Source organism: Lepus europaeus, chromosome 10 (assembly GCF_033115175.1).
Source record: "Lepus europaeus isolate LE1 chromosome 10, mLepTim1.pri, whole genome shotgun sequence".
Taxonomy (NCBI): domain Eukaryota; kingdom Metazoa; phylum Chordata; class Mammalia; order Lagomorpha; family Leporidae; genus Lepus; species Lepus europaeus.
Window position 1 is genome coordinate 89684188 of NC_084836.1, and position 144179 is coordinate 89828366.

General features: G+C 39.2%; 1 protein-coding gene across 1 annotated transcript; it reads right to left on the minus strand.

Moving 5' to 3' along the window:
- Positions 1-10421: 10421 nt before the first annotated feature.
- On the minus strand, positions 10422-115955 carry LOC133768131 (ubiquitin carboxyl-terminal hydrolase 2-like). Its single transcript, XM_062202514.1, is given in 4 exon segments — positions 10422-10637; positions 114891-114982; positions 114985-115912; positions 115914-115955. Coding segments are annotated over 4 exon segments (1278 nt in total).
- Between the last annotated feature and the right edge of the window lie 28224 nt (positions 115956-144179).

The window sequence follows — 144179 nt, forward strand, 5'->3', positions numbered from 1 at the left end:
GAATTTTCTTCTAATGCAGTCATGCTAAATGATATATAAAGAAATATACCATTTTTCCAGTGAGAAGACTGGAAAGAAACAATGTTGGACCACTTGACTAGATTCCCTTAGCTGTTCAGAAATAGATTAATATTTGACTTGGCTCAATTTTCTTTTTTATATAAGTAACTGCATATAATATGATTATGGGGCAAAGTTGTTCTTGCTGTTGTTATGGTTTGCATTTAGGTATAATTCCTTAGAAAAAATTCTAAATATCAAAACTATTAGGCAAAAGTACATGAAAAATTTTAAGGCCTTTCACAACTGTTTCTAAAATGCAAAATGCTTAGATTTCCATTAAAAACATATAAAAAAGTATGAGGTGAGTCAGGTTTTCTACTTTCCCTTGAGATTTTATTTCTAAGTCATATTTTTAAAAATTTATCTAAAAATTCCATTTTTTCACATAAATGTCCCTAATATTTTATTAACAATGCTTGTATTTTGCATGTGATGGTTTTCTTATTCTTTCCTGATGTTGATTTTTTTGTGCTTTCTGTCTTTTATTCTCTGCATTTTTTTCTTAATAATTTGCCAGATGTGTTTTAAATTGTGCTTGTCCTTCCAAGGAACCAGATTTTGGCCATGTTGGCCTCCTCCCTCCTGTTCTTATCATTTTTATCACTTTATGATACTTTGTGAAATTTTATTAACTCTTTCTAGTATATATTTAGTTTATGGATTTTAAACTTCTATTTTTTCTTCATTGACTTTTTTCCCCTTAAATTCTACCAATGACACTAGAGATATGATAAAATTCTAAGAGGTTATTTTTGGATGAATTGTTCTCTCAACTCCCGAGAGATATGTATTCAAGTTTCCTATAAGAGCCCAGTTTCACCTGTATCTTCTTTTCTCTTGTTTCTTAATGTCTGCTGATTCTATCAATTTCTGACTCACGTTTTGAATCTCTGTCAATAGGTGCATGAGACTTAAAGTCATTAAACCTTCCTGTGAGTTGATGTTGCTATCACTATAAAATATTATGATTTTTGCCTTAAATCTATTAAGTTTAATATTACCATAGCTATACTAGCTTGCTTTGATTTCACACTGTCATATACTTTCCCACCATTCAGTCTTTTCATAGTTGCACCCAGAGATGCATGGGATGTACACTTCATGATTTTTGGAGATACCATCCATCTTCATAAACTAGAATATGCATGCTCCAGCTCCAGGAATTATGCCACACTTCAGATTTCAAGGAATTTTGTTTATTCCAACCTAATTCTCTTTACTTTTAACTCCTTATTCAATCTTTTTGCAGTTAAACAATTCTAATATATTTATGTGTAAAATATACCATATTGGGCGCTGAGACAACATTGGGAAGCCTAAATCCTCATATTGGAGTACCTGGGTTTGAGACCCAGCTCTGCACTCAATTCTAGCTCCTATTTCCTTTTTTTTTTTTTTCTTTTGACAGGCAGAGTTAGACAGTGAGAGAGAGAGAGAGAGAGAGAAAGGTCTTCCCTTTTCCGTTGGTTCACCCCCAAAGTGGCCGCTACAACCGGTGCGTTGTGTCAGTCTGAAGCCAGGAGCCAGGCGCTTCCTCCTGGTCTCCCATGTGGGTGCAGGGCCCAAGGACCTGGGCCATCCTCCACTGCCTTCCTGGGCCACAGCAGAGAGCTGGACTGGAAGAGGGGCAACCAGGACAGAATCCTGCGCCTTGACGGGGACTAGAACCCCGGGTACCGGTGCCGCAGGTGGAGGATTAGCCTAGTGAGCCGCGGCGCCGGCCTCCAGCTCCTATTTCCAACCACTGCATTTACTAAACTCTCAAAAGTGGTTGAGGTCACAGCTTATGAATATTTTTAGAATAACCAAAAAAGAAACAGTGAAAAGTTGTTGAGTAGTCAATAGAAAAATCAGTCCTTTTTGGCAATAGAATGAAAATAGAATCAGTTCTTTGTAGTCTATACTGTTTCTCACTCTTTCTCTCTCTCTGTGTGTGTGTGTGTGTGTATGTCTCCATGATGGTGATATTTGCAATTTTTCTTTTAATAATTTTTCTTTATATAACGATATGTCTTCATTCCTTTGTCTTCACCATGCTGTGAAAATAGCCATGTGGGAAAATTCAGTGCCCCTCCCTGGCTGCTACATCCCTCATTTCCTCTCCCTTGTTGACTCCCAACTGACATTTTCTTTTTTTTTTTAATTTTATTTAATGAATATAAATTTCCAGTGTACAGCTTATGGATTACAATGGTTTCCCCCCCCCCCATAACTTCCCTCCCACTCGCAACCCTCCCCTCTCCCGCACCCACTCCCCTTCCATTTGCATCAAGATTCATTTTCAATTCTCTTTATATACAGAAGATCAATTTAGTATAAAGATTTCAACAGTTTGCACCCACATAGAAACACAAAGTGAAACATACTGTTTGAGTACTAGTTATAGCATTAAATCACAATGTACAGCACATTAAGGACAGAGATCCCACATGAGGAGCAAGTACACAGTGGCTCCTGTTGTTGACCCAACAAATTGACACTCTAGTTTATGGTGCCAGTAACCACCCTAGGCTGTCGTCATGAGTTGCCAAGGCTATGGAAGCCTTCCAAGTTTGCCGACTCTGATCATATTTAGGCAAGGTCATAAAAGACAGAGTGAGGATAGTAACCAATGATCCTAAGAGTGGCATTTACCAGGTTTGAACAATTATACAGCATTAAGTGGGGAAGAGGACCATCAGTACACACAGGTTGGGTGTAGAGCCATTGGTGGTAGAGTAGAGGTTATGATTACAAAGGAATGAGGCCCAAGTACGCTAGACAGGGTCTAGAACAAAGGACAGACACAACTGACATTTTCTATGTGCTTCCAGCCTTTCAATGTGCTCCAGCCTTCACAACACCAATGCCAAGAACTGAGCAAGAGCACTGTGCCAGCCCCAGACAGGAGGGCTTTGACTACCAGCGCTCCCTCTAGAAGCTGACCTTTCTTGGCTTAGATGTTCCTTCTTATCCCACATCTCACCCATCCTTGTCAGGCAGCCATTCCCTCTGTTTACATGTCGTTTGCATCCGTTATTAAGCTTTAGTTTTCCTCATCCACGTTGAATCCTGCTAGGCCTGGAATTATGGGCTGGCAGGTTCACCAATCACCAAAACCATAGCAGTACTATTCTGTTGTACATGCAATAGCCAAAAACTTGCCATGATTTCTCTTGATCACAACCACTTTCCAATGGGAACCTGAATGGGTAGAGAATGAATGGAAAGTCCTTGTGGGTTGCCTCTCATTCTAAATTATCACCATCAGTGTCTTTATCTCAGGACGTAATTTAGAGACCTAAATGGGGGACGGCGTGGAAACTTTGATACCAAAGTCCTATCCTTTGAGATTTGAATTTGATAGATGCTCAAAGGATTAATGCCCTATTAACTTATGAAAACTCATGAAAAAACAGACTTGCTCCTTGTGGATTAGGGACAGACAGCTGGAAGATTTGATGGGGTAGAGAGTAGGTGTTGTTCAGGTTCTTATGGTGTGCTTTGCTTCCTAACACCTTTCTTTCATCTCTATGAATGATTCACAAATATTATTAAGGAACTACAGGGAATTTAAGGCTATTATCATAAGTTTTTTCTTATTCCTGAAAGGTCAGTGTGGTACTAGCCACACAATGTATTTTCTTTTTTTTTTGACAAGCAGATTTAGACAGTGAGAGAGAGAGAGAGAGAGAGAGAGAGAGAGAGACAAAGGTCTTCCTTTTCCGTTGGTTCACCCCCTAAATGGCCGCTACGGCCAGCGCGCTGCGCCAATCTGAAGCCAGGAGCCAGGTGCTTCCTCCTGGTCTCCCATGCAGGTGCAGGGCCCAAGCACTTGGGCCATCCTCCACTGCCTTCCCGGGCCACAGCAGAGAGCTGGACTGGAAGAGGGGCAACCAGGACAGAATCCGGCGCCTTGACCGGGACTAGAACCCAGGGTGCCGGCGCTGCAGGTGGAGGATTAGCCTAGTGGGCCACAGTGCCGGCCACACACAATGTATTTTTAAACATTTATTTATTTATTTGAAAGGCAGAATTACACAGAGGAAAATGGACATTTTTTGGTTCACTCCCCAAATGGCTGCAACTTTCGGGGCTGGGCCATGCAGAAGCCAGAAGTCAGGACTCTATCCAAGTCAACATGGGTGACAGGGACTCAAGTACTAGGATCGTCCTCTGCTGTTTTCCCAGTCACATTAGCAGGAAGTTGGGTCAGAAACAGAGCAGCTGTGACTCGAACTGACACCCTTATGAGATGTCAACATTGCAGGTAGTGGCTGTGCCACAACGCCAGCGCCTAGCCACACAGTCTTATAAAATCAGATAATTTTTGACTGGTATTTTCTTTAGCGTGCATCTCATTCAGTCCACCATTCAATAGTTGAGACGAAATTTTGCCAAGGCCACGTGACTTCCTGGTGTCAGCAGATGTGAAAATCCAGTTCTTCAGACTCCAGGCCCAACAGGTGCTTGTTAAAGGTGCAATGCCAGCAGGATTAAGCATGTCAAAGATTGCAGGCCCTGAAATGCTGTCTGCTTCCCACAATGACTGTGGATGAATAGCACTTTACCAAGTAAGCCACAGTAATGCTTCATATATCTTCATTATCCATCCTTGAAGAGAGTAACAAGGAGAGTGACCCAGGATGTAATTCCTAAATGTCCTTCATCCTGTCCCAATATGGTCTAGAAGGAATGAACTCCTCCAGGAGTTGTTCAAAGGTCTCCTTCTTGCCTAATAACCCTTTATGCGGCAACAGAGGCCCTCCACAGCCAGTTCCATTTTCTCCAATGCTCAGCATTTGGCTCATGCTGCTTAATTTTAGCTGAGAGCAAGGGACTTCCTCCTGTGTCTCTCTTTGAAGGTGGTGATATTTCATAAAGGACATAGGTTTTTAGGAAACTCAGCTTCCACATGTGTACGTTCAACTGTCACACACACTTACACACACACACACGTCATTTCCATAACATTATCTTGCAACCAGCTCATTAGAGTGGCCTCTCCAATTATGATGAGTGAGGAGGACTTAGAGCCCAGTACAATGACATCACAAGGAAAATGTAACTTGAGTCTATTTTGCTACCATCACCACGGAGACATGAGCGACTCATGTGCATACGAACAGCACTCCACCAGCTCCCTACCTCAATCCTCAGAATTTTTTGTCTCAAAACATTTATTTCTCCTCTTTATTTTACCCACCCCGACCTACAGTTACAAAAGCAAGGCTATGTACTCATTAAAGAGATTATCATGATATAGGCCAAAAAGCCTAGATATCCTTGCAAACTTGGCCCAAGAGACCCAATCACTCCCCACCTCCATATTGAAGGGGATGCTGCCAGAGCATACCCTAGGGTCCCAAGATGTCTTCTGACCACTCTGTATTGAAGGCGAAACACAAGTAAGCCCTATCATTCAGCCTCCAGCATATTTTCATAACCTTCATTTTGGTGGAGAGCTGATCGTTATTCAGAGAGGAAAAGAAAAACCTCATGTGGGCACTTCTGCTACCTCTTGGCATGCTTATTATTCTAGGTAAAAAAATAAAAAATATAAAAAGGAAAACCAAAGTGTTGCTCATCTCCTATGACTCTGCAGGGGAATTCCAATCACACAGAGAACACCCTGTCCCTTCCGCCCACCTTTTCCACCCCACAGAGGAGGAGGAACCAGCAGTGGAGACAGAATCTTTTTCCTGTTCCACTGTCGATAACCGTATTTTTTTAGATCACTCCTGCATTTCCAATTTCAGAAGACCTCCACATCCAAATGAGGCACACACAATGTTGGACCAGCCTCATGACATACTTCCTGCTTGTCATGGGTGCATGTTTATCTGCCTGAAGGCCAATGGCAAATGCGCCTGGAGACAGTGAGAACACGTGCACTGTTGGCTGATAAACAGAGCTGTGCTCATGGACACTTGGGGGGCAAGTAGTTATTTTCCATGGGCTGTTATCAACAGGAAATCTAACTGCAGCGAATGCAGCCGGAGATTTCAGATAGTCTCTTCAAGCAAAATGTTGAGAGCCCTTAAGATAACTGTTGCTCACCTTCCAGTCTCATTAGTCATTGGTAAGCTGAAGCCATGCAGCTAGAAGAAAATTTAGAGGGGCCATAGGATACAAGTCAAACATCACACTCTTGAGCTGGCACCAATAAAAATGTACACATACGTGCTAAGTGAAATCCTAGTACAGTGATTGTGATTGTGATCATGTGTGTGTGAGTGAGAGAGAGAGAGAGAGAAAGAGATAGAAAGATAAGATACAGAGATGGAAAGAGATATGGAGAGACAGAATCAGAGAGAGCAAGAAAATGACAGAGAGAGAGAAAAAAAAAACATTGAGGATTAAAGAAATAATATGACTCTGAGATCAAAAAGTTTCAATTCTCTCATTTCTACCCCCTTCTTAGGAATCCATTACCCTGTCTGGGGGAAATAGTATGGGAAGGCAAAAGAGGCACAAAAGAGATAAAGCTACAGAGCCCTGTGTTTCCGACTTCCTTACCAAGCAAGGTAGATCTTGAAGGACTTCATTCTTCTCCATTAAGTTTTATGAAGCCTGACTTGGCTGTAATGTTTTGTAAAATGCCAGCCAGTTTCCAGCCAGGACTTTCCAAGTGCATCTAATTGCCCACTTTATCACAGGCACTATCAGGTAAATGGTGCTCCACCTCCGCTGGGCCTGCCTGGGGTTGACACCCGGCACTTGTCAGGCAATGGATCACAGAGCAGAATGGGGCCCCCACGTCCTGCATTCCTGCACGAGGGTGACAGTAAATTATGACATCTGCCAGGAAGATCGGAACTCGTCTGTGCTACCGGATGCACCTAAGCTACACAACTAAGGAGGCTTTTAGGATGTGATTGGAGACGTGTCTGAGAGCTCTTAAAGGGACAAAGAGACTCTTTCCCCAGCAACAGTGGAGCAGATATGATCCCTGGACATTTACTTTACTCTCTGATGATGCTTAATGGCTTATTTTTATGTTGGAGTGAATAAAACTGCCTGGCAATTGTAAAGTGCTCTGGAGTTTAAATTGTGCTTATATCCCTCCTCTCAAGATCCCCCAGGTCATGCAAAGGAATAGTCAGCACCCTATCTTTTGTCAAGGATAAGGAAACAGATCGAACCAGGCTAGGTGATTTGACTTGGGAGCAAAAGGAAATAACACAATAGTCTCCCCTTATATTAGGAGTATACCTTCCAATACCCCAGTAGATGCATGGAACCATGGGTATCAGCATAGCAACCCTATACAAATTTTTCATGCACATATGTACTTATAATAAATTTTAGTTGGTAGATTGACCATAGTGGTAGATTGTCAGCAATAACTAGTGATGAAATAGAACAATTATAATAATATACAGTAATAAAATTGCCAACATTGCTACTCGTGCTTTGCCATTATTAAATAAAATAAGGGTTGCTGGCACCACGGCTCACTTGGCTAATCTTCCGCCTGCGGCGCTGACACCCAGGTTCTAGTCCCAGGTTGCTCCTCTTCCAGTCCAGCTCTCTGCTGTGGCCCAGGAACGCAGTGGAGGATGGCCCAAGTGTTTGTGCCCTGCACCTGCATGGGAGCCCAGGAGGACGCACCTGGCTCCTGGCTTCGGATTGGTGCAGCGCGCCGGCCGCAGCAGCCATTTGGGGGGTGAACAAGTGGAAAAAGGAAGACCTTTCTCTCTGTCTCTCTCTCACTCACTCTCTAACTCTGCCTGTCAAAAATAAATAAATAAAATAAAATAAAATAAGGGTTACTTGAATACAAGCACCAGATACTATGACAATATAGATGATAACTGGGATGGCAATTAAATGACTAATGGGGAGATAGCATATACAGTGTGGATACATCTTACAAAGTGAGTGATTCATGTTTCCATGTGAGATTGAGTGTAGGATTTCATTATACAATTCAAAATGGCACACAATTTAAAGCTCTGTGTTGTATATTTCTGAAATTTTCCATTTCATGTCTTCGAATTATGATTGATCCAGGGTAACTAGAATCATGGAAAGCAAAACCACAGAAAGAGGGGGAGCTACTATCGAAAATAGCATTACTAGGCCGGCGCCGCGGCTCAGTAGGCTAATCCTCCGCCTAGCGGCGCCAGCACACCGGGTTCTAGTCCCGGTCGGGGTGCCGGATTCTGTCCCGGTTGTCCCTCTTCCAGTCCAGCTCTCTGCTGTGGCCAGGGAGTGCAGTGGAGGATGGCCCAAGTGCTTGGGCCCTGCACCCCATGGGAGACCAGGAGAAGCACCTGGCTCCTGGCTTCGGATCAGCGCGGTGCGCTGGCCGCGGCGGCCATTGGAGGGTGAACCAACGGCAAAGGAAGACCTTTCTCTCTGTCTCTCTCTCTCACTGTCCACTCTGCCTGTCAAAAAATTTAAAAAAAATAAGAATAAATAAATAAAAAGAAAAAAAAAAGAAAATAGCATTACTGATCTTCAAGAACCAAAAATATCTATTCTCCACTTTACAGGATCTTCTCTACCTTCTTTGCTCCAAGAGTTTTGCTAATTGTAACCTTGGGAGTATAGGTTTTATTCTTGTATATGTGTGCCTTTTAGATTAAATCTTTACAAGTCTGACACCAAAATTTTAACACCACAACATAGAGAAACCACATCAAAAAACCAGTAGGGGGAAAATTCTCATTTCAGTGAATTTACACAAAGGATACTCTTAACGCTTAAGTTTATAAAGAGAAAAGGAGGTGGTTTTACAGGTGTAAGTACCATAAACATTGGTCAGAAATGGTTGAATGACTCTGCTTAGAGAAAATTCAAATTGTCCATTAAGGACCTGATATTCAACATTGATGAGTATATTCCTAGTACTTTTCTTATTGTAATTTTTGGCGACATTGGAAAGAACTAAATTGATGGATATACTTAAATTAAGTGATCAGGAAATGGAAAAACTGACAAATCATTGTAAGCATGTATGACTAGGAGAATGATGTTGGTTCACCACATTTAGAAGCAGTAAAAAGCCTAGAAAAAGGATCCAGCACTGTGGCATAGTGGGTAAAGCTGCCACCTGCAGTGCTAGTATCCCATATGGGTGCTAGTTCAAGTCCCAGCTGCTCCACTTCCAATCCAGCTCTCTGGGAAAGCAGTAGAAGACAGCCCAAGTCCTTGGGCCCCTGCGACCGTGTGGGAGACCTGGAAGAAGCTCCTGGACCCTGGATCCTGGCTTTGAATTGGTTCAGCTCCAGCCACTGCGGCCATTTGGTGAGTGAAATGGCAGATGGAAGACCTCTCTCTCTTTCTGCCTCTCCTTCTCTCTCTGTGTAACTCTTGACTTCCAAATAAATAAATTAATTAAAAAAAAAGCCTAGAAAAAAAATGAAGGATTGTAGCATCTTCTAGTCTTCCTTACACCACAGTCAATATTTCAATACATAGATAAAATATCACCTATGCTCAAATGTCTGGTGGAGAAATATACATACATAGATATACACATACACATATGTATATGCATATACATACACATACATATGAAATACACACATATACACATACATATATACATATACATATATACGCATATACATATGTGTATATGCATGTGATGCTTATGTGTATATATGTATGTATATACATATACAAATGAAATACATACATATACATATTTAGAATCAAATACACACACGCACACTTATGATTCAGGGGTTTCCTTGCCATTCATTTTGAAGTTGCAATATTAAAGTAGGTAACTGACATGCCTCATCTCAGCTAAACTCCAGAATTATTATTGCATGTGAGATAAATAGAAATGGAAGATCAATACTGATAATTTGTGTTGTTCATATAGAAATAGAAATAAATGTAATATGCATTGTGTTGTATTCTCTAACGCAAACATTTGTTTGAAGATTTGTTTGAAGTTCTACTAGAAATGTACTTGCCTGGATTCTTAGCTACATCATGGCATTAGCATCATGCTAAAGCTCAGCCTCCCTAATAGATGCTGTGAACACTGACATTCGGGAGCCTGGGCTTTCTCTGAACGCGTTCTACTCCAACACACGCTGCTGATGTCCTTCATTACGGTTGTTAACACATCTCCAAAAACACAATAGCATGACCAAAATGGACTCCTCAGTGTTTCAAGTGGTTTGAAAAACACTGTCCTTTGATTCTTTTATGAGGGTTCCATAATTTCTTGGGGTTTTCCAGCTGCTTTTTGATCACTGAACTTGCCAGCCAGTCTTCCCAGACAGAAACTGGGACAGTGAATGGTGGTTGTGGTAAATTAATAAGGGGGAAAAATAAACAGAATGTCCATTTCCGTGTGTGTGTGTGTGTGTGTGTGTGAATGTTTTAACTTTGCAAATCTGCTCACTATACAGTTAATTTGGAGCTTGCAATGCAGGAACCCTGTCTGGCTTCTCACATTCATCTTTCTTTTCTGAAGTTGCTCCTTGCTTAGAGAGTCTGCAAGGGGCGCTCATGGCAGGCCAGTGAATGGATGGTCTTCTCTCCAGGTTCCCACATTCCCTCCAGGACATCTGGGTAGCTGGATGCAGGAGCAAGGAGAAAGTTTCTAGGTTTTCTGCCATGTAATCCTATAGTTTTAACATCATCAAAAGTAGTGGTAGGCAATATTTTTCCGTAAATAGCGATATAGCAAATATTTTTGGTCTTGCTGGCCATATGGTCTCTGTCACAATTGCTCAGCTCTCGACTTTGCAACATGAAAGTAGCCATAGAAAGCACATAAATGAATGAGGGTGGCTGTGCTCCAATATAAATTTATTTATGGGCACTAAAATCTGAGTTTCACATAATTTTTGTGTGTCATGAAATATTCCTTTGGTTTTGATTTTTTTTTTAGCCACTTCAACATGGAAAAGCCTTCAGAAGTTTCAGACCCATATAAAAAAAGTGGATTTGGCCCATGTGCCATACGTTGCTAACCACTGGTCTAAACGCTCAGTTCTTTAAATTTAGGTGTCAAACCAATACCTGCCTTTTGGATCCCACAATTGATTTTTGGTATCTCTGTTAATGACTGCTACTTTAAAAAAAGAGGAAGGGCGGGCTGGACTTGGATGCTCTTGTGCTGTCTCCTCATGTGACACCCTCTGCTGGGTCCTGAGGCCGCAAGAAGGCCCTCACAGGATGCCAACACTTTGATATTGTGCTTCACAGCTCCAGAACGTCTTGTTGATTAATGACCCCTTCTGTGATATTCCCTTATAGCAACATAAAGCAGGGTAAGATGCTACCCTTATCTAGCACCTGGATTTCCATAATATATTCCTATTTGAAACTTTTTGATCTTTTTCCTATTAGCTAAACCTTCGTGAAATGAGTTTTCATCATTGTTTCTGAGATACGTAGAGGCTTGGTGAGCAACACTGACAGTATGTGTAAGGCAAAATAGAAGCTTCCACTCAGCCTCTCCCAGTGCATTCACTGGACAATATCTGCAGTGAACCTGCTAAAGCATAGTCATTTTTTCAACTTTTATTTAATAAATATAAATTTCCAAAGTACAACTTTTGAATTATAGCAGCTTTTCCCCCCATAACCTCCCTCCTACCCTCAACCACCCCATCTTCCACTCCCTATCCCATCCCATTCTTTATCATGATTCATTTTCAATTATCTTTATATACAGAAGATAAACTTAGTATATACTAAGTAAAAATTTCAGTAGACTGCATCCACAAAGACACACAAAGTACAGAGTACTGCTTGAGTGGTAGTTTTAGCATTAATTTTCATAGTACAGCACATTAAAGGTAGAGGTCCTACATGGGGAGCAGGTGCACAGGGACTCCCGTTGTTGATTTAACAATTGACACTCTTATTTATGACGTCAGTAATCACCTGAGGCTCTTGTCATGCGCTGCCAAGGCTATGGAAGACTCTTGAGTTCACCAACTCCGATCTTATTTAGACAAGGCCATAGTCAAAGTGGAAGTTCTCTCCTTCCTTCAGAGAAAGGTACTGCCTTCTTTGATGGCTGTTCTTTCTGCTGGGGTCTCACTCATAGAGATCTTTCATTTAGGTTTTTTTTGTTTTTTGTTTTTTGTTTTTTGCCAGAGTGTCTTGGCTTTCCATGCCTGAAATACTTTCATGGGCTTTTTAGCCAGATCCGAATGCCTTAAGGGTTGATTCTGAGGCCAGGGTAAAAGCATAGTCATATAACCACTTTGATGCTTTCCCTTTGCCCTGGAAAATAGCCCAGTGTCCTCTCTAATTCCACAGGGCTCTAGCTGAGACACTCCTCTTTCAGGTCCAAATCCTCACTTCCTCAGCTTGCTCTCACCTCAATACAAGCAGCCCAACTTTCAGCCTCCTTGTGTTCCTGCCATGCATGTCATCCTGTCCTGGATCATGGCTCTTCCTCACTCTCTTCTCTGCCTGTGGCCCTTCTCTAGTGTCCTACATGGCTGTTTCTTTCTCTTCCTTTATGATTCAACTCAATTGTCACTTCCCTGACCATTCTCTTCATAGCAGGTACTTCATCTTCTTCAACCTTATGATTTCATTTATAGGCTATACCCCAATATTTTTGGTTGCCCTTTTAAAAAGTTTGCTTATTTCATAGGCAGAGTGTGCCTCTCTCTGCTGGTTCACTCCCCACATGCTTATAATAACTTGCCAGGCCAGGCTGAAGCTGGGAATTGGGAACTCAATCCAGATCTCACAGGTGGGTGGCAGGGATCCAACCATGCTAGTCATTAGCTGCTGTTTCCCAGGCTGTGCATTAGCAGGAATGCTGGAATCGGAAGTGGAGTCAAGACTTGAACCCAGGTACTTTGATGTGGGACAGAAGCATCTTAATGGAAAATCAGATTCCTGCCTTTGCCCTTTATTAACAATCAATCATTATCAGTCTTCCATGTAGACTGTAAGTGCTGTTGATGGTAGACACTTGTCTAATTTGTTTGCTTTATCCAAAGGCTCAGTCTAGCACAAGGTTGCTATATAACCTAATTCATAAGTATATTAGTTTTTAAATTTAGAACAATACTGTGGCATACTTTTTAAATTTATGCATGTTTAAATTAATTATTAATTAATCTTAAATAAATTAATCAGTTATGGCAGAGTTTTCATTTTATTTTAATATTTTGTTAAACTTTCAATTTTGCTACAGAAAGAAATGAATTGTTTTGCTATTAGAAGAAACAGAAATGCAAATATTAATGGAAGGAAATTCCATCCTGCCAAAATTTTTGTCTAGAGTTTTCTAAATCATTGCCCTTAAAATCTACATGGTTACCATGAAACATGGAAATTCTTCAATGTCTAAGGTAAACAGAGAAAAATAATATACCACCAGGATTTTGGTGTTGAGAAAAACCTGTTAAGGATCCATTTACTCCTCCAATGGAGCTCTGGGGATAGATTGTGGCAGCTTTGGCTGGAAAACTATCTTCTCTGTTGAGTCATACATCTTTCTATCCCATTCTTTTTGTATTTCTAAAAACATAGTTTAATTTAAAGGTCGATCAAGCAACAGAAATGATGAGAAATAATAAGTGCAAGAATGGAGGTTGTGACATGGGTTAAAATCCTAATGGCTTCTTTGTTACTTGTTCAATGACACCTCTGAGTCCCACTTTCCTTCTCTCGAAAATAGAACTCCAAAGTAATTTCTCATTAGCCTTCTTTGAAGATTTTGAAGATATTTATAAAGACATGGTATGGTATAAACTATAAACCAGATATACAAAAATAAAGTATCACTTTATGTGACATATATATTATTTTTATTATTTTAAAGAAAAAAGTTCCACAGAGTATAAATATCAATACAGGAAAGAAAATCTAGTTTGAATAATTTCGGCTATCATAAATTTCTGAGATGATGTCTTTTCTCCCTATGTTCAGAAATCATGCTAAATGTGTAAGATATTATTTACTACATTAAGGTGTAATAATCAACTACTTTGAAAACCCAAAGTTTATGTATAACTATAAAGGTTTGTTTCTTCTTTGCTTTATATTTAGGCTATGGCAACTGAATATGGACTACAACTCCATCTAATAGGCATTTTTTATCCAGCATTTAAGACAAAGAAGTAGCCCTTCTTTGAGATATATCTTTCTCATAAAAGAAGAGAAATGGAAATAGCTGAATCATATATGATTGTATAAACTTCAGACATAAAGATACTTTGTGTAACTTTGCTTACATTCTATTGCTGAAAGCAAGTCACATAGACACAGTGATGTCATTAATCAAAACAGTCCTCCAAGGAAGTAACTGAAATTCACATGGCAACAAGTAGAGGTTTATAATTTATAATTGGGTATAAAAATCATAGACCATGATAAAATAATTTTATTCCTATAATATTAAAAGAAAAACATAACATAGTAAGAATGTATTCTAGAATAATGTGGACTGACTCCTTAACCTGAAAAAAATGTGTAAAAAAACAAACATTGCTGGAGGAAATAATGGGTCTAAATGTTTAGTGCAATGGATAATGATGATTTTTTTTAAGTAGTAAATTAAATAGCACAGTCTAGGAATACAGTTTCCGATGATTGATACAGTTTGTGTAGGATTGGTCAAATAGGTGGATTTAGTTTAGTGTTCGACTGATGGGCCTGGGGAACATTGATCATCATTCTCCTTAAACAGCAAGCCAGCTCTCAGAACTGTGGTAAGCATGATTACATTGAGCCCTAAGCAAAAGGATTTTCAGTCTCCTTTAGTAAAACCACAATATATTGATTAAATATTTGCCCAGAGTTTATTAGATTTAGGCTACCCAAGAGTTGTCTATCTTAATAGCATCAGTTTGAATATATCTTTTCATGTAAGCAGTCAACAGCAAGCCCTGGAAAATTCCCCTTTCCCCTCAAATTACTCATTTTTCCACCATAAATATTAAATAGCATGTTTCAGCTCTACAACTGGTACCTGTTTAGTGGTCAATAGTTGAGTCTGACTTTATCCCAAGTTCAAAAAATGACACATGTCCAAGGGTAAAAGGTCTTATTTAGGATAAAAAAGTTCTGGAATCCTACTGTACAGCGTGGAGACTATAGTTAATAATAAAGTATTAAATACTTCAAAATTATTAAGAAAATGAATCTTAAATGCTGTCACCTGAAAAAAACTAAGTATATGAGGTGATGGATTGTTAATCACTTTAATAATTCCATAATGTATACACATGAGGGGACTTCAAACAGTTCATGGAAAATAGAAAAAGCTCTAATGTACATGTGGCTGGCATGGTGGCATTGCACATAAAGGCACTGCTTGGGACTCCAGCATCTCATACTGTAGCTCTGGTTTGAGTCCCTGCTGCTCCTTTTCTGATACAGCTGCTTGTTAATACAGCCGGGAAAGCACTGGAAGAGGGCCCAAGTGTATGGGCTCCTTCTACTCATGTGTGAGATCATGATTGTGTTCCTGGCTCCTGGCTTCAGCTTGACCCAGACCTGATTGGTGTGATCATTTGCTGGGGGTGCAGGGGAGTGTGGTAAATTAGCAAATGAAAGATATTTATTTCTCTCTCTATCCCTCACCCCTACATCTTTCTCTCAAGTCATTTGAAAGACACAGTAAAAGAAAGAGAGAGAGACACAGAGAGAGAGAGAGAGAGATCTTCCACCCTCTGTTTCACCCCCCAAATGGTTGCAACAGCCAGAGCAGGGCCAAGCTAAAGCCAGGAACCAGGAACTCCATCCAGGTCTTCCACATGAATAAAAGTAGTCCAAGCACTTTGGCCATCTTCCACCACATATTAGCAAGAAGCTGGATCAGAATCAACTGGGACTCGAACCAACTTGAATTGGCACTCTAATATGGGATGCAGGCATCACAGATGGTGGCTTAACTTTCTGCAACACAACACTGGCCTCAGTAAATAAATCATATACATATAAAAAAAAGATGTACATTCCCATGAACTTTTTGAAGAAACTTTGTATATTAAAACATCATGTATGCCACAATATATACAATTTTTATTATTTGTTAAGTATGCCTTAGCAAAGGTGGGAGTATAAAAGAAAAAAATAAAATGATATGTATAACTAATTTTTAAATCAATAAACTGACATTCAGAGAATGTAAGGGAAAGACAAGAAAGGAGCCCTGGATTCTTCATGAAGACCAGTGCACCAACATGGTCTGGTGTCTCAGTTCCCATAGAATTCAAGAGTGGTGGAAAAATTTTATTATAGAAAAATAACAGATTTGTGCACATAAAACCATCAAAGAAGGAGGTACCCTTCTCCGAAGGGAGGAGAGAACCTCCACTTTGACTATGACCCTATCAGAATAAGACCAAAGTCAGCGAACTCTAAAGGCTTCCATAGCCCTGGCAACTCATGACTAGAGCCTAGGGAGATTACTGACGCCATGAACAGGAGTGTCAAATTGTTAAGTCAGCAACAGGAGTCACTGTGTACTTACACCCCATGCGGGATCTGTCCCTAATGTGTCGTCTAAAGCCAAGTGATGCTATGACTGGTACTGAAACAGTATTTTTATACTTTGCGTTTCTGTGTGGGCGCAGACTGATGAGGTCTTTGCTAATTATATACTGAAGTGATCTTCTGTATATAAAGAGAATTGGAAATGAAAAAAAAAAAAAACAACCTGGTGTTAAAATGGAAATGGCATAGAAAATTAATTATTTTGAAAAAAAATTATGTAGGATCTCTGTCTTTAATGTGCTGTACATTGCTATTTAATGCTATAATTAGTAATCCAATGGTAGTTTTTTCACTTGATGTTGCTATATGGGCAAAATGTTGAAATCTTTACCTAATATATACTAAACTGATCTTCTGTATACAAAGAGAATTGAAAATGAATCTTTACATGAATGGAAGGGGAAAGGGAGCGGGAGGGGGGAGGGTTGCGGGCGGGAGGGAAGTTATGGGAGGGGGGAAGCCATTGTAACCCATAAGCTATACTTTGGAAATATATATTCATTAAATAAAAGTTTAATAAAAATTGAAAAAAAAAAGAATTAATCAAAGTAATTTTTCTCCTGGAGGGCAAATCTTACTCTTTTTTTTTTTTTTTTTTTTGCTGTTGTTGTTGTTCTTTATTTTATTTTTAAAGTACCTTGTCTTGTGTGGACAATGTAGTTAATTAGGCCAGGCTAATTGAAACTCTTAAAATGGACAATTATTAAAACAGATGATTGGCTTTCATACAGAAATCAGCAAACAACAAATGATGGCGAGGATATGGGGAAAAAGGTACCCTTATCCACTGTTGGTGGGAATGTAAACTGGTGTAGCCACTGTAGAGGAGCGTGTGAAGATATGTCAGAAATCTGACTATAGACATACCATGTGACCCAGCCATCCCACTCCTGGGAATTTACTCAAACCAAAAGAAATCAGCATATGAAAGCGTTATCTGTACCCCCATGTTCAACACAGCACAATTCACGATAGCTGAGATATGGAATCAATCCAGATGTCCATCAACTGTTGACTGGTAAAGAATGTACAGTATATATACACTATGGAGTACTACTCAGCCATAAAAAAATGAAAGATTTTTTTTATAATAAAATGGGTGCAACTGGAAACTACTAAACTTAGTGAAATAAGCCAGTCCCCAAAAGCCAGATATCATATGTCTTCCCTGATCTGAGAACTAATAAAGTACCTAAAATGTAATGTATCAGAATGAAATAGACATTTTGAGATGTGATGATTGTTTACAGCCCTTGTCTCTTGTAGAGGAACAGTGCTTTTTTTTTTTTAATAATACTTTTTGTTGAACTCTTTTTCTTAGCATGGGGCAACTTTACAATCATTAACTAAACTGAAAGTAGATCATTGTAAAAATTAATAGTGGGAACGGAACAGGGAGGAAGAAGAAGGGTTGGAGTATGGGCAGGAGGGAGGGTGGGGTGAGAAGTTTCTCCATATTCCTAAATTTGTATATATGAACCACATGAAGCTTGCATAACTTAAACAAAATTAAAAATATAAAAAAGATGATTGGGAAATGATTGCTTTCTTTTTAAAAGTATTATTATTTTTTTTAACTTGAAAAGCAGAGATGGGTAGAGAGAAAGATCTTCCATCTGCTCCTTCATGCTCCAAATGTCTGCAACTGGGGTTGGACCAGGCCAAATCAAGGTTCCACAACTCAATCTGAGTTTCCCATGTGGGTGACAGGGACCCAAGTACTTGAGGCATCATGTGCTGGCTACCAGGTGTGCATTAGTAGGAACTGGAATTGGAAACAAAATTAGGATTTGAACGCAGACACTCCAATTGGTTGATTTCTTAATAAAGTTTAATGGTATTTACTGGGCAAATTCCTGATTACTTATTAAGTAAATTGTGCATATGGAAACAAATTATGACAGGACAAGGTAAAATGAACTTTACATGCAACATGTATTTTCAGACTTGAACAACTAGAAAAGCATGAAAATATGTGTAGAGTATTTGTCTTCGAAAAAATTTGCTTGGTACTTAATGCAAATTAAATGCATATAAAAAGGACATAAAGATACCAAAGATTATACATTAAAATTAAAGATCTCTCTTTCCATTCTCCTGGTTACCCAGTTCCCTTCTCCCAAAATCACTAGTTTCTCATGAAGATTTCCAGAAATAAATATATATATTTCTATATGTAAATGTATGCTATTGCTGTTTTACAAGGCGAGGAATACTGAAAGAAGATAGAAAGCAGATAAATATTATTCATAGTTTTCCATTTTTCTTAGTGTTGCCATTAAGGGCTAGGAAATGGAAGAACTAGAATAAGATAAAAACAAAACAGAACAAAATCTGAAGAAACAGAGGTGTGTTTCCAAGCACTGGTGTGTGTCCTCTAAATTTCTTGGCGCAACAGTTAATGAATACTTGAATTTTGAAATGTTGTTTTCCAAAATTTCCAGAGCTGGATTAAAGGAGTGGGCCTGATAGAGTTTCAATAGCTAGAACAAGGAATAGATACAACCCATTCATTCATAGAAACAAATTTACTGAGCACGTTAGTGCTAAGGATATGAAAACAAACAACATAAATATGATTCCTATGGCTTTAGACATCTTCAAATCCAGTTAAACCAATCACCACATGATGACTAACTCATTTTCTGAAAATCTATTAAAAAATATCTTACATAGGCTGGCGCCGTGGCTCACTAGGCTAATCCTCCGCCTGTGGCGCCAGCACCCCGGGTTCTGGTCCCGGTTGGGGTGCCGGATTCTGTCCTGGTTGCTCCTCTTCCAGTCCAGCTCTCTGCTGTGGCCCGGGAGGGCTGTGGAGGATGGCCCAAGTGCTTGTGCCCTGTACCCACATGGGAGACCAGGAGGAAGCACCTGACTCCTGGCTTCGGATCAGCATAGTATGCTGGCCGTAGCAGCCATTTGTGGGGTGAACCAATTGAAAAGGAAGACCTTCCTCTCTGTCTCTCTCTCTCACTGTTTAACTCTGCCTGTCCAAAAAAAAAATACCATTCATTTAAATGATGGATTCACCAAAAATTACTTTTCACTAATGATTGCTTTATAGAATGCAGTTGATTAATTATGAAAATGTCCAATATGTAAATAAAAACTTACAATGATATGCCATTGCACACTTATTTGAATGGCTAAAATTTAAAAAAATGATGATACCAATTGCTAGTTAGATTGTAGAGCAACAGGATCTCTCTGTTGGTGGCATGAATGTGAACTGGCATAAACATTTTTGGAAGACTGTTTCTTAACAATACTGAAGTTCTTAGATATTAACTGAACTAAAAATTGATGTCAACATAGAGACCTATAAGTGAAATTTTGTAACAACTTTATTTTTAATCATCTGACATAGGAAGCAGCTGAGATGTCCTTCCTGAAAACGGAAAAACATGCTGGGCTACCTCCATCACACAATGGGCTAATCTCAGGGATTAAACTGAACTATTAAACCATGCAAAGCAAGGGATGAACCTTTCAAATCATATTCCTAAGTGGAAGAAGCCAGTCTGAACAAGCAAAAACTTTATGATTTTATTGATATGATACTCTGGAGAATGCAAAACTATATAGAAAGAAAATAGAACAATTGCTCCCTGGGGTCTGGATGGGATGGGGATTAAATAAATAAAGTATGTAAATTTTGTTGGTATTCTTAGGATAGTAAAACTACTTTATATGATAAATTAAAAGCATATATAAAAGCATATATATATAAAGCATATATATATATATATATATATACACATGTCAAGACCAATATATATTTACAGTACCCAGAGTACTACTTAGGGGCTGATGTTGTGGCAAAGTGGGTTGAATCTCTGTTTGTGTCGCTGATATCCCATATCTGAGTGCCAAAATAAATCCCTGCTGCTCTGCTTCCTCTCCATGTTCCTGCCAGTGCTGGTGAGAAGGTAGTGGACAATGGTCCAAGTATTTGGGCCCCTGCCACCCATGTGGGATGAGGATGGAATTCCTGGCTCCTGGCTTCAGCTTCACCCAGACCTGCCTGTTGTTGCCATCTTGGAAGTGAACCAGGTGAATCAATAGATTCTCTCTCTCACGAACGGACTCATATTCTCTCTCTCTCTTCCTCTCTCTCTCTTCCTCTCTTTCTCCCTTTCTCCCTCCCTTTCCCTCTCCCTCTATTGCTCAGCCTTCAAAAACGAACAGATATTTTAAAAAATAGAGTAAACCTAAAGTATCTGATATTTTTCAAAAACAGCTTTTAAAAGGTCAGACAATCTCAAAATGGAGTTCAGAGTATGACAAAACAATCGAAGTGTATTACAAGTGGATGGAACAACCTCTCTGAAATGAATGGGCAAAAAGGTGCTGAACTAAACAATTTTGGAAATTATGCCAAAGACAAAAGAAACTATTCACAGTCACTGTATTCTACTTGATAAGATTGCTTCCAATAGGGGTGCAAGTTAACATCTCTGATCACTATACTGGAACTGAACAATTAAGTAAATGGAAAGCACGTGGTAGGGGCCAGGCTGCTCACTGTTGGAATATGAGACTGCTGATGAGCAAAGAGAGGAAGCTAAGATCCATATGGTAATAGATTAGAGCTGGAGATAATAGGATGGACTCAAGGTTAGCTTAATGTAAGTACAGATAATTCAGTGTAGAAATACTTATAGACATGAGTAGATACATATGTTGGTATATACACATAACTTTGCTTGCTGTGTCAGCTGAAAGGGCTTAGTAGCTACAAGTCAGCAGTGGTCAGCACACCCAGCACACAGCTCTTGGTTTGTAATACTATGCTTTAATAAAAGAACAAGTGCTCCTTGGAGAAATGGCTGAGTCTATGACTAAGGGAATATCAAAGATGAGCCTGGAGCATATTACAAGATCCAAAACCTGAGAAAATACAAAAAAATTACTCTTCACAATGCTGGAATATTACAAAAAGATATAAGAGCAAATTTAAAGAGCTCCCAATTCCCAAAGCTGAAACATATTTGACCAACAAAATAAATAAAATGACATTAATAAGATTAAATTATAACCCAAAGTATAAAATAAATACTTAGGAGTCCATCCATGCTAATACATATAAAGATAGATATAAATATACAAATATGTGTATGTGATTTAATAAGAAAAGAAACTAACAAATAGATAAATTGGGGAGAACTGGCAAATCTCCCACATAATTTAATTCTAAATAACTGATTTTGCTACTCTACCTTCAAGACAGCAGAACATGACTCTTGGCTCTTTCATTGGGGGTTGTAGCAACAACTTCATCCCAAGGATTATGGTATAGAAAAGAGTAAAAGAGTACACAGTGAGCAAACCTGACGGACCGAGCCTTCCTCAGGTGGTCACAGTAAACATCAACAGCATGTGTCCTTGATACAGTGCAATGAGAATGGCACTTTCCGTTTGTGGTCATTGTCCCTCAACCCCACAGTTCAGTCTCATCATGGTGTAAAAATCAAAACAAAAGTCTCAGATAAATCTCAGTTGAAGGACATTCTACAGAATACTCAAGCAGTGCTCTTCAAGTTTTCAAGGTCACTAAAAGCAAGAAAAAGCTGAGAAACCGTCACAGTCAAGAAGAACCTATGGAGATGTAATGACTACATGTAGGTTGGTATTCCACGTAGGATCTTGGAAGAAAAAGAACATAAAATGAAAACTAAGAACACCCAAATAAGTGGTAGATTTTAGTTCATAATGATGTAAGAGTCATCTTCAAAAAGCTCATGGAGCTGCATATAAAGAAAAAGCTATACTTAGATTTCATATGTGTGGCACAAGTTCTTCAGTTGTGGCAAACATACCATCCTAATGTAAGAGGTTTAATAATACAGACACTGGGGGTGGGGCACATGGTGTGCTCTGTATTCTCTTCATAATTTTTTTGTGAATACAAAACGATTTTCAAATGAAGTGTTTATGAATTTTCTTCAAAGGCTGTCTTTTTAATGTTACGTTTTAGCCCTTCCTTCAAGTGATAGAGTCTTCTCTGTCCCTCAGATTTGGGTTCACCTTGCAGACTGCTATGGCCAGCAACTATGGTGGAGGTGGTATTGTGCCTGTTGGAAATCTAGGCCTCAAGCCCCCTTGCAACTTGAGCTCTGTTTCTTAGAACCCCATCACAGCTATGTGAACAAGCCTCTCCTGATGCAGAATGAGAAATGTGGGAAAGGAAAGCAGGAGAGCCCACGGTAGTCATTCTCAGGCCAGTCTATATCCAACTGTGTCTAAAATGCAGAAATCCTGATTCAAAGGCATGAGCAAATCCAGTTAAAAGACTGAGAATCACCCTGTATTTCCAAACACTCATGAGAGTAAATGTTACGTTAAGCCATTCTGTATTAGAATGGACTGCTGTTCCCAATAACTCACTCCCTGTTTGCCTGTGATAATATGCACCCCCGTCTCCCTGCTAAGTGATTTCAATGTCTCTCTGTAGAAGATACATACTTTTTTTTTAAAAAGGAATTTTTAAACAGATTTATTTGAAAGTCAGAGTTACACAGAGAGAGGAGAGTCAGAAAGAGGTCTTCCATCCGCTGGTTCACTCTCCAGTTGACTGCAATGGTTGGAGCTGTGTCAATCCAAAGCCAGGAGTCAGGAGTTTCTTCAGGTCTCCCACGTGGGTGCAGGGGCCCAAGGATTTGGCCCATCTTCTACTGCTATCCCAGGTCACAGCAGAGAGCTGGATGGGAAGAGGAGCAGCCGGGACTAGGACCAGCACCCATATGGGATGCTGGCTCTTCAGGCCAGGGCGTTAACCTGCTGAGCCACAGTGCCGGCCCTGAAGATATATATTTTTCTGCCCTCCTCAATTTTGGGCCTAGTCATCTGACTTGCTTTACTCAATGTCATGTAAACTGGCCACACATTTTTAAAAAAATTTTTGAGAGATCCAGGCTGGCAGACACACATACACACACACACAGATTGAGAGAGAGAGGAAGAGAGAGAGAGAGAGAGAGAGAGAGACTTTCTCATCTACTAATTCGTTCCCCCTATGCCAGCAATAGCCAAGGTTGGGCCAGGCTAAAGCTGAGATTGGGGAACTCAATCTAAGTCCCCCACAGGCATGACAGGAACCCAAACACTTCAGCATTACAGCTGCCTCCCAGTGTCTACATCAACAGGAAGCACAAGCCAGGTGCTCAACAGGGAATGCAGATGTCTTGACCACTAAGCTAATGCACACCCCACAACTGGCAATTGCCCCCTGTTTTACGACAGTGGCCTGGCCAAAGGAATACTCCTTCATCCATCGTCTAGGGTGAGAGGATACAAGAAGTACTCCAAGTCAGCTGGTGACAAATGTGACTAAGGCATAAATGTTTGTGGTTGAAGCCATGGAAACATGGAGGTTGTTCGTTTCCTGGCATGCTGATGAATACAACTTCTCACTTGCATGTGAAACGATGAATGACTGAGAAGAGTTTATGAATCAACGATATATGGTATAAACCTACACTGAACTGAACTGCAATCACCTATTAAAATTAAGGAGAAAATGACTTGGATTAAATATCATTTGTGTGTGTGTGTGTCGTTTGTTGAATTATCTCACTGCTTCTTTATCTTTTTTTTAAAGATTTTTTATTTATTTATTTGAGAGGTAGAGTTACAGACAGTGAGAGAGAAACACAGAGAGAAAGGTCTTCTGTCCACTGGTTCACTCCTCAAATGGCTGCAACGACGGGAGCTGTGCCCATCTGAAGCCAGGAGCTAGGAGCTTCTTCCAGGTCTCCCACATGGGTGCAGGGGCCCAAGGACCTGGGCCATCTTCTACTGCTTTCCCAGGCCACAGCAGAGAGCTGGATGGGAATAGGAACAGTCAAGACTAGAACTGGTGCCCGTATGGGATGCTGGCGCCACAGGCAGAGGATTAAGCTACTGTGCCACAGTGCCGGCCCCACTGCTTCTTTATCTTAAAACAGTGAAATCTCCTTTCCACACCTTAGAAAGATCTTTATCTACTTACTTACCAATTTGCTCTTTAGATTCTTTTATGGTATAGAGAGCATATAGCAATACAAAATTAGAATTAGAAACACAGTGGTGGTATTATTTATACTTTATAAAAATTAAACATAAATTTTGATTTAGTGGTGATTCATAGATAATATAGGAAAAAACAATGATTTTCTTATATTAAGATCTTTATTCTTTGAATGGTAAATGTTGATATACAAATATCAGTCAAATTGGCTTTAAGCAAATTTTTTTCATATGGTAACTTAAATGTCAGTGAATTAATATTCTTCCTGATATTTGTTACCCTGGTGCTTACATCCTATGTCCAGGACAGACTGAGGTTGGTCCAGGTACCTTTAGATAGTAGGGAGCTGTTTGATGTGTCCAATTGCATATTTTTGCTCAATTAGAACCATTTCCAGGAAAAGCAATCTTGCATTCCCAAAGAGACTTGGAAACTATAATAAAGAGAAATGGGAGTCAAATACAAGTGACTACACTGAAATAATTATACCTAGGTTATCAAGACGTCTGGGTCCATATGGTTACACTTTAACATTAGAGAAAGAAGATTGACTCTCCCCAACCCCTGAACTCAGCAATGTGATAATGGGCTAGAAGATGTCAGTAACCATAGGTGGAAAATAGAAGTCAGCATGGACCTTCCTTGTAAATCCCACAATATCAACAACGTGAGAAATTCTGCTAGTAAGACTGAAGTCCTCGGGATTGTATTGTTGGGGTTCAGACCTAGACAGGCAGGGGTGATGTCTGATAATGCTCCATCTTCAGTCTATACTCCAGTGGAGGAGAAACTTGAGATGTACTTTAGGTTTTAATAGAGAATGTCTTTTGTAGGTCAGTAGAAATTCTGAATTACTATCTGATAACTGCACACATCTTAGAATTCATACCCAGGCCAGTGGTCTAAAATAAAGGCCACACTGAGTCTTGAAAGAAGATAGCTTGAGGGTTCTCTTCCATGTATTTTAAGTCCCTCTTGTAGTGTGTGGATAGATTCAGAGAGGTCTGAGAAAGGGAAGACCTAAAGAAGGTCTTTAGGAAGACCTAGCATTTGAAAGTTTTACAAAGGCAGGTGGTTTGCTACATCCCTGGAATGTCTGAAGAGATTCAGTAGATTGGCCACTTCCCAACATCCCTGGCCAATCACAACCTTCACATCTACATTAGAAATTCATCACTGTTGAGAGCCTGAAAATGGAATACATTCCTTCTGATATCAAGGTCCCCTGGAGATGATGAAAATGCTCAAAACAATTTGAACCCTGAAGATCTACTTGAATGATTGTGTGGCAAATCCAGAGTGACAGGGGGAGAGGAGTTTAATAAAATTCTTCCAAGGATATATGAGCATCTTGACATTGCTTTCTCAGTTCTGTCACTAATGAGTTTATTCTCAGTGACCAAGCAATGCATGAAGACAAGGATTTCAAATTCGAATTAATGACATTTAGAGGACAAGCATTGTGACATAGTGGGTTAGGCTGCCATTTGTGACACAAGCTTCCCATACTGGAGCACCAGTTCAAGTGCCAGCTGCTCCACTTCCAATCCAGCTCCCTGCTAATGCACCTGGAAAAGCAGCAAAAGATGACTCAAGTGCTTAGACCCCTGCCATCCATGTGGGAGACCAGTATGGTGTCCTGGTTCCTGGCTTTAGCATAGCCTATGGCAGACTGTTGAGACCATTTGAAGAGTAAACCAGTGGATGGAAGATCTATCTATCTATCTATCTATCTATCTATCTATCTATCTATCTTCTATCTATATTTATCTCTTGCTCTGCCTTTTAAATAAATATTTTTTAAAAAGAGCCTTCAGAAGCCCATGTTATAATTAGATTTTTGTACATCCCTACCTCCCCAATATATGTCTAAATATAGACAGATAACTATAAGGTCATACATGAGTATGCTGAAACTTCCAAGAATGATGCATTCAGTGTAGTCCTTAAAAACAGCCAATATGAAAGATCTTCAACAAGTTCATGGAAAATGTGTGTTAAGAAAAACTGAATGGATTTCAAAATTTTTTCACCAAAATAAACATTTTAATTTCATTTTTTCATGATCTTTTCAAAGAATCCCTCATACTGCATTCTTGTAAAAGCAACTGAGGATAACATAGACTTTACTGGTGCAATAAGCTTGGCATTTGTCCACCCATGTGATCATCCAGCAATGAGACGGCTCATTAATCCTGGCCACTAGTGACATATTTTGTGAATTTTATCTCCATAAATCACTGAGCTGGTGTTTCCTAAACTGTAAAATAAAGCTAAGTATTCCCAATGATTCCAGAAGACTTTTGAGAGAGACTGGAAAGAGGTGCATAAAAACTGTTAAGTCTGTTTCTGTAGCAACCCGAATGACTTTCTAAACCATAGAGGAGCTGTAGGGTGCTGGGCTACCTGAGAGAAAGAGGCAGTCAAGACTGAATCACAATGACCTGGAGAAGGGAATGAGCTCAGTCCAATCACATAATACTCACCATTGTGCTCTGGCTTAGTTAAAAGCCAAATTCAGGAAGCACATTCCATTAGACTAAATAAAGCTTCGATCATGTGTAAAATTTCCAACTTGAATAGGCAGCCATCCTATCACTCATCGGGCTAGATGCATTTAATGGGTGTAATTTCTTCCTCATATTTCTATGTGTTTATTGTTTCATTTTTATTATAGGAATTTGGACATCTTATGAAGCATATTATTTTCTGTTGAGCCCAGGCTTGAGTAAATACTGTTCCACAGGGTGTACATGCAAATATGTTTCCTTTAGATTGTCAAAAGAATGGGACAATCTGATTCAACTTAACCATGAGATTAGAAGAAAGGAAAAGTGGAAAAAAAAAAATCAAGCACCAAGCCCATGGGACTCGAGACTATGAAAATCATTTTTAGGGAATCATAAAATGTGAATTTCTGAATTTCAGAGGATCTGCTTCTGTGGACTGGATGAACTTCAGAAAATTTATTTAAAGAAAATTCACAATATTTTAATTTGAGGATAGAAGAGTCTTGCCATGGGCTTTGGTAAACTATATTAGACTTGTTCTTAAATTGATTACAGGAAAAGGAAAGAGGACAAAAGATGAATGTTCTTTTTAATTTAGTATGGACAATTATCAGAAAAACAATTTCAGAAATTGTGTCTGCAACATTTTAATTTTGAGATAGATCTGCATCTTTTAGATCTGCTGAGCTGCAAATCTTTCGAAGATTGTATAATCCAAGTCTCAGACTGCTGACCAGAGCTTCATCTCTAAGCAAGTGTTAATTAAGCATGGTTGAAGTGAACCAAATTCAATTACATATGCTCTGTCAGATTTCCTAAGGCAATGATATGCTACAAACTAAACACCTAGAAAATTTTCCCCATGGTGGAGACTTAGTCTTGAACAATTGTGAGAACTGCTTACTTAGTTCTTTAAAAACAAAAAAAAAAGTACTTATTTATTTGAAATATTAAGCAACAGATAGAAATGAAGAGACAGAGAGAATCCATCAGTTCTTCCCCAGATGGTTGCAACAGCCAAGTCTGTGCCAGGTCGAAGCCAGGAACCAGGCACCCCATCCTGGTCTCCCACGTGATTGACAGGGAGCCAAGTACTTGGGCCATCCTCCAGTGTCTTCCTAGGACCATTAGCAGGAAGCTGGAAGAGAACCAGAGTAGTTAGGACTTGAACAAGCACTCTGATATGAGATCCTGGCATTGAAACCAGCCACCTAACTCGCTTTCACATACACCTGCCCCTATGTAGTTCTTTTTAGAGGACGTAGACTGAAAGTGTTTCTACTACAATTTTTCCAGAATTTCTCCAGATGTAGATCCAGGACTTGAACATGAGATGAATTCAAGAGCAAATTTTTAGGGAGGGAATCTTAGAAAATACTGGTAGGGAAATAGATAGCAGTGAGACTGGCAAGAGAAAGCAATAAATGTGGTGGCTTTATCAAGCAAGTTATTATGGATGACTGGGTTCAGTCCTAGGGACGATCTCTGGGAGAAAGTGTAGAACACATGCCTCAGGGTTGGTTTCCCCAAGGGAAGGGGAGGAATTTTTATTTATTATTTTATTTTATTTGAAAGCCAGAGTCAAGGAGAGACAAGGGGAGAGACACAGAGAGATCTTTCATCCACCGGTTCACTCCCCAGATGGCTGCAATGACTAGGGCTGCAATGACCAGGGCTGCAATGGCCATGGCTGAAGCCAGGAGCCAAGAACTTCATCCAGATCTCCCATGTGGGTGCAGGGGCCCAAGAACTTGTGCCATCTTACACTACTTTCCCAGGCACATTAGCAGGGAGCTGGATGGGAAGTGGAGCAGCCAAGACTCAAACCAGCACCCACATGGGATGCTGGCATTGCAAGTGTTGGGTTAACCCTCTACTCCACAGTGCTGGCCAGGAGCTGGGGCATTTATACACTGATTCCCTCAGTCATTGGTTAAAGCTTGCTCCAATGGAAATTAATTCCCTGGTACTTCCTGCTGCTTCTTGCATGAGCAAATTGGGTTTTAAAGGCCAGATAAACTCATCAGGCCATGGCAGTTGGAATTCAGGCATACAAATACCAAAATGGTAAGAGCCAAGGATGTAAAGGGAACACAGAAAGCAAAAGTTAGAGATATATGGAAAATAAGTCTTTGAAGCCAGATACTCTGCCTAGTATAAAGGATGACCAGAGAAAGTTTTGCTGACAAGAGTCAAGATTTATATTTAAAATGACTCTTCTATGAGAAAATCAAGGCAGGTGAAGGGACAGAGAACTGGCCAGCTGTCCTGATAACCAACCCATGAAGTATATTAAATTATTACAGTAATAAATGGATTAATGATAGCAGTTGTCTTGGATTTCAATTTGGGAGTCCTTTCATAAATGGTAATGTGTAAAATTTTCCTTAGCCCCAGAAGTAGGTAATTCTCTTGGTAGAAATTTTAAAAGCACTTCCCTCTTGCATGAAGTAGCTCTGTTGTATTCTTTTGTCCCAACGAGGTGAAGGCATTTGATATGATCTCAAGAAGCTGACTGTCATCAGAAATAAATTTAAAGTGGGAAGAAATTCTAAAACTGAATGACACACAGCAACATGCTGTTCACCTGGTGTGAGTCATTGATTTTCTGCACATAAATGATTTAATATGCCTCATAGGATGTTGCTCAGTTCAGAAAAATGTATGTGAGAAACTATAAATTTCTCATTTAAACACTAACTAAAAAGATTTTTTAATTAATTAAAAAGCTTCTCTCCTCCTTAAAAAATATCAGACTAGATATGAAAAAATCACCAATATTTAAAAAGGTGTCATTTTTAACCCATTAGTAGAAATCTCTCATGGCTTTATTTGGCACTTTAGGAAACAAGCTAATTTGGATGACAAAGTGAATGAAGAATCAGGTGCCATTTTAAATATGCTCAATACTGTCTCTGAAATTGTGACAGAGTGTCCACAGCTTCACAAACTATAACTCTGGGAAGAATTACAACCATTCCTTCGTGCATAGAGGTCAAACAAGTACCTCAATTATGGACTCAGCACCCTAAAACTGTATGAATAGAATAATAAATGATTTTTTCCACCGGAAATTTGCAAAATCAGATGGAGATACTGTAGAAAGTAGCACACCAGGTTTAGGTTTTATTCTAATTTTTTTTTATAAATTTATCTTTTAATTGCATTTTAAACTACTTTTTTTTTTTTTTTTTGACAGGCAGAGTGGATAGTGAGAGAGAGACAGAGAAAAAGGTCTTCCTCTTTGCCGTTGGTTCACCCTCCAATGGCCGCTGTGGCCGGCACATCGTGCTGATCCAAAGTCAGGAGCCAGGCGCTTCTCCTGGTCTCCCATGCGGGTGCAGGGCCCAAGGACTTGGGCCATCCTCCACTGCCTTCCTGGGCCATAGCAGAGAGCTGGCCTGGAAGAGGAGCAACCGGGATAGAATCCGGTGCCCCAACCGGGACTAGAACCCGGTGTGCCAGAACCGCAAGGCGGAGGATTAGCCTGTTAAGCCATGGCGCCGGCCCGGTTTTATTCTAATTCTGATTGGTTCTGAAACTCAGAAGACTTTCTCTTGTATGCTCTGTGAACCTAAGAAAGCTATCCTTAGATTTGACAAAGATGCCTATTAAGTGGGTCTTTAAGTTCCATTTGTTCCCACTTCTACATTTTGTTCTCCACCAATATTTACAAACTGTAGAAGAGTTTACTGGCTATAGTTGTGCCTGAGAATGTTTTCCAAAGTAGCTTAGCATAAAGCTACCATCTGGCATTGAGATATTAATATCAAAAGATATCCTAACTTGAGTGTCAATTTCTCAAAGTTTTATTTTGTTTTGGTCTCTGATACACATAAAGGATAATTTTCTGTCATTGAAAACTATTGTCAAAACATCTTTTTTAAGAGAAGAAAATCTGACTACTGATATTGTAATTTGAATATGGGTTTAATTTTAAAACTGGGACTTATTCTGCTGATTTGAGTACTTTTTACATGCTTTTATTTCTGAGACTGAAAGCCAAAAATATCAGCCATGAAAACCCCCAAATCACCACTTGCTTCTGAGATCTTTGTGTGATAAAACCACACTAAAATGTCCAATTTGAAAGAACAAGATAATAAGCTTAGCAGGATGAGTTGAAAGATGCTGATTAAAAGCCATGAGAAGGGGCTGGCATTCTGGCGTAGCAGCTAAAGCTGCTGGCTAGGGTTGCCAGAATCCAATATGGGCACCGGTTCATGTCTTGCTGCTCCATTTCTGATCTAGATCCCTGCTAATGGCCTGCAGAAAGTAGCAGGAGATGACTTAAGTGTTTGGTACCGATGTGAGTGATGAAGCTTGTGGCTCAACCTTGGACATGGTAGCCATCTGGGGAGTGAACTAGATGGAAGATATCTCTCTTTCTCTCTCTCTAACTCCAGTTTTCAAATAAGTAAGTAAATATTTTTTCAAAAAAAGACACAAGAGAAGACAATTATATTAAAATTATGTTATGTTCTTTCTGGGTTCCTTCACCTATGGAAATGGAAAATAATAAGAGAAACATGGGAAGCAGGATACACAGCAGACTCATAGAATGGCAGATGTCCTAAATAGCACTCTGGCCTCAGAATCAGCCCTTAAGGCATTCAGATATGGCTCAAGAGCCCATGAGAGTATTTTAGGCATGGAAAGCCAAGACACTCTGAAAAAAAAAAAAAAGAAGAAGACCTAAATGAAAGATCTCTGCAAGTGAGATCCCAGTAGAAAGAATGGGCCATCAAAGAAGGAGGTACCTTTCTCTGAGGGGAGGAGAGAACTTCCACTTTGACTATAACCTTGTCTGAATAAGATCGAAGTTGGCGAACTCAAACGGCTTCCATAGTCTTGGCATCTCATGATTAGAGCCTAGGGAGATTACTAACGCCATAAACAAGAGTGTCAAATTGTTAAGTCAACAACAGGAGTCACTGTGTTCTTACTCCTCATGTGGAATCTCTGTACATAATGTGTTGTCCAATGTGAAGTAATGCTATAACTAGTACTGAAACAGTATTTTACACTTTGTGTTTCTGTGTGGGTGCAAACTGATGAAATCTTTACTTAATATATACTAAATTGATCTTCTGTATATAAAGATAATTGAAAATGAATCTTGATGTGAATGGAATGGGAGAGGGAGGGGGAGATGGGGGTGCGAGTGGGAAGGAAATTATGGGGGGGGGGAAGCCATTGTAATCCATAAACTGTACTTTGGAAATTTATATTTACTAAATTAAAAAAAGAACATTATGCATTATACCCTATTATAAGTAAAAAAAAAGAAATCTTTACTTAATATATACTAAATTGATCTTCTGTATGTAAAGATAATTGAAAATGAATCTTGATGTGAATGGAATGGGAGAGGGAGCAGGAGATGGGAGGGGTGCAAGTGGGAGGGAAGTTATGGGGGGGAAGTCATTGTAATCCATAAACTGTACTTTGGAAATTTATATTTACTAAATAAAAGTTAAAAAAAAAAGAGAGAAACACAGAGAAAAGGATAAAAGGGAAAAGAGGAGAGGAAGGTAAAGCAAAACAGGCACAGTGGAAAGTTCAGAGAGACAGGGCAAGAAAAAAAAATTGTCTTAGTTCTTCATTGACAAAAATGCTTCTGTTGATGAAAATGCTCTCAGGAATTAATTTCAAGATTTCTTCATTCTCTGTTTTTGAAGTGAAACTCTGAGTTTAATCACCAGCCAATGAAATATCACAGCGTGACTGTCCCTCATATCTTTTTTATTTTTTATTTGACAGGTAGAGTTATAGACATTGAGAGAGAGACAGAGAGAAAGGTCTCCCTTCCATTGGTTCATGCCCCAATGGCTGCTACGGCCGGCACTGCGCTGATCCGAAGCCAGGAGCCAGGAGCTTCTTCCTGGTCTCCCAAGCAGGTGCAGGGCCCCAAACACTTGGGCCATTCTCCACTGCCCTCCCGGGCTACAGCAGAGAGCTGGACTGAAAGAGGAGCTGCTGGGACTAGAACCTGGCGCCCATATGGGATGCTGGCACCACAGGCAGAGGATTAACAAAGTGAGCCATGGCTCTGGTCCCTCTCATATCTTTGCAAAATGATTTGTTAGAACAAATTATCTTTCAGACTCCACATTTTCTTCAAAAAAAATATCAACTACTGGGATTGGTATTGTGGCACAGCAGGTTAAGCTGCTATCTGCAATGCTGGCAACCCATAAGGGCATCAGTTCGAGTCCCGGCTGCTCCACTTCCAATCCAGCTCCCTGATAGTGTGCCTGGGAAAGCAACAGAAGACGACCCAAGTCCTTGGACCCTTCTACTCACTTGGGAGACTGGGATGGAATTCCAGGCTTTTGGTTTCAGCTGGGCCCAGCCCTGACGGTGCTGCCATTTGGGGGAGTGAACCATCAACTGGAAGATCTCTCTATAACTCTGCCTTTCAAATAAATAATAAATCCTTTTAAAAAAAATCAACTTCCGAGATTGCTGCTACAAGTGTCTGAAAGAATTTGAGCAAAATTATCAACTGACAAAAACATTTTCCCACTTCACGATTTGAGCTCCCTTTGTGTAAGGAGTTTCTTTGAGCTGTGATGCCTGCTAATTCCACCACAGAGCTCAGTAGTGCAGGCACTAACTGCACATAGGCAATCACAATCACTATCCTAGAGCTCAAGGGATGACTCTTACCTCATGGTGCCAATACTGAGCCCTCATGACACTAACAAGCACTAGGCACCAGTCAGGAACTTAAGTTCAGTGCATGGGCAGATTCTTCTCTGCCTTCTGTTTCCACCTGTACATCACTGATCATCTCATTCTGCTTTGGATCATGAGACAGCAGGATGCTTCCAGTCATTTCCATTTGGAGGTGGTAAACATTAGTTTGTTTGTTGTTGTTGTTGTTGTTGTTTTGTTTTTATTTTTTTTATTAAACTTTTATTTAATGAATATAAATTTCCAATGTACAGCTTATGGATTACAATGGCTTCCCCCCTCCCATAACTTCCCTCCCACCTGCAACCCTCCCCTTTCCTGCTCCCTCTCCCCTTCCATTCACATCAAGATTCATTTTCAATTCTCTTTATATATAGAAGATCAGTTTAGTATATATTAAGTAAAGATTTCAACAGTTTGCTCCCATATAGCAACACAAAGTGAAAAAATACTGTTGGAGTACTAGTTATAGCATTAAATAGCAGTGTACAGCACATTAAAGACAGAGATCCTACATGACATTTTTTTAAAATTAATTAATTTTCTATGCCATTTCCAATTTAACACCAGGGTTTTTTTTTTTTTCATTTTCAATTATCTTTATATACAGAAGATCGATTCAGTATATACTAAGTAAAGATTTCATCAGTTTGCACCCACACAGAAACACAAAGTGTAAAAATACTGTTTCAGTACTAGTTATAGCATCACTTCACATTAGACAGCACATTAAGGACAGATCCCACATGAGATGTAAGTACACAGTGACTCCTGTTGTTGATTTAACAATTTGACACTCTTATTTATGGCATCAGTAATCTCCCTAGGCTCTAGTCATGAGTTGCCAAGACTATGGAAGCCTTTAGAGTTCGCCGACTTTGATCTTATTCTGACAGGGTCATAGTCAAAGTGGAAGTTCTCTCCTCTCTTCAGAGAAAGGTACCTCCATCTTTGATGGCCCCGGGTAAACATTTTGAAGTAATAAGGATATATATCCAGGGAGTTCCATCTCATGTGTTACTTGAGGTCTGGGCCGAGAGGATGGGCCATAGTGGCTCTTTGTCATCATGTAAGTCCTTGAGAAATAATGTTCATTTTGGCTTCTATACACATAAAGCCTGCACATGTCAGAAGGAATAGGAGAGGCTCTATATGGTCAGAGAGCTAGTATTGAATCAGCTTACCAACATTTGTCAGATATGTCTACCAAAATAGCTCAGAAAATAGAGAACAAATGTAGCTTTTGCTTCTGGTGGAATAATAATCATTGTTATAATCTTAAAATTTCACATTTTTCTGGGCTTAAATTCATAATATCTTTAATAAAACCAAAGACAATGAAATCTTGTTTATAACGCTAGCATTGTAAATCTTTGAGGCTCAGGTATGAACTCATGCCATACTCAAAAATCTAGGGTTTCTTATTTAAATTATGCAAATAATTTTAATTATTGTCCCAAATCCTACTCTGGTGTATATATCTTAGTATATAAAAAACAATATCAATTAATGACCTCTTGATGAGTTTAGGCTTTGAGACAAAATATAGACCACCAATTTTCTTGTAAAAAAAAAAAAAAAGCTATGTAGACATCTGGTACTTTAAAATGGGATTTAAGGCTTTCTTTTTGGTCCCTCTGGATTTTGTTCTTTTAGGGTAGAATGGGTAACAGGATAAGAGTTTATGAAATATGTCAGGTGGATTCCCTCTCTAAAAAGAAACAGAGGAAAAAAGCCTTCCTAATGTTTTCTGATTCCCAGGCTAAACAACAACAAAAGGGCTTTAATGTTTCTTTTGTTAATCCTTCCAACTAAGGTAGAAGTCCCAAGGGGAGTGTGGGTCAGTGGAAGCTAAGCTGCTGTATCCAGGATGTCACAGGGTCCAAGTTTGAAGCCAGCATCCTGCCAAGTGAACATGTCAAGTTAGAAGTGTGGATTAGTTACATTTTTCACGTGATCTGGGTCACCTCAGTGGACATACTCCACTCCTCTGTACTGGAAGGGTCCTGAAGTTTGCCAGACCAGATACCAATATCCACAGGACAATTAAAGGGTAAAGAACACATTTTTGGAAAATTTTTAGAAAATTTCTTTGATTAATTCATGCTGCAAATTAACATTATTCATAAGTTTGTCAAAAATGAAAAACACTTATTGATGAACTCATCTTAGTCTCAGTTTAGCTGATTTGAAACCAAATTAAAAGAAGAAAATAATTGGAAACACTGACCATATAGAAGTTGATTATAAATTTTTAAAAATATCATTTGTAGACAAGATAAATTCCCTGTATATTGGGGATTTCTTGTACATTTCAGATAAGATTTGATTTGTCAAATCTGATTTATATGTACTTTACATACACACACACACACACACACCAGCTATAACAAATTTGTTCTGGGTCTTAGAATACATAAATTAATTTATATTTAATTTAAGTCATAAAAGTGAAGCTGCAATGAATTGAAAATGCAACAAAACTTGTTCCTGCTCTCAAATATTTCTGGAAAGTGGAAGCCAAAGTGAATTTCAACTTTGCTTTATTATATATATATATATATATATATATATATATATATATAACAAAACTAAATAACTTGATATGGCTTGAGCGATATTTCCTCACTTTTTGGTTCTTGAATAATAAATTCCTTATTATCTATAAATGTGCAGCATATACATTGAAGGTCAGACAGGATAAATGAAAGATTTGAAAAAGCAATTTCCTGGACAGAGTTTCTGCAAGAAGAAACCCAATATCTGCAGCACCTCGTCATAGACCAAGAGAGAGCATGATGAGGCAGGAAAAGGAGACATGCAATCTTTGTGTTGCTTAGACTCATTAGACTACCCAAACAAAGAGAACAAACTGATCACATTTTAGAATCCTTCCTCAGAGAAGCAGGAATTTAGACTAGGAACGAGTCCTAAGAGGCATTTGGTCATTCGGTCCCATGTGCAGCAAAGCACATAGAACCAAGTAAATAAAGCACATGAAATGTATAGACTGCACTGCTTTTCTTTTTTGTGAGGATGGAGCAGGAATAAGCAGACCATGAATGAAGAGAAATTCTGCTCCTAAAAGTCCAAGCACTGCAAAGGAAAGAAAACGAGATTAACATCGAAAGTAAAACATTGAGTATGCCAGAAATAGTTGTTAGATTTACTCTAAAAGTTGGGAAAACAGTGTTTGGGCCATGGCTTTGCTTCTGTGGAATAATATTCACATTGAAAGAGGCCAGAAGAAAATCATGGAGTCAGAATCATTGCATGTGGAAGGAAACAGACAGCAGCGGACTAGGAGAGAGGATGGTTTGGTGGTCAATCGAAGGAACTAGGAGATTTACAAAACAAAATGTATAGAATATTTCAAAGAAAAGGGAGTAATGTAGCATCCAACTAATGTGGAAAAAGATACACAAAACTCTTTCCCTCGCTTTTTGGTTCATCCTTCTAGAATGCCCATTCTTTATCAAATCATCATGGATTCACCAACATTCCTTATCTCCCACATTCTGCTCTCATTTCCCGAATAACACAGCAACTCTAATGTACTATATAGGTTACTCATTAATTTTGTTTACTGAATGAAGGCATTCTCCTAGCTACCATGCAAGCCCACTGAGGGTGGGTAGATGATTGTGCAATGATATATCCAGAAATGTGCCTGGCATGTAGCACAGGCACTTGAAAGATACTTGTTGAGTGCATGAATGGGAAATACTGTAACAGTAAAGGAGGTAGGTTCATATGCTACATTTGAACTATGAAATTTCTATTGTAAGATGATACACTTGATACATAGAAGAGAAAAGCCCAGCGTTATCCCTTTTGTCAGAAGCAACCTATTTTATAGGACTCAGGCAAATGTTAGAGAAGGAATGAAAAATCCAATAACTGTCACAGAGAAAGGAGTATATGAGAACTACAGATAGTACTGTGACAGCTAGAGGTTGAATTTTGAAGTCCACCTTTGTTGTAGGTCTTCTAAACTACATTTAATTCTAATGTCCCCCGAATGTACTTGAATATCCAACCTATGACACAGACTCATCATATCTGTGAAACTCCTTCGTAGCATCTGGTATCCATAACACTTTTTACCAACTGGTACAGCACAGATACAATGACATTGAATCCTGGAAAAAAACTAGTTTGAATTTGCTGAGTTATTGCCTTAGGCACCTCAACTTTTACAAGATTGTTAATGTAACTATGTGCATAACACTCCCATTTATACCACTTCTCAGCCATCAGCAGCCAATAGATCAGTGACATAAATAAGTATGTTACAGCATGTTCCCTGCAAGCCGGATGGGGTATTTAGATGCATATGTGATTCTTGCCTTCCAGAAGCTTGGGGAAGATGGTGTTAGTGCCTCCACCTCCAGCCTCCTTAACACTTACACAGTTGCCTTCCTATCATAAACACCTACATCGCTGCTCGAGAAGGTTCTCTGCCATGAGGACCATGTTTGGATATACCAGCAGTGCAAGGAAAGTTAGTTGTCCCAGATTATGCCCTCACAAATGAGGACAAAACTGGAGGAACAAAGCTTCACTTACTCAACCTCTGAAACTGCACAGTTCTGAGATGTGCATTGCGGATTCTACTGTGGGTCCTCAGGGGAGGACCTCCTGTCTCTGACAGTGCTGACCTTCACATGGTGCACCTTGGGTTGCCTACCTCACTTCACCATTTCTCTATCAGTGCTTGCTGGAATCACACCTTCACACTCAAATTCTCATCCCAGGATCTGCTCCTAGAGAATCCCAATCTAAGACAAATTTACAGTCTTCTTTGGAAGATGAGGTCATCTATCTTGAAAGCAAACAACCCCAGTCTAATTAAATGTTAGATTGAGTGACTGGAGCTAAATATCATGAAAAGGGAAGGGGTTAAATTAAGCTGATGGTGATGGATATACATTTTACTTTGAAAGGGAAGTGGGATTTTGCTGATTCTTAAGGATAAGTGAATTTTCAGCTAGGTATGATAGGTGAGAGACGCCAGGAGTGAGGAAAAGAGGTATAGAGTATTTGTGGACTTGAGGAGGAACAGATTGTTTCTGGATTGAGTCTGATGAAAGTTCACTAAATGCTTACTGGTAAGCAGAAGATGCCACCACAAACTGTCCTCCTACTGTCCATATGTCCAACCAAATGTTTAGAGTTTAGAAAGAAATGACACCTCTCTTTCCACTCCCATGGTAAAATCCCTAGGAATCACAATAGATGTGTGTAACACATGGCAGTATTATTCTATTTGGTCAGCCATGTATCTACTCCCTAGCTCCTGATAGCAACTAAGGGCTCCTGGCTGTCCTTTTCTCTGAAGAAGTATCCTTGGCTGAATGGATCCCCCTTTCGAGGAAAATTACTAGTGACTTGCAACTGATGAATGACATGAAAGGCAAGCAGGCACAGAATTCTGGGTCCCCAAGCATGTAGGCAGTGCAATGCATATTACAGAACTTGCAGAGATTCAGGAAATATGGTGAATTTATTTAGCCTCTACTCTGCTTCTCTACCCTCTATTAAGTGGACGCTCTATTAAGTGCAACTCAATAAGTTGCACGAATCCAATCCCTGTCTCAGGCTCTAATTCCAGAACAGCGGATCCAAGACCTACAAGTATAAGAGGAGTGAACCTTACTCATAAGCCCATAGGGAAGGATATTATGGTCCACTTGGCCTTTCTCAGACCTTGACTGATTCTCTGTGGGAGATGAGTTAGGGCTTTCTGCTTTCCTGAGCACACCCACTTAGGAACCCACAGACTTTCTCAGGATCTGCTAAGAGTCTGAGTAGAATACACTCCCTGAAGTAGCCCCCTCCTTTTAAGGGCTGGCAGGCTACAAAGTGATAAGTTGGACGTGACCTCTGGCAGAAACAAATCTCCAATAATAGTAGCACAAAGACATCAGAACTGCCATTTGGGCCAAGCTGACCCACCCACGCAGTGGAAATAATGAGCAGGTGATTTTCTGAAAGACCTAAAAATGGATCCTTCAGGAAAGCTTCAGAAGAAAAGAACCATAAAACTGTTTATGCACCGAATCTCACAATCAATGGGATTGATGTGTGGGAGGCCCTTGCCCCAGGTTCTGAGTGCACCCCTTCTGCATCTTCAGCTAAAGTAAACACAAAGCAAAACAAAGCCCAGTGCCACCGTGCCTAATACTCCCCAGATGACTGTAAATGGGACCATTAGCAGAACATGATGTTTGTCTTTCTTTTCTGCCTTTTTCTTTCTTTTAAAGGGTAGAATTTTCTTCAAACTCATTGTGATGTTATTGTTCCTGTTGCTACCAATTAGTATGAAATGCCACTATGTAGCTGGTGTTCAATGAACAAAAAATGTATTTCAACATTAGCCTAAGTAAACTGAATCTGGAAGTTTATCTGTCTCAGATAGACATGGATAGTTCATTAATATATTTCTAACCCTAAAAACAATGCTTTGGCACTTAGAGGATTGTAATATTCTTGAGACCCCAGCACCAAGTAATAGACCAATAGGATATTGCATACAAAAAACAGTATATGTAGCTCATGACCCAACAATTCCTCTCTTAGGAATATACTCCACAGAAATCAGATAGAAACCACCGAAAGACATTCAAGCATTTCAGAGTGTTAACAGTAGTTATTGTTTATAAAGATCCCAATTTGGAAACTACCCAAATACTAATCAATATTGTGATAGATGCATGCCATGGATTACTATATGTAGCTACAAATGAACTATCTCCTCTATGTATTACCCTATAAGTGAATTTCAAAATATTTGTTCAAAAGAAGACAAAAATGAATAAGCATAAAAATAGGCAGAAAATAATCAGCATAGTGGTTTATCCCTGAGGAAATGGGAAGTGGTGATCAGAAGACAATGAGGTATGGAGGCACTTGGGTCATGGTGATGTTGTTTGTTGATTTAGGTGCTGATTACATGGGTGTGTTCACTTTGGGAAAAAAAATTCAACAAACTTACAAATAAGACTTTTTAACTTCTTTTCATAGTATTTTTCAAAAATTAAAAAGAACAAGTTTACTCAACTGAACCTAATGATCCATTACTTGGGGTCATTTGAATTTACCTTTCTTATGTGAAACCTGATTATCAAGTGCTCAGTGGTTAAACTAAATATGAGGTGTTGGCCGGCGCCGCGGCTCACTAGGCTAATCCTCCGCCTGCGGCGCCAGCACACCGGGTTCTAGTCCCGGTCGGGGCGCCGGTTCTGTCCCGGCTGCCCCTCTTCCAGGCCAGCTCTCTGCTGTGGCCAGGGAGTGCAGTGGAGGATGGCTCAAGTGCTTGGGCCCTGCACCCCATGGGAGACCAGGATAGGCACCTGGCTCCTGCCATCGGATCAGCGCGGTGCGCCGGCCGCAGCGCGCCTACCGCGGCAGCCATTGGAGGGTGAACCAACGGCAAAAGGAAGACCTTTCTCTCTGTCTCTCTCTCTCACTGTCCACTCTGCCTGTCAAAAAAAAAAAATATGAGGTGTTAACAGAAATCTGCTTTTACTCTGTATTGGGAAGCACTGGTGAATAGTACAAACCATCTCGATTCATGAGATTCAGGGGGAAAATATAACAGCAGAGATTTTACACTGGGTTCTTCCACAGGGAGAGTACAGTCTTGTTAAGTGGCTTAGAATTATAAAGAGATCTTATAGATTTTATTAAATTATATATTTTTAAATTAGGAGTGGACCTGAATGGCAATTAATACAGTCCATGTATTTTACAGATAAGAAAACTGACCTCAAGAGGTCAAATAGTTGGCCCAAAGTCACATGTTTGGTTAGTAGGCAGCCCTAGGAGGAGGTCCAAGGTCTTGAGCCCTTTTATTCTAGACCACACAGCCTCCTTGTTTTCCAGACTTTCTGAGAAAGCCCATGAATACATTTAAATGATCTGTTACAGAATTTCTAAAGATCAACACATTTATCCCAGTTGGTACCACATATAGGATGTGAACTGGCTCAACTCCTTCTGTTCCAATCTGTCAACAATCAACAAGTTAGTAGACTGCTGGCATTTCTGTTTCAACTTCATGGTTGATTTTAATTAACACATTGTTTCTGTTCTCACTAAAACACATTAGTTCACATGAACAGCCTTAACCATCAAGAAATATTCTCAGGAACTAAGACAATTGAGGCCTTAAGGGTCACTTTTTCAAAAGCAATAACATTTCTACATCCCTTGAGAGAATCACAAAGTCCTTGGGACAAATCTTTCCTAATTGTTTTAAGCTTATTATAGAGATGCCCAACCCTAATTTCTTTTCAGGGCAATCTGAACAGGGTTTTAAGCACTGTGGTGCTGCGGTTTCATCCAAGACCTCCCAAGTCAGATTCTTTAGGGGTAGAATCTAGGCCTCTGGATGCTTTAAAAGGCCACAGGTGACTCGGTGTAGCCCTGGCTGGACAAAGCTGGCCCATTGCACCCTTATGGCACAGCTGTCAGTACCTTCTCTCTCCGTGATAATTCAGATATGTGAATATTTGACAAATAAAGCAGTAGCTGGCAAACAGTTGTCTTCAGTTAAATCACTGAATGTCTGAACTTTCCAAAAGTTTCATTAATTTTATACTGCAAGTTGATATTTTGCCCACTTCGAATGGCAACCCCCAGCCAATTAACAATTAGCTTCTTATTCTTAGGTGATGTGACTTTCTTAAGGACCCATTAAACTTGTGCTTTTGCAAATCACAGCAGCATTATCTGAAAAAGCTGACACATATTACAAGGAATAAAAATCAAAGCAGGATGTGAGTATTAACAAATAAGAGACATTCAGTTGGTGCTCTGGATATAAAGTCAGAGAAGACTCGGGGTGGGGGTGGTCAAAGAAGGCTGCATAGATGAAATAAAAACTGATTGTTAAGCCAAAGCTATGTCTTACTGGAGTTTTTGTTACAAAGTGAAAATACTGCTCTAACATTCTATTACTTATAACCAAATGAATTCTACTGACCAACATTGTTATAGAGTAGCTTGAACCCCATCAGTGAAAACCTATGAAACATAAAGCACTAGCATTATCAAGCATCAGTAATTGGTTAATCATTAACTGATTAATTTGTATGTGTTATTGCTACTGTGCAATAGCTATACATACAACTGAGATTCTTTTAAAAATCCTCTTCTCCTGGGATAGCAAGTGGGTAAATACATACCATGTTGAGGTATTAATATAAAGTTCAAAGACAAGGGCTATGGATGTCAACAGCAGAGCTCCTGATCCTGAAAGGCCTACTCATAAGAAGTAACACCCAAAGAAAGACTAAAAGATAAGCAGAAAAGGCAGAGAGACACGGAGACGAGATACAGAGAAATACAGAGATTGACTTACAGTACCTGCAGATGACCCAAACACAAGATGGCAAAGATGCTCTCAAATTTGCAGAACTGCAGAAGTTCAATATGATATGGACAAAGAATTCATAAATTCAAAAATTTCTGTCTCTTTGGTTCACAAGTTCCTATTTCATTCTATTTCTCATCTACCCTAAACACATTTATGTATCTTATGAGTTCCTGGAAGACAGGGGTCTCACACACACACACACACATATTCACATAAAAAACCATATATCTTATGTCCTCCAATGTGATAGGTTCCCAGAAATCTGATTCACTTAATTTCCTGTAGGACCATAGGTTAAGCTGTAGATTGAGTTGTCAGCATCCCATATCAGAGGGCAAGTTCCAATGCCAGCTCCTCTTCTTCTAATCCAGGTTCATACTAATATACCTTGGAAGGCAGTGAATGGTGGCCCAAATACTTAGGTTTCTGACACCCACGTGGGAGATCTGGATAGAGTTCCTGACTCCTGGTTGTGGAGTGCCCCAGACCTGGTTATTGTGGGCATTTGAGGAGTAAACTCCCAGTGGGAGACACCTCTCTGTCTCCCTTTCCTCATCTCTCCCTACAATTCTGCCTTTTAAATAAGTAAGTAAATCATTTTTTAAAGATTTATTTATTTATTTGAAAGGCAGAGTTACAGAGAGGCAGAGGCAGAGAGAGAGACAGAGAAAGAGAGAGAAAGGTCTTCCATCTGCTGGTTCACTCCCCAAATGGCTGCAATAGCTGGAGCTGGGCCAAACCGAAGCCAGGAGCCAGCAGCTTCTTCCGGGTCTCACACATGGGTGCAGGAGCCCAAGGACTTGGGCCATCTTCTACTGCTTTCCCAGGCCACAGCAGAGAGCTGGATTGTGGAAGTGGAGCAGCTGGGACACCAACCGGCGCCCGTATGGGATGCCAGCACTGCAGACTTGGGCTTTAATCTGCTGCACCACAGCGCCGCCCCCAATAAGCCAATCTTAAACATATACTGTGATTGAGCAAACTGAGGTCAGAAAGATAAAGCAGCCAGTTTAGGTTTGCACAATATTTACTGACCGAACCAGTTAAATGTATTAAAATAAGATTTTGGGGGATCACTGTTCGTCTACTCTGTTCCTTCAAGTCCTGAATTACAGAGCGTTCCCAGTTTCCTGTATCCAAAGAACTTTAGGAGAGAAAATTTATTTGGATTATGATTTCCTAAAGTAGATAGTGACTGCTGACATAATAAGAGTGAGTATGAACCATCAGTTTGGTGAGCAGAATTATTATAATAGTTACTTTGTCTTTTGAAAATTAGTCATTTATACAAATAAGTAACACTTTAATAAAATTATAACTTTAAATTCCACAAATATAATTAAGCAAATAATTTAATCAGATTGTAATTGGAAAGAATAGATTCTGACATATCCTTTAAGTGAATTATGGCACATAGAGCTCAAAGGCTTATGGAAAACAAAACAAAAAAAAGAGAATTCAAAATGTGTAAACATTATCACAGAGCCATGAAAATGGAAACAACAATCTAGCAATTTTCAAACACTAACACCCACAAATTAATGGTACATTTCTCTTAGATCCATGATATCATAGAAACAACACTTTTATTTTTTAAAAAGGATTTATTGATTTGAAAGGCAGAGTTACAGAGAGACTTGGAGAGACAGAGAGATCGTCCATCTACTGGTTCACTCCCCAGATGCTGTAAAAACCAGGCCAGGGCCAGACCAAAGCCAAGAGCCAGGAGGAGCTTCTTCCTGGACTTCCATGTGGGTGCAGGGCCCCAAGCACTTGGACATCTTCCACTGTTGTCTCAGGCACATTATCAGGGAGCTGGATCAGCAGAGGAGCAGCCAGGACCTGAACCAGGACCCATATGGGATGCCACCATTGCGGGTGGCAGTGTAACCCGCTATGCTACAATGCCAGCCCCAGAAACAACATATTTCAAGCAGTACTGTCTGCAAAAGAGGAAAGCTGAGAGTAATGTCCAACTGCTGCTTAGAATTCTTCATATTGAGGCTTAATTCTTTTTCCAATTTTGAATTTGATATGCATAGCTCTAATATCAAAAAACAAACATTTAAAATGGATTATAGCCCACCAGATTATTACCAGGCCCCTTCTGTCAGGTTCTATTTGCCTCTCAATCAGAAAACTTAATTGTAGCTTAGACAGCACCTTTCTTAGCTCCTCTAATAATGACTCTGTCCTTTGTTCTAGACCCTGTCTAGTGCACTTGGGCCTCATTCCTTTGTAATCATAACCTCTACTCTACCACCAATGGCTCTACTCCCAACCTGTGTGTACTGATGGTCCTCTTCCCCACTTAATGCTGTATAATTGTTCAGACCTGGTTAACGCCACTCTTAGGATCATTGGTTACTATCCTCACCCTGTCTTTTATGACCTTGTCTAAATATGATCAGAGTCGGCGAACTTGGAAGGCTTCCATAACCTTGGCAACTCATGACGAGAGCCTAGGGTGGTTACTGGTGCCATAAACTAGAGTGTCAATTTGTTGGGTCAACAACAGGAGTCACTGTGCACTTGCTCCTCATATGGGATCTCTGTCCTTAATGTGCTGTACATTGTGATTTAATGCTATAACTAGTACTCCAACAGTATGTTTCACTTTGTGTTTCTATGTGGGTGCAAACTGTTGAAATCTTTAGTTAATATATACTAAATTGATCTTCTGTATATAAAGAGAATTGAAAATGAATCTTGATGTGAATGGAAGGGGAGAGGGAGTGGGAGAGGGGAGGGTTGCGGGTGGGAGGGAAGTTATGGGAGGGAGAAGCCACTGTAATCCATAAGCTGTACATTAGAAATTTATATTTATTAAATAAAAGTTTAAAAAAATGGGTTATAGCAAAACCATCCAGCATAATCTCTTTCTTAGGCTCCATAACTTGATCAAATACCATGAGCATGCCCTGGTTACTTGCTGTCTAATATAATTCTGGTGAACCAGCATTTAGTGAGTGCTGGCTATACCCTCAGTTTTCACTTAGGCTAGGACTGCACAGCTGGACTCTCAGTGAATTTGTCAGTGTGAATGGCTGAACAAAGACCTACTATCCCTGAATGCAAAGAAATGACAGGGCCAGTCAGAGGTGCAAACTAGGAACTTGCATGCAGGTTGACTGACAAGGGCCAGCACCATGGCTCACTAGGCTAATCCTCTGCCTGCAGCGCCGGCACCCCAGGTTCTAGTCCTGATTGGAGCGCCCGATTCTGTCCCGGTTGCTCCTCTTCCAGTCCAGCTCTCTGCTGTGGGCAGGGAAGGCAGTGGAGGATGGCCCAAGTGCTTAGGCCCTGCACCTGCATGGGAGACCAGGAGGAAGCACCTGGCTCCTGGCTTCGGATTGGCACAGTGCACCGGCGGTAGTGGTCATTTGGGGGGTGAATCAACGGAACAAAGGAAGACCTTTCTTTCTGTCTCTCTCTCTCTCACTGTCGAACTCTGCCTGTCAAAAACAAAAAGACTGACAAGGAAGAGAGGAAATTTCTGAAGGGAGAATTGTTATTTAGTTGGCCTTTGTATATTTAATAGAATTTCATGTAGAGTGCCTCAAATGGTCTACAAACATGTTTAGATCTTTCCGAGAAGTTGCAGATTGCCATTAACAAAAATGAAGCAGATTTATCTGATGGAGCATGGGAGTAGCGGTAACTGGAACAGAAAGGGCGAAGCACAGAGACGAGCTAATATGTTCTGTAGGAGGTTGATGGCCTTGCTACACCGAGCAGCAGCAGCCGTGCAAACTTGTTACGAAAACAGAATTCCAGATCACATTCCAAACCTACTAACCTAGAATTCCCTATTTTAGTGAGATCGCCAGAAGATTAAAGTGTAAAGGGACCAGCCTAACTGAAAATACTATACATCCCTGTTTACCACAACTCTGCAGGAGGCTGGATTTCAAAGAGCTGGGACTGTCCCAAAGGGTGGACCAAGGAGCAAAGGAAATCTGAAATTAATAAACTGGTCAATGATAACCTCTGGGAGCAGAGGATAATTCAAAAACACAAGCACCCAAGTACAGGTGGTAAGAACTAGCCTGGAAATGAAAGGACCAAAACTGGGCAGGAAACACAAGTTAAAACAGGAGTCAAGGCATCTGGAGAAACTCCAAGACGACTGATGGGGAAAAGGGAAGTTTCCATAAAGCAGCTGCCAAGGAGGCTGGGCAAGAGGTGGCTCCCCATGGAGATGGGGGGAGATGAGAGGAATCCTTTGCTTTAGGCATCATTTAGTTCCAACTGGAGGAATAAAAGGGAGGCAATATCAGAGTTCTAACGGAAGGATAATTTGTGCTGTAAGTTTCAGTGACAAATTCTATGTGAGAATGAGAAAAAAAGAAGTGCTAACAGTGATACTTAAGCTTTCAATTTGCTGAATTGCAAGAAGGTGATGCCAACTACACAGAAAATTCAACACAGAGAACTTGGAAAATCTTACATCACTGGTGAGCAACACTCTAGGATATTTTGTTCTGAATGTACACTGACTGTACCTGGTGACTTTAATGTCATCAATGTGTCATTCTTTTAAGAGTAAGTAAGCTAACTGAATACTTTCTGATATAAAACATGACCTTCAAGTGCTTGAATTTCATATTTTAAACCAAATAATGATGCCATAAGTTAGGCTCTGTAGTTTTTTCCATTTTACAAATGAGTAAATTGAGGCACGTTGAGGCTATTTAACTTGTCCAGGGCAAAAATCAACGACAAGGATAAAATTTGAATCTGGTTAGTGATGACAGAGCCAATAACTACCTCCACTGCTGAGCTGTACCCTCAAGCTGCCCTTACACTTTTACCCAGTGGTCTAATGTACCGGACATTTCTAACTTCAAACAAGTGGTCAGTTTGAAAATACAGATAAGTGGATATAAGACTGCTCTGTTCCTTAGGATACACAGTATCCCTAAATTCTAGAAATTGGGTCTGGTGCTGTGGCACAGTGGGTTAACCCCCTGGCCTAAAGAGCTGGCATCCCATATGGGCACCAGTTTGAGACCCGGCTGCTCCACTTCTGATCCAGCTCTCTGCTATGGCCTGGGATAGCAGTAGAGGATGGTCCAAGTCCTTGGGTCCTTACACGTGCATGGGAGACTAGGAAGAAACCTCTGGTTTCTGGCTTTAGATCAGCACAGCTCCGGCCATTATGGCCAGTTGGGGAGTGAACCAGCGGATGGAAGACCTCTCTCTCTCTCTCTCTCTCTCGCTGTCTCTCTCTGCCTCTCCTCTCTCTGTGTAGCTCTGACTTTCCAATAAACAAATAAATCTTTAAAAAAATTCTAGAAATTATTTTTATGAGTGGAAAAGCATTAAAGAGGATTTTTCCTTTCTTAGAAATAGTACAATTGCTATACAAACTGGGATAGAGCTGGTTGCTGACTATCTGTGGTAATTGGTGCTAGCCTTAGGAGAAGCAATTAGCATCCTCTTATGTGTCACAAATTTTATTCTGAATGGTCACATAGATGAATGATCTTTAGCCACCCTTTAATCCAGATTCCTGGTATTTTCAAATAGTAATCTGCACAAATAAAGGAGAGTGAAGAATATGAAGAAACAAAGGTAAAACCAGTCAAACTGTTGTAAAACTACTAGACATGGTGCTTGGATTCAGAATCCCCAAGTTCAGATGCATCTCTTTCTTTTCCTTTTTGAACTGTATGCCCCTGACAAATCATTTGCTATCTACATATCAGTTTCCCCATCCATAAATTGTGGTCAAGCATACTATTTTTGAGTGTGGTTGGATGAAACAGAATGACAAAATTCACGAGGAACACTTTGTAAGTACCAATTTATACGACAATCATTAAATCAGTAATGAAGACTAACACAAAAGTTAAATTGAAAACTGCAACCCCTCTTTTACTAATTGTCCACCAGACTGCAGGATATCTGTCTCTGTCTCCATCTCTCTCAATTGTGGGTTGAAAGATGAAACCCAGGTTAACAGGAAAAATCTCCTTTCAGTTTTCTTTAAATGAGCTCCAAAGGACTTTTTTCCTTGGCCACTGTTATTTATTCTGGCACTCAATGTTAGCAGCAAGAACTATTAGCAAAAACCTCCAAATCACATGGATATCAATAGAAGAAAAACCTTCCAAGATTCCATATCCTGCTTATGCTTCAAATCCAGAAACATCCACTGACCTCCTTTTAGCACTGACTGATGACAATGCAGATATTTCAGGCTGCTCACTATAGCCTGAGTTTGCTTTGCCCCTTGACTATTTTTGCTCACATGGCTGCTGTCAGCCACAGACATTCAAATGGAAACAAGAGAGATCCAAATACTTGGGAGGAACCTACAAACAAATCTAGGAAGAAGCATCCAGCCTGACCATGGCGCCCACAAAAGTTTCTGAAGACAGAATACAAGGGACTGGGAATCCTGCCTCCACTACTTGAGAACTTGCCTAAATCTTTCTTAGATATTTTTGATATTTCCTACTGCTTTGGAGCATATTTATAGTGTGCTATTTGGGAGGGGTGACATAAAGATTTCCCTATTTGGAGCCTAGGAGAGCTAGGTGCCTACCATTTTGTGCTTAGACGGGAAAAAAATGGGTTTTAATTTTTTTTTCAATTTAAAAGTAAAAGAATGGTCACTTGGCCTACTGGTCAAGGTGTTGATTAGCATGCTCCCATCTCTCTTCAGAGTACCCGCATCCAAAACTGGATCGGGCTCCTGATCCCAGGCTTCTACTATACAGACCCTGGGAGGTCACAGTGATGGCTCAGATTCATCTGGACCCTGGCACCCACATGAGAGAACTGGACTGAATTCTCAGTTCCCAACTTTAGATGGTTGTGGGCATTTGGAGAATGAACCAGCAAATGGGAGTGCTCTGTTTTGGTCTGCCTTATAAATAATTTTTTTAAAGTCTAGGGGTAGGCATTTAGCATAACGGTTAAGAAATCCTTATCCCATTAGGAGCTCTGGCTCCTAACTCCAACATCCTTCTATGTAGACCCTAGGAGGCAGCAGGCAACAGATCAAACAGTTTGGTTCCTGCTATCCATATCAGACTCCTGGCTTTGCTCCCCACTCCTGGCACTGCTATTGAGAGCATATGGGGTGTGAACAAGCCAATGGGAACTTTCTGTCTGTCTCTCTCTTTCTCTATCTTTGAAATAAATAAAAAAAAATTATGTTTAAGTCAAGCTAAACATCAAAATAGTTTCATTGGTTTAAAAAAATCCAAGGTAAATCCAGATAAGATGTCATTTAATAAAGAAAATGAATTGGCTAAAATATACTCTAAACATTATATGAATGGTATTAATTTGGAAACCAATAATATCTCAAGACCCAGCTTGCAAATATCCAAAAACCATTAATTGAAATAGAACTCTCTAATTATGTATATAGAACTCAGAAATGTGGGAGTGGATATGGAACGACCTTCCAAATTTCAATTTTTTCTTCCAAAATGTCAAATTCTTTCTCCTCTCCTTCCAACTCCATCCCCATTGGACCACATGCAGCCAAGAAAGTGACGCAAAATAAGGAAAGGAGGGGACACAACTGTGAGGCTGCTCTGGAAAAGTCTTCTCATTGGAGCATAAACTGAACTCACCAGTAGCTTCATTCATCACCGTCCTGGGTCTTATTAACTCATCACTGTGTTGTCACCTTTGAAGGATTTCCAGCCACAAATCTCCAACGCAGGCACTCTAGAGAGAAACAGATAATGTTATCTGAGACCCCGGCTGCTCCTACTTAATGAGAATGTCAGGCCACTGGATCTAAACAAACAAAAACAAAGAGAAAAAAATCCCCCACAAAAAGGCAAAAAAAAAAAAAAAAAAAAAAGCCTAGAAGGAAGCATTGCATTCACAAATAACCAAATCTTTAAACACGAGTCTATTAAATGTATCTCTTAAAATTACCTGAAAAATGACATGCAGCCTGCCAAAACAAAATCAGGTTATAGAACATTTTCACCTTTTCGCCTTGCAACAAATTGCTTGTTTTCCCATCTGAACAATAACCTTATTGTTTGCTCTAAAGTACATTACATGACTAGTCATGTTAGGAAGTGAATGAATTGTTATGCTGTCAACATGATTTTTTTCCCACATACCTATTATATCTAGGAATTCCTTCCAAAGTTAGCAACTTTGGAGAACATTGCTTTCTTTTGCTTTTGTTATCCACAGTTCTCCTGATAGTTAGAGTAGAACTGATTAGCAATATGAAATTAGTATCATCATTATTTGCACAAGTTTCTGAGTATATTCTGTTGAACCATTGTCAAAGTCTAGTGAGGATTTTAATCCACGATACTTTGTCTTATTTAAACCGAAGTTGTAACCCCCTTATAGGTTCAGTTTACTTACTGAACAAAAGTACATGGAGACTTCATAATGGCTTAGATCTGAACTGAGACACCCTTGATCCTTCTCCTCTCTTAGCACTTAGCAATAGAGAAGAAGAATTTTATTAGACATCCGTCTGTGTCTGATCCAGATGATCCTAAGTTTTTGATTAATGTGGCAAAAATGAAAATATATTAGGCAATTTTACTGTAAATCAGAAAAAAAATTTTCAGTAGATAACGTGCAGAGAGCTGTGAAGATGATATTATTTTCCATGGCCGGCGCCGCGGCTCACTAGGCTAATCCTCCACCTGCGGTGCTGGCACACCGGGTTCTAGTCCTGGTCAGGGCACCGGATTCTGTCCCGGTTGCCCCTCTTCCAGTCCAGTTCTCTGCTGTGGCCTGGGAGTGCAGCGGAGGATGACCCAAGTGCTTGGGCCCTGCACCTCATGGGAGACCAGGATAAGCACCTGGCTCCTGCCTTCGGATCAGCGCGATGCGCCGGCTGCAGCGTGCCCGCCGCGGCGGCCATCGGAGGGTGAACCAACGGAAAAGGAAGACCTTTCTCTCTCTCTCCCTCTCTCTCTCTCTCTCTCTCACTGTCCACTCTCCCTGTCAAAAAAAAAAAAAAAAGATGATATTACTTTCCACCAACCATGGCACAAGCAGGAAAGTGCTCACGTCTTCTAACTTCATTCCTCAATGCCCATAAGGACCGCATCAGACAGAGAAAGGGGGAGCATGAAACAAGGTGAAGTAAGTTTCATGCAACATCCATTTCCAGTCGCAGCCAAAGAAGTATCCTCATTAGTGAATGAACACTTAGACACCTGCACACGGTCAACTTTACTTGTCTTCAAAACTTTTAGCGCATGAACCAACAAGCCTTCAGCACGGAGCTTTATTTATCTCTTTTTTTAAAAAAATCCAACATTCCTCCTTGTCTTTATTTTCTTCAGATTTCAAAGGGGTGATGTAGTATAGAAAACAAAATTTATCCTTATGTTCATGGTATGCTCAGAATTTCAAGACCAGATCAGTTTCATATCAAGACTGAAACCTACTTGCAGAAATATGCTTTCTTGAACGCTTGCCTATATCTACACACAAATGATGAGTAATGGTTCTTGGAGAAAAACAAAATCTATTTGACTGTTTATTCTCCTGGGTGATTGACAGGAATGCATAGAATCTAAATGCCCTTCTCCACCTTCACTCTCCCTTCCCTCCAACAGGCTAGCCCTGGCATGTTCTCAGGGTGTACCATTGGAAGTGGAAACATCTGAGTGTAGTGTGTGTTCCATCTGTTAACATCCCATAGATCAAAACGAGTCACAGGGCCATAGTCAGAATCAAGGAGCAGGGAAATAGACCTCATTTCATGTCTAAAGGGGGTGGATGCTGGAGAGGAAACAAACTGAAATCAGTAATGCAATGAATCTACCACACCCTCTGATGTATTCACCATCACAGATAAAGGACAGACCCCCAGGTGCTTTGTGTCAGAGATGGAACTAGAACCCAGGTCTCCAGGCTTACCGTTTTCTCCTCTTGTAATAACGTTCACTGTCTTTCATTGCAGAGCAATGAAATGACTAAGAAAGCTTATAAAACAACTTTGCCATTATCAAGTATAAACCATAAAGTAGAGCCTATAAATACTGTGTCTGTAAAATATATGTGAACAGGTTTGAATGTAAGCACAAAAAAATTTATTCCCTGTCTGATACTTTAGGAGCTAAGTTTTATCCTATTGGAATATAATGCAGGCCAGATAAGTATTAGACAAAAAGAGTCATACACTATGAAAGCTGGAGATATTTAGAATCTACTTAGAGTTACCAAATTAAGCAAATAAAAACACAAGATATCAGTTAAATTTTAATTTCCTAAAAAAGGACCGATTTTTCATATAAGTATGTCCTGTGCACTTGGGAGATATACCAAATAGAATACATTATTTATTTGAAATTTGCATTTACCCAGACATCTTTTATCTGGAAACCCTCAATTTAATAGGATATTGAATTATATACAAGTCATAACTAACAAGAATGATAAATAGTAATTCATTCTTAAGGATTTTTAAGGGAAGTACAGTAATTGATCAGAATAAAGATACACATTTTTAAAAAAATATTTATTTGAAAGGCAGAATTAGAGAGAGAGGAAGATACAGAGGAGGAGAGATCTTTCATCCTCTGGTTCACTCCTCAAATGGCTGAACAGCCTGGACTATGCCAGGCAGAAACCAGGAACCTGGAACTCCATCCTGGTCTCCAGTGTTGGTGGCAGGTATCCAAGCATTTGAGTCTTCTTGCGCTGCTTTCTCAGGAAGATTAACAGGGAGCTTGGAAGTGGAGCCAGGTCTTAAACTAGTGCACAAATGGGATGCCAGCATCACAGACAGTTTAACCTGCTGTGCCATAATGATAGTCCCAAAAATTTTATGACAAAAAGCATTACCATACATGGAATATTGATGAATATCTTTCAAAACAAACTTCTCCACAATAGTATAAAAATTCATATGCATAGATGGCATTTAATTCCATGACATGGTTTGATTTAATGGAATTGAATCTTTTTAAAAAATTTTATTTATTTATTTATTTATTTGAAAGGTAGAGAGAGAGAGAGAGAGAAACAGATATAGAGAGATCTTCCATCTAGTGGTTCACTCTCCAAATAACCGCAATAACCAGAGATGGATCAGTCCAAAGCCAGAAGCCAGGAGCCAGGAATTTCTTCTGGCTCTTCCCCATGGGTGCTTGGGCCAACTTCCACTGCTTTCCTAGAGCTGGATCAGAAGTGGAGCAACTGGGACTTGTACAGGTGCCCATATGGGATCCTGAAACTTCAGGAGGTGGCTTTACCCACTATGCCATAGTACCAGCCTCTGGAATTGAATCTTTACAAACTTCAATGTGGTCATTACTGTTCTGGAGTTGTTATGCTCCTTTGATGGACTGGAGAGTGAAAACATAAAATTGGAATTTTCTGGACTACACTTACCACCGTGAGACTATCCCACAGAATGTGTGATAAGAGGCTATACATTGAGTAGCCTCAACAATTTCCTCTTGGGTCAGGAATTTGGCCTATTGATTAAGACACCTGTGGCTCACATCCGAGTATCCGGATTCCTGGGTTTGATTTCCAGCTCTGGCTTCTGTCTCTGGGTTCCTGCTAATGCAGACCCTAGGAAGCAGCAGTTATGGCTCAAATAGATGGGTACCTGCCACCCACGTGGGAAACCTAGATTGAGTTCCCAGTTGTCAACTTCAATTTGGCTGAGCTCCAGGTGTTACAGGCATTTGGGGGAACAAACCAGCAAACAGGACTTTCTCTCTCTCTCTTGTTCTGACTCCCTCTCAAATAAAAGAATAGCATGATAATTTATTCTCAATGTCTTTCACAATGTCCCACTGGACAAGGAGGAAATACTCAGTGAATTCAGTTTGATTCACCTTCTCTAGGAACCCTAGGCACAATACCTGTGATCCCACACAGAGCCCAGTATTTGAAGGTAAGAAGCTAGCAAACAGCTGGGAGAATCCAAAAATTTTAGAAAAGAAACAGAAATAAAGTAAAAACCAAAGTTAAAAAAATGAAATAGATGTAAAATGTTGTGTTGATGTGAATTGGTAGACAATATGAAGGATGAGTATTTGATTCTATCAACAGCTGTTAGTGAGAAGGGATTAAAAATAATAATAATTAAAAGAACTTCCTCCTAAATCAGTCAGGCTATCTGTTAAATCTGGTTCCCATTAACTGTTTGGTAATCCAATTATCAAAGCCATAGCCCAATGACCACTGGCTGCTGCGCACAATGGGGCTATATATGTACAGACTGGCACTCTGCCAGTTTGTAGTGTCATGCAAGCTGGTATTTTGTATGTAAACAGTGTTTGAATATCTAATAATCAAAATATTTTTAAAAAATCTTTATGGCTCCAATATCCTTATAACACAAAATAAATATTAAACTTCCTGTGTTCAGTCTGTGGGCCTTTTTATTGGCAACTAGATGTGAGTGGGGTTTTGTTTTATTACTTTTATTAGGTCAAAGTTTTCACTTCCACTAGGAAGAAGAGGAAATGCCTCCAAAAAATATCAGCTCCATGTTGTAAGTTTTCTTGTCAGTGGAGTAGAGGATTACATGTAATAAAATTTCTAATATCACAGGATGGTTATGTTTTTTAATTTTTGTTAATTTTCATCTGAAAGGCAGAGAGACACAAACAGAGAGTGAGATATCTTCCATTCTCTGATTCACTCCTCAAATGCCTGCAACAGCTGGAGTAGGGCCAGGCATGACCCAGGAAACTGGAATTCAATCAAAATCTCCCACATGGGTGACAAAAACACAAGTCCCTGAGTCATCCTCTGTGGCCTCCCAAGGTGCACATTAGTATGAAGCTGGGATGAAGCAGAATAGCTGGGACAAGAACCAGGCACTCTGATATGGAATTGTGAGCGTCCCAAATGGTGACTTAACACTCAGTCCATGATGCTTATTTCTAATTTAAATATTAAACATGTATGACTTATACGTATCTTGTGGATATGTTAGATATGATGATGTTATATACAAAACAGTGATAATTAAAAATAGTGGTACAAATGACCCAACAAACTATATTCCAATCTAAATTTCATCATAGTTATTAATATATGCTGTAAGAAAAAAACTTTGAAAGAAAAATCAGGAGGAAAATATTTATTCTCTTTTTCTAGCCTCCACGCACTCTGTAAACATCTACAACACAACCTTTATACCTTTCTCAGAGCATAAGCATCAGCAATGAGAGAGGTTGACATGGATTCTCTCACTCCACCAGTCAGGAAGTCTTTGCTGGGCATCTTCAAGGTGCTCCATGTTGTGCTAAAGAGAGTGGACAATAAAGAGCAGATGTAAGCCATATCTCTGATCTCCAAAAGATTACAATCCACTTTAATGTCCTCATGATGGTTCTGTCCTTGTATTTTATCATTTGCATGAAAACATCCTCCTAGTAGCCAATAGCCAATGTGAACCCCAGAGGTGACTATGGTAAGAATAAAGTCGGCGAACCCTAAAGGCTTCCATAGCCTTGGCAACTCATGGCTAGAGCCTAGGGAGATTACTGACGCCATAAACAAGAGTGTCAAATTGTTAAATCAACAACAGGAGTCACTGTGTACTTACATCTCATGTGGGATCTGTCCTTAATGTGTTGTCTAATGTGAACTGATGCTATAACTAGTACTAAAACAGTAGTTTTCACTTTGTGTTTTTGTGTGGGTGCAAACTGATGAAATCTTTACTTAGTATATACTGAATTGATCTTCTGTATATAAAGATAATTGAAAATGAAAAAAAAAACCTGGTGTTAAATTGGAAATGGCATAGAAAACTAATTAATTTTAAAAAATATCATGTAGGGTCTCTGTCTTTAATGTGCTGTACACTGTTATTTAATGCTATAACTAGTACACCAACAGTATTTTTCACTTTGTGTTGCTATGTGGGGGCAAACTGTTGAAATCTTTGCTTAATATATACTGAACTGATCTTCTGTATATAAAGAGAATTGAAAATGAATCTTGATGTGAATGGAAGGGGAGAAGGAGCAGGAAAGGGGAGGGTTGTGGGTGGGAAGGAAGTTATGGGGGTGGAAGCCATTGTAATCCATAAGCTGTACATTGGAAATTTATATTCATTAAATAAAAGTAAAAAAAATAATGACTAAGGTAAAGAGCAATCTGATCTATCTTTTTTTCTCCAAGAATTATTTATCAAGTGCTCATCATGCCTCATTGCATATAAGAATACATGTTCTAGACTGTTTTTTTTTTTTTTTTGACAGGCAGAGTTAGACAGTGAGAGAGAGAGGCAGAGAGAAAGGTCTTCCTTCCATTGGTTCACCCCCAAAATGGCCACGACCGCTGGTGCACTGTGCCAATCCGAAGCCAGGAGCCAGGTGCTTCTCCTGGTCTCCCATGCGGGTGCAGGGCACAAGCACTTGGGCCATCCTCCACAGCCCTCCCAGGCCACTGCAGAGAGCTGGACTGGAAGATGAGCAACTGGGACAGAATCCGGTGCTCCAACCGGGACTAGAACCCAGAGTAATGGCGCTGCAGGCCAGGGATTAGCCTAGTGAGCTGCGGCGCTGGCCCTAGACTGTATTTTTTTAATTTAACTTAAATAGCTCTAACCTGAATGGGTCTATACAGCATTCTGAATGGTCTACAACTGAAGATCTACTCCACCAAAGGGGTAATTAAAAAAAAATGAAATCCTGTCATTTGCAACAAAATGGATGCAACTGGAAAACATTTTACTTAGTGAAATAAGCCAGTCTCAAAAGGACAAATACCATAAGTTCTTACTGATCTGTGGCAACTGATAGAGCACCCAAAATGCAATCTATAGAAGTAAAATTGACATTTTGAGACATGATGACTTTGAGCAGCCAGTGTCTTGACTGCTGAGGAAGGTTTTTTTTTTTTTCCCCCATGTTTTTTAAACTCTTTACTCGGTACAGAATTTATATCATGTGTATAAAGTTAATTGAAAATAGATTTTAGTAAAAAATAAAAATGGGAATAGGAGAGGGATCAGAAAGAAGGGTGGGAGTGCAGGTGAGAAGGCAGGTAGGGTGGGAAGAATCAGTATGTTCTTAAAGTTGTATTTATGAAATGCATGATGTTTGTATACTTTAAATAAAAGGCTTCTAGGTAAAAAAGTAAGTGAATGTGTGATATAACATGCAACAAACAACAGGTGAATTAACTGGTTTTTTTTTTGTTGCTTGTTTTTCCAAGCTTTGTTTTTTGATGTTAACCAGTTGCCATGATACTTTGTGGATGTCATTTAGTTCCCAGTCCAGGACGTCACTTTGGTATGGGCAGAATGTGGTTTGCTGAAAAACTTATCTGTATGCAATACTCATGTGAACTCATTCCTATTAAAATTAGATGCTTTATTTAGCCAATGAATTGGAATTAAAAAAAAATTCTTCTGTGTTAAAGTCATCCCTCTATCTCATTCCAAGACCAACCCAAATATCTTACAACCAAAGAGAATGAGTCAATCAACATTTTGTCAAACTCTAACATGTGGATTTCTTAAAAAAAAAACAAACAAAAAAAAAACCATGTTTTTCCTTTGCTTTCTTACACCTACCTTTTATTTAGTTATTATTCAACCAAGTAATTTTCCATTTGAACAGATGGCATACCAAAAGTTTTTAACAAATGAGACAGTTGAGATCTACATGAAGTGAGCCAAAGTTGAGAGCTGGGGGCTAGCAAGAACAATTGTTGCCGGCGCCTCGGCTCAATAGGCTAATCCTCCACCTGCGGCGCCGGCACACCGGGTTCTAGTCCCAGTCAGGGCGCTGGATTCTGTCCCGGTTGCCCCTCTTCCAGGCCAGCTCTCTGCTGTGACCTGGGAAGGCAGTGGAGGATGGCCCAAGTGCTTGGGCCCTGCACCCGCATGGGAGACCAGGAGAAGCACCTGACTCCTGGCTTCTAATCTGTGTGGTGTGCCAGTCACAGCACACCGGCTGCAGGGGCCATTGTGGGGTAAACCAATGGAAAAGGAAGACCTTTCTCTCTGTCTGTCTCTCAGTGTCCACTCTGCCTGTCAAAAAAAAAAAAAAAAAAGAACAATTGTGTATTTGATATCTGAAGATCAGATTCCAATGCCTGTTCTTCTTCTTCCTTGATTGACATTCAGCAGTGTCTTCTGGACCTCATCCCTCAGTCCTGAAGGTACAGGTGAAACAAGGCTGAAAGCACTGGAAGTGCTATGAGGTGTGCTCAGTGAGGGACAGTGTGCAAAAGTGCTTTACAAGAGAGCCACGATGTAGAGGTAGAGGGATGCTACACTATGGCTTCTGTGTGTCCACAAAAAGGGGCAGAAGCATTCTCAGAAGTCTTTTCAAGATATCCCACCACCAGTTCGAATCCCAGAAGCTCCACTTCAATCCAGCTCTCTGCTATGGCCTGGGAAAGCAGTAGAAGATGGCCCAAGTCCTGCAACCACATGGGAGACCCAGAAGAAGCTCCTGGCTCTTGGTTTTGGATTGACACAGCTCTGACCATTGCAGCCATTTGGAGAATTGACCAGAGGATGGAAGACCTCTCTCCCTCTCTCTCTCTCTTCCTCTCCTCTCTATGTAACTTTGCCTTTCAAATAAATAAATAAATCTTAATAAAAAAAGATATCCCCCACACAGAATTATCTAGAAAACTTCTAGAATAGCATCAATTTGCTTTGTAAGGATGACAGAACTACTCTGAGATATTGCTGCATAACCCTTAAGAGTAAACGACAATACCATTGAAGAGTATTTCTGATTCAGAAAACAGAGATAAGAAGATGCCACTGGTTGAGAGAATTTGTCAGTAATGCAAAAGAAGTAAATCTTTTTGGTTTTTATAAGGTTTATTATATTTATTTGAAAGGCAGCATGAGAGAGATAGAGAGAGAGGGAGGGGAGAGAGAGAGAGAAAGAGAGAGAGAGAGAATGAGAATCATCTATCAGCTGGTTCACTCCCCAAATGACTGCAACATCTATGGTAGGACCAGACTGAAGCCAGGAGCCAAGAACTTCTTCCAGGTCTCCCATGTGGGTGCAGGGGCCCAAGTACTTGGGACATCTTCTGATGCTTTCCCAGGTGCATTAACAGGGAGCTAGATGGGAACTGGAACAGCCAGGACTAGAACAGGCATCCATATGGGATACTGGCATTGCAAGCAGCTCCTTTTCCACTACGCCACAGTGCCAACCCCAGTTAAAATGTTTTTAAGAACTTAATTTTGGGGTCAGCGCTATGGCTCAGTGGGTAAAAAGCAGCCACCTGCAGTGCCAGCATCCTATATGGGCACTATTTCGAGTCCCAGCTGTTCCACTTCTGATCCAGCTCTCTACTGAGGCCTGGGAAAGCAGTAGAGGATGGCCCAAGTCCTTAGGACCCTGCAACCATGTGGGAGGTCCAGAAGAGGCTCCTGGATACTGGCTTTGGATCAGCACAGATCTGGCCATTACAGCCATTGGGGGAGTGAGCCAGAGGATAAAGATCTCTCTTTCTGCCTCTGCCTCTCTGTAATTCTACCTTTTAAATAAATAAATAAATTTAAAAAAATTGATTTTGTTCTGACTTTCCTCCCAACCAAGAACGAATTTTTAAAAAGGAAAAGATAATTCTGATTTTGAAATCTCTCAATATAAGATTTTAATGTAGGAAAACTTTTATTTTGGGAAACGAATCACAAAAGGAATTTCTATTTTTATTTCTGTGACCCCAATCAAAATATAATGCTATGTTTCAAACTCCTTTGCCAATAGGATCCGTTTACAGAATGTTCTGAAGCCTGACATAGTGACAAGTCTTCAATAACATTTTCAGACAAAATACTCTTTTCCATGCAGTGATATATAAATATATATGTATATGTGTGTATGTGTGTGTATGCTTCATAAAAATACAGAATAGAATAAAACATGACTTACAAAGGTGCATGTTGTGGAAACCAAAGCAAGGAATCCAGCTAGATCGCTCCATACCTCAAAGGAAGTAGAATTTAATCTCAAAATGTGGTCCTTAGAACACCTGTATCAGAAAACTCTAGGAGCACTTATTAAAATGAAATCCATAGGGCATATCCAAGACCCAAAGAATGGTCATTCTGGGACCAGATCAGGATTGCTCATTGGATGTAGTGTAGACACACCACACTTTCAATACAATATGAGAAGGTTGAAGGGAATTAAATTCCCTTAGTTCAGCTTTCCTGTGTATCACTCTGCTCAGTAAACCTTTTGACAAGAGCTTAGTGGCGACTAAACCTCTATTGATATTTTGAGCTGATTAAAGGGCACACCACCATATGGTGTGAAGGTCAAAATTTTAGGGAGAAAATTATCATTCTACTGGAGGAATCCAGAACTTAGAATGTTGCTCACTTGGAAGACAATAATATTTATCACAAAGAGTGTCAAGCATTTCCAGAATCCCCCTTCAATCTGCTTAAATCCTGGATCAAATACTTGAATGGAGAACAAACACACATAAGAGTACTTTTTTCTTTTCACACACACACAAATCTATTTTCCCAGTTTAAGAGACAGCCTATTAAAATATTATTCTATGATCTATTAATTTAGAATCAGACATCATCTGTGCAAACCTTCTCAAAGCAATTAATTGGTTCATTTGCAGAATTTCAAAGACAAAGATTAAAATGCAGGTACTGTTGTTTTGTATTTGAACATAATGGATGAGAGAATCTTTATGTCGAACAGCATCTCACAAGGTCTATTTTGTGTATTCCCCTGCAACTCAAAGTAGGATTCAGAGATCAACATAGATCAGTATCCACATCTCTGGGGAGCTTATCAAAAACGCAGAATTTCCAACCCCACCCCAGAACTACTGAATTAGTCTGCAGTTTAACAAAACTCCAGGGTAATTTACAAGCACATTAAGATCTGAGAAGCAATACTGTAGAACACATTTTGAAAAACAAGGCCAAAGACAATGACAGCGATGGTTTTAACCTGGAAAGCTTCAAGAAAAATCTTATAGTTCTTTCACCTTGGCCCTGAAAGACATTGGTGTTGTTTCCAAGGAACATCTGCTCTGGGACAGGGATTGTTCACTAGGAAATTCATTTCTAAAACTATATATAAAACAGTTCTTTCTGCAACTGAGAAAAATACAGATCTGTGCTATGGTTTGTAGCTCTCTTGGCCTAGCAACAATTTTGATTTGCACCAAATCTGCCTCATAGAGATAGGGATATAGGAAAAATTAGAACTTTGTCTATAATTTGAATCTACTCTTCTACATAGAAATCACCCATTTTCCAGCTGTAGCTGAGAACACATCATCCCATCTCAGCTGACAAATAATCAAAGAATTTTCAAATTACTATTCCCAAACCACTCTGAGTCCCACTCTGAATCAGGTGCATGTGAAATACAAACAGAGCTTGAGTTGAGAAGGAAAAGATGAAGCTTGAGGCTTAACAAGCAAACTGCACATTTTAATAAAAGCCATGCACGGCCTCCAGTCCATGTAAGGTATGGATCAACCAGCAAAAGCAAGGTTCCCATCGGAATCTTCCCAGCATACAGCCATGACTCATGCCCAGAGCCATCTTGTCCCTACAAGAAAAGCATAAATCATCATCCATTTCTAAAAATGTTGCCAAAAGTGCATTTTATTCAAATTCATTCCTTAAAATAATTGCTGAGAAAATAATTCAGGAGCATTCAACTGACAACTGACTCTTCAGTTTTCACATATGGAAGGAACGCATGTAATCGAGCAGCTAAGTGGATTCTAGAGATGCTGGGAATTCCTAAGCACACAAAGGTCCAAGAACACCAGAACTTATTTCACTCTTTGCAAGAGGCAATGTCTGTGTCTTGATCACACCTAGAAAGAGGTCTCCAAAATTTTATCATGCAAATCTTATCATTTTTAAAATTGTTTTCTACTTTCTTCTCATATGTTTGAATCAATAGTGACAGGAAAAAATGTATTTGTGCACATGGATTCCTACAAACTCTCTCTCTCCTCTCACTGTCCCATTATACCTTCCACAAGCGTTCAAATCAGCTCAGTGCTCTTCAGAATTAAAACAGAGCAGTTTTGTTTCTCCCCCCTAAAACTGTGCTTCAGCTATCCTCAGTGGATTTACATTTATCAGCCCATCTCTTCATCTCCTATAAAGTGTTGGTTTTGCAGAAGCAGCTTCCAAGGCAAGGATTCAAGGGTGAGTAACTTGTTTGGTAGGTGATTCTCAGTAACACAGCGAAGAACAGAAAGTTCATGAAGATTATATTATCAAATCATTCAATCCCCTTGGCAAACTATGATAGTGTAGAATATTCTTTAGTTTTATCCCCATTGAGGACAAAAGGACTGATCATCTCCCTGTGTGTCATTTTTTAATGGTTGTTTCTGTCACTCTGGTTTGATTGATACTTAGGCTAGGGATACTTTCCAGCCAAAAAAGATACAAGTAAATAACAACGTCAAGCAAAGAGTTACAGGTGTTCATAATAAGCAGCCTTTGGTATACAGAAGTGATTGCCAAAGGAATGTGGTAGGACACCACCAACATTAGCTACATCTCTCTTTCATTTCTCCACTCTAAACCCTTGAAAGGGCTCTTGCTAAGCATCTGTTCGGCTAAAACACTCAGGTTTTGCTCAGGAGTTATACTGCTTCAGGAGTCTGAAGACTGTCAGCCACTGTTTCCTCCTTGAAACTCCCTCTTTCTTTGGCTTCCTTAACAAAACATGCTTCTGGGGGTTCTTCTCTCCTGCTATTTCTTATCACTCTTGCTGGCTCATCTTCCTCCAGCCAAACTTGGGAGATTCAAATCTCTTAATTGTGCTAAGCCTTTCTTCATCTTATCCTGCCCTCTTTCAGTGGGTGATCTGCTCTGCTCTTTCAGTTGCTATTTGTATGTTCACAGTGTGCACATTTATATCGCCAATAAATCAGATCTCCTGAACAATAATGCTGATGTGACATGAGACACAGCACAATTTCTTCCAATACAATGACAGTGCACTAAATTTCATCTTCTATCCCTCCCTTCCCCTGGAAGAAAACAAATGACTCTCATCTAATTTCCTATATCAGGTAATAATACCACCTTATACTCAGTTGTTCAAGCTGGAAGACTAGCAGTCACCCTTGACATGTACATATCACTTTTAATTAACAGGTGTCATCAACTGACTCCCATCAGTGGGCTAGTTCTCATGTTTATCCACTCCCATTCATTTCCTGGCCCAGTATTACCTCTTAGAGTAACCTCCTGAATGGCTTCCTCAAATATGTTCTTCACGGTGCAGAGGGAACTTTTAGTGATGCAATTCTAATTATGCCACTGCCTGCAAGATTAGACTCCTGTTGGCTCCTCTTGTCCCATCCAGCCCTATTTCCTACCTAGCCTCTCCTGTTCCACCTATGCTTACATATTTTTGGCCCTGGAAAGTTTTAATACTTCTTGTCTTGAAATCTTCATATGTTCTGTCTCCTTGACCTTGAAGTGACTTCTTCCAGAACCTCTTCCATTAACCAGTTTCTTTTCATCCTTCACCTATGAGTATAACCTAAAACACATCTGGTTCAATGAAGCATCTACTTGATTTTCTTGAGCCCTCCAAGAAAAGTGTTGTTTTCCCCAATATTCTATTCTTTAAAATATGGCACAGGTATGTTTAATGCTTATCATTATCTATGTAATTATTTGCCTACCCCAATGTAAGCTTCTTGAGAACAGGTACCACACTAATTTAATTCACATCTAAATACTCAGAAATTCCTGACATATAAGACTTCCAAACTGGAAAAATACAGCAATTCCTGGCATGTATGTCTATACTTAATGAATTTTACCAAGTCCATTCACAATTCCACAAATCAAGCATGCTTAGCTGGAGTTACATTTCCTCTCTTTGTGTTCTGCTTCTCTCTTTCCAGGTATAGGATGTTGGGCTTCATCGTAAGAATAGTGGAAATGGATCTCATACTAGTTATCTGTTTTGCTTAACAAAGTTCCACAAATTCAGTGACTTAAATAACAGAAATGAATTGTCCCACAGTTTTGGAGGCTAGCAGTCTGAAATCAAGTTGCCAGTAGGATCAGCTCCCTTTAAGAACTATGAGGGAAGGCTCTGTCCCAGGCCTCTTTCCCTCCCTTTTAGATGTTCACATGACGTTCTCTCTATATGCATCTCTGTGTCCAAATTTTTCTTTTTTATAAGTACATTAGCCACATTGGCTTAGGGCCCACTTCAATGACTTCATCTTAACTAATTACAATTGCAATGACTTGATTTCCAAAAAAGGCTGCATTCTGAGTTACCAGGGTTAGGACTTCGTATAAATTTAAGGAGACACAGTTCATCCCAAAACCATATCCAAGCATTTTAATCAGGAAATATAAAGCACTAGGTTCACAGTGCAGACATATCATGTAGGCTACATGATGAAGAAAAGATTGGCGGGAGTAAGACTGAAGGCCTTCCAAAAGCTAAGAGTCTATTAGAATGCTCTAAGCAATGCCTGTGAGTGCTCTTTCTTAATTAGCATTGCCCTGGGTCAAAGCTTAGTTCCACTGAATGCCAGCAGCATGAACTTCACGAAGCAAAGATCAGTTTTCTCATCTGCAAGCTGGCTATATTTTTAGCATTACATGGTTTATAACAGTGGATGAAGAACTCAAACTAGATTTAATTATGGCCCAACTTAGAAATTTGTATTCACTCCCTATCCCTAATATCTTACCAGAGCACTCAAAGTAAAAAAGAAGAGAAAAATAAGTATTTAAGGTAAATTCAGCTATTGAGATTATTTTTATCTTCTTTTTGTTTAAATGAATATTTTTTGTGTCAAAAGAAGAATAGTACAGGTATCATTCAAATATTTCCACTTTCCTCTTGTAGGTAGACCTATTGCAGGGCAAGTTAATAGAAAAGTAGATTCTGTGTCTTTGAAAAGATAAGAAGCATGAATTCAAGTGGAAGCCAGAGTCAGCACATTTAATACTCTATCTTCTATTTCTGTTCCACTCTGTCTATTCCTGCACTTTCTTTTTAATTGTGTGCACTAATTCCCACCCAAGTTTTTATCACTACAAATAATATAACTCTGGGCCTTGTTCCAAGAGGAAAATGTCCAATTTATTTTTTTTTCTCTCCCTCCCAGTCCTTGGCAAGTCTACTGGGTGACCCACTCAGACACCTCAGAGGGTGGTACCTCCCACCCCCTCAAGCCACAAGCAACAAAGACTTAGTCATTCCATGCTGTTGGTTTTGTCATCATTTTGACTTCTTGAACATTACTTTGTCATTAACTCATTTCACTTATGTAAGGAGAAGAAGCCAGGGATAGTTGCGGAGCGCCTCTGATAATTCAGGAATAATAACAACAAAAAGATAGCATTACTATTGCTCAGTGTCCATAAGACAAGGGACGTCTTGTCAAAACAGAAATCTGAATCACAGAACAATGTAACTAATTTATTCTATGCATTTTTTTTTCGTAGCAAACCAAATCAGGCCAATTTATGGTCAGTTTTTTAATAAGTATAGTAATTCTAACTTCCAGAAGACAAAGAAATATGGATTGCTCTATATACAAAGGAAGCATACCTGGTGTTATTGGGATGAAACACAATATTAGCATTTGGTGTTAATTATTCATAAGGTCATTTTCAATTTCTTTAAGGTTAAATAATATCCTTAGATATGTACAGATTATAAGATATAAAAAATATGCACAGTTGTGTGACATCTTTTTGCATATAAGGGGGTTAGTTCATATATTTTTTCTTTAATAATATTTTAAGGACAGTATATATAATAGAAAGGCTGTATCATACATACCTTTTTTATTAAGAGGACAATTAATAAAATCTTATAATTCTACCAGAAATTGGGAAAGTATTGAAAATCAACATTTTGAGGAGCAGACTACATTATTGTTGGAAAGGAAGGAGAATGGAGATGTCCATGAAAATGCCTCTCATACTTTAATGTACTTCCATTAAAAGAAAACTAGGATTTCACGTCAGCAAATGTAATACCATTAAGACATAAGAGATATGAAGAGCAGCCCAAGGTAGGAGAGCTGACGGAGAGAATTGACCCTTGAGTGTGCAAAACTTAGCAAAAAGCTAAATGATATAGCCCTAAATATAGTTTGAATTAAGGCTTTTGTTACTACTGTTATTGTTTCCTGTTTGTACTTTGATGAGGTCAGGTTTACAGATTAAAAACTAACACCCAGTCTTTTGTAAATCACTCATGCGTGCATTATCACTGAGGTGGGATATTTGAAAATATTAATACAGGGGCCAGTGCTGTGGAGTAGAAGGTAAAGTTGCCACCTGTGGCATCAGCATCCTATATGGGTGCTTGATTATGTCTCAACTGCTCCACTTCTGATCCAGCTCCCTGCTAATATGCCTGGGAAAGCAATGGAGGATGTCCCAAGTGCGTGGGCTGCTGCACCCATGTAGGAGACCTGGAAGAAGCTCCTGGCTCCTGGCTTCAGACTGGCCCAGCTCTGGCCATTACGGCCATTTGGGGAGTAAACCAGTGGATGGAAGATTCTCTCTCTCTCCCTCTCTCTATAACTTTGTCTTTCAAGTAAATAAATAAATCTTTTACAAAATAAAATATCAATACAGTTCCTCAAAAAATTTTAACCAAAATATATAAGTAATAAAATTATATGCATACCCAATATTTGGAGAAATTAAGATGAACTCAAGTCTAGTTAACTGTTCTTCTGCAACAGCCATTCTTGCTCATTCTATGCTACCCTAATTTGCAGATGTTTGGGGATTTGAAAGAAGCCCAGATTTTTATGTAATTCCATTAGCCTTCCAAATCATTTTCTACTTAGTAGACTCCTACCCATTCCCCAGCTATGGAAACATTCAGTAGCTTGGCTTTTATACCCATTAGTGAATCATCACATAGGAAACTGACCAAGAATTCAATATGGATGGATGGAGAAGCCTGGTTATAAGGAATATTGTCACCCCACAGCAAAGGGCTTGGACTGGTCATATGACAGCCAAGAATTACACTAAATTTAACAGCCATTTTTTGAGCCCTAAAGTGGATGCTGTTAATGTTCCAGCCAGTACTCTTAACTAAACTAGTGCACCCTCCCTCAATGATATAAATGATGGCTCACAACTGCCCCTTTCTCCAGAGAGTTCCTCTTAGTCAAGTGGAACCATTTGCCCAGAAAGTCACATCCTTATTCCCACCACACAGGTAGCTCACTGCCAAGGACCTACTGATGTGAAGAACACAGAAGGTCAGCCAATCATATCAAAGTGGAAGCAATTCTGCAGGCTAATTCTTACTCCAGAGCTCTCCCTGGGATCTGGCCAATCCCAAACCTCAGAAGAGACAACAGCCCAGCTTAGCTCCTTCTCCTGTCCCATCTGCTTCCTTTCCTGCCCTCTCTCTTGAGATCCCTCCTCCAGTAAACTACATGCACCTGAATCCCTTTCTCATGCTGTTTCTAAAAAATATGACTGGAGTCAATCCACAGTTCTATGTGCATTATAGAGATATATTTCATCATACATTTATTTCATCTACTCCTCAGAATTAACTCACTTGGGAAGCTCTTCATACATTTATTGCATCTAATCTTCAGAATTAACCCACTTGGGAAGCTCATATAATTGAAAATACTAGAGAGAGGTGAAACTAGGATTTTTTTCTGAATCTTAAGCATAATCTGTATTATACTGAATTGCTGCTTTATAAATTTGTTTACTATCTCCATTATATATCACAAAAAGATAAAATAGTTATGAAATTCAGAAAGCCAACCAATATGAATACTGTAATGTGTTCAATAATGAATAGAAGTTACACAATGTTTCCTAGACATCATGTGATATTTTCCTATTAGTGATAAAGTAGAAGTAAAGAGGAAAAAGAAAAAGAGAGAAGAACAAGAAATGAAAGAGAAATAAAAGAATGACAGAAGCTAGGGAAAAAGGAAGGAGAGTTGACAAGAAGGAAGGAATGGGAAACATGGAAAGAAATGGTCACATCAGATGCTTGTTTTAATAGACTGTGGTCTCTTACGTGACCCCTGGTCTCACACCTTGGTTCCAAACACATTGCTGGTCATTTTTCCATTCTAATTCTTTTCAGTGTGGAACAGTTGGAAATGCTTTAATGAGGGGCTGAGATTCAGTGCAGTACTTGGCTGAAAATCACTTTTCTACTCAGAACTATGGGGAGTTTCCAGGGAGGGCTTGTAAACTAGTTATCTCTGCTGATGACCACATCTGTGTGCACATCTGTGGTACAGAAACACGCCATGTAATAAAGCGTATCTTCTGTTCCATGACTTTGCGCCATGTGGGCCGGCCTTTCCCACCACATTCAAAACGCCCTTTTCTTAATAAAAAGAATTAGAATACAGAAGAGCAATACTCCACCCATATGGTGAGGAGATTTTTCTGCTCTTCAGTTTGTGTCCAAGCAAGGCAAACACCACAGAGCTCATTTTGAGATTTCTTAAGACTTCTAATGTAAGCTCACCCTGAACGCATAGAAAATGCAGGCTGCCTGTTTCCAACAGAACACAGCATGTTTTGCAGTGCTTCAGTGGATTTTCACTGCAGCCGCTGAACCAAGCATCCTCGTTCCCACTTCACAAAGAGGAAAACTGAGAGTCAAAAGCTGTTTGTCTGACATCAGGAACGAGAAACGGAGAGACACAGCTTCAAAGTCATATCTGTATGGCCAGCTTTAGTAGAAGCCCTATCGGTGCCTTCCCAGGTGCTCAGCACCATCTAAATGAGAGCACACTTTCCACCTTGAAAAAAGTAACACGCGTAATAATTCCTTGCCTTTTAAAAATCTACTTTGCTAAATCCACTGTATTATGAAAAGATCCATCCAACTCCCAAAGAATATGAAATGAATAGCTATGTGATAGACTACAGGAGGAGTGAAACAATATTTAAAACAATTTTATATATTTCAAAACCAGCGGGAAAGAAAGCATGAAAAATGGCCTGCTACAGCAAGGGTTACTAAAGATAACTACTAGTGAAAGAGAAATGTCTCTGAAGATTTTTGTTTGAGCTCGTGAGGCTAAAGAAATGGGAAATGAATGTGGTTGCTCCTAAGGAATTTGCACCCCCAAAGCTGTAATTTGGTCTTCTTAGGAATCTGATATCTACAGGCATCTGCCCAGAAGAGTGACCTCTGACTCCATGACTGCTTTTAGTAAATAGGGGGAGAAGGTGATTTAAAGGAGCTTGAAAATAAAAACCTTCTTTAAAAAAAAAAGCAGAAAGTATGTCATTTAGTCAACTAAAAAAGTTTCTAGTTTGAAATATAATCATAAAATCAGGGTAGGATGAAATGATTTTCAATTTATGTCCAATGATATTTTAGTTTTTAGGATTTTAGGATTTTTAGCTAGAAAATATACATGATAGACAGCAATGGATTATATAGGGTTACAAGCATTTACAAAGTAACCCTTTGGCCTTCTAAACCTAGAATATTAGCAAGTGTCATTTGTTATTTTTTAGACAGAAATCATTTTGTGTTCCTTGATATGAACTATATTTTAAAAACATGACTTTCCTTCTTCCAGTTCTATAAATAAGCCATGCGATTCATAATGTAAAGTGTTCTGATTAATAGGTTAATGGAAAGAAAGACTAGTAAACAAATTTTTAAATGATATTGAAACTTAGCAGAATCATTGCTGCAAAGATGATGGATGATGGCCGTTTTGCCATATGCTTGCTTAAAAACTTCCACTAAATATAGTCAAGTAGAGTATATTCAGAAGATGTGCCCCTTGGCACATTCTAGTAATAGATGAATGCTTTCTCATTAGAATATCAGTGCTCTATGATATTTAACCAGAAAGAATCATGTACAATTGCAGCATGTATTGCATCTTTGTTTCATCATGTTGGACAGTACCTGGATATTTGAAATTGCTGAAGTCTTCTATCAATAAAGATAATCATGTGACAATATGATAATCATATAACTATTGCAAGCAATTTGTGGGCTCTGGCTCAATCTGGCAATTGATATAAGCAGTGCTACTTGGCTTTATCTAGGAGGGCAATATGAAACTGGCTATAGTAAGTGTTGGGATAATGAAAGGCATGTTCCAGTGAACTGTCTAAGGAAGACTTCCCTGGATTTGTCCTAAACCTATTCAAGGCACTCTATGTATGCTCCTGGGCTTCCACAGCTGGAGGTATTCACAGATACAGCAAGGCTGTGGAATCAAACCTCACAACAACTTTACCAAGAAGCTAATATTTTCTTTATTTTACAATCCACACATAGGAATTGTACATATGTACACATATAGCATTAACCCGCTGCGCTACAGCGCTGGCTCCCAATATGTACACATATAGGCAAGGGAAATGAAATCAGGCTATCAAAGAGTTGTCTGTTCTCCCATGTTTTGCACCACTATTTACAATTGCCAGGAAATGGAAATGTACTTCCACTAATGTGCTTCCACCAATGGATGAGTAAAGAAAATATGGTAACATACAATGGAATACTACTTGGTCAACAAAAAGGTTGGGATCTTGCCATTCACAACCAGGTGGATGGAACTGAAGGTTTTTATATTAAGTGAAATACATACAGAAAGACCAGTGTCACATTATCTTACTCACATGTGGCATTTAAAAGAACAGAGATCTCAGAAGTTAAATACACAATGGTGGTTACCAAAGTAAGCCTGGGGGAGGAAGTGGGGGAAGAGGTTGGAGGAAGGTTGGTTAATGGGTTATAGCTGTTTAGGAGAAAGAAAACTTGGGATTCTGTTGCATAGGAGTGTGACTATAGATGTTAATAACATTATATATTTCTCTATAAAAATGATAGAAGATAGGATTTAGGTGTTTTTCCCATAAATAAATGTTTTCGAAGATATGTATATTTACCTTCATTTTACATTACACAGTGTATGTACGTATCAAATGTCACCCATAAATACATGTAATTTTTAAGTCTTTAAATTAAAAGGTAAAATTAAGGAATAGAAAAATTAAAGGACCCACTCATGGTGGCATGGCAGCAAAGTGGCAGAGCCAGGAATTGAAACAGCCAGGTTGACTTTTTAGCTCACGTTTGTTCCTGCCTTTGCACTTTGATAAGAGTTTTCTGAGACACACCACACAACATCCATGGATGTCAAGGAATGGATTCCCACCCCCCACCCCCTGGATGACAATCTTTGCCCATGAGAGGAAACAGATGGACTGTCATCTTTGACAAGTAGAAATCTTTTAGATTTCAGGAAACCTTCCAGGTCCAACTGAGGCAAACCAGGAAGTCAGTTCACAAAAGGGAACATGAAGGCTTTCCCAGTATGTTTAGGAGCATTAGTGGGAACCACAATTTAGGAACCAAAATAAATATTTTACATCTCTTTAAAATTATGTTAGTAAGAACAAGATATCCCTCAACAAGGCAAAGATATATGCCCACAATTACCAAAATGCACTAGTTCAGATCTCATTTGCATCAGCTAATGGGAGAGAGGTTGGATAAATTCCTCACTTCGGATCTTCACTGGGACTAATACCAACTGGACAAAGACTACTGAAGTCAACTACAATGCAGTTCTCATGGTGATGGATGCTTGAGGATAAGGTTGCCAGCTGTAGGCCAATGCAAAAATACTGAGGGAGGAAACTTAACTTGGACAATATGAGAGCTAGTGCTTACATGGAGACTTCCATAGTGAGAATTTCTATTGTTCTTTGGGAGAACTGAGCATTGACATCAAATGTTGAAATGAATGGAGTGTATCTTTCCCTTGGAAATGTGACCTTTTGATTTACTTATATATACAAAATCATTTAACTTAAAGGACATGTGTAGGGATATTTTTCTGACACTTATCTTTCCTCTTTTCCACATTTGTTACTGTATATACAGTTGTTGGAAGAAAAAAAATGAAACCAAAATAAGAATTTTGAGTCTGAAAAATGGCAACACAATCTATGAAGAAAAACAATCACATATATTATTTCTCCCCTTTCTGTGCTTACTTTAAATCTAGATTTGTTACTACAAAATTCCTGAAGAAAATTTAAATACAAGTCTGTGGCTCTGCTCAATCAATTCCCCCAGTTAATATTTGGTAAATTTCTTTTTTTTAAGATTTATTTATTTATTTGAATGTCAGAGTTACACAGAGAGAGGAGATGCAGAGAGAGAGAGAGAGAGGTCTTCCATCCGCTGGTTCACTCACCAGTTGGCCATAACAGCTGGATCTGAGCTGATCCAAAGCCAGGAGCCAGGAGCTTCTTCTGGGTCTCCCATGTGGGAACAGGGGTCCAAGGACTTGGGCCATCTTCTACTGCTTTCCCAGGCCATAGAACTGGATTGGAAGTGGAGCAGTGGGGTCTTGAACTGGCACCCATAGGGGATGCCGGCGCTTCAGGTCAGGGCATTAACCTGCTGCACCATAGCACCAGCCCCATTTGATAAATTTCTACTATTTAAGATAATAACATGTTGGTGGTACTTTCTATGGAGAGATGACCCAGAAATCTGAGTGCCTCACAATCAGTGTTGAATCAATCTCAAGGTTAAGAAGGGTGCAAAGGCGAAAACTAAGATCACATGAAGTCAGATCCTGTAGTCCTGGATAGTAAGAAAAGGAGCCAAATGAGGTGGGTATTTGAGGCATGCAACACTGCAAGATGTCATGTTTGTTAACTACACAGAGGAGATTCTAGTCATATAGTTTACAGCTCTAAAATCTTCTCACTTGACTTTCTTTAAAAAAAAAAAAGATTTTATTTATTTATTTGAGAGGTAGAGTTACAGAGAGAGAGAGAGAGAGAGAGAGAGAGAGAGAGGGAAGTCTTCTACCTGCTGGTTCACTCCCCAATTGGCCGCAATGGTCAGAGCTGTGCTGATCCGAAGGCAGAAGCCAGAAGCTTCTTCCGGGTCCACCATGTGGGTTCAGGGGCCCAAGGACTTGGGCCATGCTTTCCCAGGCCATAGTGGAGAGCTGGATTGGAAGTGGAGCAGCTGGGTCTTGAACCGGCGCCCATATGGGATACCGGCACTGTAGGCGGCAGCTTTACCCACTACGCCACAGCGCTAGTCCATCCTCTTGGCTTCTTAAGTGAAATCAAAGACATGTTCTTTGTTTCCCATGTATTTTTGCTTGTTGTTATATTACTCAAGTGGTTTTCTTTAAACAAAAAACATTTATTCACTTGTTTATTTGAAAGGCAGAGTAACAGAAAGCAAAGGGGGAAAGAGAGAGAGAAAGAGAAGTTTTGTCCACTGATTCACTGCCCTAAATGGGCACAACAGGCAAGGCTGAGCCAAACCAAATCCAGGAGCCTGGAACTCTGTCCAGGTCTCTCACATGGGTGGCAGGGACCCAAGCACTTGAACAATCTTTTGCTGATTTCCCAGACACATTAGTAAAAAGCTGGATCAAAAGTGGAGAAAGTAGCATTCAAAACGGTATTGCAATATGGGGTGCTGCTATCACCAGCAGTGGTACAATCCACTACGCTGCAACTCTGGCCTCTTGAGCTGCATTCATGCTATCTCTTTCTTTTCTTTGAAATATAATTTTTTTAAGACTTGAAGCATCAAGTGATAAAGATGTGTGTTTCTGCCTGACAGTATACCACAGACAGACTGCCAAGGTGAGAATAGTGAACCAATAGCTTATATGTGGTTTTAAAATTAAATTAATCTAGCCGGCGCTATGGCTCAACAGGCTAATCCTCAGCCTGCGGTGCCGGCACACCAGGTTCTAGTCCCGGTCGGGGCACCGGATTCTGTCCCGGTTGTCCCTCTTCCAGGCCAGCCCTCTGCTATGGCCCGGGAGTGCAGTGGAGGATGGCCCAAGTGCTTGGGCCCTGCACCCACATGGGAGACCAGGAGAAGCACCTGGCTCCTGCCTTCAGATCAGCGCAGTGCACCGGCCGCAGTGGGCCAGCCATGGCGGCCATTGGAGGGTGAACCAACGGCAAAAAGGAAGACCTTTCTCTCTGTCTCTCTCTCTCACTGTCCACTCTGCCTGTCAAAAAAAATAAATTAATTAATTAATCTTTGACCAGAGCTGATTTTGTGTATGTGTTTAAGAGTTAGTCCTTGCTCACCAGTTCTATGTCATCTTGATTTTGTGTGAGCTGCTTCACCAGCAGGGCTATCACTCTCCATGTCTGTTTATGTTCTTGTAATGAGATACATTGTGCCTCTATGTTAAAACATGCAAAACAACAGTTCTGAAGATGACAGCACAAACAACAGCAAATAAAATACAGCATCTTGTTGCTTTGCTTTCTACCACCTACTCTTTCTTCTTGAATCAATATACTTTTCTGGCAGATAGAATAGTGCCCACCTTCATTCCCTCCCGTGTTCAAAGTAGGTATTATATAGATAAAGAAAAATACTGTTTAGGGTAATGGGAACATCTCCATGATTCTCAACTCATATCTAGCATTGTTTAACCTCTTCATAAAACTCAATGGGCAAGTCTCTTCCCGTAACACTGCTCTTCAAAAAGTTAGCACAATCTCCAAGAGACTGATTTAGAGGGTATATTTGCCTTATTTTTTAAGCATTTGACTATGAATAACTTAGAACCATGTAGTTCTATATTCATCACAAATCTATTACCAAACTTCATTGTCTAGACAAATTTAAGTGAGTCAAGCCATGGTGTCTCTACTACAAATTTCATTGGGAATAATCTCTGTACCACGGCATATTTTATTGTTCTTGATAATTAGTTAATGTTTTTATTATTTCTATTTTATAAATGGCTCTTAGATTTTCCCAGCACCAGAAGAAGCAGAAAATAAGCTACTATCAATCATTTTTCCACTTTATTCTGAGATGCAGAGGCCCTTTTTATATACGGAAAAAAGCCACATTGTGTAATTTGTCTCTTTATCCTTAAAACACACCTTCCCCAGCTCTCCTTGAATCACCATTTTGACCTATCAATAATTTTCTCAGTTTCTATCCCTGAAAATGTTTTGGAAAAACTGTGGCATAACACAAGCAAAGGGTTTAAATATTTCACTTCTGATAGGACTGCCCTATGGGTTTCCTACAGGTACATAAACATTGCAGATTCAATTCCAGGTGTTCACTTGTTGAACTAAGACCTTCAGTAAAACAGGAGCTTCTGAGGGCAGGATGAATAGTGTAGCATGCAAGTTCTTACTGAGGGGCATATGAGAGTTGTCATATCTACTCAGAATCCAAGTAGAGAATATTGAATATGAAATAGTGGGTCAGGACTTTTGAAACTTGAACTCTGATACATTTTCAAGATATACAAATGTCAATCTTATTTTAAAAATTTCTGCAGATTCCAACTCATACAAATTCACCAATTTTCATTTTTTAATTAAAAAAGTCATCTTTTATTAGCTATTTTTTTTTACTTATTGTTTGTTAGTAACAAGAAGAGTTTGTTTTATTATGGGAAGATTTACCAGCTGTATGTCTGTGGCAAGATCTATAACTATTATGCATCTGTGTTCCTCTTTGTTAAATGAGGATAATCATTTGCATTTGAAAGAGATAAGGATTTTAAATTAATATGAAAATGTTATAGAATTATTATTGCTATATACTATCATTATTTGTTAGGTAGATCATATCAATTTTTGCTATTATCTAGAAGAAATTATTTAAAGACAGAGTAAATAATGTGGAAGTGACTGTCCAAAGTTTAAGAGATAATTATTTTTATTTTTCCCCTCATCTGAAGCTTGCTACAAACCTCCCTTCTCCCTTCAATTCTCTGACCTTAGTGGAAAGAGGTTGAACTTGTGTCATTGTTCATGCTGCTTCTGGTGGTAAAAATGCTGCCTATAGCCAGGGTCCCTTCCTGCAATGAAAGTTTCCCACGATAATGACAGATTCCATTTCAGCACATATGGTCTCATGCTTCTGGGTTCCTTCACAGCCTGAAGAGTATTCGGGGACCATTCTATTGCAGAATGTAACATCTTGACCCAAAACAAATTTGCTCATGTCCTTCACAGTTATTTTTCAAGGAGAGAAATGTCTCCCAGCTTCTGGGAGTGAGCTTACCCTGGGGAACAGAAATGGTAAAAAATGCCCAAAACTCCAGGAGAAGGGAAAGAAGGAAGACCAAGAGAGCAGAGCAAAGTCTGCATTTCCAATTGTGGCTAAAATTCTCAAGAATCCTAGATACACCGTGAGTTCATCACTTGAGCTGCCATTGTAGATCCAGCTACAGCGACCTCTGAATGCATTCCCACACATAAGATGGATTCTGCCATTCTGCAGCTTGTCATTCTTCTACATTCAATCCACTTTCTCCACATTATTTGCTGACACAACGTTTAGAAGATGGAGAAGAAGTAAAACACACTCCAAGGTCAGCTTCTCTCCCTTCCAAAGTGTCTCACTACAAGAACCTGTGCCCACCCCGAGTCCCCCCATCCAAGTCCTTTCCTCCCACATCAAGGGGGAGAGAGGATGGAATTTCCTGATACCCCGTGTGGAGGCAGCCAATGGGTCCTACTTCCACACAGTCTCAGGAAACACATTAATAGTCACTTGGCTCTCATCATATCCCTTTGGAAATCCCCAGGTGTGCCTTTTACACAACTAAAAATAATTAGAGGAAATAAAGGTGGCTTTATTTCAAAATAGATAATAGGTCATTATTTTGCTTTGTCTTCATATATGATGGCCAAATATATCTCTGTCCAAAGACATGACTCAACTCCCCTCAAATCCACCTGTGAGCACTCACTTCATTTCCAAGCAATGATTAGCTTCTGCTAAGTGTCTCCTACCACTGATCTCACAGCGCCTGCCATGATATCACTATTAAGCTATCAGATTTGTCGTTAATGGTGATGTTCATATAAACAGACTTTAAATCTTTACCCTAGGATATTTTTATTCCTGTTCTTTCTTTTCCTACAAGGTTTGTTCCTTTTTTTTTTTTTTTTTTTGAGTTGGGAGATTTGGGATGAGTAATATGACTCAGAAGAAGTTATAAGACTTTAGTGGGGACTGGTGCTGTGGCATAGCGGGTAAGTCCACTGCCTGCAGTGCTGGCATTCCAAATGGGCTCCACTTCCAATCCAGCTCTCTTCTACGACCTGGGAAAGCAGTAGAAGATGGCCCAGGTCCTTGGGCCCCTGCACCTGCGTGGGAGACCCAGAAGAAGCTCCTGGCTCCTGCCTTCAGATTGGCACAGCTCTGACCTTTGTGGCCAATTGGGGAGTGAACCAGCAGAAAGAACATTTTCTCTCTCTCTCTCTCTCTCTCTCTCTCTCTCTCTCTCTCTGCCTCTGCCTCTCTGTAACTCTGCCTTTTAAATAAATAAAATAAATCTTTAAAGACTTCAGTGGTCATGAGTTACCTCATCATGTCAAGTATATTTTCCCTTTCCTTATTGTAACAGGTTGGCAACAATACTGTGATAAACCATCTCAACCTATTCTTAATCCATGAGGCTTCAATAAGGTATATGACCTTTAGCCAATGTACATTTCCATAGGTATCTACTATTATTGACTCAAGGAATGCATTCAACTATGATCAATCCAAACAAAGATTATATCACTGATTTTGCTGGAAAAACCTAAGACAATCTCTCTTTTCTAACTGGGTTAGTGAAGAGTGAGTTGTATACATGGTGGTGCTTCATGTTCTTTTGCCACCATGAAGGGAGAGTCCATGTGAGAATGGAGCGTGCACACACACACATACACACACAATGGTTGGAGACCTAAAGTAATGACATTACGTCAGCCCTTGCAGCCAGTCATGCCTAAAGCCAAAGTACCTCTGATCTTTTAAGTCACAAGCCAGAACATCTCTTGGCTTAATTCTGGGTTTGATTTTTGGCCAATCTGAGTTAGATTTTCTATTACTTGCCACCAAATATGTTCTGTTTCCAAACCTTGCTCTCTGTGACAAGAAATCACTCCATCTAGGACTTTATCAGCAATGTTCTCACTTTGTCACTTTGGAAACCAGGTGTTAATAAGAAAAATAGCTCACAAGTTAGGAGATTCATCACCAGCTGAACTTTAGCTTCCAATGAGTAGAGAAAGTTGGATCATTATGAAAGCACAATGAAAATCATTTCCAATGTGAATAATCTTTGGGACAACTCCATCCGCCTTCACTTCAGAGACAAATAAGAGTCTTCTTATTCCCACTGACAGGTTAGCCAAAAACACAACAGAACAAGACTGCAAAGTTGAGACTACTATAGAAAGTAATTCCAATAAATAAGAACAGAACAGGAAAATGAATATTAGCTGGATCTTTGTAAATCACTACTTGAGTGTTTATTAAGTGTTGGAGTTAAGTTTGATTATAATGAGTGAAGAATTTCCATGTGGTAAAAATGAGACTAGGACAGCCAAGAAACAATTGGAAGTCACACAGATCTGTTCTTAGCTTTCCAATGGGTGTGGAAAAGCAGACAGAACTAAAAACACAACTGGAACTCTGGCTCAGTTCCTAAATATTAACATGGAGGGATGTGCTTTCTATGCAGAAGGGTGTCATCAAGTAACCAAAAGAAGAAACACTTTGGGAGAAGGAAGTAGGGTGGGGGAGGAATCCCTTTTACTTAAGTTCTTCTCCAATGTCAAGGAGACTGGCTAGAGAATCAACAGAGATCCTCTAAGAATGCCTCTATTCCTTGGGATTTGGCCAGTTACCCAGAACAGATGTGAAATGTTTGCTGTGATTAGGAAATATTTTACATGTGAGAATGTGGATGCTACAATTCTCAACACAGCCAGGAAGACTTAATAAATAGTGAAATTTTACATCTTTTGGGAGGAGCAACTTATTTTTTAAAAAGTGTTGGTTAAAATAAACACCAAATTCCCAAGAAAAGGCCAAACTCTGATGATGTGCAGCAGCGATCACTTTATTATGGTGGAAAAATGTACTCAGACATTGCAGCCCACTTCAATTTTTTTGTTAATATTTTCATTCGCCCATTATCATTGGCATATGAGCACTCATCACCCACTATCTTAGTTTTCTTTTGATGAGTCAAAAATGGAATAAAAATGCATCTCCATTAGCAAATAATAAATGCAGAGCAGGCGAGGCTAGGTGTCCCAAAAGTGGCAAACCTTCTATTTTACAAATGAAGAAAAGTACAAATTGGTGAGATTGTTTACATTATAATTGTTTAGAGAATTATGGCATACTAGGGAATACACTTGCATTCTGGTTCTCCATTATTTTAGCCAGCTGTCTGACCTGTAATACGTAACTTTATTTCTCTGGCCTTCAGTTTCCTGTTATGTCAAAGAAGAGCAATGGACTAGATCAGCATTTCCCAGAGTATAGTCAAAGAAACTAGTTCTGTGAGATGTTAATGGAAGGTCAAAGCAAACATAGGAATTCACTGATAGAATAAGACAAACAAAGGCATCTGAGACATAAGAAATAATGTCTGTGATGCACAGGGATGTGGAATGGTTTTTCATTCATTGGTCAACAAACATTTGTTGAAAACTTGCTTTGTGTCAGGTATTGACTATGCTATGAGTAGGGGACTCAGCGGTAAGAAAGGGTGACAAGAATCTTTTCTTCAAAGAGTTACGCTTTTGTAGGGTGGGCATATGATTAAATAGGCAATTAAAATGAAATGAAGTGTGGTGAATATTTAGGAGGAAAATCACAGTGGCTCCCATGGAATGTGAGCTCTATGGGAAGTAAGGAACTTTTTAAATGTAGTTATATTTCCTTATACTAAAAAGGATAAGTAGGAGTAATTGAGGAAGACAATAAAAGGGGGATGTTCTGCACAAAAGAGACACCATGTATAAGCGAATGGGGATTAAAAAAGAAAATGGTGAGTCTAGAGAATTTGACCTTGAAACCTAGTTTGGCTGAATTTAGTGTGAGTGGGTAAAATTGGAAGAAAATAAGCTTTAGGATGCATCAGGTTTCCTATGTAGAAAACAGGGAATACTAAAGGTTTTAAGCATCTGAGCAAAATGACAATACTTGTGTTTTGCAACGAGGATAGTGGCAGCATGAGATTTTATTGGAGAGGATCAAGCCTAGAAAAAAATAAATTCTGTAACTTGGGAGAACTTTGACTTCTCGGGATGGCAAGTAGAAATGAAGAAAAGAGAAAAAATGTGAAAATAATTTTGAAAGATTTGTGCTTGATTAGATGTTGGCAATGGACAAGAGAGAAGAATCTTGGCTGACACTCCTTTATTCTGTTTACATCACAAAGCAGATGATAATACCATAAATCACGACAGGGATGATATGACAAGGAGGAGGAGAAAAAGGAAATTGAGAAAGGAAGCTGAGTTCTTTTTAGAGCATGTTCATCGTTTTCATCCTCTGGACATTTAAATGGAAGTACTTGGATAGATTTAATTCTGAAAATAAATTTGGATGTTGTTCACCCCTAGATACTGATCATCATCAAACCTTTGAGTGGCTGAGAGTTCCCAAAGAGTATGGGAGGGATAAAACCAATACTGAGTGAACAAACTGGAGAAATCACATTTAGGACAGAAAGGGAATGGCCAGGCGGTAGAGTTGTCTCTTAAACTATTCAGGATGTGATAGGGATGTTCAAATAAAATAGAATCACATTTTTTGGGTAAGTTTTCAAAATTTTTACATAACTGTTCTGGCATTGGGGAAAATTTATCTAAATTGTAATTCTGTAATATAGCCAATGTCTATCATCTTAAGATTTTTATGAGTTATAGGTAACTCAACTGCTATTTTTAAAACTACTGTGTTTCTTATTCTTGAACACAGTAATAATAATATGCACCATAATTTTATTATTATGGAAAATAAATAACTCCATCTCTATGGCCCAAGTAGATGAAATATATAGCTTATCTTAAGCTTCTCATGGTCTACCTCATAAAGACACCTTTCAATGTACTAACACAGAGACATGTACCCACATGAGCATAGATTCATCATTTTATACCATCTTCCAGTCTATACCCACTGGTATTGGAACAGTAAACAGGAAGCTTACCGTATGAACAATAAAATAATGAATTAAAGAGATAACCATTAATCCAAAGGACAAATCAACTAAATCCAGAAATCAAAAACAAACACAAGCAACAGGCTAACCTTTTTTTTTTTTTTTTCCTTCCAAGTGTCAAACATACTCATTTTCACCAGGGTCACAAGAGTGAGTTTCCAATGTTTGAATCCCATTGTACCATTAACCATCTGATTTTCTGACAAAGCTACAGACTTCTGGAGTTGATTTCATCAGTGACTGGTGAAGCATGACTGTTTTTTTTTTTTTAAGCTTTTCTTCTTAAAACAACATTTTGATGAGCTAAGCATAAATTAATCAGAAACATATGGATTAAATTGACTTCAAAATACATATGGGTTTTAAAAATAAGAAAAGTACTTGGGGCAAAAACACACTTACAATTTTATAAGCCCAATATGTTAGAAAGCCAGAGCAAGAGGATTCCAAAATATGACCTCCCCTTATCTCTCTCATGGTCAGCAAAGTCTTTGCTATCTTCTCACAGAAAAAGGAAGTCAAGAAACAGATGAGCACCGTGAGACTGCTGGGCCCTACAAACCACACTCCCAGACGTTGTGGTTTCAGTCTGTCTGGCTGCTGATTCCTTGAGGGGAAGTAGAGCCCTTCAAGAAACATCTCTGCTTTTGGAACACTGGAGTCTGTCACCACACTTCTACGTTGATCCTTTCCTTTGAAGACATAACTTCATTATTTTCTACTTCTTCCAGGACAATTCTCCTCTAGTGTAATTGTTCTCACATCAAAATCAACAAGTAGAGGGCCAGCATGTGGTGCAAGTTAAGCCATCACTGGCATCCCCTTCTGGAGTGCAGGTATGAGTCCCAGCTGCTCCACTTCTGATCCAGCTTCCTACTAATGTTCCTGGGGAGGCATAATATGATGGCCCACGTCCTAGGGCCCCTGCCACCTACATGGGAGACCTGGATGGAGTTCCAGGATCCTGACTTCAGCCCAGCCTAGAGATTTGGGTAGTGAACCAGCAAATGGAAGATCTATGTGTGTGTGCATGTGTGTGTGGCTTTGCCTTTCAAATAGATAAGGAAATGAACCTTTAAAAAAATCAGCCTGTAAATACAACAAATTTTCTTTCCTACTCACGTACCCTTCTCCTAGTCCTCCAAGCACAAAGCATTAGGACCATCTTTCATTCATTTGTCCTCTTAATCCTTTGTATCCTATCAGTCATCAAGTCTTGTCCAAGTGTCTTCTGAAATCCATACCCTCATCTAATACCTCATCACCTCACACCTCACACCTGGATCACAAGGACAGTTGCCAAGCTGACCTTACTGATCCCAGCATTCCTACTAGACGCTAGGCCACCACACACAATCCTGTCACACTCATCTGCCTTAACTCAGACTTTCGTTGGCTCATCCTTCCACTTTCCTTTCACTCTATTTCAAATTCAAATGTTTTTGCCTGTCTCCCATATTTCTTTACAAAATGAATACACTCTACATCTCCAAGTATGTTTTCCATTATTGCTCAATACTAGTCCCCTCCCAAAGCTTGGCATTAGTCCATTGCTTATGTACGGTTTATGTTCCAATTTATGTCTCCAAAATTATTCCCTGACTGCTCATTTTCTCACTTTTACTGACCCTTCTTCTACATTTCTGTGGCATGATATCTATATCACATCATGTGAGAAACCTTGCTAGTGTGAGGTTTAAGTGAATACCTGAAGAATAAAAAGGACTCAGATCACAGAAAAGAGTCAAAGGAAGAGTAGCTTGTATAAAGACTCTTTGCAGAACCACGAGTAGAAAAGGAAGGAGGAGCAACTTTGCATGTTTAAGAAATTATAAAGAAAGAAATTAGGTATAAAGAAATTATATTTAGGGACCAGTGCTGTGGCATAGCAGGTAAAGCTGCTGCCTGCAGTGCTGGCATCCCATATGAGCACTGGTTCAGGTCCCAGCTGCTCCACTTCTGGTCCAGCTCTCTGCTGTGGCCTGGGAAAGCAATAGAAGATGGCCCAAGTCCTTGGTCCCCTACAACCATGTGGGAGACCCAGAAGAAGCTCCTATCTCCTGGCTTCGGACACAGCTCCAGGAATTGTGGCCAATTCGGGAGTGAACCAACTGAGGGAGACCTCTTTCTCTCCCTCTCCTTCTCTCACTGTGTAACTTTGAATTGCAAATAAATAAATAAATAAATCTTTTTTCAAAAAGAAATTGTGTTTAATAAAAGAAAGCCAGCCGGTGCTGCGGCTCACTAAGCTAATCCTCCGCCTTGCAGCGCCGGCACACTGGGTTCTAGTCCCGATCGGGGCACCGATCCTGTCCCGGTTGCCCCTCTTCCAGGCCAGCTCTCTGCTGTGGCCAGGGAGTGCAGTGGAGGATGGCCCAAGTCCTTGGGCCCTGCACCCCATGGGAGACCAGGAGAAGCACGTGGTTCCTGCCTTCGGATCAGCGCGGTGCGCCGGCCACAGCGCGCTGGCCGCAGCGGCCATTGGAGGGTGAACCAATGGCAAAGGAAGACCTTTCTCTCTGTCTCTCTCACTGTCCACTCTGCCTGTCAAAAAAAAAAAAAAAAAAAAGAAAGAAAGAAAGAAAGAAAAGAAAGCCATTGTTGCTAACACGTGACTTAAAATGTATGTGAGATGAGGTTGGCCAACAAGCAGGGTCCAAATCAGGGAAAGCCTTGGCAGCCATGCTAAGAAATGGATTTTGTTGTAAATTCAAGCCAATGCAAGGTTATTTAATAAAGAGGAAACAGTCTTTTACCAGAAGATAAATGCTTCTCTGAGAATAATGAATGGTACTAGGATACAAATGTCCATAAGAATGCTAGTATGAAAGTTACTTCTCTGAAACAGAAAAGATAGTTCAAAATTGGTCGGTGCCATGAGGACAGAATTTCAGAAACCATTTTTTGAGGAAATGAAGTTGTGAATTAGGTGGGAGATGCATGGAGAAGCAAAAAAATCACAGATAATTTATAATTCTTGTATTTCAACTTTGGGGAATGTAGTACCTCTTTTAAAAATGAAGAGTGTGGGTATAAAGAATAAGCATTTAGAATATGGGTTTTAGTTTTGGGCTTAGTTCCAGGAATATGTGGGTTAAGCAGTTCTGACCTATTTACTCCACCTTGAAAACACCAGGAGCTGGAGAAAATATTTTAAAATCTGTTTAAGGGTACTAGAGAGCTATCAAGCAGTGTAGATTTGCATAACTGCAATACCCCAAAAAGACGTCTAAAAACATGAGCCTGGCATTTGGTTTCTACTTTTCTTCTCAAGGCATTTACCCATCTTGAAAATGGAAAACAAAAGGATTAGATGCTGATTAGAGATTCTGAGACTCAGATTGCTATGAAGTATGTCAAATCGGAATGTGTTGCATGTCTCAAGGGTGGGACTTTGAAGATCACCTCTAGGAAGAAAGTTGAACTGGAAGTATCCCTCGGGTCATAAAGACTGGACTCAAATTCAAAATATCTCGATCCAGAGTTGGAAAATCAGCTAGGACTCCAAAACTACCTCCAGAATTTATCAAACCAAATTATCTAATATTCAACAATCACAATAAACAGAATTCCCAAAATAAGATGGCACAAGTGACTAAAAACCAAGAGAAAATACAGATAATAAAAAGACACTCAGGATATCTAGAATATTAAGATGCCAGATATGGAAATAACTATAATATGTTACAGAAACTGTTTTTAAAGCAAGAGGAACAGGAGCTAGCACTGAAGCATAGCGGGTGAGGCCATGAGGCTGCTGCCTGCAGTGCCGGCATCCCATGTGGGTGCCAGTTTGAGTCCTGGCTGCTCCACTTCAGAACCAGCTCTCTGCTATGGCCTGGGAAAGCAAAGGAGGACAGCCCAAGTCAAGTGGTTGGGCCCCTGCATCCACGTGGGAGAGCTGGAGGAAGCTCCTGGCTCCTGGCTTTGGATTGGTGCAGCTCCAGCCATTGTAGCCATCTGCGGAGTGAACCAGCAAATAGAAAACTGCTCTGTCTCTCTGCCTCTCTGTAACTCTGCCTTTCAAATAAATAAATAAATAAATCTTTTAAAGAATAAAGCAAGGAAAACAATTTTGGAATAGAACAGAACATTTTATAAAATGAAATAAAAATGATGAAGTTCAAAAAATATAATAATAGACATTAAGAATTCAAGGAATGATATTAAAAACATTATAAACAGCTAAAGAGAGGATTAATGTAATAGAAGAAACACATGTACTAAAACTTTGAAAACATAAAAATGGAAATTTTTAAAATTAAAAAAGCAAACAAATTCAATGATATATGGAAGATTATTTCATCAGACATTGGTTGGGATGTTTGCATGCCATAAAAGAGTGCCTGGGTTTGAGTCCTAGATCCACTCTCTATTACAGTTTCCTTCCAGTGTACACCCTAGGAGGCAGCAAGTGATGGCCCAAGTAGTTGGGTCCCTGCCAACCATGTGAGAGTCTTGGATTGAGTTCTTGGCTCCCAGATTTGGTTGGTTGTGAACACTTGGAAAGTTTGAGCAGAGGATGGGAATTTTCTTTGTGTTTGTGTATGTGTCTCAAATAAACAGATGCATAAATTTTTTTACAAAGCAATCTATATAATTTAATATGTTAATTGAATAAGGAAAAATTAATATAGCTTTTTAATAAATGTAGAAACAAAATTTGATACAATAGCAGCAGCTCATGATTTTTTCAAAAAAAATTGGTTAATAAGCAGACCAAATAATTAGAAAATACAGAGCAGACTTCACAACTTGTTTAGCAAGCCTGACCTCATTGAATTAAGTGGGTGAAACCCCATATTTTTTCAAATATTTAAAGGAAATTTTCAAAATGAACATGTATTAGGCTTTAATGAAATTCTCACCATATTTCAAGGAGATGAAATATTACCAAGTATTACTATAGTTATACTAGAGTTCACAACAAAAATAGCTAGAACTTTTCTGTCTCTTCTGAAATTACTCAGTACATCTCTAAGCAACCTCCTGGTCAGAAAGGAAACAACAAATGGAAATATTTTAAGCTGAATTTTAATGAAAATACTACATATCAAATTCATAAAAGCTAACTAGAATCTTGCTAAAAGGGTAAGTTATATATCTTTTGTTAGAAAAAAATAATGGCTGATTGTCAGTAATCTGTATCAAAAAGTCAGAAAAAGAAGGCTGGGCATTTTGCCTCATGGCTATGATGCCAGTTAGGTAGCACCTGGGTCTGAGTCTTGGCTCTACTTCTGATTTCATCTTCCTATTCCTGTGCATGGGAGGCAGTGATGATGTCTTAAATAATTGGGTTCTTTCCACTCACTGTAAGACCTTGGTAGTTTACCTGCATTGGCCTTGCCCAGTGCCAGACATTGTGGGCATATGGGAAATGAATGGGTGGATGAGAGCTCTCTCTTTCTCTCTCTTTCTCTGACTCTCAAATAAATAAATGAAAAATATTAACAAATTGGATAAAGACCAACACAGTGCATCTAAAGAAAATAATGAAGACAGAATTTAATAAAATAATTGAAACTCTAAAGCCAAATAATGTCACTTTAAAAAAGAATAATAGATTAAACTTCTGACGAGACTGATAAGAAGGGGAGAGACTCAGAAAGTTAATTTCTGTAATGAAAATGGAAACACCACTAAAGATCCTACTGATCTTACTGGAAATGGACCTGCCCTGGAGTCGAAGGATGCCCAGGTCAGAGCCACAGATCTTATTGGCTCTAAGCTGAAAAGCCCTTCACTCAGCCCAACTTCCAAAGTGACCACTGCAGCTGAGGGGATGGCCAAGTAGGGTCAGCAACATTGCAGGCAGAACTGTCAATTTCTTGTTAGAGATGCCCCCTGCCTTTACCTGGCCAGCTCTCCTCCCAGGCCAGCCAAGTAATGAAAGTCAACAGAGTGCCTTCCCCTAGGAGGTTCACACCTCCCTTAGGATGTACCCCATGTGAAGAGATGGATAGGTCTGGGCCTCTGAATTTACAAGGCCTAAAGCCCACCAGATTATTATCAAGCCCCTTCTGTCAGGTTCTATTTGCCTCTCAATCAGAAAACTTAATTGTAGCTTAGACAGCACCTTTCTTAGCTCCTCTAATAATGACTCTGTCCTTTGTTCTAGACCCTGTCTAGCATACTTGGGCCTCATTCCTTTGTAATCATAACCTCTACTCTACCACCAATGGCTCTACTCCCAACCTGTGTGTACTGATGGTCCTCTTCCCCACTTAATGCTGTCTAATTGTTCAAACCTGGTAAATGCCACTCTTAGGATCATTGGTTACTATCCTCACTCTGTCTTTTATGACCTTGTCTAAATATGATCAGAGTCGGCAAACTTGGAAGGCTTCCATAGCCTTGGCAACTCATGATGACAGCCTAGGGTGGTTACTGGCGCCATAAACTAGAGTGTCAATTTGTTGGGTCAACAACAGGAGCCACTGTGCACTTGCTCCTCATGTGGGATCTCTGTCCTTAATGTGCTGTACATTGTGATTTAATGCTATAACTAGTACTCAAACAGTATGTTTCACTTTGTGTTTCTATGTGGATGCAAACTGTTGAAATCTTTATACTAAATTGATCTTCTGTATATAAAGAGAATTGAAAATGAATCTTGATGTGAATGGAAGGGGAGAAGGAGCGGGAGAGGGGAGGGTTGCGGGTGGGAGGGAAGTTGTGGGAGGGGGAAGCCATTGTAATCCGTGAGCCGTACACTGGAAATTTATATTCATTAAATAAAAGTTTTTAAAAAAAAAGATCCTACTGATCTTAGTTGATATCATTAATTTTGTCCAATAAATTAAAATTAAGATAAATGGGCCTGCGCCGCGGCTCAATAGGCTAATCCTTCGCCTTGCGGCGCCGGCACACCGGGTTCTAGTCCCGGTCGGGGCACCGATCCTGTCCCGGTTGCCCCTCTTCCAGGCCAGCTCTCTGCTGTGGCCAGGGAGTGCAGTGGAGGATGGCCCAAGGTCTTGGGCCCTGCACCCCATGGGAGACCAGGATAAACACCTGGCTCCTGCCATCGGATCAGCGCGGTGCGCCGGCCGCAGCGCACCAACCGCGGCGGCCATTGGAGGGTGAACCAACGGCAAAAGGAAGACCTTTCTCTCTGTCTCTCTCTCTACTGTCCACTCTGCCTGTCAAAAAGAAAAAAAAAAAAAGAAAAAAATTAAGATAAATGAATATATATCCAGAAGTACATGCTTACCCAAACTAACACAAGATAATAAATAATACATTTATAAATAAATTTCATGGACTTACAAGATTTAGACCTAATTTTCCATGAAGCACAGTACTCCTGATTTCCTTCTAAAGACTGCAAACTCTGTGTTATCCCACCTAAGACTTTCCCTGTATTTTTAACAATTGTATAACAACTAACCAAAAAATTAATTTTTCCACTAAATTGCATCTTTCATACTTTCGGTGAAGACTTTGAAAACATAGCCCTTAAGACATATGAAAGAAAATGAATTCTAGTTTTATTAGCAAATGCCAATGCAACATTTCATGGGACCTTACCAAATTCTCACAATGTGTGATGGACCTATAATTGCTGTCAACTCAGAGTTTATTTCATGAATGTAATAGGGAAGAGGTTAGAATGTCTTCCACAAAGAACTTCAAGAGTCAAATGTCAAAAATTATCTGGAAACCAACAAGTGAGAAGTCATGTCCAACTCTGTAGCTCCTAGACTTCTAGTGAATTCTCAGGTATGTTTAAATCCCCAACATATGACAAAATGCCTAGCGCATACTAAGCCCCCATCAATTCCTTTTAGGTGGATATCACTTATCAGTTAACAAGAAATGTAAGCTAAACAGTTTTGAACATAGCCCAGAAGGACTCAAAACTAAATACAAAATCAAGTTAAATTTCAGCTTGTAATGTCATTATATAGTTTACGGCAAAATATAACTGGTCACATTTTCACTGTCTGGGGTAGTAGGTCTGTTGTACCACAAAGGGCTAACTTGTTTTCAAGTTCAGATTCTGCCAAGTCATGGCATTTAAGTTAGTATTGTTTCACTTAAAGATCTGAATATACTCAACTGAACACAGAACTGCTTCAAACCCTGTTTTTTTAGACCCTAGAATAATTTAAAACTCAACACTGTCATCATTTCTTGCTCCACCCACAATAATCATCCAATACTTTCCCTAGTAACTAAAAAGAAGCATGGAAAAAAGTGAAATGGTCCATAAAAGTTAGCACAATTAGATAGATATCTGGGCATGAATAAAATTGGCAATGGACAGATTAGCATAAATGTGAATACCACAGCATTTGGAGATCTTGCCCCATTTTATCATAGCCTCACCACTTGTGAACGATGTAGTCATTGTGGGTCTGTGGCATTGAATAGGCTTCATAGCACCCAAACACCATCAGAGGTTCTATATTTACCTTACATCTGCCAACAGCCCATGTTCTCGCATTTTCTGTGTAAAAGAGCTCCATGTGTGCCAGATTTAATTTAATGCAGAAATACTATATGTCACTTCCAATAGAAGGAAAAAGAAGAGAGAGATTCACACACTAAGTCATCAAGGATGGCAGCTCATGCTGGTGTTTGGAATTGTTTGGAGGTATTGTTTTGTTTACAGACCCTCAAGTTCAAAGAAAGGTGCATGAGCTTGATTAGAATGACCTTGCAAATCTGTTTTCTAAATAGAAAACATATGCTCTAGTGCGTTGAGCTTTTCATTCTCATCTACAAATGAATTTGAAAACAGTTTGACTCTGGGGAAGGGGAATGTAATATGTAGTTTTTCCTTAAATATTACTGTTCTAAGGTACATTCAGAGAAAACTTCTGGTAGTCAAGGTAAAATCTATACCAAGTATGACCAAAGGCTTTTGCTTAATACTTTTGCCAAGGGAAGCCTTAAACACCATTGTATCCGATTCCTTGTGGATTCCTCTAGGTGTAGATACTGACACCTGAAAAGATTATGTGATTAGACCTAAAACCACACAACACATCCTTGGCCAAGTTGGAATCCTAATGCTAGTCTCTTGATTAATGACAGCCTCAATATTACATTATACTGGACACCAAAAATACATTTTTAAAACATTTTTTAGAGAAGACATTGGGGAAAGTAAGCTATCACATTCGATGGTAACAAGACTGAAAAGGTGCAGAGATAAATCACTTCCCATTTAATACAGAAGAAATCCTTATATATAAGTCAAATTAATACTTCACTCTATGGTTCATATAAGACTCCAGTACAAGTAAGATGATTTTTCTCTTGTTTCCCAGTAGAGCATTTCCATTCTTTTCTGTTTTAATATATGGGGAGTAATATTTAAAATCATTTGAATTATTCTGTTTCAGCTAATGTAATTATATCCAGTTATATGCTTGCATGATAAAATTTTAAAAAATACTAATGTACTTAATAGCTAATTATGACCTTGTTTCTCTAGGAAATCAACTTACACAAAAATACTGCAATCAGTTTTCATGAAATGTGATTTTTTTAATAAAAATTACTTGGAGGAGATTAAATATTATAATTCCGAAAGAAATTACCTTTACTCAGCGTTTTAGACATCAGCAATAAGTTCACTGTTTATGGCCCATCTTTTTATAAGGTACCTTCTAATCTTTGTTTTTTAATAGGAACTTGAGGGATCGGAATCTCCCTCTAGATCTATAAGACATTACCACCTGCTGATAAACATCTTGAGATTTTTACTGCATCATTGTGAAAATATTGTGAGAAAAGTAGACATTTAAAATAAAGCTCCATTTCAAGAAAACAGACAGTCTCCATCCTCAATCTGAGTAATGTCTGCCTCTATTCAGTCCAACAGCCCACAATGAAAGTAATAGACAAAGACATGCCAGATGAAAAACATCACACTCTTAAAACCTTACCTAGCAAAGAAACACAGGAAACAGTTCACCTAAAGGTTTACTTTTAAAAGTATAATAGAAAATGGAGTACCATTTAATGTTATTTTTTCCCCAAATTCAAACTTTTCATACAAGCTTTTATTTAATAAAGATTTCATGTTCATCAAAATTCCATTTGTTTGGCTTTGGCCATGGAGACACTCTGGGCTTTCCCCACTTCAGATCCTGTAGAGATTAATGTTGACTCAAAAGCCAACTTTCTTTGGCACTTTCCCTGCTAGACTCAGTCTTTGTCTCTGCCAGTACCCCTTAGCCCACACTGATGATATCACCCTGAGTCACAGAGGCTGCACACATATGGCTCAGACACAATAATGATGTTGCTGATGACAACACCAGTGTTAGTAACATGAAGCATTACCTGGCTCTGTGTTTTAACAATTAAACGTGTTTAGTTCCTCCCCAGCACATGCCATCTAGATAGAATTAGACCACGTGTGCTTTTGCTTTCTTTGTTTTGTCTTTATTTGTGTTGTCTATTCCTGACCAATGTAGGAGGAGGAAACCTTCTGGCCATGTTATAGACTTTGTTTGACCTCCTGAGCATGTCTAGGACAAACATGATTTATGTTTCACATCATTTCCCTTGAGTCATAAAGAAACATCCAGAAGCAAAAGATAAATTTAAAAAACTAACCAACAAAGGACTTCTCTTAGAGATGTACTCAATTGGCTTAATTTTGTCTGATAATTATATTGCTACAATGCTTTGCTGCAAAGTTTCAAGGAAAGAACTGTGTTCTACAGATTTTATGTCTACATTGTTTGTATTTCCAAACTGGAAAAGATAGTGGAATTTTCCAAAACTCCATACCAGTGAATGCATGGAAGTACATTGATGACTGTTTGTAGTGTTTGCCAAGATTTTAATCGGAGATTACTGCGTTTAACAAATGCAAATACAAGAAAATAATTTTAAGCTAATTTTTAACAGAAGTCTAAAATGAAAGCTTAGTAGAAAAGCATAGTCTCACAGTGGAGTCTTCAGACAATCTCAAGACTTAAGCCAATGGTTATGCTGGTGAAAATAAGAAGTCAGTTAAGGTTCAGAGTTAGGAGCTAACACAAGCAACTCACAAACTCAGTACCTTTGAGAGTTGACAAGACTTTACTGCTTGGTCTCAGACCATGATCTTCTCTCCTTAACAAAGCTGAATACTATTATACCAAATAAACTGAAAAGCAATAGGTAATGTCTTTGATAAACTCATACATTTCAGCATTCACATACTATTTTTGGAATTCAAGACTTAAAAAAGCAGAAGAAACAGTAGAGTTGAAAGGATAATGTGACTAAGGAGTTGGGAAACTGACATTTTTCTTTATTAATTAATTTTTAATGTTTTCATTTGTGTACATACATGCATTACCTTAATAAAGCATAAATTATAAAAACTTCATCCAATGAAATATGCATGCTTGCTACTGTTGGGATAAAGGAAATAAATAGAACAATGTGAAGCATTTAGGATAACCATGCTTCAGCATAATTAGTTGAGAAAAACTTTGCATTCTTTCATGCATTCAGTAAACAATTAAGGAACAGTCCTAACCTGCATTGCCTGGGCAAAGGTTGTAAGAATATGCAGATGAGTTTCACACCATACCTGTTCCTAAAGAACTCACACTTGAGTAGGAAGAAGATATGCAAATAGCTACCCTATGTCATATGAAAGCTTGGTTTTATAGTGGAGACTTATTAATAAAAATATACTTAGGAGAGAAGACCCATTAATTTCATGGGGAAAATTAATAATCTTCATAGAGAAAATAATTACATGAATTCAGCCTTTAATAATAATATTAACAATAACATCTAATATACTATTATACTTCCTATGTGACAGAACCTTGTGAATTTAGATTAGTAAAGACAAAGAGAATAGCATTTAAAATTGGGAGAATTGTATGAAGAAAGGCAAGAATGTATGCCAGTTCTTGTGTCTGAGGGGTGGACAGGAAAAGGTGGATAGGCAGAAATGTTAGAAGACTTTTTTAGATTTGAGAGAGAGAGAGAAATTAAGAAAAGTTCCTGCCAGCGCTGCAGCTCACTAGGCTAATCCTCCACCTGCGGTGCTGGCACACCGGGTTCTAGCCCCGGCTGGGGTGCCGGATTCTGTCCCAGTTGCTCCTCTTCCAGTCCAGCTATCTGCTGTGGCCCGGGAGTGTAGTGGAGGATGGCCCAGGTCTTTGGGCCCTGCACCCACATGGGAGACCAGGAGGAAGCACCTGGCTCCTGGCTTCAGATCGGCGCCATGTGCTGGCCGTAGCAGCCATTTGGGGGGTGAACCAAGGGCAAAGGAAGACCTTTCTCTCTGTCTCTCTCTCTCTCTCTCACTGTCCACTCTGTCAAAAACAAAACAAACAAACAAACAAAAACCTCCCATCGGCTGGTTCCCTCCCCAAATGCTGGCAACAGCTGGGGCTGGGTCAAAGACCACTGGGAACTCAACCCAGATCTCTTATGTGGGTGGCAAGAACCAAATCACTTGAATTATCACTGCTTCCTACCAACGGCCTATGGAAGCAGGAAGCTGAGTGAGAAGTTGTAGCTGAATAATGAACCCAGGCACTCTGATTTGGAACGTGGGTATCTTTACTACCCCAAATGTCTGCCCTGGTAGAAGATTTTTATTTGCAATGCAGTGACATTTATGGAAATGACACTTGCTGAGGTTAATTCCTGGAATGTTCTGAAGGAAGGTTAGAAAGTGAGAGCTTGGAGGTATCAGAAAACACGACAGCGGTAAAAAGGAACACAGGCACACGAAGGAGGGTATTGGCAGGGGGAATGGGAGGCAAGGAATATATTAATTGACAGTGTGTGGCAGTGGAAAAATCAAACAGCAACAAATTGAATGTGGGAGATAAAAATAATAAGGAATCAAATATGGTGTTTTTTTTTTTTTTTTTTGGTCTGGGCAGTTGAATTAATAGTGCTGTCAGTAACTGAGACAGAAAATATAGAAATGGGATCATGGAAGGACTGTAATTAATTCCATTCAGGAGAGCTGGCTTCAAATACTATCAAAACAAGCAATGTGGAGGCTCCTATTGACAAGTGACAACTATTTCTATTTACATAAAACAAAAACAAAAACTTGAATCATGGACAGATTTTAGACTCATCTTAGGTGTAAAGTATTGGGAAATGTCTTGTGCAGTGGGCAAGTCACCTTATAATACAGCACCTTACTGTGGGGGCTTCATAATGTAGATACAAACAAGACATCATTGCATGGGAATATGATTAAGATTGTTCAGAGAGATTTGTACCAGGCAGATAGTAAAGGGAGGAGGGTAAGGAGTTCCCAGGGAAAGACAGGGAAAAGCTGCTGGGAAGGGTGCTTTGGTACGACCAGGAGTAGCTGGACTGTAGGATATAGATAAAAAGGCAGAGGGAATAGGCGTGGGCTGGTAAGTTAGAGTTAGCTGATGAGCATTTGTCAGGTTAAGTGAAGTTGCTTAAGTTGAGGCAACAGAAACAAGCTTTTGGAAGTTTTCCTAGCAGGTGAGCAAAATGAGCACGTTGGTAGGCCAGCCCTTTAGAAAGAGAGTCACACTATTTATTCCACTCTCCATGTTTAGACAGATGTTTCATGAGTGGCCATTCATTACTAAGTGCTGCGGACAAATTCAAAATTGGACCAGAATGGAACACCTTCTTCCAGGACTTATTATTTGAATGAGACATAACATGGAGTCATGGAAACAGAGATGCGTTGGGAATGGCAGAATTTGCCTTGCATTTGAGCTTCGTCAATGAATAACAGCATGACTTTGAGCAGGTCATCCATTCGTCCCCAATGTTATTTTATTTATTTTTGTTGTTTCGTGAGGCAGTCTTATTAGTTGTTTTCTTTTTCTATCTTTTATCCTTTTCCCGTCGCTCTTTCTTTGGCTTACATATTACAAGGTTTTAACAAGTAATATGTATATTCTACTAACATATTTTTTAAAATTTTTTATTTGAAAGGCGGAGAAAAACAGAGACAGAGAAACAAAGAGAAATAGAACGGAGACAGAAACAGAGACAAATGAGACCTCTCACATGCTGCTTCAATCTACAAATGCCTGAAACAGCTAAGGCTGAGGGCCAGGTCAAAACTGGAAGCTTGGAACTCAGTTCAGCTCTCCCACCTGGGTGTCAGGGACCCAACTGCGTGAGCCATCACCTGCTGTCTCTGAGGATGTATATTAACCGGAAACTGGAATTGGTAGGAAAGCCAGGAATAGAACCCAAGTACTCCCACATATGATGCAAGCATTCTAAGCGGGCACCCCATTGATTTATATTTTAAGTCTTTTCTCTCAGTAGAGAAAAGAGAAAAAATTCAGCCATTCTATCACATCTTCATCTATTTGCAAGTTTTCACCTTTATGGAAAAGCTGCAATAAATGTCCTGGCCCATATATCTTTATTTCTTAGCTCTTCTTTCTATGAAAGAGATTTCAGAAATGATGGGTATTCTAATTGTCATCTTAGAAATTTTCTTTCACTTATCAAAAGGCCTGAAATAATTTATAGACCTACCTAGATAAAAGCTATAGTCCTCAACATTTTGAATGCATGATAACCAACTGTAAAATTTGTTAAAACATGTTTCCTAGACCTCCCCTGCAGAGATCCTGTGACTACCTACATTTGGTGACATTATCTCTACTTGCCAGCAATGTGACAAAAAAAAAGGCCTTATCTTATTTTATTTTGCATTGTGTTACCCTCTAACAAGTGTGAGCATTTCAAATACTTCTTGGCTGTGTGGATTCACCCTTCTATGTGTTCTTTCTGATATCCTTTTCCTAATAGTTTTATATTAAGTTGTGAGGGTTATTTTTCCCCTAAAATTATCTCTCACAGAACATCACTTATTTCCCCAATCTCCTTATGTGCTCAAGCGTCTGCAGGGCCTTACTTTCTCTCTCTCTCTCCCTCTCTCTCTCTCTCTCTCTCTTCCTGTTAACTCAAGTATTGACAAAAGTGTAGGTTCAAAACTCCTTTCTGTTACAGGAATGGGCAAACTTCATAATGAACTTAAAATTTAGCATTCTTGGAAGGGGCATTTGGTTCAGTGATTGAGACACCTGCATCATATATTGGAGTGTCTGGGTTCAAGTCTTCACTCTGCTTCTGATCCAGGTTCCTGCCAATGCATACTCTTGGAGGCAGCAAGTGACCACACAAGTACTTAGGTTCCCTCCATCCACATGGAAGTCCCAGATTGAATTCTCCCTCCCACCTTTAACCTGGCCCAGCCCCGCCTGTTGTGAACAGGTGGGAGGTGAGGAGTGAACCAGTGGATAGTGTCTCTCTCTCTCTCTCACTTTCTCCCTCCACCTTCAAATAAATAAAAATATGTACTTTTAAAAAATTCAACATTCTTAATTAAAAGTTACAGTCAAGTTATCTTTCTCCGTGTGTCTTGCATTACTCCCTCTCTAAAAGCAAACAGTCAGCCAAACTTTCTATAGCTCTTCCAACTTAAAATTAAATGATGCAATAAGGCATTTTCTCACCTACTGGATGCAGTGCGACAGGAGTATGCTATTGGCTTCCAAACTGTGTTGAAGAAAATTCTTTCATAAGGACTCATACTTCAACCATCTCTCAGAGTGACTACTGTTGATTGTGGTAGTCCATAAGCCATTTGACAGAAGGGGAATTTTCCCACACATATTTCCAGCCATTACAGCATCTACATCAGCATCATTATATGCAGTATTATCTATCTCTGTAATTTATATGCATACATAGAGGTTATACCTGAGCTGGTAATATGGCAGCTCTAAGCTTTTTAAAGTAAATTTTGCTATGTTTGTCATTTATAATTGGATAGCTTTTTCTTCATTTCACGCTCAGCATGACAGAAGGTTAATCTAAAAGATTTCTCCCAAATCATTATTTCAAGCCGTGAGGATTCTGGGAAGAAGTCAAGGTAGAAATCCTGAACTGATTTCCAAACAGAAGTGATTCAATTAGTATGCTGTCATCAAAGACCCACAGGGTTAGAGTTGGAGGCTTACCCTGTCTCAGCCAGAATTGCCATTCACAAGGTTGGCCAGCACTGATCGGTACTCTCACAACTCAAGGGCATAACTGAAATCCAAAACTGACAAGAGTTTGTGGCACAAATATCTGGGACTTGTGGTTTAATGGGATGTGCATTTGTCAGTTCTGCTTTAAAACAATTTTATTTTTAAGCAATTTGCCGAACACTATGAATATGTTCCTGGTATAGTATAGGGTTGCCTATTTTGTTTGCTTTGCTTGTGATTTTCTTTGTGTTTAGCCAGGGAACAAACTGAAGGTCACGTAGGTCACAGTTTGCAAGATGAAATGTTTGCAGACAGGTAATAGTAGATTGCAAAAATGGCACTATTTCATAGCTCCTCCCTTTAAGAGATGGGAGTCTCTTTCTCTACTGCTTCATTCAGAGTATGTCTCTGTCATTTGCTTTGGATACTAAAATACACAGACGTGATGGTGAATGAGTACCAGACCGAGGGCACAAATGGATGTGCTAATTCCATTTCTAGGTATTTGAACCCCAGAAGCTGCTGTGTGCCAACCTCCAGGTAATCTGCTGGAAGACAAGTTGACTTAGAAATACCTATATCCCAGAGTCAAAGGCAGCCAACCCTCAAAAAAAAAAAAAAAAAAAAAAAAAAGCGCTGCTTTACATGACTAATAAGCCCACACAAGATCATTAACCAAGGAATTAACCTTGGATAATTAGCCAAGGAATCCCATTAAATTACTTATCTTAGAATGAGAAGTAAATAGCTCTACCCTCGTCATTATGCTTAAGTCACTGAAATTTGAGGTTGTTTGTTACATGGCAAAAGCTAACTGAGACACAGATACATGTATACAGATATGTAAGGAGGGTAATGAGGAACAGTGAGAACTTTGGTGAATGGAGAAATGCAGACCTACCTAAAGAATTCTAAATCAGATTTTAAAAGACACTTCTTGCCATATGAATCACATCTGGAAGCTGCCTGCCAGCCGAGAGTGTTTGCCTTCTGAACAAGTCTATTCCCTCGTTCTTACAAATGAGAAAATTGGTCCAGAAACTGACTTACTTAAATTGCTATGGCAAGTTCATGCCAGAACAAAAATAGACTCTAGGTCTTCTGATATCTTATGTAGGGTTTCCTTTTTCTTTTTCTTTTTTAAAGCAAGAGATTGGCTTTTTCTATCTAAACAGGCAAAACTTGGCAAAACTTGAAGATAAAAAGGGCAGGATAGAACTAAGATTTTATTAGATGGACTTCATATTTTCACTTAGGAAAACTATTTCTGTAGGACAGAATGGACCCGAAGATTTAATTTTGAGAAAAAAATATTCTTAGAAATATAAAATTTTCTGTCCAATGAACACATAAGCCTCTCTCATTACTTATATTTTTTGTATATTCTGGAAGTCAAAGAAAGTAACTTCTCAAAGTCTTAAAACGGAGGGAAAAAATGGTGTTGTTACATAACCCTTTGAGAAACACTCCCATCAAGTTACATAGGAGCATAATAAAACTGATATTGTATGTACCCTAAATACATAAAGCCACCTTCAGTAGATGTGCAAATTACTACCTTTCAAATGTTTCATCATTGATGATATAATTCATATTATAAAGGATAAACATATGTTTTGACAGATATCAAAATTTAGCCCCCCAAAAAAGCAATTGAAGAGTTGACTTTTATCTAGTTCTGCTTCTGTGAAAACCACATGAGCCAAATGATTTCTTACACTTTGTGTTTATTTGACATCTTTTCCTGGAAGTTTACCCTTTTACCTTTACTAAAAATCTCTCTTGCACAAAGCCACCAAAATAGAGGTTAGTAAATGGATGGGTTTCATTCAAACTGCCCCTTTTCCTATCTGGGTTTTGCCAACAAGGTGATATTATTATGCTCAGTGCAGCTTCTAAATAAAAAAAAAAATGTAAATGAAATGAGGCCATCATTGTGGTATTGGCACCCCTAGATGTGTTTAGCATCTATACCTTGTGAACATTTGGAAATGTCTTTTGGAATGTGACTGTTAGTAAGCACACCTACATTTACACCAGAGATAAGGGAAGAGCTGTGAAGGAAAATGGGGTGGCAGGCACCAAGCAGAGAAAAAGAGCACAGCCCAATTCCCATTACTTAATAGAACACATTGTGAGGCCAGAGCCTCGTGGGAGCCAATCACTAGCTGACAAAATTAGATTCTGAATCATGCTTTGTAATTCTTTCTAATGCCAGCCAGAGATGAGAGCCTTCCCTGGGAACTAGTTCCTCTCAGGACCTGCCCCCCACCCAGCATTCCTTATCAGCCCCAAGCCAGCTGCCAGCTCTTAAGGCTCCTGGACAGAGCATTTAATTCTCAAGGTTGTGCATTAATATTCAAATTCTTTCTTATCCATAGACTGTGACTTAAGCATGGGCATTTTTTTCCATCTCCACCCTCTTTCCTGCATGAATTTCCTCCCATAGATTTTACCCAGAAACCTTTGAATTGAATGGACATAGAAAGGAGAGCCATTTACAAAAGTTGTCTGGAGCCAGTTCTACTGCGATGTAGGCATATTCCCAGAGCATTGCTTCTTATTTCCCTACTACAAAAATGAATTTTATTAAACATCCTTTAAAAGCACATTATCACTCTGAATTCTCCTTTCCCTTGGCTGATGTCTGAAGCTGCTGGCAAGTAAATTGGAATTAGTTACGCTGGAAAACAGTTATCAGAATGTAGCCCAATATCTCATACTGCTTAGGATGGCCCTGGTTTTCACATGCTTGACTTGGAGAATACAGATACGAGGACTTACCAATCCAAAATTTCTCACATGACCTCAGTAACAACAAGAAAAATCCTGCATGTTTATTTGGATTCATACAACTAAAAAAATGTGCATTGTAAGAAACATAAAGCAATTTGTGCTATTTCATGTCAGAAAATATTTTTGCTTCAACTACCAGGTTAACTAAAAGAAAACATGATGCAGTAATGGTAGTGTTCTTTATCCATGTGTGGCATCACACCCTTCACTTTGTGTATGTGGGATAAGTCACAGTCCAGTTAGGGAAGTTCCCTTCATGAGACTGATAAATATTTATCAGTGGCAAACTCCAGCAGGCACTTTACAGTTCACAAAGACACAAGGAAAATTTTTCATGGATTTTTTTTTTAAATTATAAAGTCAGGTGTATTATTTTCCAAATTCCTATGGAGACAATCCACTACTTTTATTATTTTGAGTAATTTACTTTTTTAAAGGTATATATATTTATTTGGAAGCAGAGTTACAAAGAGAGAGGAAGGGACACAGAGAGAGATCTTTTACCTGTGGGTCTACTCCCCAGACGGTTGCAAGACTCAGGGCTAGGCCAGGCTGAAGCCAGGAGGCTGGAGCTTCACCAGGTTTCCTCTGGGGTAGCAAGGACCCAAACACCTGGGCCACCTTCTTCTGCTCTTCCCAGGCCATTAGCAAGGAACAAGATCAGAAGTGGAATGGCTAGGACACAAAACAGCACCCGTATGGGATGCTGGCATTGCAGGTGGTAGCTTTACCTGCCATGCCAGAGTGCCAGTCCCTGAGTAATTTAAATCTTCAAAGATTCCGTTTCCTCATTTTTAAAGCAATTACATCAAATGTTAGACTTAATTCAATGCCTTACCATATTGTCTAAAGTAATGTAAGCCAACAGGTGAGCTTTATCTTATTAGCTAGTCTGATAAAGAAAATAAATGTATCTTTATGAAAACTCACTATTTCAGATCATATACTAGAACTCAGTGCCAGGTTTTCACAAATATTATGAAATCAATAAGGTTAATTTTCAGTCTATAAGAGTCTCTTAGATATAACCTTTTCATTGTCCCCAGGGTTGGAGAATAGATCTAGATATGGCCTATTATAGAAAAGTTCCTTCTTAACATCCTATTTTTGACTGAAACTCACCTTAAATGTGTGCCATAGACTCAAAGCTCCACTTTATTTCATGTAAATATGATAAAGGAAATGATAATGATGACAAGGCCAATAAGTTCTGTACTATCAATTGTGAATAACAGATGCCATTTAAGTATCTCGTATAAAGTTATGCCTTGCTTCTAAATCAGAAATGATTGTGGAAAATTCAGCCACCAGGCTGAACTCTTAGAGAAAGAAAAGGACTGTATGTCCCTGAGACCAGACTGGAGAGCAGGCATCTATTCAACCCATCTGCTTCTAGAATGTCAAACCGAGACCTCATTTTTATAAATAGATACTGGGCAGGCATTGGGGAACAGCAGGCATCTGGATGCACACATCCCATACCAGAGTGCCTGGATTGAGTGAGTCCTGGCTACTCTGAGACAACTTTCTGGGAGGTAGTAGATGATGATTTAAGTATTCAAGTGCCTGCTACCCTCAGACCTAGGCTGAGCTCTGGATTTGTGGTTTCACCTGGCACAGCCTCAGCTGTTAAAGGGCATTTGCTCACACCAACTCACTCTCCCACTCTCTCTCTCTCTCTCTGCCTTTCAAATAAAAATAAACAAATATTTTTAAATGGAAGCTAACATACAATCCTAACTAGAAAGAACAGAATTATCTCACTTTGTGGAAGCACAATCCTTCCCTAACTTGGGGTGGATTGGCAGTTAGAGATCACCCCAGAACCAGTTTAGATTTAAAGCAAGAAAGGAAATTAACTACTTTCCTATCATTCTATAATAAAATGTGCCTAAATATGGCCTTTTGGTTTCCTAATGACACTAGAATAAAAAAATGTTAATTGCATTTAATCACATGACTTGAAATACCTAATATTACATTCAAATTAATCTCCCCCAAATAACTATTTCTACACTGAAGCTTGGATTTAGTATTTACATTGGGTAATGGTATCAGAAACACAAAAATATTGCTTTCTGATATTCAAATTTAATGATAATGTGAAATCTGGTCTTTGGACTTCATCAGATTTACGGGCTAAACATCAATATTTGTGAAATCAATTAGATCTACTCCCATGACTAAAATTATCCAACTGAATGTGGCTGGAGAAAATCACAAACCAATGGTGATTTATTTTACATTTTTAAGATTTATTTATTTAAAAAAAAAACAGAGTGGCAGGGTGAAAGATAGAGATTTTCCATCTGTTGGTTCACTACTCAATATCTGGGGCTGGATCAGACTGAAGCCACAAGCCAAGAACCCCATCCATGTCTCCCATGTGGGTGACAGGACTTAAATACTTGAGCCATCATCTACTACTTCCCAGGCACATTAGCAGGAAGCTGTATCTGATGCAAAGAAGCCAGGACTCAAACCAGCAGTGAGGTATGGGATGTAGGCTTCTCAAGCAGCAGCTTAATGTGCTTTACCACAATGTCCCCTCCCCCACCCTGATTATTCTTTTTTGTTTTCTTAAGAATGTTTTTCTTCAGCCTGGCCCAACCCTACCTGTTGTGGCTATTTGGCCATTACCCCAAAATAGTTGGCTTTATGGAATTATGACATGACCAGCTGGAAAGACAGTACATAAACCAACTGAAAGTCAACATCAAGGAATTTTGAATACTGCACTATAGATGAAATATATGCCTTTACCATAGGGCTAATACATTTTTTAACTTTGTCTACATGTACACATTCAGAAAACAAATGGTGGAATAACCCCTCTCATTATACTAGTAACCTATGTTTTCTTCCCATCCCCTGAACATGAGGGTCACTGTGTTTGGGGTTACTGGTGTCCAAGAGAGGAATGCTTCTTCCGGGAAATAAGATGCATGACTCAATGATTTGGAAGCTGAGACATCACCATGGTCATTTTGAACCTTGTTCTATTGAGACAACAAGCAGAGAAGGGAGACCCTGTACTAGCAAAGATGATTGTTCCTGACCATCTGTGGGGAGATGATTTATTGCTACACAGTGGGGGCAAGAGGCTTGTCTTGGGAACACATGTCTTCAGTTGGGTACCTCCTAGTAATCCCTTAACCAAAAGCAGCTGATCAGAAGAAACTCAAAAAAGATAAAACCACTAAGATACCATATTTTGTACAAAGGAAGCTTGGAGTTAACTTCACATGGTAAAGAATGCTGAATACCTGGTACTGGCCAGGGATGAAGGAAATATGCAATGATCTGTGGAAGGCAATTGTGACTATAAATTTTGGTTCATGATGAAGTACAGAAGTAAAGTAGCTACATATTATGTTAGCTAATTCTTCTCTTCTCTTTTTTCCCACTACCTTATGTGAAGTATACAAATATTGTGTGCCATTGACTGCATAGGCAATATCCAGAGGGTATCATATCTGATGGGATTTCACATATTACTTAGGGTACAGATACTAACTTTCACCCAGAGAAAAGAGAAAAATCAGGGTAAGAAAAGTAGACAATGGTGAATAACTCCTGTTTGTCTCTCCAGACCACTTCTCACTATGCTCCAACCTGCTTTATGTTCCCCAAGGCTGATCTTGTAAGGACATCAATGATTTTCTTGCCTTGTGGTTCCTTACTAGGTTTAGCCAATGAAAAGTCTCGGCCTTTCACAAAAAGAAATAAGTAAGGTCACAAGTGTTTATTGTCCATATTCACTCTGTGAGGTCAGCCCAGGATCACTGTGCCCCTGTCCCCTTTAGAACTCTTACTCTCTTACCCATTTTGGCTTAAACATTGTAAGAATGACTTACCTAGTATTATTACATCATCTCTTGTGTTTTTTCTATACCATACCTGTACATTGTTATTAACTCTTTCATAAAATGACAAGCAAAATGCTCTCTGAATCATTAAAATTTAACTCTGCTACCTGTTTGCTGTTGGGACCCCAACCAATACTTCTCACTAGTCTAGTCCATCATCATCTATACCAAAATTAACGTAATAGCCTCAACTGATTTCACTTCCTTTGTCTTTTCTACCTCTAGTTTATCCTCAATATGGCAGCAATAGTAGCAACAGTAATCATTTTTAAATACCCATGAAGAATTCACATTTGATACAGTGGTTAAGTTACCCCTTGCAATACCCATATGAGAGTGCCTGGGTTTGAGGCCTGACTCTACTCCCAGTTCCGGCTTCCTGCTAATATGCACCCTGGGAGGCAGCAACTCAAATGGTTGGGTCCCTGCCACCCACATGGAGACTCAGATTGAGTTCCAGGTTCCCATCTTCAGCCTGACCCAACTCCAGCTATTGTGGGCATTTGGAATGGGAGTACTCTGTCTTTCTGTTTATCTGCCTTCCAAATAACTAAATAGATTATTTTTTTTTAAAAAATGAGATCACAACCTGTGTATATTAAAATTTTTCCAAAGAATTCTTAATTCACTCAGAATAAAAACTGAAATCCTTTCAGCGACCCACAAGATATCTCCATTCTTGCCTCCTACTCTTCTCATCTTATTTCACTCTGCTCTGCTGGTAGTTCTGCCAACAGTTCTCCCACATCCCAGTTGCCTCTGCATGGCATGCATATGCCCCAGATGTCTGCATGCCTCCTCCCATCACCTACTTCATGCCCTTACTCTGTGTGATCTTCCTTGATCGTAGTATTTAAAATCACAATTCTCCTCCAACATGACCTCTTCTCTCTTAATACTTTTTCTCCTAAACTCCTTATCGTTGTTTTTTTTATCCTATTTATCTTGTTTCCTCTTTCTATGTAAACACCAGACATGTCAATATTTTTGTTCAGAACTAATAATCAACAACTAGAAGTGTATCTGTCACATATTAGGTACCCAATCAATATTCATTGAATTCATTTATGCATTCATTTCCAGTTCACTTAGTTAAAGTCAACGTTGTGGCTTTTTTTCCTTAAGAATCGATTGAGCATTTAATCAATCTGAATTAAATTGCTGAGTGTCTCAATTGTGGGCCACATATAAGCACTTACTTCCATTTTAAAGAAAAATAGCATCATCACATTGGATCACCTACATTAAGGAACAGACTTTTCCCTCAATCACCTGCCTAGCTTCTGAAGGTCAAACCCCCTTTCAGGAGATGATTTGTGCTACATTTGATTGACAAAGTGATCATATTTAAGACAAAATGTAAATTTATAAAAAGATATCAATATTGTTTTATGCAATAGAAATGTCTTTTAAATTTGTGCAATGTTCCTAAACTGACAACCCAGATAGATTGAGGATATACATTTAGAAGCGAAATGGAAAAATATGCCTTATGATTCTATTGTCATAGTTATAAATACCAAAGTGTTATAACTTAATTTGAAGTAGACTTCTTTAATTTATACTTTAATTGAATTTGAAGCATTTGAAGTGAGAGGCAAGTTCTTCCACTATCAGGAAGCCTTCCTCCATCTTCTAAAAGAGATATTAAGAAATTCTCACAAAAGTAAATTGATCATCAGAAAATGGATGTTACAAATACCCCAAACTGGATACTTTATATAAAAACAGCATTTTCCAATCTATTCTAGTTCTCTTACTGAAAGCCTATCATCACTGAAAGATAACTCTACATTACCTGTGATTACTACTGACAGGAAAAAATTATGACATCAAAGTTGTTTGATATTTCAAGTTTGGCTTCAACTAGCTGCAGAAAATTGAATACACTTGTTTACCTGGCTTCATGCAAACATCACAAATTTGGTAAAGGCTGAACTTTACTCACAATTTTCTCTCTTTTATTAGGTTCAAACCATTGAGAACTTTGTTTTTTATGTAAAAAGAATGACTTTCTTTACATTTGGAATAAAACTCTAAAGTGCATGTATCAGTGCATCTAATACTCCTTGAAAGTGCAATACATCAGGAATAGGGAGTATTTTAAATGCTGGGCTCATAACATTTACTCTATTATGTGGGCCATATCCTTTTGTTGCTTAGTGTTTTCCTAGCATTATGAGAGAGTTATGTGTATTTTGTATTTTCAATGGCCTTTTTCAACTAAATGGTTTTATGTACAAGGTGACTTTTAGAATAGGGAAATGACCATACTGCACATGGAACCACTCACATGTCACAGAAGCTCAGTGAGCCAGGAAGAGTTGAAAGTTCTTGGGTCTATAAGAGTGGATTTCAATATAACAAGTAAAAATGTACTCTTAATTGCCAAAAACACATCATAGCACATATCATGGATTTTATCAGTGAAAAGTGGAAAGTGTTAATGTCTGAGATAATATAAGTAATTTAGGAATAAATCATAGCAAATTGCCAGTTTAAACATATACCAGTGGTAAATGAAGAGTTTGTTCAAATGGATACAGTTTTGACTTTGTTGTTCAGAAATGATGAGCTGATTTTATGTAGAGTAGATTATATAAGGCCCTGGCCCGTTAATTCACTGTGTCTCAACACAATGACACTAAAATAAAGGCATCAATTTTAAAGATACCTATAAAGAGGAACTAGCCATAGATCAGTGTGCTGTTGTTAAAGGCACTTTAGATTTTCAATTTGATGTAATGATATGATATCCTAGATAGATACATAGAAGGTTATGTATAGTGTGCCAAATACAGCACTGTGTTAGTGTGCCAAGTCATAGAACATTCGTTCAATTCTCATTAAATCACTCTACCAGTTAAATCACCTCACTTGTCATTATTCGTCATTCATTGGAAAGTTAGTGAGCAAGCACTTAAGAAATCTTTATAATACTTTAGTAACATGGTACTTTAGGAACATAAGACATTTCTGGATTTTTTTTCATTCTCTTCTCCGTGATACTGTGAACTTGTGGATTTTAGATTTCTCTTGTCATGTAATTTCTGATTCCCAACTCAACCCCTTTATGCCTATCTCTTGGTGGGAAGATAGGCTTCGTAATAGGAGGCCCTAAATATACGTCTAGGGGTAGAGCAGTGTTAATTTACCAAATAATTTATTGTGGAATTCACCCAAGAAAAGGTGAAGAGGAAGAAAGAGTTCCTTTAAAAACTCAAGATAAGAAACTTAATGTTGTGGTGGAGCACAGTGTTATTTAAAAAGTCTACTGCCGATAACTCATACAAAGATCAAACAATGCTTGGGCATTCTCAGGAAGCCGAATAAAGGGTTTTTCTCAACTCCTTCCCCAGGTCTCTGCTCCATCCATGTATAGAAGTTAACAATACCTTGATTTCCAAAATTCAAACCACAGACTTTTGTATGTATGCATCATTTATTGTCAATCTTTTATTCAAAGGTCTTTTTAAGTTTCTCATAAAATATTCTCAAAGGATTTCATGGACATTAAATAGTTCTTTAAATGGCAATTTTACTAGTTTATTATAAAAATCAGAAACAGATGTTCATATATGGTTTAAAAATGTCCTAGGAAGAAGTAATGTACTTGGTCAGATGTATTTAAATTTTGTTAAATGATTTATACATAAGAAATGTTTGAAGGCATCTATCAATCTGAAAATCCAATGTATTTCCATAGAAGATATTTTTCCCTGTAGAATGCAATTTCTGAAAGAAACTAAAGATAATGCTGATCTTTAACAACAAATAAAAGTATAGCTTTAAATCAAATATATCAAATGTGTTTCATATAGCTATGGTGAACATAAGAAGAACAGACATTCATGAACAGATAAACACTATGCTGTAATTAGAATACCAACATGGGGTGGCTTTGGCATAGCAATTAAGAAATTATTTGGAATGCCCTAATCCCATTTAGGAGTGCCTGGGTTCCTGAGCCTGGACTCTGCTTCCAGTTCCAATACCTGCTCATGCACACCCTGGAAGGCAGTGGTAATGGCTCAAATAATGGGTCTCTGCCACACACACAGGAAACATGCACTAAGTTCCTGGCTTATGGCTTTGATCTGGCTCACCCCTGGCTGTTACTGGTATTTGGAAGACTAATATAGAGACACATCTGCTTCCTTCTCTCTGTCTCTCTGCCTCTCAAAGAAATAAAACACCAATAAATAAAAATCTGTAAAGATAGAATTTCAGTTTGAATAGACCTCTAATCCTGCCTTGAAAGTAATTTTAACTTCACAATTTTTTTTCATTTATTAAACTTTTATTTAATGAATATAAATTTCCAAAGTACAGCTTATGGGTTACAATGGCTTCCCCCCTCCCATAACTTCACAAATTTTTAAAACACAAAATCATGCCCACATTGTACCTATTTTCAAATACCTAATTTCCAGAACCAATTGCTCTGAAACATTGATCTAATCATGATTGCTATTTATTTCAAGTTTAAAAAGCCATTAGGATTACTCAGAGCAGCTGCTACCCATGGAGAAGCAAAGAATTTTTGCCCTGTATAGATAATTCAGTTGAATAACCACATTGTGTGTGTGTGTGTGTGTGTTTGATAACTAAGAAGGCAAATTAAGTAGTCTCTGTGTGATCACATCTGGGTCTTAATATAATTTGAATGCTGGACTTACACTTCCAACTACATTCAGGTGTACACAAGACTAAATGAATTAAGATTTGAAAACACTGTTTGAAAATAAAACACTTGAGACTCATTAAATTTAAATATATATATATGTATATATATATACATATATATATATATATTTGAAGAAGAGAAAGTTATGAGAACTAGGCAGTATATCCCCACCACCACCAACGTGCTGAATTATAATAAGAAAACAAGATGTAACATATAGGGATAATATGATTGGTATAGTTCAGCATTTGTCTTATTTGGGAATATTGTGGCAACCTTCAGCTGGGATTGGCTGGGAAGTCAGCTCTTACGATTGGCTGAGACTTAGTTATAAGAGTACACTCTCAGGTTAGGTTATAATTCATTTACACATGAAGGTAGGTTATACTTCACTATACCCAGACAATGTTTTAAACCAGGTTTCATCACACAAACACAGAGACTTAAGTTTGGGTCAAACTTATGTCAATTTTTTTTGACAGGCAGAGTTAGACAGTGAGAAAGAGAGAGACAGAGAGAAAGGTTTTTCTTCCATTGGTTCACCCCCAAAATGGCCGTTATGGCTGGCGCTGCGCCAATCCGAAGCCAGGAGCCAGGTGCTTCCTCCTGGTCTCCCATGCAGGTGCAGGGCCCAAGCACTTGGGTCATCCTCCACTGCCTTTCCGGGCCACAGCAGAGAGCTGAACTGGAAGAGGAGCAACCAGGACAGGATGTAGTGCCCCAACCGGTACTAGAACCCTGGGTGCCGGCACCACAGATGGAGGATTAGTCAAGTGAGTTGCAGCGCCAGCCAAACTTAAGTCAATTTAACAACAACTACAGCAATGGTTGCCAAAATTTGCTGAATAACAAAATTACCAGAACTCATACAGAAGGCACAGGACCAGTCTCCCCAGAATGAGATGAAACCTGGTCTTCATAGAAGAATTGTTTTTCTTGGGGCAAATGTTTGGCACAGTGGTTAAGACAGCTTGGGGCACCTGCATCTCCTATGTCAGAGTGTCTGGGTTTAGGTGTCGCCTAAAATTCTGATCCGAATTTCAGCTGATGCACACCCTGAGAGGCAGCAGGTAATAGCTCAAGTTCTTGTCCCTGTCTTCCATGTGGGAGACCTGGATAGAGTTCCTGGCTCCTGGTTTCAGCCTGACCCAGCTCTGGGCTGTTGCCAACATCTGAGGAGGAATCTATACATAGGAGATTCTCATTCATTCTCTCTCTCTCTCTCTCTCTCTCTCTCTCTCTCTCTCTCCCTCTCTTCCTCCCTCCCTCCCTCCCTTCATCTCTCTACCTTTCAAATAAATGATTTTTTTTAAAAGCAAGGATTGAAACACACATACATACATTTTTAAAAAAGGGAATTACTGCAGTAAAGTTAGAATATTTTACACTTGTATTCTCTAGCTATGCTTATATCTAAATAAAGAAGACCTCACTTGAAAGAATTAAACAACTTGGTAAATTAATAGACCATAAATCTAACAGGAGATACTATCATGGTACCTCTGCTAGGAAGGAGCCAAAATGAATGCCATAATGAAAGACATGCAACCTGTAGAAGAGCCTGATAGTGATAAAGTAGCTCACAGCTCTGGGTAAGGAATAGAACAATCAATAACCAAATAACCAAATAACCTCTTGCTCTTAGGGGAAAAATACATCACTTGAGAGCCACTCATCCTGCTACGCTTTGAAATACAATACATTTTAAAAAATAAAAGCATAAAAAAGAAGATAGTAAAACATGGCAAAATCATAAAATATAGAAATGCACGTGAATAACTTTGCAATGAAAGATAATCACAAAAAACTCAAAACATCTATTTAAAAAGTTAAAACTTTGTTGAATTTTTAAAAATTAGGAAAGTTAAAAGTCACTGATAAGTGAAGTATATGATTATGCATCACTAATACCACCCTCTCTCCAAACTACCATTTTGCAAACTATTTTCTTATTTTCCCTGGCAAACTTCTTGAAAGGGCAGTATTTTTGCTCTTACTTCTTTCAATCCCCAAGCCTCAAAAATCCTTTCCTAGTGCCACTCCAGCAGTGGTTCTCAAGTGTCTGCTTGCATCAGAATCCCCCGGAGAGCTTCTAAAACACAGATTGTGGGGCCAGGTCGCTGAGTTTCTGATTCAATAAGTCTGGCATGGGTTCAAAATTCCACATATCTCACCAGCTTCTGGACAGTGTTGATGTGTGGACCATAATCTGAAGGTCTCTGTCACACAGAATGTTCTACTACTATGCAAACAGAGTTTAGTAACTGATAAATCCAGTGACCCAAATTACTTACACTCTCAGTATCATTTGTCATGTATTTCCATTGCCTCCCTGAGATTTCACAGAATTGATTAGGAATTCTATTATTTACAATATATAAGTCCTCTCTAATCTAAGCTCTATTATCATAGAGCTTTAGCTTGTATCAATTTCCCTCCCCCATCCTTATGCTACATGCCCACTGGTTTCCCTCCAAAAGTTGACAATGGATGTGGCACTGTGCCTCTATCATTTTTTCCCTTTTCTTTGCCTGACAAATTATCTATTTACCCTTCAATTCCCTCTGAGACTCAACTCAGTAGTGGGCATTTAGTCTAGTGGTTGAGAAGACTCCATTCCACATCAGGGTACTGGTATTTGATAGTTGGCTCTCATTCCTAATTCCAGCTTTCTGCTAACGTAAGTGCTGGTAAGCAGTGGGGATGGCTCAAGCACTTGAGTTCCTGCCATCTATGTGGGAGACCTGGATTGAGTCCCTGGCTCCAAGCTTCAGCCCAGCCCAGTCCTGTCCATTGCAGGTATTTGGGGGAGTACACCAGCAGATGGGAGCTCTCTTTTTCTCTCACTCTCTCTCCAAATTGTCTCACTTCCTCTCAAATAAGTAAATACATTTTTAAAAATCACAAAACTAAACTCAAATGACAACTCACCCTGAGAAGGATATTGCCAGATGGAATTGGGTAGTTTCCAGCAATTTATAGATTACTTATTGTAACACCCAAGTCGTTTAAGCCTAATTATTTGTTTATATATCAATCTCATAAAAATATGAACTCATCACAGGGTTATTTCATAGTAAGGGCCTAATACAGGGTTGACTCAAGGACACTGCCAATGTTTCATGAATCAATCAATGGGCCAAAAGCACCAAACAGCAATCATAAGAATATATTGATTGGTGCCAATGTTTAGGGCAGAGCTGTTTCTAGACCTTTCCTGTTGCTGAGCTACAGAACACATTTCTATAAACTGATTATAGAATCTGATTAGGCGATGACTGACAGACTCATTTTGCAACATAGCTGACATAGCAATACACAGAAGAAAGTGACAAGCTCATATGAGATAAGAATAGAATAATATTTTTCTCTTAACACTTTAATTACATGTAAATATTGATTTCTAACAGGCCCAAATTTTGGAATTTGGAGGTGGATAGAATTAAGAGATATTTATAACACAAATGTATTGTATATTTGGAAAAAATATTAATCTAATGGAATTTTCTAGAAGGGAAATTGTTAATTTTCAAAGATTCTACAAGTTGTTTTTAAACATCCAAACCTTGGAGGGATTTAAACATACTTCATTGTTCTACAGAAGTACATAATAATAATAATAATAAATAGGAGCCGGTGTTGTGGCACAGAAGGTTAAGCCACAGGCAGCAATGCAAGCATCTCATGTAGACTCTGGTTCAGGTGCTTTCTGTTACACTTCCATCCAATCCAGCTTACTGCTAACATATCTGGGAAGACAGTGGAAAATGGGACAAGTACTTGGGCCCCTTGAGCCACCATCCAGGTGGGAGATCCAGATTAGCTCTGGGCTCCTGGCTGCAGAACTTGGCCATTTGAATAATGAACCACTGGATGGAAGCTCTGTGTGTGTGTGTGTGTCTGTCTGTCTCTCCCTCTTTCTGTGGCTCTGCTTTCCAGGTAAACAATTTTTTAAAATAATTAAAAATAAAAAATCTCAAAATTTTTTATTACCCTTTTTTAAAATTATGGAAATACTGGGTTAAAATACCTGACACTGTGTCAGGCATTTGATCTACCAATTAAGATATCATCTGGGATGCCTGCATCCTATATTGGAGTTCCTAGGCTCAAATCCTGGCTCCCTGGCAGATTCCAGCTTCCTGCTAATGCACATCCTGGGAGGCAGCAAGAGATGGCTTAAGTAGTTGGATCTCTGCCACCCATGTGGCAAACTCAGATTAGTTCCAGGCTCCCTGCTTCAGACTTGCCCCAGCCCTGGAGTTGGTAGGGATTTGGGGAGGGAACCAGTAGATGGAAGGCCTCTATCTCTGTTTTTCTGCCTCTCAAATAAAATAAGTAAATAAATAGATGTTTAAAAAGTATAGGACATTTTTTGAGGAGAGTTATTACACTGAGAAAAATTACAAAGTTTCCAGAAAAGCAATAAAAGGACATTATATTGCAGACACAGAAATGAGTAATTATCTTTTAAAATGTGGGGAAAAAAGTGTTTTCAAAATTTAGTTAGAAAGCTATTATTAGAAATTATGACTGTTTTTCAAATATTTGCATGTTTGCTGTGTTTTTTTTAAAAAAAAAACTCCACATAGTTCTTTATTAAGTTCTTCTTTTTTCTCTCCCCAAAGAAATCTTTTATTTAAGGAAAACAGACTTCATGCATTTCATAAGCACAACTTTAGGAATATAGTGATTTTTCCCATCCTACCAGCCCTCCCAACCACTTTCCCATCCCTCTACCTCCTCCCTCTCCCATTCCCAGTCCCATTCTCTGCTAAGATCCATTTTCAATTAACTTTATACACAAAAGACCAACTCTATACTAAGTAAGGAGTTCAACAGTTTGCACAGTAAAAATAAAAACAAGCAAAAAAAAAAATTGTTCCTCAACAGTCGAGACAAGGGCTGTTCAAAGTCATTGCATCTTGAAGTTAATTTCACTTTAAAAAAAAAAAACTTAATTAACACCCAAGAATGATACATCTTTTGGGAACACTTAAACATAGTTATAATACAACTCTTCAAGGACAGAGGTCCTGCATGGGAAGTTGGTGCACAATGACTCTTGTCAATTTAACAATTAACACTTTTATGTATGACATCAGTGATCACCCAAGGCTCTTGACATGAACTGCCTAGGCTATGGAAGCCTTTTGAATCCACAGACTCCTTCTGTATTTAGATAAAAGCCATAAGCAATGTGGAAGTTCTCTCCTCCCTTCAGAGAAAAGTACTTCCTTCTCTGATGACCACTTCTTTCCACTGGGGTCTCACCCATCAATGTCCTTCATGTAGGACACTTTTTGCTTCAGTGTCTTGGCTTTCCATGCCTGAAATGCTATTGTGGGCTTTTCAGCCAGTCCAGAATGACTTAAGTGCTGATTCTGAGATCAGAGTGGTACTTAAAGCGATTGTTATTCTATGAATCTGCTGTGTGGACTGCTTCCCATATTGGAGCATTCCCTCCTTTTTGATTCTATCTATTATTATTATTACCAGACTCTTAATCCTATCTATATAATCACTTTAACACATAAGATGGTGTAATGGCTGCCCATGGTGGTTCTGGAGTGATTGGACACAGCGTACAGGTTGTAGACAGCGTGGTTGGTGTTTCTGAGGCAAATTCTCGCAAATCCAGGTCTCTCAGTGGGAAGTTCACAAATGTTGTGAGCTTGCTGGTTCGTATCCTGGATTCTGAGAACTGCTTCAGATGGAGCACCAAGATCTTTGGGAACCTCTGGATGGAGAACTTCTTTATACACTGTTTTCTGGCCCGGCAGTGACAGCATGTCGGCTTCTCCTCGCCATCGAGCACGTCCTCTTTGGTAAAGAGCCTCATGCAGTCCATTAACGTCACCTCGGGATAACCTCGCTTCGCGATGGGCAGGGACAGGTCCCAGAAGGGGTCGAAGACCGTAGAGCAGTAACCGCAGTCCGTGCAGGTCAGGGAGCTCTTCAGCTGCCCAACAAAGAGATCCCCAATCTGACTGTCTTCCCGTTCCAGGTACTTCCTCCACATTTGCCGCCCCTTCTCGTGGTCCGGAAGGTGGTCGAGGTTCTCCGGGTTGGACTTGGGCCTCGCCGTGACTCGGTTCACCTCGTTGTGCAGCCCATCCAGAAGGAAGCGCAGGAACTCTTGGGCATCCTGCTGATTATAGCCGACAAAGCGCGGCGCGTATCTCTGGATCTGGGTCTTGAACCCAGAGGGGCTCACCACGTCATTGGGAGACGAAGTCCATATGGTCTGGATTAGCTTTGCAAACTCTTCCATGAGGGCGGTGTGCGCATTGCTGCTGTGGCTGAGGTCCAGCATGTAGAGCCGCTGCAGGCAATAATCTCTCAACTCCCGGGTGTTGCTCTGGCACTGAAGAATCGAGTTCATGAAGCACGTGTTCCCAAGGTTTCGGAGACCAGCCAGACCCTGGGCGCTCTTAGAATTCTTGGCTTTGTTGAGCAGGAGCCCCACGAAGGTAGAGAGCAGCAGGGACGGGGAGAAAGGGGAGCGCGGCCGCAGCTCCTTGGCGAAGGCGGGAAAGGGGACGGCGCGGGGGCTCCTCGGGCAGGGTCACCGTGTACGAGGTGCACATGCTGGGGGGCGAGGGACGGGCGGCGGGCTCGGCCCCACGCCGGACGTTGGCGACGGGGGCACGGGGCAGTCCCTGAGCAGTGCCACAGCCCGGACGCCAAGGCCATAAAATATCAAATCCTACCTGAAAAAAAGAGGGCAGTGGGCTGATTTTGGTGGGCATAGGGACAACCATTGAGTTAGCTGCTTTTGAGGGGCATTTTATTTACCATGAAGCAGCCATTAAAAAAAAAAATCTCACTCTGACCATGAAGAATCCAAGTCACAAGTGATGCTCTTAGTCAAATACAGACCTCTCTTGACTTCTGACCAGAAGTGGTTCTTCACAACAGGCTTTCCCTTGACTTTTGCTAACTGAATAAGGTAGAGTATGTGCTATAATCAATAAATCCTACTGTACTATATTAAGAACTCAAACACAGTGGAATTAGATTTTTTTAATGAAAGTAAGACCAGGTTAAGTGGCTATCCGTCTTTGGACAAAGGGGCACCAATATCTAACTCCATCTGGCAAGCAGTAAAGGATGCTCTTCTAGGCAATACCTGGCTTCTACCTCTCTTAGGACACTTAATGATTTTAAGCCTGCATCGGAGATAAGAACTGGACTCCTTGTTTCCCACAACACGTTCACTCTCCAAATGTTTGCAATAGCCAGGGTTAGGCCAGGCTTAACTCTGCTGCCTTTTAGAATGCGTATTAGCAGGAAGCTGGATCTGAAGTGGAATAGCTGGGGTTCAAACAGGGACTCCAAAATGGGATGCAGGAATCCTAGGTGGCAACCTAAGCTGCTGAGCCAAAAACCACCCCTCCAAATAAATTTTAAATTGCCAGAGTTCTAGGGCTTAAGAACCTCCTTTCATGCTATCCTCTAAATCCTTGTTGCTCTCAGGCTGTTCAGACTGTCACCTGGGTGCTAGTGAAAACACCAAATCTCAGACCCTCCAGAATTTTTATTTCAGCATGTGCATTTTAGCAAGATTAAATTTGAAAACCACCACCCTAGTCGTGTGTGTTTGGTACAGAGGTGAAGATGCTGCTCGGATGCCCAAACCCCATATCAGAGTTCCTGGATTCAAATCTTGGCTTCCTGCTTGATGCACACCTCGGGAAGCAGCAGGTGATGGCTCAAGTACTTGGGTCCTTGCCAACCACATGGGAAAGCAGATTGAGTTTCTTTTCTTTCTTTCTTTCTTTCTTTTTTTTTTTTTTTTTTGACAGGCAGAGTGGATAGTGAGAGAGAGAGACAGAGAGGAAGGTCTTCCTTTGCCATTGGTTCACCTTCCAATGGCCGCCGCGGCTGGCACACCACGCTGATCTGAAGCCAGGAGCCAGGTGCTTTTCCTGGTCTCCCATGCGGGTGCAGAGCCCAAGGATCTGGGCCATCCTCCACTGCACTCCCGGGCCATAGCAGAGAGCTGGCCTGGAAGAGGGGCAACCAGGACAGAATCCGGCACCCCGACTGGGACTAGGACCTGGTGTGCAGGTGCCACAGGCGGAGGATTAGCCTATTGAGCCACGGGGCCGGCCCAGATTGAGTTTCTAATTCCTGCCTTCAGGCTGGTCAAGCCCTGGCTGCTGGGAGCACTGGGGAAATTAACCAGCAGATAGAGCTCTGTCGCTTCCTTTCTCTTTCTCTCTCTTTCTCTTTCTTTCTCTCTCTTTCCCACCCCCACGCTCCGTCTTTCAAATAAATGTAGCAAACGTTAATAAAGAAACATCATCCTAAACTTATGTAAGATGCTTTCTTTTTTTTAAATTTATTTATTTATTTATTTTTTTGACAGGCAGAGTGGACAGTGAGAGAGAGACAGAGAGAAAGGTCTTCCTTTTGCCGTTGGTTCACCCTCCAATGGCCGCCGCGGTAGCGCGCTGCGGCCGGCGCACCGCGCTGTTCCGATGGCAGGAGCCAGGTGCTTCTCCTGGTCTCCCATGGGGTGCAGGACCCAAGGACTTGGGCCATCCTCCACTGCACTCCCTAGCCACAGCAGAGAGCTGGCCTGGAAGAGGGGCAACCGGGACAGGATCGGTGCCCCAACCGGGACTAGAACCCGGTGTGCCGGCGCCGCAAGGCAGAGGATTAGCCTGTTGAGCCACGGCGCTGGCCAAGATGCTTTCTATTCTGTTCGAGACAGAACCCTCATTTTAAAAATGAAGGAAGTATCTTTTGGACTCTATGAACCTCCACCCAACTCTCTATTCCTACATATCTCTCTGTCATGTCACACCGAAGCTGTTCAAATTGATCCCTTCAAACATACCTGTCTTCTTTCCCTTCTGCTCATCCTTATTAAACAAGTCACTCAAGTCAAAATCAGGGTTTATTTTTCACTTTTTTTTTGACAGGCAGAGTTAGACAGTGAGAGACAGAGACAGAGAGAAAGGTCTTCCTTCCGTTGGTTCACCCTCCAAATGGCAACTACAGCACACTGCGCAGATGCGAAGCCAGGAGCCAGGTGCTTCCTCCTGGTCTCCCATGCGGGTGCAGGACCCAAGCACTTGGGCCATCCTCCACTGCCTTCCTGGGCCACAGCAGAGAGCTGGACTGGAAGAGGAGCAACCAGGCAGAATCTGGCACCCCAACCAGGACTAGAACCCGGGGTACTGGTACTAGAACCCAGGGTGCCGGCACCACAGGTGGAGGATTAGCCAAGTAAACCACGGCACTGACCTTTTTTTTCACTTTTTGACATCAAATCGGCTCCCAAGATTTTCATATGTGTACTATCTCCAGATTTTCTCCTTTGGTCCATCACCACTGTTTACCTGACTTATTATAACCTCTTCCTAACAGTTCTACCTGTTCCTGTTTCTTATTTCTCTTCCTATCATCACACTGCTTAAGCAGACACATGGAAATCCAACTGAGCACCTCAATCTACCATCTGTCTCTTGTATGGTATCTCCTTCATCTAGAACACTCATCTGTAGATATTTTTAATGGAGATTGTAGTTGATGTTGTTGACATCCTGCATCACATCTGCTTGACCCAGCTCTGTTTCCATCCATGGCATCATGCTAAAACTAATTACCACTGCACACAGTGTCCTCTGCTTGCTGCCTAGGGATTTTCCCCAAGAACCTCTCTCCATGGATAGAGGGACCTTAAACAGCCTTCATGCAGGGGAAGCTTGCAAATGTCAGTGATGAAATTCTTCCATAGGCAAACCTCACCAATCATGAGTTGGTGAAAAATACTCTTAACAGTCTTAGTTCTCAGTGTGTAATTTAGGGTACTTTCCATATGGTTCTTCAGATGGCCCTCAACAAGTTGAGTACTAATTGTCCACCTTGCATATGCCTTTACTGTTCTCTATTCCCTGTCTCACTTCCACCCTCATGTGTTCTGGAAATCAACTCACAAGCACATTGCCTGCTCCAGTCTTTATCTGACACTCCAACAATGTAGAAAGATAGAGGGCCTTAATATATATCAACAACATATGTATATTTGTGCATATGAGTATACCTACATGAATATGCCAGTTAAAATAATTGTCAGATATATAGTAAAACAGAATAAAGAAATAGAAATATGAAAAATAAATTGAAATAAGTTTATTAGCTTGCCAATAATAACTTTCTATCTAAAATGACTTCATATGCTTATAGCTAATCTCCAAAATCAATGTGTAGTCTGATTCACCTTCTTATTAATAGTCTTTAAATCTGTACTTCATATAGTCTTTTTGTTTTTTTCTGATTTTCTACATTTTTTACCTACTTCTTATCATACTCAAATATTTCATTGCTTCTAATTTCATGAAAGGATTGATGAAGCAATCTTCCTAACAAGAGTAAAGTCAGTGGTATTGGCACTGCTGTTTTCTCTTCATTATTTCATTATATTATTTTCCTTTTTTTTTCTTAAATATTTATTTGAAAGGCAGAGTTTCAGAGAGGCAGAAGCAGAGAGAGCAAGATAGGTCTTCCATCTGCTGGTTTATTCTCCAAATGGCTGCAACGGCCAAAGCTGAGCCAATCTGAAGCCAGGAACCAGAAGCAGCTTCTGGGTCTCCCACGTGGGTGCAGGGGCCCAAGGATTTGGGCCATCTTCCACTGCTTTCCCAGGCTATAGCAGAGAGCTGGATTGGAAGTAGACCAGCTGGGACACAAACTGGCATCCATATGGGATGCTGGCAATGCAGGTGCAGCTGTACCTGTTACACCACACCGCCAGCCTCATTGTGTTATTTTCAAGGTGATGTTACTTTGCAGGACTCCTTTTCAATGAACTTGTCCATCTTGTGAGAAAAAGTAAAATAAAAACCCAATACTTAAAACCAAGATTCCACATAACCAGGAGCACTTAACCAGTGACACATTAAAACACAGTCTAAACTGGCAAAGCTGTCCTGGCCATCATGTTACTCTGTGGAGCTCTCCAAAAAGAGTTTCCCCCAGTCATATGTGACACCTGACCCTGTGGTATTGGACTACTTAAAATTCTATGGTCCTACTACATTTGCTAAATAGTTGTCAAGCTTAATTTATTTTTAAGATGACAAAGATATCATTAATAATCTCCACTTTGGTATTATTGACCTAGGCTCTGAGTTCTAGAAAAATAAAACGTAAACTCCATAGAATGACTTCTATACTCTTTTTGATTTGCTTTCTGCTTACTCTAAGTTTATCCTGACTCTCCACTTCACATCCTGTGCCACTACCGCACAGACTTCCTTGAATTTCTAAAATAAGTCTTGCTTTTTTATATCTTTGAACCTTTGTAAACACTCGCTGAGTCCAATGGCTTTTGATTCTTTTATCAACTAAAAAAGTCATAGGAGCCACCTTCTTCTTACAGTAATTCCCTTTGGTACTTCTATGTCTACCCCTTGACTCACCTCCAGTGACAGCTGAATATTCACTTGAGACTTCTCAGTGAGTTCAGTGACTAAGGGCTCCAGTTTCCTATCTTCCAAGTGAACAATTCTGGAAGGCATTGTATGCATTTCCCAGGAAGTCCTGGTAGAGCCAAGCCTACTACCTTCTGGGGAACCTACGATAAGGTATCCTTCCATTGGCATCCTCACTAATGTTGGGGACCTACTCCCAAATAATTGAACTTACACCCAAACCCCTTTCTTAGGTCCTGCTTACTGAAACATGTTGTTCTGTCAATCTGCCCCTGAGGTCATGAAATCCCTCTCCCGGCAAGTAGAGTGCAGCGCTTTTGTTCTTTTAACTGCTCTCCAACTTGTGTAAGTTGGCCATTTCTCACACCATGAACACAATTGTTGATCATCATACACATCCTCAGGGCTCCCCTCCAGCCCCCTGCAAAGCTGGCCAGGCAGAAGGTCACATATGCTCCTCAGTGTCTTTTCACCTGACCCCCCTACTGCTAATCTGCTATGGTATTCCAGGGTGCTTGATATCATTGGGTTCCATGGGCTTGCGATTTCCTCTGATACTGACCTTGACCCAAACATACCCCTCAAGCCACGTGTACCCCTTCCAGGTTCAACTCTTATTCATGTCAGTTTCCATTAGAGCAGTCCTTACTGGGACCAATACTCAGTTCTTGAAGCACCCTGCTCATGTCCTGGAACTCTGCTTGCCACACTAAGGTGCTGGTGAGGGATTGCTTAAGCCACAGAGTTCTCCCATTCAATGAAATAGTTGTTCAGTTTTAATCTTTCCAACAGCTCACTCATTCTAAGGGTTAGGCATGAGGTAGCTTCAACCAGTAGCTACTATTCTCTGTTTAAAACAACTACTTGGGGTGGGCATTTGCTGGAGCAGTTAACATGCTGCTTGGAACACATGCATCCCATACCTGAGTGTCTGGTTCAAGCCCAGGCTCCTCCACTTTGGATCCACCTTCCTGCTGATGTATACCTTGGGAGGTAGCAGTAGTTGGATCCAGTACACTAATGTGGAAGACTCTGAAGAAATTTAAGGTCTGGCCCAATCATGACTGCTTGTGGGCATTTCAGGAGTGAACCTGCAGATGAAAGATCTCCTCCACCACCTTCTCCCCCGGCTTTCTCTCTTGCTCCCCCAAATCTGCCTTCCATATAAAATGAAATAAGTAAGTATAAATGAAAACTATTATTGTCCTGCTGTCCTTAAATAACTAATGCAGGAAAAATTCACCTTCACCCTTGATAGCCTGTGTGCTTCAGCCAATTCATTTAACTTCTCTAGGCTTTAGGGTTTTCATTTATAAAACAGAAAAAATAGTGACTTGCCTACTAAAAAACAGTGGACACAGATTATCCTTTGATATTTTTTATAGCTCTTTGGTAAAGTATATGATTATCACCACCTAACTATAATAACTAACAACTTGGCTTGTTATTCTAATTTCATATCCAATGCAACACAACACACACACACATACAACACACACACACACTTTCACCCTAGTTCTCTTAGGCTAGTGCCATCATGCTTTCAAGGATATTCTAGTTATACAACTGACATAGATGCATAAATATAATTGTTGACATCAATTTATTCCCAAAAAAAAGCCTATCACAATAGTGCAAGTGTGCGGCTCCTAGTAAAGGATGTGAGAATTTCAGGCTCCGGCTTGCCAGAGCTACAGCATCCTCATATTTAGACATCAAACAGGACTTCTATGTTGTACAAAGCAAAGGAACAGGAAAACATTGACCACTCAGCATGACTGCTCTGGCTCCAGTGGGTCAGGAGGCTGCTTCTTCAGAAGATGAAAATACTCTGTGTTTCCTGTGCTTCAGGAAGTACCTGGGCCCATCTTGGCAACATACAGTTGAAAAACAAGCATGTCTCATATCCACATCATCAGTTCTAAGATTAAGGGGGAAATAAAATCCTTAAGTTCAAATGTAAGGCAGATATATCAAGGGAACTAAATAATATCCTTTAAGATATTAAAAGATAGGGGGAAGAAGAGCTTTTAAATTATGCATTCTGATTCATTTACTCCTCCCAGTTCATTTATGAATCCTGGACCATTTACTAACCTGGATTCAGTTGTTCATGCCTACTTTGTAATTCTTTCACTCTGAAATCATGGGGTGGGGGGCAGAAAGAATGACTTATTCTAACCTTCAATTCAGAACAAAAATATTTATTTGGCAGAAGATTTTTGCATAAAATTTATTGTGAAGAAGACCATCTTTATACCATAAAGCACATAAGAAATGAAGTAAATAAACAGGCAGGCTAAATCCAGTAGAATGAACACTAGCTGTTTATTTAAAACATTTTTATGATGAACATTTAAAGTATTATATGTGTATGTGTGTGTGTGTGTGTGTGTCTGTGTGTTTATATAAAACCACCATGCTCCATGTTCCCACAGCTTTCACTATTATCAGTTCAGTACCAGAGCAGCCTGCACATTTTTAGTTATAGATACTTGGGCCACACAGGCCTAGTAAAGCCTGACAGCAATGCATTTAGCATTTTTCAGCTCACAATTCTTTACTTTTCCCTACTGTTTGTAGCCACTATAAATCCGCCAAAGAGAAACATAGGCCAAATCTATGTGAGTGTGTGGGTGTTTTCCCATGCATACTATTTGTTTATTCACATAGTCCAGTCCCCAGGGAAATTAAAAAAATAAAGTTAGTTTCAGTCTAGAAGATCCAAAGGACTCAGATTTTACAAGCTCTGGGTCATTAATTCTTATAGCTACTTCCCTATGACATCAGTAAGTGGGAAGTGTTATTATCCCCATTTCACAGATGAAGAAACTGAGGACTTTTATGATTATATGTCTCATCAAGAGCCAAATTTTGCTGGCAACAGAATCAAGGACTTTCTATAAAGCCTATTTATTTAACTTCTAGATCATTGCTGTCCAACAGAAGAATGATGTGAGTGACATATATGATCTTCCAGTAGCCATGTTAAAAAAAAAGTAAAATAAACAGGTAAATTATTTTTAATAATATGCTTTACTTAGCCAATATTATTCCAACAAGTTATAACTCTTTAAAAATTATCAATGAGTCGCTTATGCTCTTCTTTATAATAAATCTTCAGAACTGGTATATATTTCACATTTACAGCACATCTCAACTTGAAGTTGCCATATTGCATGTGCTGCGTAGCCACTTCTGGCTGGTGGCTCTCATAATGGACTGCACAAGCCCTGCGTTGTGGGTTCTCTTCTCGTAAGGCTATGCTTGCCCCACTAGATACTTAGCCAAGATACGTCCCTGCCTTCTGGCACCTGTTCTGGGTAAGTCCAGTTTTGCTTTAGTATTACTTTGGCTGGCCCAAATAGTACGCATAAAAAAGCTTTTGGAAAGCAATGAGAATTCCAATTCTGGTGGGGAGCGTGGGAGTTGGGGCAGGGAAAACAAACAAACAAATAAACAAAAGAACTCCACACATTTACAAGAGGGTATAGTGCATACTCAATTCAACCTCCCAGTCAAAAGGGCTTAATGAAATTAAAACTGGGCCTGTAAAAGGTAAACAAATATTTTGTTGAGCTAAGAAGCAACAATGTTTGGTATCCATTCACAGACAAATATTTAAAATACTGTTTTCTGCTGACAAATAAATAAATTTCCCAATATAACTGCATTAAATCAGTCCTTAATACTATCCACATAAATAGAGAGAGCTTTACCTCTTATCTAATTAGAGCATACTTGAATTCCTCCATGGAAGGAGGGAAATTGACCTTTAAATACCTCACAAAACCACAAGAAGACACATCAGAGTCTCTAATTTATTTTACTAGAGGTCCCTGAATATGGTGGTGCCATCAAACAAAACATCTGAAATCTCCAAAGTATTTCACAAAACCCCAAATCCATGACAACCTAAACAAATCTTAGCATTCAGTTCAGAAGTAAGCAATGCTACATTTCCAAAGACAAAAAGATGTGACCATAGCATATGTTCCACAAGTGTGTACCACCATGGTGAACCATGGCCTAAAGTGAGATAAATCACGTTTACAATCATCAAAAACACAGAACTTACAAGCTGGTACCCTTAGGGTTAAAGAAAACATTATGCAACAAGAAATTAAAGACTTACAAGGTAATGACCATCACAGATTTAGAACTATTTTTGATGGCTCACCATCAGAGAATTTTCTGATACACATCTCTGGGGGAGAAAAGATGAACTAGAGATATTAGAGGAAGTATCCAGTTTGGAAGAGTTGCTTTTATAAATATTTGATGAAGACCTCTATAAAGATTTCAATATATTTTTATAGCTATCTATCCATCCATCTACCTACTAATTGTGTTTATTCCAAAAGAAATAAATCATGAAGATATACTAGAAGAAAGGAAGTGAATTCAGTAGGAAAATATTAATATATATCAGCAAAACAGAAAATAATGCCCTATTTGCTGAGTAAAGATCCATTCAAGAAAGGAAGATTTCAAAATAGCAGTCTTTCTGATGAGGCTAATTTTGAAATTCACCAAATACTCCTTTTATGCAAATAATTTGCAGAAAAATGACTGCAGAAATTCACAATCATGTGGAAGAGCTGGTAATGAACTATATAACTGCACACTTACTTTAAGTTCATCTTACAGGCTAATCAAGCAGGGTTTTTTTCCCTTTTATTTATAGAATCCAATCTAATACTGCTGCATTATCTCTAACTCCCCAGACTTCTACAAACCTTCTACATGAAGACCACCTTGCTCCATGCAAATTCATTTGACTTTACAAGAGTTCTGGGGTGGAGTAAAACACATATCCCACAAGAAGTATGTGAAAGATGCATTGGCACACACAATCCACGCACCTGGGAAGATCACCAAGTAAAGTAGTAAATCCCAATGGAAATTTAAAGTCTTTGAAAGAGAGGCCAATCTATGAGAAACAGAATAAATACTTCTCACCCATACCATTCTTGCTTTCTTCCCAGAGGATCAAATCATCCAAGCTTCAGAACAGTCTCTTGGGAGAATTTCTCTGCCTGCCATTTGAACAAATTCTAGTACCTCAGAGACTATTTTAGCTAAACAACTAAAAATTGTTCTTTTCTAGAAACAGTAGTAAATTACCACATCATCAGGTCATGTATGCGACAAACCACGTTTAAGTTTGATTGTGACTTGTTATAATAAAGATATATGTAACACGTATTTTCTACTTTGTCATACTGAAAAAAATTCTCATTTTCTTGGAACACATAAATTAGTATAATGCTGTGCAAATTTTAAGGCATTATGCACTTATCATATGGAATCTGACAATGGCAAATAAGGGACTCTTGAATCTTAAAGAAAATTTCTAATAATATAAGTTTTGCTTTTGCAGGAGCTTCCTTTTCTCCCACAGATATTTCTTGATCTGGGGATGGGAAATAAAGGGGCCATTTGATGAGGTTAGGTATCAAATAGACAGGCTTTCTAACCCTTAGGCAATTTACTTGGTGGCCCAACATCACATCTGGGTTGCAAATCTCCTTCTAGCATAACCCTTATGCTCAGGCCACCAGGTTTACACAAAGAGACCGCCCAGCTGCCAGCTGGTAAAAGTCTCCCAGGGTCTCACGTTAGCCCCCGAGAGCTGCGTAATTCAGTGCAGAACCATCTATGCAATTACATGTCCCTGTAGACCACAGTGTAATTACAGCAAGGAGACAGAAAAATAATTGCTGGTAACTTACACTGTGGTTGAGAAGGCATAAATAATCATGTATGCACTATGTAATGATGTGTGATCACTTGCCACTACTGTGTCAAAGCTACCATGTGTTTAGGAGATCAGCAGGGACCACAGAATTTTTAAAAATGCACTTGTGGATTATTTGGAAATTGAAATTTAAAGAACTGAAGCCCAGGCAGTTACACCTTGTCTTTCCAGAGGACTGCTGCAGGAAAAATTTTATAAAACCCTCAATTGCATTCATATCAAGAGTTAAAAGTGAATAGGGTGTTAGGTGTTGCTTGATCTGCACAATTCAGTTTGGCTTGCTCCATCTGACCCCTATAACCAAGGACATAACATTTGTTTCTGGTAGGGTATCAACAAAACTATGCAACATGTTAAAAATTCATTCTGATGCAGAATTGATGACTGAGAGAGTATCCTTAGTTTTAAGCAATCCACATGTTTAATTCATAAGGTTCTAAATATAAATATAACTTCAGCAACAACTCTTCAGTTTCATTTCTTTGTTTTAAATGAAAGAAAAAAAGAAAGAAAGAAAGAAAGAAAGAAAGAAAGAAAGAAAGAAAGAAAGAAAGAAAGAAAGAAAATCATCTTATGCCCAAACAACAGCATATAGGTTTAAGGTGATTTGCTGTATATGGGTAATTTATGTAGAACTCCTAAAATATGAATGAATTAATCTACCTGGAGATCAAGTGAAAAAATATATATATATTTTTTACTTTATTTTATTTATTTGTATTAACATTTTATTTTTTCTTTTTTAAGGAAACTTTCACTTAATAAATAAAAATTTCGAAAGTACAACTTTTGGATTATAGTGATTTTTCCCCCCATAACCACCCTCCCACCCGCAAACCATCCCATCTCCTACTCCCTCTCCCATCCCATTCTTCATTAGGATTCAAAACGTATATCTTTGAATGACTTCTTCAAGATTTAAAAATATTATTGTTTAATCTCTTTATTTCATCAGATCTTGATCAATAGTAAGTGGAATTTGTGAATGATTCTTATATCAAATTAGGAGCTTTGCAAGCCCATTTTAAAATCCACTTTGATATTACATTTATTCTTTAAGAATGATAACATTTCCATTGGATAGAAAAAAATTTCAATTAGTTTAGAATAGGTAATAGAAATTTCTACAAGAAATTTAAGCTGGGCCGGCACCGCGGCTCACTTGGCTAATCCTCTGCCTGTGGTGCCAGCACCCCGGGGTTCTAGTCCCGGTTGGGGCGCCAGGTTCTGTCCCAGTTGCTTCTCTTCCAGTCCAGCTATCTGCTGTGGCCTGGGAAGGCAGTGGAGGATGGCCCAATTGCTTGGGTCCCTGCACCTGCATGGGAGACCAGGAGGAAGCACCTGACTCCTGGCTTCAGGTCGGCACAGCGTGCTGGCTGGCCGTAGCGGACATTTGGGGGGTGAACCAATGGAAGGAAGACCTTTCTCTGTCTCTCTCTCTCTTTCTCTCTCTCTCTGTCTAACTCTGCCTGTAAAAAGAAAAAAAGAAATTTAAGCTTAATGTCTTTCTAATGGATGCTGCTATAGGAAACAACATTAATGAGTATAATAGTTTGAATGAAGACAACATTGTTTAGACTAATTTCAAAGTTACATAGTTGGAAGGAAAAAATAACCATAAACATCTTAAGGTATTATTTATTATGGACATTCACAACCCTTTTTGTGTCTTAAGTCTTTTGACAACCTGGTAAAGCCTAAGCAACCCTTCTCAGGATGTAATTTCTGAAAGTGTAAAATGAAAATGCATGTAAAATCAAAGGAGGTCAATCCTATGAATGCAATTTTATAATACATATTTGTAATGCAATAAAACACATATTTTTGATTAATGAACTAATATGTATCTATTAAATTTAAATGAGTCTATTAACCACTATAATATCCTAAGATTTTGAAACAACTATCAACCAATACAAAGTACCCATGTCTTGGTATAGTGGTTAAAGGAAAGAGATGTTCTATTTGGGTTGAAAATAAAGGTATAATTTTTCCCCATCCCTGTTCTCCAATCCCCTAAATTCTATTCCTAGCTCCTCTGAAGTGATCATGTGGTTGCTAAAGAAACAGTTCCTAATCCCATGCTATCTTCTAAAAAAATATTAAATGCATAACTGTTGATGGCACAATTTCATTCTTATCATTCCTGGGTTTAAAAGAAAGGGCAGAACTGCTATTTTGTTTTATGAAGCTATTAGGAATGGAAAACCTCATTCCTCAAGGATCCAGCAGTATGGTCCTTGCCTTATCCACAGGCTATTTTTCACAGGTATAAATCATACAGGTCTACAAAAAGCGTGTGGAAAAGCATATGATGTACCAAGTATATATGGAGTTCCAAAATTTTGCAACAAAACACCTATCTTTTAGTTCTATTTTCCATGAACTTGTTGAATCTCCCTCTCATGATGAGTGATAAAGTAGTACAATGACTTTCTTCAGGACTGCATTTCCTTCACATCTACAAAGCAAGTGGATTGGGCTAAGTGGTCTTCTCTGATACACTAATCTTTAATGTCAGCTAACCTGAAACTAGGTCTACAAAGAAACTAATTTCTCATTCCTCTCTTCCCTACACCACCAGTCTGTTTGCTCAAACACCTTAGTGTTTTTCTTACATCCTGAAATAACTAGACGGTTTGTCAAAAATTTATAGATATCCCTAATATAATTTTCATCATTGTTGGAATACAACTGCAGTGTCAGTGTTTAAACTTTCCAAACATCCTGAAAGATATAAAAAAAAAAATCTGTTCATGTTGCCAAATTTGTTGGAAGGTGGGAGAAAATTCCTGAACCCATATATAATAGATATCCCCTCCCATGGGATATTTTCTCATGAAACTTCTAAGTGCCCACCTCTGAATGATTATGCCATTATTATTTATTAAGCTGTGAGAAATGCTTCACAGCACACACAGCAGAGAGGAACAAGCTTGCAATTTTAATAAGGCCCACAAGATAATTAAGCCATATGATTTCTTCTTCTAATGCCAGGCCAGAAGGACTTTTCAGCCTGTAATATGAATGACTAAATGCTTTCATGTTTGAATTTATACATGTCTATAAAATATATTTTGACTTTTTAAAAAAGCAACCCTTTCATTTGCCTTCATTTCCTCAGGCAAAAATGAACTAGCCCACGTTGTATTTCATCTAAAATGGGGAGATTCGAGCAGGCTGCACCTCTTTTTTTTCCAAATGTATTCTGAACAGTGTGTGGCATAATCACTCATCTGAAAGAGTAAAACCAAGTTGCATCTTATCTCCCTCTATTTGTACAGTCCTTCCTCCAAATAAGGCACATCCATGGCCCTGTGAGCTAAGCAAGGGTCAGAATGACTAACTTCATTTTATAGATTCGGTCTTGTAGTCAACATAATTCTGGGGTTCCCACAGTGAAGGGTGGCTCATTTAGGGACATGAAATATGCAAAGAAAAACCCTTTTCCCAAGAAAGTTGCATCAAATTTGGAGTATACCATTCACAGAGATGCAATACAAAGGGCCCTGCATAAAACTAAGAACAGATCTCATGGAAGTGATAGAGGAAGGCATGGGAAGGGAAACACCAATTCAGCTTTGAGGCATGAAAGACATCCTGTAGGGCTAATTTAATTTGAGTAAGGCTTTGAAAAGTTCACAAGCATGGACTGGAAATTGGCCTTCCAAGAAGAGGGAGCAGCATCAGCAAGGATGGAGAGGGGAAGAGGTAAGTCTAGGCTAATTATTCACTATGGAGATTTGGCAACAGGCACTTAGATCATGGATGAACTTACGTGCTAGAGGAAGGAGTTTTAAGTTCAGTTACCAGATCTCAGGAATAGACGTGGGTATGGAGTAGGTATTGTGCAGGTTAAGCTGCTTCTTGTAACACTCACATCTCATACGGGATGGCCAGTTCAAGTCCTGGCCATCCATTTCTGATGCCACTTCCTGCTAATGCATCCTGCTTAATGCACTGATGACTCATGTGAGAGCTCTGGGTGGGATTCTGGGCACATGGTTTTAACCTGGTCCAGTACTGTCTGTTGCAGGCATTTGGAGGGTATACCAGCAAATAATAGGCCGATCTTTCTCTCTGTCACAATCATTCTGCCTTTCAAGTAGATGAAAATAAATAAATGTACATTAAGAAAAAAAATGAGTAAGATTGCCTAAGGATGAGAGTGTCTGATTGACCCAGGAATTACACCTGGAATTATTCAACTGGTAATTCCCATTGGAATACCATTAATATACTCTCAGTGGGCCATTTCCCTTTACATGGGCTCAAGATGGTTAAAGAATAATCTAATACACAAAGATCATTTAGAAGGTGCATTATCCACTAGTATAAATTATCTCTAAAAAATTTTGAACTGTTGATGGCATTAGAGTAGAAGAAAAGATAAGGTGGTACAAAAGGCAAGAAAACATAAAATTACCCAAAAGCACTTGTATACATCAGACACAAGAGAAAATTTAAAATGTAATTCTGAAAAAATACCCAGTATCTTCAAAAACTTATTCATATGTCTGAGTGAAAGTATCTAGTGTTAATCACAAACGCATGAATTCTTATACTACCTCATGAAAACATTGAACTTGTACTGGGATAGGTGGCCTCAATGATGCCAGAATGGGCATTTTCTATGAAGAAGATAGATTTAATTTCAATCTACAAGAGGATTTGATAATAGGGAATGTAATTCTCATAAGGAGAAAAATGAAAATCAAGTAACACCATCAGGACAAAAGCAAGAAAGCACTTGTTAGCCTAAATATGAAAATAAACCCAAAGTTCATGAGGTGGCATACACTGGAGCAACCAGTTTTGCATAAAAAAAGAAGATCTGCGTGAGAGGACTCCAAGATGTTCACAGAAAAAGGGAATTAAAATATTTATTTATTTTGGTGCAAAAAACCTGGAAATCCATGCATAGTGTTATACATACTGTTTTCCACAAACTTTTTGAATACTGTTTGTGTTTGCTCTTGACATGAGAAATATTTTCCAGATATCAATTACAAATGACTATAGGATTTTGTACCAGTGGAGAAGCAACTGTATTTATAACTCATTCCATGGCTCCATAATAAACCAGAATTATATTATAATCATGTTTTTTGTTTTCAACTGGAACTCAACCTACAGAAAAGGCAGGGAAGACTTGACAAAAACCACAGAACAGAAACATTAAAGTAGAAGTCGGGAAAAAAGGTGGCAGAAAGAGTAAGGACTAAAAGATAACATAACTTATATATTATTTAATACTCAAAATGATAGAAATATAAAAAGTATTAGGACATGAATTAAAGATTACATAGTGAAGAGTCAGCGATGTGGCACAGCATATCAAGCTGCCACTTGCAACACCAGCAGCCCTTAGGAGTGCTGGTTAGAATTCCTACAGCTTCACTTCTGATCCAGCTTCCTACTAGGCCTGGAAGGGCAGTAGATGGTGGCCCAACCACTTGGATCCCTGCCACCCACGAGAGATCAGAATAGATGTCTGGCTCCTGGCTTCAGCCTGGCCTAGACCTCTGGCTGTTGTGGCCATTTGTGGGAGTGAACCAATGGATAGAAGACTCTCTCTCTCTGTGTCTATCTTTCTCTCTCTCTCTCTTTTTTGTGTGTGTGTTTCTGTGTGTATTTTCCTGTCACTGTCTTTCAAAAATTAAATAAATCTTTAAAAAGATTACGATAGTAAGTCAATGCAATTAAATAAAAAATAATTAGCTATAAAATTGGGAAGAAGAGGATGGAATAAAAAACTATTTCTCATCTTTCATATTTAACAAAGTGAATAGATAGACAAAAGTTAATAATTCAGGAAACAGTGGTATGACAACATAATTTGAAAGTATAGAGGTAACCACCTGGAACATTTGAACAGATAGTTAAAATACAGAGTCTCTGGGAAATGAACTAGGAATAGCATTATTCTGAGGGTGGGAGAAACTTCTTTCTGTGATTAACTATCATATTATATTAGACAGTTATTACATAACATGGAAAAAATAATAATAAGTTCATATCAATAACATTTAAAATTATAAAATAGAGAGGGATAATGCTCTAAAATGAGAAAAATATGTATTCAACTTTCGAAGCACATGAGAGGACTTGGTAAGTGAATAAAAGAAGACCAGAAAAGTTCTATCAATAGCATTCTATGACCTTTCATGGGAAAGGAAATCAAACTGGGGGCAAAGAGTGAGGTAGTGGAAGGGAGAAATTTAATGGAAGCAATGTGAATATTATTCTGAGAAAAAGAACTTGAAATTGTAATGTTATAGGTCTAAGGAAGAAAATATTTTTCTGATGAATAGAAACACATTCAAGAGGGGCCAGCATTGTGGTAAGCAGGGTAAGCTGCAACTCACAACGCAGGTATCCTATATGAGCGTTGCTTAGACTCCCAGATATCCACTTCCTATCCAGCTTCCTGCTAATGTGCCTGTGAAAATAGCAGAGGATGGCCCAAGTGGGAGAGCTGGATGGAGTTCCAAGCTCCTGGCTTCTGTCTGGCCCAGCCCCAACTGATGCAGTCAGCTGGGGAGTGTGCCACTAGATGGGGGATCTCTTTCCTTCTAAGTCTGCCTTTCAAATAAAAGTGAAATAAATCTTTAAAAATAAAAAAGAAATTTTAAAGAAGAAATACATTTAAAAACTCAAACATGATGCTTGGAGGACTCTCAAATTTTGCATGGTACTATCTTGATCTCTTAGTAAGGCTCTATTATACTCTTCAAAGTTCTCAGAAGATATTGTCTTGCAGGTTGAGTATAAGACCTCAGTTGAGAATCTCTTTTCACTTTTTAACCCAAGCACCATTGAAATATGAAGGGAAAAGGGCATCTGTTACCAGAAATGAATTTGCTCAGTTCAGGAAAATAGACATTTGTAATTTTCTCCATTGCCCAATGTCTATCTGTACAGAGTCTATCAATTGACAATCCCTCTTTCAAGGCAAAAGAATGCTTTTGTATCAGGGTAGACTTATCAACACAGGTTTTGAGTTGGGAGATTATTTATTTCAATATTTGTTTATTTTTGAGAAATATTGGAAGAATTCTAAGTGTCCTCTAATAAGGGAATGTTAGAAATCATTACAGATAATTCAATAAAACAATAATACAACTATAAAACAGAAGTTTTCTGTTAAGATGGAATGCTTTCTAGAATATATTACTAATAAAAGCAAAGTACAAAACATTTGTATATTATTGTATCTGTGGCATAAACATGATGAAGGAGAATGAAAATCTTTATTCATATATGTCTATATATGCATGTATACACTGAGGGGTATACAAAAACTAAAAGCAGAAGTGGTAAGTTCAGAGAAAAAGAGACAGAGGAGAGACTTTATACATATATATCTAACTTTATACATATATATCTTATATATATAGAAAGACAGGTCTTTTTAATTTTTGAATCTCATAAATATATTTCTCTTTTTTGAAACATAAAAGAGGCCGGCGCCACGGCTCAATAGGCTAATCCTCCACCTTGCGGCGCCGGCACACCGGGTTCTAGTCCCAGTCGGGGCGCCGGATTCTGTCCTGGTTGCCCCTCTTCCAGGCCAGCTCTCTGCTGTGGCCAGGGAGTGCAGTGGAGGATGGCCCAAGTGCTTGGACCCTGCACCCCATAGGAGACCAGGAGAAGCACGTGGTTCCTGCCTTCAGATCAGCACGGTGCGCCGGCCACAGTGCGCTGGCCGCAGCGGCCATTGGAGAGTGAACCAATGGCAAAGAAAGACCTTTCTCTCTGTCTCTCTCTCTCTCACTGTCCACTCTGCCTGTCAAAAAAATAAATAAATAAAATAAAAGAGCATGAGTCAACCTAATCTGTTTAAATTCACAGATTTTAATAAATTTATAATTAATACAGTTCCACATACTAATAGTTCTAAAATGAAAAAGCACATAAAATTTAACAAAATTCAGAATTTCCTGACAAGCAGATTCAGCAAAATAGTAAAAGATGGATACTTTCTAACATAAATTCTAGGAGTTTGGTCCAGAAGCTAGCATCACACTTAACAGAAAAATCACTGGAGATTTCTGCAAAATGTCAGGACTGACAGAAGCATGTCCATTCTTACCACTACTGTTTAGCAATCTACTGGAGGCACTAGCCAACAGAACTGGACAAGAGAAGAATTATCAGTATAAAAATTATTTTAAAAGGAGGAAAAATTATCAGTTTTCAGATGATGTGACAAATGACATATGATCCCCCAAATATTAAACTATAAATGTAATTAAGGCAATGTCATTATTTAGAAACATTACTTTCATAAACACAAATAGCAACCATATAGGAATTATAATGGGAAAATCCTGCAGTCTGTGTGGGTGCAAACTGTTGAAATCTTTACTTAGTATATACTAAGTTGATCTTCTGATTATAAAGATAATTAAAAATGAATCTTAATGAAGAATGGGATGGGAGAGGGAGTAGGAGATGGGATGGTCGCAGGTGGGAGGGTGGTTATGGGGGGAAGAACTACTATAATCCAAAAGTTGTTACTTTTGAAATTTATATTTATTAAGTAAAAGTTTTCAAAAAAACAAAGACTTATTGAATGTACATTTTATTTATTAGATTTCTTTTTATTTTTATGAAGAATTGATCATTTGTTTTATTTTTATAATTCTTTATATTTCATCCTTTATTGTATTTACAAATCAGAAGCACTCATATGCATGTGAAGCTAGCAGATAAAATCAATACACTTATAAGAATTACTGGGACAAAAACTGTGTCTTTGGGTCCAGTATTGTGCCTTAGAGGGTAAAGCCACCACCTGCAGCTCCAACAGTTCCTTTCTTAGCTGCTTCATTTCCAATTCAGCTTCCTGCTAATGGCCTGAGAACCAGATGAAGCTCCTGGCTCCTGGCTTCAGCTTGACCCAGAGCTCATGATGGCAAGCCATCTGAGGGGTGAATCAGCAGATGGACGATCTCTCTCTTTTTCCCACCCTTTGTGTAACTGTGACTTTCAAAATAAATAAATAAATATTTTTTGGGAAAAGGTGCCTTTCATACTAAAAAATAAGAAAAAATTATCTTGGTTGAATGGCCTTATTTAAGAGAGAAAAATAATTTGAAACCAATCTGAAGAATCAAAAAGATTGCTGAAATTTGAATGGCAGGACTAAAAATTAATAAAAACATAATTTTCTGTTTTCAGATTTATTAAAAAGATTTATTTAAATGTTTATTTATTTATTTGGAAGGCAGAGTGACAGAGAGAGGAGGAGGGACAGAGAGCTTCTCCATACCCGATTTACTTTCCAAATGACTCAACAGCTAGGGCTTGGCCAGGTCAAAGCCAGGAGCCAAGAACTCCATCCAGGTCTCCCTCACGTGTGACAGTGACCCAAGTACTTGGACCAGGATATGCTTCTTTCCCAGGCACATCATCAAGAACCCAGATCAGAAGCAGAGCCGCTGGGACTCTCCCCAGCTCTGATATAGGATGCTGACATCACAAGCAGCAGTTTAACCCACTTCATTACATCAGCTCCAGTTTCAGGCTTTGTTTCACTGAACTTCATTGTCCTGTCAATATCCTAAGAGTCTGTGAAATCTGACTAGATTAAATTAGTGGATGGCAGTATTAATATCTATTACCATCTGTTAAACAATTGCTAAGCACCAAGACCATATGTTCCTAAAAACTAAGTATGTTTCCTCCTAAGATACTTATAATACCAAATAAAAATACCAAGAAACCATGATTCCCACTTCGTAGATGGGACACATGAGGCTGTGTCAACTAAATAAATCTTTTGACCAAGGTCTTAAACCTGGCACAAGACAGAGCCCGATGCCCGATCCAACGCAGCCTCAGACAGAACACTTGTGTTCTTTCCACATTAGTGTTCCACTTTCCATCTTAGTCAACACTCAATACTTCTTCAGGCCTCCACTTTTTTAAGCTCAGATGTTCAAAACTAAAGTGAATCTAAAATTCTTCCTCCAGCCTTTCAGGAAATATCACCGATAAGAAGTATAAAAGATTGAAAAGTAAAAAGGCCTAGAAACTCTATAACCATGACATGAATTCCCTGATAGTAAAACAACATTCAATGTATCCTCCGATTTTAACAATAAAAATAGAGGAAATCACACAAAATTACAGTTTTAATCTTTCAGAAAAATTTTTGGACTGTTTGTGGCATATTGGATCTCTTTATTAGTAGTTTCTTTTCTTTCATAATTATTTGTTCTTAGCGAAATGCTATTCACATCGGAAGTACTATTGTTTATACTCAACAGAAAAAGACTCTAAAATCAGTGTATTTTTTTTGTTATGAATAATAGAATCCCTAGCATAACAAGAGAATGACAGGTGTATCTTAAATCAAAGCGAACTTTTGGGATTGGAGGCAAAAGCACCTTTCCAAAGAAAATTTTATAATTTGCATGTTTGTATGTTTCTTACATAAAATTGCACTAGGTCAAGTTGACCCCTATAAAACATTTACTGACTGTGTTTATAGGTAGTGTGTTTAATTTGCAGTAATATTTGATTTGCTTTTTATCCTACTCAGCCCCTTTAACCTCTAGATTGTAATGGCTTCCACATAGCCAAGTCTATTTTTAGATCTTTAATTATCTGTCCCTATTTTTAGCCCTCTTCTTTCCTTTGGTGGCTGGTTATAACATGACCTAAAGCACCTTTCCAAATTTTCATGATGCTGTTTTCCGCCAGGTTAAAGGCAAGGCCAATTCTATCATTGAATATCATCCCTGTGAAAATCTCTTCCATTTTTCCTTTACGCCCAACAAATCATCCAGGACAATAAGATGAAATATATTTGTCAAAGAGCTCTAAGTCATATAATATTTTAGATAAATATCAAGCAAGGCACTCACTTTTCAAAGGGATTTCAGCCATGTGGCTACCATTAAGTTGAACAGTAAATCCATCTGTTCAAACACTTTGTGAAATTTGTGTTGAAAATCAGATTTTGCACATGAAAACCAATCTATTTAGGATTCTTGTTCCTTGCACTTCATGGATTTTTCTTAATTTATAATATAAATGTACAATAAAACTTCTGTTTAAGATTGATGAGGTTCTCCAATTGCAACCTTTAGAGACTTTGCCTATTGCCTTTGGAAATTCCCAGGTATAATGTCATCCCAAATGTGCAAGCTTTAATTTGCTCTTTATCATAAGAAATTGTTGGATTTTTTTTTTCTTTTCCTTTCTTGCTGCAAGTGTGTGTGTAAATGTTTGTTTGAGTGTGTTTAAAAAACATTGTAGGTGATCTTTCAATTGTGCTCCCAGCTGCACCAGCATCACTCTCTAATGCCAGCACCACTACACTCTCCCTCCTGAGGTCCAGCCGAAGGAGAAGGTGGGTATGTAAAGAGGTCTTTATAATGTGGCTCAACAAAGCAGGCTGCTGGCAGATCAACTGGCGGTAAACCACCCAGGAAGCAACTGGCGACAAAAGCCGCTCCCAAGAGTGCGCCCTCTCCTGGAGGGGTGAAGAAACTTCATTGTCACAGGCCTGGTACTGTGGCATCCTTGACATTAGATGCCACTGAAAGTGAAAATGTTTCTGTGAACACGTTTCAGCAGTTCAACTTTATAACAATTATAAAGTACCCTGTTAAATTTTTCTGGACGATGTCAGGATTTGGATTTTTTTAAAACAAGTATATCTCTTATTAATGGCAACTAAATGGTGTTTGTAGCATTTTTATCATACAATAGATTTCATCCATTCACTATACTTTTCTGAGTTGTCCTTGATGCAAGTATATGTTTTTAATGTTGTTTATCTTCTATGTTGTTCCTGTAAGTTTGCTATTAAAATAGATTAAACTAAAAAAAAAACTAGGCTAACACATTTACAAGTTTTTTCAAGTACCTTAAGTTGAAATCCAGAATTTCTTTTGTCTATCCATAATATACGGTAAAGTAAGACATGAAAATTTTGTTTAACTATTATTCTGCATCTTAATCAAATAGTTAGACTTAATTCTGTATTCAAATAGGAAAATAGTGAAGAAATAGACCCTGCCTTAAACCCATCCATGGTTACTTTACAACTTTAAATCTCTGTTGTCACAGCCGATTCAAATTGTCTATGTAGAGTGACATTTGCTGTTTGCAAGAACAGGGAGTGTACGTTAGAGAGACATTTGGAGAACAACTGTGAAAGTGTAGAATTAGGCACCCCTGTTGTTTATAAAACAATAATGTTGACTATTTATCATTGCATTTGATATTTTTAGCTAAATACCATACCCCCTGAAATGTGAAAGTAATTATCCAAGCTTTTCATCAAGAATGAGGTATATGAAAATACATCATAAACTCTGAAACAAATCACAATTAGGAGGAATTACACATTATCCCTTTAGGGCTATAAGAACCCAACATTACAGTGCATTAGCAAAGGGGATATAAACATAAGGCCATATTCAAGGCCAAATTTTGAAACAAGAATATTTGCTCCTGCACTTGGCTAATTCACCATTGGTCTTTTAGAGAAAAATGTGCTTTAGCTGGACAAAATAATCATATGTCTCTTTGTCCTTTATAAAAAACATTCACCCCAAGGGAGGATACGCCTTAAAGAAGGTACAAAGTGGTCCACATTGTCTTGTATGCCTTATTAGGAACACTTCAAATTGTGTAGACTACAATATATATATTGTGTTTCTTTTAAAAACATTCTCCATATAAGTCTTCATCAGAAAAAGCATATAACAGACAACATATCATGACTTACATGCCATCTGGCAAAACAATCTTTTCAGGCCTGATCTATTTCATAACCTAATAAGGCATCAATTCCAAAAAAGAAGGAAAATAGAAAAGCATTTGCAACTATATCTTTGGTATTTGACACTAATAAAGAAAGTAACCCTCATTTTGTAAATTAAAAATTTCCAGTGAAAGGAAAGGAATAGTTTGGGAGAAGGAAAAGCCTAGAAAGTCATAAATTATCATATAGAATCATATACAAATGAAAAATTAAAGTGCCCTTAACAAAATCCCTAGGAGATGATACAGACACCAAAGAGAAAAATGTAGTATTGTCCATGTTATGTGTCCATTAAAAAGAATGACACAAGAAATGGGCCACTTGTGACTCTGGCATCCCATGCTGCAGTTCCTGTTTCTAGTTCCAGCCACCCTACATCCAGTTCACCTTCCTGCTCATGCACTAGAAAAACTGTGGCTTGTGGCTCAATACATAGGTCCCTGCCACTCTCTGTGGAACACCCAGATGGAGTTTCTGGCTCCTGGCCTTGGCCTGGCCCAGACCTGACTTTTGCCACTTAGGGAGTACATGAGCACATGGTAGATTGATTTTCTCTCTCTCTCTTTCTCTCTCTCACTCCCACTCTCACTCTCACTCTCACTCTCTCTCCCTCCCTCCCTCCCCTCCTTTTAAATAAATATATAAATCTTTGCCAGAAAAAAAAGTGAATTTATGTCTAAATATGATCTGTCAGAACAAAAATAATAAATACAAGTCTTAACATTCTTAGGTTTTAATTTCTCTGTATAACAAGGACCAAATGTACTGATTTTCATTTTAATTGTATAGAGCATGATTTCTTCTGTATTTCAGCATCACTGTCTCCTATATTTTCATGTATTGTCCCTCATTTGAAATTCCTACTCAGAGGGATGGGAATTCATATATCTACTTATTTAATAAATGTTTATTAAAGTTCTAATAGTCAGTTAAAATGTCTCCATCAACCCATCAGGAATCACTGTCTGGATAGCAGGGACCCAAGCATGTGAGCTATCACCTGATGCCGTTACCAGGAAGCTGAATCAGAACAGGAGCTGGAAATTGAATCAAGGTACTCAGATATGGGATGTAGATTCCCAAGCAGCATCTTAACTTCTGTTCTGACTGCCTACCATTCTTGACTCTGTGTTTAATACCTAATTATCGATAGTCTTTCTGTAAAATGTATATAGTGTCTTGTAACTAAGACAGGGGAATTATTTGATCAAAGGACTTAGGATCGTATAAAATTCATAGAAAAAAAAGTTTTGTGCCAAAATAAACATCTTTTAATTCTGCTTTCCATGAACTTTATTGAAGTATTTCCCATATATAAAGTTAAGAGACATCATTTGGGCTTTTTAAATTATTTTTTAGACTTTTTAAAAGATGCATTTATTTGAAAGGCAGAGAGAGAGTTCTTCCCTCCACTGGTTTACTTCCCAAATGGCCTCAATGGCCAGTGCTGAACTAGGCCAAAACCATAAGCCTGAACTTCAGCTGGGTCTCCCACATGGATAGAAAGGGCCCAAGCACTTGGGCCACATTTTGCTGTTTTCCTTGGTGAATTAGAAGGGGACTGGGTGGGCTGGTCCTGTGGCCTAGTGGGCTAAGCCTTTGGCGCCGGCATCCCATATGGGCACCGGTTCAAATCCAGGCTACTCCACTTCTGATCCAGCTCTCTGCTGATGGCCTAGGAAAGCAGTGGAAGATGGCCCAAGTGCTTATGCCCCTGCACCTACATGGAAGACCCAGAAGAAGCTCCTGGCTCCTGGCTTCAGATCAGCTCAGGTCCGGCCGTTGCAGCCATGTGGGGAGTGAACCAGCAAATGGAAGAGCTCTCTGTCTGTAACTACCTCTCAAATAAATAAATCTTTAAAAAAAAAAAGGGGGGGGGAGAGAGAGAGAGGAGGATGAGGGGGGTAGAGGGAGGAGGGAGAGAGGGAGGGGGAGGGGAAGAGAAAGAGAGAAGAGGGGGAGGGAGAAGGAGAAGAAGAAGAGTGAATCAGAAGTAGAACAGCCAGGACGTGAACCAGTGCTCATATGGGATGCCAATATCACAGGTGGCAGCTTTATCCACTGCGTCACAACACCAGACCCAGACTGTTTTTTAGAAGAATTTACAGCACCTCTCATAATGAAATATCCAGAGAGAATAAGCAGTAGACTGCAGTTCCTAACAGTACATCTTCTCTTCCAATGTTGTGTTTCAGCTCTGGCAGGAAAGTTGCCATAAACAGAGGCAGAATGCACCTTTCTTCAACTTTAAAAACTAAGCATTTTTTTCTAGGCAAGATAGATCTATAGTTAAGCAACCATGATATGAGGCAGTAAGTTATGTGATAAGAAAGCTCTCCTAGAATTTTGTTTTGTTTTAGGCATGATTTTGTTGGGAGGCCAAAGAGTCCAAGTTCTTGTCTCCAACATACCAAAGAATTTAAGATGAAACCTAGATAAAGGTTAGAAAAAGTCAGTAAGATTTTATTAGCAAAGCAAAAGTACACACTCCTGAGGGAGTGTGGTTATGTTCTAGAGTGAACTGTTCCCATGACATTTGAGGTCATCCTTTTATGTGATCTGGAGACATAAAGGGGGTACTGCAGGCAGATTTTTAGGACAAGACAGAGACTTCCAGGAACCTGGTCACCTCTCATCTTCTGGTATTTGTTTAAATTATTTATTTATTTGAAAGGCAAAGTTATAGAGGGAGAGGCAGGGAGAGAGAAAGAGAGACAGAGAAAGAGACTTCCCATTCACTGGTTCAGTCCCCAGGTGGCCACAATGGCTAGGCTGAAGGGTGAAGCTTCATCTGGGTCTCCCATGTGAGTGCAGGGGCCTAAGTACTAGGGCCATCTTCCACTGCTTTCCAAGGCACATTAGTAGCGAGCTGGATCAGAAGTGAAGCAGGCTGGACTCCAACCAGCACCTATATGAGAAGGAACACTGCAGACAGTAGCTTATTTTCTTGTCTGTTTAGAAAGCCTCAGAAGTGTCACGGCATCAGGTACATGATAGGAGTGGGAGAGTCAGCAGGATGTGGTCAGCAGCCATGTTCATTTGCTGTGGTACTGATTTCAGGTTGCTGGCCTTGGGAGGAGTTTTTAGAGGCAGCCCTGGGGGAAAGGGGTAGTGATAAATTCCCTTTGTCTCTTTTTCTGATACCTGGCTGTCTCTTTACCTGTCAGAGTTCCCCCTAAAAGCAGAACCTGAGACAGCCTGTGTACAAATTATTTATTAGGGGAAATGATACTGAGAAAAGGAATAGAAGAGTGGGAAATTTTAACTCACAATCCATTTCAACCATCACTCTGACCCCGCTCATGCCCCTTGGGAGATGTCGAAGCACTGCATAGAGTGAACTTCACAATTCTCCCAAGGGATGCCCTAGTTCTTCTCTCCCTTTGATTAAGAGTTCACCATGGGTATAACCTTTGACGTTTCCTGGCTATGCAGGTTTTTTAAGTACCCCATGGTTCTTGACCCAAGGAAGAAATCAAGAAATACCCAGGTAGAACGTATTTGCCTGAAATGGACCCCATCAGATGAAACCCACACAGAGTCAGATGCTTCCGCAGTGAGAGCGGACAAAGATGGGCAGAGGATGTCAGAAACATCCCAAGAGGTAACTGGATTTGCTTCCGACCCCCTTTCACTCAAGAAGGCACCGCCTCTTTAAAAGTCTTCCTTCCAAAGTCATGGGCATGGGCAGTGGGATGGTGTTACTTAGCCTACAGAGGTGGAAAACATTGGATGTAAAGTCTCTGAGATAGAAACACAGAATTTCAGAACGACACTTGTGTAGTCTCAACAAAGCAGCTGGCAGTTGCAAGTACTTGTGCATCGCTGATTCCCTAATAGTTAATACACTTTTATAGCCAACAAAAATCCAACAAGCAAATGTTACCCTCAAGAACATTTGCACAAAATTATATATCAATTAATTCTAAAATAGGTGGAAAAATGGGGTTATCTATCAAAGGACCTGAGCAGATAGAGAAATTACCACGATCTTGGTTACATAATACACATTCTAGCAACTTCTCTTACCAAAGAGGGAAATGACAGACATTCTTTAGTTTAGAACCTCTGGGTGTCACAAAATACCTGACAGAAAATAGAAATTTCAGTAGGAATGCCTCTTTTATATTTTTATGTTTTTGTGGTTTGAATAGAACAAGGTGATAAATTGTCCCTAGGCCATGTCTCTAAGCAGCGGAAGGTGGAAGAGACATGAACATTTTTGGTATGAAAGGCCAAAGAGAAAGAGTTTCAAAGTTTTTATGGAAAAATGGAGTTAAGAGATAATGTGCATTTTCTATAAACTTTTTAAAGCTTTCTAGTACATAAAAAGGGAAAAACACTAGAGAAATAAATGAGTTATGGACCCAAAAGTGAAAGAGGAAAGAACCGTAAATTCGCTGCTTATCCTTAATCACAAGTGACTTATTTAAATAGACAAAATGACAGGCTGACCTCCATCTATTTTAACTGCCAAGTCCTATCAGCAGGGTGTGATTACAGTCCCAGACCACCTTCTGGGGCTGGGGGTGGAGGTGTCCTCAAGCTTGCCCTGGTGTGCCTGACATTCCTTCCTCCATCCAGAAACCCTGAATCCTTCCAGCAAGACATTTGTGACCATTAAACCAACTGGAGTTGAACCCATATTCTAGAGGTTGACAATACACTTTATAAAGTCCCCTAAAACCAAGTCAGGATTCAAAAAGAAAATCTTAACACAATTTTCTTCTTTTTAAGTTTGACAAGATATTAATATCTTTTAGCTCTGCACCTGGAGAAAGAAATATTGATGTTTCTGGCCTAAAATTTCCTGTCCTTA